This window comes from Scyliorhinus torazame, chromosome 10, assembly GCF_047496885.1.
Source record: "Scyliorhinus torazame isolate Kashiwa2021f chromosome 10, sScyTor2.1, whole genome shotgun sequence".
In the NCBI taxonomy this organism is placed as follows: Eukaryota; Metazoa; Chordata; class Chondrichthyes; order Carcharhiniformes; family Scyliorhinidae; genus Scyliorhinus; species Scyliorhinus torazame.
In genome coordinates this window covers 59,288,061-59,432,239 of record NC_092716.1, presented here as the reverse complement: position 1 = coordinate 59,432,239, position 144,179 = coordinate 59,288,061, and the positions used below count along the sequence as shown (strand labels likewise).

At 49.3% G+C, this 144,179-nt stretch overlaps 1 long non-coding RNA gene across 2 annotated transcripts; it reads right to left on the bottom strand.

Moving 5' to 3' along the window:
• Positions 1–24,101: 24,101 nt before the first annotated feature.
• On the bottom strand, positions 24,102–116,503 carry LOC140430588 (uncharacterized). 2 transcript variants are annotated; one of them, XR_011949463.1, is made up of 3 exons: positions 116,418–116,503; positions 79,233–79,283; positions 24,102–25,175 (listed from the first exon to the last, which is right to left on the bottom strand). It is a non-coding gene; the product is annotated as an uncharacterized lncRNA (long non-coding RNA). The 2 variants fall into 2 exon arrangements; XR_011949464.1 differs by lacking the exon at positions 24,102–25,175 and adding an exon at positions 57,404–58,585.
• Between the last annotated feature and the right edge of the window lie 27,676 nt (positions 116,504–144,179).

Genomic DNA, 144,179 nt, shown 5'->3' with positions numbered 1-144,179 from the left:
TTATTTAATTAGTTTAACAGTGCATGTGTTCAAGATGAATACTATCATATGAAAATTAGTCTAAGTATAAAGCATTCCTACATATAATCTTAATGGGCTTCCCATTGGGTCTGGGAAGATTCACAAACAGTTCTAATTACCTTCTTAAGACTACATCAATAACATTCCTCTTTGAAAGATGAGGCAAGGTTGACAGAGTCACAAATTCGATCAAACACAATAGAAAACAAATCGATATTCAACCAAACTCGGGCAAGACAAGGACAGCAACAAATTGAAGATGAGACAGTACTATTAACAGAATATATCTTGCCAGACACTTCTAAAGACAGTGAAATATAGCTAATAATTTATTGTTTCTTAATCTTAAGTTAGCCCGATTACATTCGAACGGCATTAGAGTCTGTCTCACTTGTGTCTATTTCTTTTTCCATTGTTAAGTGTTTCACATTTTCCTGGACCAAGCGGCTGATAGTTCTGCTGAAAAGTAATTTGTTAAATAATTGATTCACATGTGTGGACTGCTAAATAGTCAGTGATAAAGAGAACACAGATTATGTGTTTCATAATGAATATTGAAGTAGGAAAACTATATCAAAAACATCTCTGAGAACAATCCTATCCTGGTAAAAATTGATTCTGATCAATGCATGCTGCTGTGGCCAATCATAAACCAGGGGAGAGAATCTCGTGGAGGTGAATGAGATCTTGGCTGCCAGCTAGAGTGTCAGTGAAGCCCCCATATCGTCTCTTTTTCAAAAGGCCTGCCAGATCTTGTGCCACGTTGGAACTTTACTGGCCGCCCTGAGGAGGTTGTGCAGTTTCTTCCTGCCCTGGATGCCAGTCCGGACGACTTCGCAAACGACGCTGATCACGTCTGCCCCCTGCGCCCAGGCACGGCGAACGGCGGTACCTGACGACCGTCCTCCCGGGCCGGGGTACAGGGTCATCCGCCTCTCCTCCACGGCATCCAGAAGGGTGTCCAGCTCAGCATCCCAGAACCATGGCATTGTTCTCCTTCCAGCCAGCTTGTTGACTGGGACGGTGTGTGTGGAGGAATCAATCGTTTAAGTGCGGCTGCACCATACGAGTCTCATGAGCGGCAAACACGGACCTGGCGAATCCTGCACTGCTTAGGATCAAGACGGTAGCGTTTCACGTGGCGACAGTGCTAGCCCATTTAGAATTGCTGAATTGTTGCACCTGTTGTGCCGTTTTTGCCATTGTAAGAGTCCACAGTTTTCACGACGGTGTCAGCACGTAGCCTGAAAATCGGGGAATCCAGCCCCATGAGTCTTAAGTCATGTTGAAGTTTAGTTCGAGTTGGGAAACAGAAGAATGTTTGCAGAAATGCCCTTATTCAGACTGATAGATCCTTTTGATGACTCTGTGGAGGATTGGACACAATCCATTAAATGTTTGGGCAACTTTTTTCAGGCCAAAAAATTAGAGGAGTCGGGGAAGAGAAAGGCAATCCCTCTGACCACGTGTGTGACCCAGGCCTACAATTTAATACGCAGCCTCACATCCCCAACGCGCCTGACTCCAAGTCATTCACTGAGATACTTGAATTGCTGAAAACACAATACCACCTGAAATCAATAATATTGCAGCGATTTAAGTTTAACTAAACTGGGAGAGCACCTGAAGCTTTTACCAAATTAAGACAGATTGCAAAGCACTGTGACTTTGGAGCCACTCTCAACGATATGCTGTGGGACCGTTTATTCTGTGGAGTAAATAATGAGGTCATCCAAAGGGAGCTATTAACAGAGGCAGATATAAATTTTAAGAAGGCACTGGAGATGGTGTTGGCAATGGAGAATGCTGAGAAGGGTGCACAGGAGCTTCAGAGAGGTCAAAATTGCACAGTCCACCAGATAGGGCAGGATGCTGCAGTCAGCAATACCGTCAAAAATGAATATGTAATTTTAAAACGGGAAGTAAATGCAGCCAAGAATGGAGTGAGAAGATTTAAAAGAGCCAATCATTCATTCGTCTCGAATTGAAGTAGGGTGTTAATGATGCAAGGGTAATCATTTCCTTAAAGTCTGTCGGTTCACAGAGGCTGAATGTTTTTTTTTGCCAGAGAAAAGTTCACTTGAGGCGCCGATGCAAAAGTACATCAAGTCTACCCAGTAATAGGGTAGCACGTGGCACAGTGGTTAGCACTGGGACTACAGTGCTGAGAACCCGGGTTTGAATCCCGGTCCTAAGTCACTGTCTGTGTCGCGTTTGCACATTCTCCCCGTGTCTGCGTGGGTTTCACCCCCACAACCCAAAGATGTGCAGGTTAGGTGGATTGGCCACACTAAATTGCCCCTTAATTGGAAAAAAAATAATTGGGTACTCTAAATTTATTTATAAAAACATCCACCCAGTAATAGAGTTGGTAATACATTGCAAGTGTGTAATATGGAAGAGTCCAGAACTACAAATTTAAATGTTCATTCCGTGTTCTACATGAAAGCGGGCAAAGTAGCCCCCAGCATTGCGATGTTTTCGGTAAATGGTAGGCCCTTAAACATACAAGCTGACATGGGAGCTGCTGCTATGGGTGTAGGAGAACACATTTTGATATTTACAATGAGTCCACACATTCAGTTTGAGGGGCACTGCAGCAAAACTAACAGCTGACACAAGAGAAGCAATCAAGATAAAGGGAATTACCACAGTACCTGTAAACTATCAGCAGCAATCTGCTCAGCTCCCAATAATAATAGCGTTAGGCCAAGGGTAGTCTGTTGGGCCGTGATTGGCTCTAGGTGATCAAGTTAAACTGGATGGAGATCTTCCAAGTGCAGGAACAGGCACTGCCTGAGTTAATCAAGAAATATGAGAACGTGTTTTGTGACTGATGAGTAAAATAAAGGATCTCCAGCAGAAGATCTACCCAGATTCAGAGGCATCCCCTCATTATTTAGTACCATGCACCTTACGAGAAAGGTTGGACACGTAACTGAAGAGTTTGGAAGAGCTGGGTATTATGCAGCCAGTTCAATTCACGGAGTGGGCAACTCTCATAGTCCCCATGATAAAGCTTGACAAGACCGTTTGCACCTGTGGAGATTTCATATGAATACTATCATATGAAAATTAGTCTAAGTATAAAGCATTCCTACATATAATCTTAATGGGCTTCCCATTGGGTCTGGGAAGATTCACAAACAGTTCTAATTACCTTCTTAAGACTACATCAATAACATTCCTCTTTGAAAGATGAGGCAAGCTAACACTTCTTGACCATCCCTAATTGCCCTTGAGAACATTAAAAAATCCCATGGAAATATTTTGAAGAAGTGCAGGGGCGTTATCCCTGGTGATATGGCCAATATTTATCCTCAATCAATGTCGCAAAAACAGATTATCTGGTGGTACCACAATGCTGTGTGTGTGAGTTTGTTGTGGGCACCTTGGCTATCGCATTGGCTACATTACTACTTACTACTTACAAGTGACAACACTTCAAAGAAAAAGTACCTTATTGGCTGAAAAGCACTTTGGGACATCCGGCAGTCATGAAAATCACTAAACAAAATTGGTAGAATTTTCTTCTTTATTGACGGCCTCTGGAAAGTATCATTCGACCTTCAGTTTCTGCCTCACAAGAAGATTTCATTTTTGGTGTCCATAGGGTCAAATCCTTATCTTTGAATGCCCTTCTTACTGTATATATTGTTATGGGCCAAGGTTTAGAGAACCCCAAAGTGTATCACGGAGTTCACCTGAACCACAACTTTTAATAGATTGTGGTATGGGGAGCACACGGCCCACTCTACAGGTGTGGTACAGCAGAAATGGAAACATTTTTTTTCAAAGCAAAACAATGTTTATTCTATGAACTCAAGTTAACCTTTTGAAACATACAGTGAACATCTTAGCAACCATCAATTCAAATACAACCCCCAAAGACTAAAACACTAAGTAATCCTTTAAGCTTTCCTTTTAACATCCATACGACTTAAAAACAAAAGCTTTAACAGAAGCACATCAGGTTAAAGCCACTACTGAAAACATTTATATTTCTGAATTCACCAAATGATCAAGAGATAGTCTTTTGATGGCAGAGAGAACAACAGTACACCTGATTTGTCTGGCTTTAACTCCAACACTGAATACAAAACTAAAACACACCCTGCAGCAAACAGCCTAAAACGAAAGTAAAAAGCTGACAGACAGCCCAGCTCCACCCACACTCTGACATCACTGTAGTGACATGAGCATCCAAACATTTCTTAAATGGACATTCTCATGACACCTCCTGCCAAGAAAAAAAACCCCATCAACTTCAAGATGGTTTCATTTTTCACCTTTTCACTATCCCTTAAGAAATCCACACAGTAAATATACTTTTTCGTTTAAAAAAAACCAACACACGCAATCAGGTATAATAATATATTTTTGTTCTTCTTCCTCCAACTGAAATCCTTCACAATTGATAGTCACTTTGAACAAGAAGGTCTCTGCACGATCCATCCTTTTCTCTATGCCTCGGCATTTCTCTTTAAAGTCAGATACTTTAGTTCAATCTAATCACAGAATCCCTTGTAATTCTCCAACACAAGAGCATTGGTTATCACAGCTTTCAGGCAGTCAAATGCCTCTTGAAAGTTCACTGTCCACTGAAATTTTTGACGTTTCTTCAGCCAGTCCATCAGTGGAGTAACCACGCTACAAATATTTTACACAAATGTTCGATCTAATCCACTCATGCCAAGAAATCGCATTATTTCCCTTCGTCTTGAGGGTATCGGAAACTCCTCAATAACAGTTGTCTTCACACCCCGTGTAACCATTCGGCCCTGTTCATTTGTATGGCCAAGGAAAGTGACTTGGGCTTTTCCAAATTCACTTTTGGCTAGGTTTATCACCAAACCCGCCTCCTGAAGTCGATCAAATAACTCCATCAGATGTTTTAAATGTTCTTTCCATGTCTGGCTGAAAATTACAAGATCGTCGATGTATACTGCACAATTGGGTAATTCCGAAACAACTTTGGTAGTTAACCGTTGTAATGTGGCTGGGGTGTTTTTCATGCCAAATGGCATAACTTTGAATTGGTATGTACCATCTGGAGTCACAAAAGCTGAAATCTCCTTCGCCCTTTCGGATAAAGGTACCTGCCAGTAACCTTTAAGTAAATCCAATTTGGAAATAAAAGCAGACTGTCCCACTTTCTCAATGCAATCTTCCAAACGTGGGATAGGATAAGAGTCCGTTCTTGTAACTGCATTAACCTTTCTACAGTCCACACACAATCATTGGATACCGTCTGGTTTAGGCATCATCACTATGGGTAAGCTCTATTGGCTGCAACCCACTTCAATGATGCCATTTTTAGGCATGCTCTTTGTTAACCTGTGCCAATTTTAAAGGATTAAGTCTATATGGATGCTGTTTGATAGGAACAGCATTTCCCACATCTACATCATGTATAGCCATTTTAGTACTTCCCAACTTATATCCCCAAAGTTGCCCATGTGATATCAATAACTCTTTCAGGTCAGTTTGTTTTTCCTCTGGAAGGTAACTTAACAATTTATCCCAATTTTTAAGAACATCCTCATTTTCCAATTTAATTTGAGGTATGTCAAGTTCACAGTCATCTGGATTTGGTTCGTCACTTTGAGTTTGAATCTTTAAAACCACCTCCTTTTTCTTTCCTTCCCTTTCAAAGTACATTTTAAGCATATTCACATGACACACTCGGTGAGTTTTCCTTCTATCTAGCGTTCTTACCACATAATACACCTCACTTAATTTACTTTCAACCTGATAAGGTCCACAAAACCTAGCTTTTAAAGGTTCACCTACCACTAGTAACAACACTAAAACCTTATCTCCACTGGCAAAACTACGAACTTTGGATTTCTTGTCCGTAACTCGTTTCATCACATTTTGTGCAACTTTTAAATGTTGTCTCGTGAATTCACCTGCTCTATTTAATCATTCATAGAACATAGAACATAGAACATAGAACATAGAACAATACAGCGCAGTACAGGCCCTTCGGCCCACGATGTTGCACCGAAACAAAAGCCATCTAACCTACACTATGCCATTATCATCCATATGTTTATCCAATAAACTTTTAAATGCCCTCAATGTTGGCGAGTTCACTACTGTAGCAGGTAGGGCATTCCACGGCCTCACTACTCTTTGCGTAAAGAACCTACCTCTGACCTCTGTCCTATATCTATTACCCCTCAGTTTAAAGTTATGTCCCCTCGTGCCAGCCATATCCATCCGCGGGAGAAGGCTCTCACTGTCCACCCTATCCAACCCCCTGATCATTTTGTATGCCTCTATTAAGTCTCCTCTTAACCTTCTTCTCTCCAACGAAAACAACCTCAAGTCCGTCAGCCTTTCCTCATAAGATTTTCCCTCCATACCAGGCAACATCCTGGTAAATCTCCTCTGCACCCGCTCCAAAGCCTCCACGTCCTTCCTATAATGCGGTGACCAGAACTGTACGCAATACTCCAAATGCGGCCGGACCAGAGTTCTGTACAGCTGCAACATGACCTCCCGACTCCGGAACTCAATCCCTCTACCAATAAAGGCCAACACTCCATAGGCCTTCTTCACATTCCCTAAAATTTGACACGTAATCCAATAATGTAATTTCCAATTTCTCACTCACCAATTTTTCCTTAATCAATTTAAGTGGTCCTCTAACGTAATGACCAAAAATGAGTTCAAAAGGACTAAATTTGGTTGACTCATTAGGTGCATCCCTAATTGCAAACAGTACGAATGGAATTCCTTTATTCCAATCCTCTGGATAATCGTGGCAATAAGCCCTCAACATTGGAATGTCTGATGCCCACCTTTCTAACCCTCCCTGCGATTCTGGATGGTATGCAGTTGATTTAAATTATTTTATTCCTAAACTATCCATAACTTCTTTGAATAACCTTGAAGTAAAATTTGATCCTTGATCCGATTGTATTTCTGTGGGTAGTCCATATCAAGTAAAGAATTTAAGTAACTCCTCCACAATCTTTTTAGCTGTAATATTACGTACTGGAATATCCTCTGGAAACCTAGTAGACACATCCATGATAGTCAAAAGATATTGATTCCCACTTTTTGTTTTAGGAAGCGGTCCTACGCAATCAATTAGGACCCTTGTAAAAGGTTATTCAAATGTTGGAATGAGTATTAAGGGCACTGGTTTTATCACTGCTTGAGGTTTCCCTATCACTTGACATGTGTGACATGATTGACAAAATGTAACTACATCTTTATGTAGTCCAGGCCAATAAAAATGTTTCTGGATTTTAGCTTGAGTTTTCCTTACTCCCAAATGACCTCCCACTGGTACCTCATGTGCAACTCGCAACACCTCCTTTCTATACCCGACCGGCAATACTACTTGATGAACTTCTGCCCACTTTTCACCTGCCTGCATATGTAGAGGTCTCCATTTTCTCATCAAGAGATTACTTTTACGGTAATAACACTCTGGTATTCACTCAGATTCCTCTTCCATATATGCTTTGTGATACATCCGTTTTATTTCTACATCTTTCTGTTGGAACTCCACCAATTTTCTTGGACTAAAAATATCCGCATCATCCTCCACCTGTTCTTTTCCAACCGTCTGATCAAAAATCGTTTCTGATAATTTCACTTCACCTTTATCTTCACCCTCTGATTTCTCCTCTTGACTTAACCTGTGACTTTGCGACCTTGTTACCACACAATCCGGAAAAATCCCAGGATGTTCGTCCTTCAACACTTCAGTTGTCTGATTTTCCACTGGCTTATCAACCACAGTAGGTACCACTCCCACCTGCGATCCAGCTCTATCATTACCCAAGATAAACTGTATTCCTGGACAAGATAGTTTCTCTATTACTCCTACTACCACTTCACCACTCTTCACTGGATTTTCCAACCTTACCTTATATAATGGAACACTACTCCTCTCACCCTGAATTCCACATATTACCACCTTTTCTGGCAACATTCTTCCCAAACTACATAACTCCTCATTTCTTAGCATTAAGGATTGACTAGCTCCCGTGTCTCTTAAAATTGTGACTTCTTTACCTGCTCCTCCTGATACACAGGAGTAAACTTTACCCACACAATAAATTCTTTAAAGAGATCTGGCACTTTCTTATCAATCACCTCTTGATCAGGCTGTACAATGTTTTGCACCTCCTTCGCGTCACTTGGGCTTTTCTTTACCACTTTAACAAACCCCACTGTCTTATCCTGTTTTACCACATCAGCCTTCCCAGTGCTTTTCTTCTACCACCAACTCTGTTACTTTACATGGCCTAGTTTATTCCAGTGAAAATATTTGAAACTTTTCATGTCTCTGCCACCCTCCTGGATTTCTTTTTTAATCTGAGGTGCACTCTCTTTATTATCTCCCATCAGATCACCTCTGCCTTTACCACTTGAGTATTTCTCATGTCCCCAGTTTCTCTCCCTCACAGGCTGAAACTGATGTCGGAAACCAAGCTTTGATTTATGAACTAATTCATAATCATCTGCCATTTCTGCTGCTAATCTCGCAGTTTTAACCCTCTTCTCTTGCACATGACTTCTCACTACATCAGGAATTGAATTTATAAACTCCTCCAAAAGTATAATTTCTCTGAGAGCTTCATACGTTTCAAAGCCCTTATCCACCTATCAAAATTAATCTGTTTGAGCCTTTCAAACTCCATGTATGTTTGACCAAATTTTTTCCTTCAATTTCTAAACCTTTGTCTGTAGGCTTCAGGCACCAATCATATGCACCTAAGATGGATTTTGTCACCTCCTCATACGTCCCAGATACCTCCTCCGGTAGTGATGCAAACACTTCACTTGCTCTACCTATCAGCTTTGTTTGAATCAGTAATACTCACATGTCCTGTGGCCATTTTATTTGTTTAGCCACCTTCTCAAATGAACTGAAAAAGGCTTCCACCTCATTCTCGTCAAACCTTGGCAATGTTTGGACATATTTAAATAGATCCCCACCAAGCCTTTGACTTTGACGCTCTTTCTCACTATCCTCATCACTATCATCCAACTGTACGTTTCCCTTTACATCTGCCAATTTTAACTGACTGTCATGTTTCATGGCCATTTTCTGAAGTTCAAAATCTCTCTTTTTCTTTTTCCCTGATCTGTATCTCCCTATGTCTTTCATTTTGTTCTGCTAGGATTATTCTTTCTTTTCTCCTTTCTTCTCTCTCCTTTTCTTTTTTCTCTCTCTCACTTTCTTTTTTCGCTTTCCTCTCTTTCGTATTCAAGCTGCTTTAATTCTTTCTCATGTTCCATTTGTTTAATTCGTAACTGAATTTTTCCCTCATTTTTTCGCGTTTTGTCAGGTAATGTTTATTGCAATGTTTTTTGCCAAATCTAGCAGTCTGCTTTTAGCCTCTGTCCGTAAGGTACTGCGTGTGCCCGTCTCCAACCCCAAATACATCAGAGCCTCTGAAAGAGCCATTGTCCACAACACACACCCCACTTAAACTGAAATACCACACCTGAAAAGCAACCACAATATGCTCACCCCTCACTGTCTTGAAGTTCACTGAGCCAATCAAATAGATAGACTTTTATCCCCATCGAGCCCCCAATTTGTTATGGGCCAGGGTTTAGAGAACCCCAAAGTGTATCATGGAATTCACCTGCCCCATAACTTTTAATAGATTGTGGTATGGGGAGCACTCGGCCCACTCTACAGGTGTAGTACAGCAGAAATGGAAAAGTAAAACAATGTTTATTCTATGAACTCAAGTTAACCTTTTAAAACGTACAGTGAACATCTTAGCAACCATCAATTCAAATGCAACCCCCAAAGACTACAGCACTAAGTAATCCTTTAAGCATTCCTTTTAACATCCATACGACTTAAAAACAAAACCTTTAACAGAAACACATCAGGTTAAAATCACTACTGAAAACATTTATAATTCTGAATTCACCAAATGATCAAGAGATAGTCTTTTGATGGCAGAGAGAACAGCAGTACACCTGCTTGGTCTGGCTTCAGCTCCAACACTGAAAACGAAACTAAAACACACACTGCAGTAAACAGCCTAAAATGAAAGTAAAAAGTTGACAGACAGCCCAGCTCCACCCACTCTCTGACATCACTGCAGTAATATGAGCAGCCAAACATTTCTTAAAGCGACATTCTCATGACAATATGTTTATAAAATACTTTGGGGTCCAGATTAAGTTACTTGTTTATCCATTCTCATATGATTACGCTTACCCCCTTACTTCTTTTTCAGTCCTCATCTGTACTTTTTATATTCAGCTTTGTTCCCCACTGAATTGTGATCCTGATATTGACCATAAGCTTCCTTGCTTCAGTTTCATGTCAATCTCTCTGGCTTGGGGAGTGACAGATGAATGGCACAGTCTGTTCATCATGCTGACAGCTCCACAAAAACTTTTCACAGGCTTGGGGGCAGCAATTTTCAGTTCCCATGGATGGTTTCCAGCACGGCACACTCTGCAGGGGATCTGCAGCATGTGTGAGCTGAGCAAGCAATAGCATATCTCTTCAATCAGATTGTCAAATCCTCATTATGACATGCAGAGCTGAACCAGGACGTGTAACTGATTCGGTGTGAAATTCAGATTGGTATCGTCCACTCTTCGTGTGCCAGGTATGCTGTTTGGTGTCTAAAATCTCATCTGTGATGCATACCTATGGAACGAGATGCATTGGATGCCATATTGATGAGGCGTTCGTGTGGGCAAACTGCATACTACTAGAACTATGCAGGGCAGAAAGAGCGACTCTGATTTGATACGAGCGGCACCATTTTGGAGCTCAACAGTCTGTACAGAAGCAAAATATTGCAGATGCTGGAAATATGAAATTAAAAAGAAAACACTGTAAATACACAGCAAAGCTGCCACTCCCTGTAGAAAGACAAACAGTGCTAACGTTTCAACTCCATGACCTTTCATCGCTTCACCTCACCCTCACACACTGAGCATTTCTGCAAGCCTCACACCCACAGCCTGTGCTCATTTTCAGCATATGAACCATGACAGCCACATGACCAACAGACGGCACACACTCGCTGATACACTCCTCTGATCTTTCTGTTACAAGGTGCCACACAAAATGAGAGAGCTGATTGTAGGAGGACAGACCTGCCTGGATGTCCTGAAGCCATGGTGGTGCCCGACATTATTGGGACACCTCTTGCTAAAGCAATGGCCCGCAGGCGTGCTATAATCGCTGACGATAGATGTATTCTCATACTAAATCTTTCTCATCACATCCCATCTCACACACAATGTTCAAATCCAGTGATAATTTTATCATCGTTCGCAACCCAAATCTGGGCCAATATCTTTAGTCACCCGGGGAGCTTCAGCTGGGAAATCTCCCCCTTGTATGAATGTGTCTAATGCGGCCCAAATTATTTCCTTCAAGAATACCTCCATTTTCAAAACGTTTTACATTTGAACTGCTAAGTCTGTGAATTTCCCACAGCCTTCTTTCCATTGTGCTTGTTCTCCTATTCCTTCTTTTCCTTTTAAGAGGTGCTACATTTCCCATAATTTCCCATTTAAGTGTGGACCTGTCACTTTCTACCCATTCCTTTAATCCACGTTTGAATCATTTCATAGTCCATCTCATTGTTTGCCAAAATCATTACCTTTGTATTATCAGCAACATTTAATACCATGCCCCAGACTAAGTTCTCTCTATATACAGTGAACAAAAATAAACCCTTCTTTACATGAAATACAACCCTTCTCTAATCCTCAATCCAAATAATAGCCATTAATCCTGATTTTCTCCCTGTCTATCAACCAACTTTTTATTCAAACAAATTCACTTCTTCTTGTACCATCAGACTGAATGTTTGTCGAAATCCTTGTGTAAAACACCTCATTGAATGCCTTCAGAAAATCCATAGATTTGTTGTGAAATACTGTGTGTTGTTTGGTAGATCTCACAAAGAGCTTCTGAGTCTTGTATAGTTTAACACTAAGTTTAACTACTCATAACTCTGTACATATATGCAGTATTATCTCTAAACTAGGAGCTGTCTCCATGCTTGCCTCGACACACATTTCAGACCAGTACAGGACCCAGTATAGACTCAGGTCAGCTGTTCCTTTACATCACAATATGGGTGATACTGTACCCAGTCCTAAGTAAGCGGTCCTACGCAATCAATTAGGACACTTGTAAAAGGTTCTTCAAATATTGGGATGGGTATTAAGGGCGCTGGTTTTATCACCGCTTGAGGTTTCCCTATCACTTGACATGTGTGACATGATTGACAAAATTTAACTACATCTTTATGTAGTCCAGGCCAATAAAAATGTTTTTGGATTTTAGCTTGAGTTTTCCTTATTCCCAAATGATTTCCCACTGGTACCTCATGTGCAACTCGCAATGCCTCCTTTCTATACCCTACTGGCAATTATACTTGATGAACTTCTGCCCACTTTTCATCCGCCTGCATATGTAAAGGTCTCCATTTTCTCATCAAGACATCACTTTTACGGTAATAACACTCTGATATACACTCAGACTCCTCTTCCGTGTATGCTTTCTGATACATCCGTTTTATTTCTACATCTTTCTGTTGTAACTCCGCCAATTTTCCTGAACGAAAGACATCCGCCTCATCCTCCACCTGTGTTTTTCCAACCATCTAATCAAAACTCGTTTCTGATAATTGCACTTCACCTTTATCTTCACTCTCTGATTTCTCCTCTTGTCTTAACCTGTGACTTTGCGACTTTGTTACTACACAATCTGGAAAAATCCCAGGATATTCATCCTTCAACACTTCAGTTGTCTGATTTTCCACTGGTTTATCAACCACAGTAGGCATCACTCCCACCTGCGATCCAGCTATATCATTACCCAAGATAAACTGTATTCCTGGACAAGATAGTTTCTCTATTACTCCTACTACCACTTCACCACTCTTCACTGGACTTTCCAACCTCATCTTATATAATTGAACACTATTCCTCTAACCCTGAATTCCACATATTACCACCTTTTCTGGCAACATTCTTCCCAAACTACATAACTCCTCATCTCTTACCATTAAAGATTGACTAGCTCCCGTATCTCTTAAAATTGTGACTTCTCTACCTGCTCCTCCTGATACACATAAGTAAACTTTACCCACACAAGTAAATTCTTTAAAGAGATCTGGCACCTTCTTATCAATCACCTCTTGATCAGGCTGTACAATCTTTTGCACCTCCTTCGCTTCACTTGGGCTTTTCTTTACCACTTTAACAAACCCCATTGTCTTATCCTGTTTTACCACATCAGCCTTCCAAATGCATTTCTTCAACCACTGTGATGTTACATTGCCTAGTTTATTACAGTGAAAACATTTGAAACTTTTCATTTCTTTTCCACCTTCCTGGATTTGTTTTTTAATCTGAGGTACACTCTCCTTATTATCTCCCATCAGATCACCCTTGCCTCTACCACTTGAGTATTTCTCATGTCCCCAGTTTCTATCCTTCACAGGCTGAAACTGATGTCAGAAACCAAGCTTTGATTTATGAACTAATTCATAATCATCTGCCATATCTGCTGCAAATCTCACAGTTTTAATCCTCTGCTCTTCCACATGAGTTCTCACCACATCAGGAAATGAATTTTTAAACTCCTCCAAAAGTATAATTTCTCTGAGAGCTTCATACGTTTGGTCTATTTTCAAAGCCCTTATCCACCTATCAAAATTACTCCGTTTGAGCCTTTCAAACACCATGTATGTTTGACCAAATTCTTTCCTTAAATTTCTAAACCTTTGGCTGTAGGCTTCAGGCACCAGTTCATATGCACCTAAGATTTTTTTTTCACCTCCTAATATGTCCCAGGTACCTCCTCTGGTAGTGATGCAAACACTTCACTAGCCCTACCTCCCAGTTTTGTTTGAATCAGTAATATCCACATGTCCTGTGGCCATTTCATTTGTTTACCTACCTTCTCAAATGAAATGAAAAAGGCTTCTACCTCCTTCTCATCAAACCTTGGCAATGCTTGGACATATTTAAATAGATCCTCACCAAGCCTTTGACTAAGACGCTCTTTCTCACTATCCTCATCACTATCATCCAACTGTACATTTCCCTTTACGTCCACCAATTTGAACTGACTGCCATGTTTCATGGCCATTTTCTGAAGTTCAAACTCTCTCTCTTTATCTTTCTCCCCTGATCTGTATCCCCCTTTCTCTTTCTTTTTGTTCTGCTAGGGCTATTCTTTCTTTTCTTCTTTCTTCTCTCTCTCTTTCTTTTTCCTATCTCTTTCGTATTCAAGCTGCTTTAATTCTTTCTCATGTTCCATTTGTTTAAGTTGTACCTGAATTTTTGCCATTTCCAATGAGTCAAACTATATCTCAGGAAACTTTAAATGCTTAGCCATCGCCATAATTACCTCATCTATTCACATTTTGTCAGGTAATGTTAACTGCAATGTTTTTGCCAAATCTAACAGTGTGCTTTTAGTCTCTGTCCGTAAGGTACTGCGTGTGACCGGCTCCACCCCCAAAAACTTCAGAGCCCCTGAAAGAGCCATTGTCCACAACACACTCCCCACTTAAACTGAAATACCACACCTGAAAAGCAACCACAATATGCTCACCCCTCACTGTCTTTAAGTTCACTGAGCCTTTCCAATAGATAGATTTTTATCCCCCTCGAGTCCCCAGTTTGTTATGGGCCAGGGTTTAGAGAACCCCAAAGTATATCATGGAGTTCACCTGACCCACAACGTTTAATAGATTGTGGTGTGGGGAGCACACAGGCCACTCTATAGGTGTGGTGCAACAGAAAGGGAAAAGTATTTTTTAAAGCAAAACAATGTTTATTCTATGAACTCAAGTTAACCTTTTTAAAACATACAGTGAACATCTTAGCAACCATTAATTCAAATACAACCCCCAAAGAATACAACGCTAAGTAATCCTTAATAAATTCCCAAACAACATCCAGAAGACAAATGAAACACCTTTTAACAGAAGCACATCAGGTTTAAATTCACTACTGAGAACATTTGTAATTCTGAATTCACCAAATGATCAAGAGATAGTCTTTTCATGGCAGAGAGAACAACAGTACATCTTCTTTGGCTGGCCTCAGCTCCAACACTGAAACGAAACCAAAAAAATACAGACACACCCAAGCTTTTCTCAAAGTGAAACTAAAAAGCAGAGCCAAAGCTCAGCTCCACCTACACTCTGACATCACTGCAGTAACATGAGCAACCAAACATTTCTTAAAGTGAAATTCTCATGACACTTTACGATGGTGTGAAACGTGATTTGCAGATCCCGTGAGATTTTTCACTACTGTTGCTGATCCTGCGCAATGAAACTGAAACTCAGGTGGGATTGATTTGTGTTTACATTCCCGCTTTTTCCCAGTCCACTTGCGTTCGTTTTGGGACAAAAATTAATCATGGATATCAAAATCATCCCTTGAGGCTCTTCATTTCACAAAGCCTTATGAAAACTAGCTTCCCATTTGGCTTATAAGAAATGTGATACTTGTACGTTACTCACTCAAAACAGGAACAACAAAACCAGGGAAGCATAAAATTGCTTGCAATGGTGTCAGGGTAATAGTTGAAATCGTTGAAAATTGCAAGGTACTACCTTTTGTTTTGCTCAACGTTCATGAAAGCATTTAACAAGTTATTCTGTAATTGTTCATCGAAAAATAAGAACGATTATTTCAATTTAATGCTCTTAATATTCCTTAGGAAGTACTTTAATGCTATTATGGTTATGGATACACCCATTAGAAATATTAAAGAACTATTGTTGCTTTTTTAACACTTAATTTATGTTCTTTTCACAGAGCCAGAACATTTTACCTGTTAAACATAATTGAAAACCCTTGATTATGAATCCAGAAACCTTTTGAGGTGCCCACTGAAAAGGTGGAGACTGCAATCTCGGCATAACAGTTTATTAAAATACACACATTTTTTTATCAGTCACATTTCTTATTATAGAAATAGGAGATAAAACCCTCAAACCATTTGCTTACATATTAAAGATTAAATGATTGTAAAGAAATAAAAAATGCTCCAGTACAATAGAGGCTGTGATCTGGTTTTTCATTTTTTTACATTGCAATTGAAAACCAAATTAAAGAAGCATTGAATTAAGGTAAAATGTGACTTCTATTTGGTTTGAACACACTGCAAAAGGATCATTTAAATAGCAGTTATTTATTAAAAGTAAAAACCACAGTTTCTGGTTCACATAATTGTATTGCTGATGTAAACACAAAATGGATGCTGGAAAGGAATTCAGTGACATTAGATTTAATATAGATAAACACAAATTTAACTACTTACACAACTTATTTTAATAGACTTTTTAAAAATCGACTTTGCTTCCAATTATGACCACTCTCTTGCCTTTACATGGCCCATCTCTGATAATTCCCCTTACTGATTTCTCTGTCACAATTTTGGACAAAAGACTGTTTACTAATATCGATTATAAACCCACTGATTGGATTTTCATGTCAAAGGTGGGCAGAGGGAAGTGTGAACGTTCCTGGCTCAGAGCAGCTGCTTCAGGAAATAGTGCCTCTGAGGGGTATGATTTTGATTCCAGGAGGAGCGAGTGTAGTCAGCCCACCGATCCCAGAAACAGTTTAGAAGTCCACAAGAGCTTCCAATTGCCAAGCTTGCTGGTTTAAAGACCTTTGTTCTGTGGGACTTTGTCCCTGTTGATTTGTTCAATATCAGGCCCTCTAGCCCTCATCCCTCACTCCCCCTTTGTCTCCGCTCACTTCTCATGCCCCATTCCTGCCCCCCCCCCACCTTCTACTTTTATACTCTCCATGCCAACTTACTCAGTATCCACCATGGGCAGTCCATAGGAATTAGGCTGAGTTCAAATGAAATAAGATTCCAAGTGTCTATTGCAAACTTCACTATATAAAAGAACAGGGTTCAGTGTTGAGGCCACAGCTGTTCTCTTTATATATTAACGATCTAGCAGGGTTCAGTGTTGCAGGGTTCAGTGTTGGGGCCACAGCTGTTCTCTTTATATATTAACGATCTAGATGACGGGACTGGGGGCATTCTGGCTACGTTTGCCGATGAGACAAAGATAGGTGGAGGGGCAGGTAGTATGGAGGAGGTGGGGAGGCTGCCGAAAGATTTAGACAGTTTAGGAGAGTGGTCCAAGAAATGGCTGATGAAATTCAACGTGGGCAAGTACGAGGTCTTGCACTTTGGTAAAAAGAATAGAGGCATGGACTATTTTCTAAACGGTGACAAAATTCATAATGCTGAAGTGCAAAGGGACTTGGGAGTCCTAGTCCAGGATTCTCTAAAGGTAAACTTGCAGGTTGAGTCCGTAATTAAGAAAGCAAATGCAATGTTGTCATTCATCTCAAGAGGCTTGGAATATAAAAGCAGGGATGTACTTCTGAAGCTTTATAAAGCATTAGTTAGGCCCCATTTAGAATACTGTGAGCAATTTTGGGCCCCACACCTCAGGAAGGACATACTGGCACTGGAGCGGGTCCAGCGGAGATTCACACGGATGATCCCAGGAATGGTAGGCCTAACATACGATGAACGTCTGAGGATCCTGGGATTATATTCATTGGAGTTTAGGAGGTTGAGGGGAGATCTAATAGAAACTCACAAGATAATGAATGGCTTAGATAGGGTGGATGTAGGGAAGTTGTTTCCATTAGCAGGGGAGACTAGGACCCGGGGGCACAGCCTTAGAATAAAAGGGAGTCACTTTAGAACAGAGATGAGGAGAAATTTCTTCAGCCAGAGAGTGGTGGGTCTGTGGAATTCATTGCCACAGAGGGCGGTGGAGGCCGGGACGTTGAGTGTCTTTAAGACAGATAAATTCTTGATTTCTCGAGGAATTAAGGGCTATGGAGAGAGAGCGGGTAAATGGAGTTGAAATCAGCCATGATTGAATGGTGGAGTGGACTTGATGGGCCGAATGGCCTTACTTCCACTCCTATGTCTTATGATCTTATGATCTTATGAACACTTTCATTCATGAAAGCCCATTTAATACGTTTAATTTTAATCCCTTATAAAACAGAAACATTTGTATTCATAATAATAATAATCTTTATAGTGTCACAAGTAGGTTTACATTAACACTGCAATGAAGTTACTGCGAAAATCACAGCGCCAGGGTCCCAGGTTTGATTCCCGGCTTGGCTCGCTGTGTGTGCAGTCTGCACGTTCTCCCGTGTCTGCATGGGTTTCCTCCGGGTGCTTTCCTCCCACAAGTCCCGAGATTCACAGTAACTTAATTGCAGTGTTAATAGAAGCCTACTTGTGACAATAAATATTATTACTATAAATCTCCTCATCACCATGATCCGGCGCCTGTTCGGGTACACTGAGGGAGAATTCAGAATGTCCAACTCACCTAACAAGCACACATATCAAAGGCGGTTAATGCTTTAAGAACGTCTTGTAGTTCTCGATTAAAATGTGAAGTTGCAACTCTCCACTGTAATAATGGCAGTTTATGGAAGTAGTTAAGCAGTAATAATTCTATAAAGATAGCCTATGGGTGCGATTCAGCGTATAGAAGTTAAAGTCCTCTTTTGGCACGTTTGGCGGGGTATTTCTCGGTGGTCGTACTGCCAAGAATCACTTGATTGTGAGATCAGTTTGCCAGCAGGGACAGCTGCTCGCAGATCAAGGTGCCACTTTAATTGCCAGCTCCGATCTTTCCCGCCCTCTTTAGGGTCACACCCACTTTATTGACCCCCACCACCCCCTCATGCCATGAATCTTGTAGAGGCACCTAGAAATCCCCTCACCCACCTGCAATTGGCAAGCCCCCTCCTGGGCTTGACCCTTGGCAGTGCCAAAGTGCCCATGTGCCAAGGGGAGTGCCAGGCTATTACCCTTCCCTGTTCCCGACGACCCGGGTATCCCCAATCGCCTACGAGACCCCGAGGTGCCGTTATATCTGGTCCACGTTGTGTGGACCAATACTAAATGACGCTCTGGCAAGGTCTCTCAGGTGTGAGTATTGACTCCCAGCGAGAGCGGGATTGCGCTATGTGGAACAAGTCAGGTGACTCACCATCGGCCCAGTGCCCGACACGGAGCCCGATTTAGGCTCTCACGCAATTCACCAGTTGTGCCGGGATCCACACCAGGTGCAACGGGGTTGCTGAATCGCGCCCCATAAAGGTTATGTCAACAAACAACTATCAAACATCAGGGCAGCACGGTAGCATGGTGGTTAGCACAATTGCTTCACAGCTCCAGGGTCCCAGGTTCGATTCCCCGCTGGGTCACTGTCTGTGCGGAGTCTGCACGTTCTTCCCGTGTCTGCGTGGGTTTCCTCCGGGTGCTCCGGTTTCCTCCCACAGTCCAAAGATGTGCAGGTTAGGTGGATTGGCCAAGCTAAATTGCCCTTAGTGTCCAAAATTGCCCTTAGTGCTGGGTGGGGTTACTGGGTTATGGGGATAGGATGGAGGTGTGGACTTGGGTAGGATGCTCTTTCCAAGAGCCGGTGCAGACTCGATGGGCCAAATGGCCTCCTTCTGCACTGTAAATTCTATGTCTATGTAATAAAAACTGCAGGAACCAATTTTTCACTCAGAGATGCAGATAGTTTATTAAAAAAATTAAAGGGGAGGAGATTTGAATAATTTGACACCTTGACAGCTCTGCTTACCATATCTACTCTTCACGAGCTATAACGCCTCTAGCATGAAGTTGTGGAATACACACCGTGGGTTGAGTTGTTCCATCTGCATGTCATATGCGCTGAGTTTAAATTGCCTCGTTGAGTTTAGATTTTCCTCATGTGCACTCCGTGCACCATTCCTTTCCTTGCCCATGAAAATGGTGAGTCTCGTAAATGGGGGTAGGACACCTGGATCCCATCCGTTATTTTTAAATGTCCCTGGAGTAACCCCAACTTTGTGAAATTCCAGCTCCTTAATTCACACATCCCCTTAATTCTGTCATGTGCACAGTGCAGGGACCAGATTGTGCTTCCTACATCATGCCATTTACATACTGATCCATCCACATAACTGCATGCAGGTTGGAGGGGTCAGACCGAACATCCATTCACCTGATGCATTCCCACTCGAGTGGAGTGCAGTGGATCCACGCTGCTCACATGGTGATATCCAGTAAGACCATCAGGGCAGCACCAGTTCACATACCTGGGACATGTCAGAGGAAAATCGGTCTCCGACCACCCACTCAATGTGATTCTCTGCATGTCAGGCTGTGATGGTTATTGCTCAGTTGTGTTGAGAATTATTATTGAGAAATAAACAAATCGCTGCATTCAAGTTGAGATCTATAACTCTGCTTGCCTCATGGTAGCACAGTGGTTAGCACTGTTGCCTCACAGCGCCAGGGTCCCGGGTTCCATTCCCGCTTGGGTCACTGTCTGCGTGGGTTTCCTCCGGGTGCTCCGATTTCCTCCCAAAAAAAGTACCTTATTTGCAGTGTTAATATAAGCCTACTTGTGACAATAAAGATTATTATTATTATTTAGACTTCTTCACATGTGCTTCCTCTAAGTACACTATTCCATTCTCCCGCTCCTTTCTCTCTGTCACATCTGGTCCGACGGTGTCACCTTCCGTACCGTGTCATGTTTCCACTCAATTATGTATCACCTCCATACTTGAGAACTTGACCTGTTTTTAAACACCCTGGGCTGGATTCTCCAATTCGGAAATCGCGTTCGGCGAGGGGGCAGAGAATCCCCGAAGACGGCAAAATCCCCCTGAAAAGCAGTACGCCGTACGCTGTATTCACGGCCTCAGACCACTGCCTGAGGCCCGCCCTGCGATGCTCCATCCCCGACCCATCGTGAACTCAGTGTGGCGGCTGCGGACTCAGTCTAGCACCGCCACAGTCAAGGGGAGGGCTGATCCGCAGGCTTGGGGCACTGTCGAGGGGGTGGTCTGAGGCACACGAGCAGCCGAAGGGGCGACTACTTTTGCGGTCGGGTCCGCGGGCTGTGTCCGTCATGAAGCACGGCGTGGACACGGGCCCGGCAATGCTCCGGGCCGAATTGGCCACGCAGCCTTTCACCCACTGCAGAGCCTGGCTTTCGGACATCAACCTGTGATGCTGGCCGCCGTGGTGATGGCCGCAGCTCTGCAAGGTGCTTTGCAGCAGCGTGAGCAGAGGCCGTTCAGAGAGGAGGCGGAAGCTGCAGCAGAGAAGCAGGCTGCAAAGGGGCGGGTGACAGCCGCACAAGTCCAATAGGCCAAGAAGGAGAAGGAGCTGCCAAGGGGCACCGCATGAGGACCAGCGTGTGCCGCAACCGCATGTCATTCGAGGACCTGCAGGACTGGGCATGCAGACGGGGACTCCAGATGGGCAGAGGGACAGTGCGACACATATGCCAGATGATGGCACACCTAGCACTTCAGTGGTATGGGGGAGGACACCCGCTCCTGGTGACCGTAAAGCTGATGATCGTGATGAACTTCTATCCCACAGAGTTGTTCCAGTCACTGAGTGGGGGCCTGTCAGGGATTTTGCAGACATCGGTGCGCAGGTGCATCTGTGCCATCATGGATGTCCTATATGCCCAGGCAGCATCCAGTACCATGTGGACCATGCCCACCAGGATGCTCAGTCACGATGGACACTCCAGGGATCTCAGAGGCCATTGGAGCCTCCCTGTAGAGCCGTACCCTGGCATTCCCCTGGCACCTGGACAGCCTGGTACTGCTAGTGTCTAAGGGGAACTTCCCAGGTGCTTGGTTGGCACTGCCAATGGTGGTAAGAAGGAGCTTCATAAAGCTGAAGGGGGATCCTGAAAAGGGGAGGGGGTCCTGAAAGGGAGGTGGTGGGGCTGGAAAGGAGGAGCCCTCAGCGACCCCATAGAAGGGAGTGCTCACTTTGGGGTGTAATGCCCATAACTGCGGGGAGTGACATTGTCTGGTGATGGGGGGTGTGTGGGACCCACTAACTCACTTCGAGATCGAGGCACCCTTTCGAAATGGCAGCCTGAACTCTAAGGAGTGGGCCTCACCGGCGAGTTCACCTCTCCACTGCTGAAATGGACTAGACCGGGAAGAAATTCCCCAATACCACAAAAATGACCCAGTGTGGGTGAATCCAGGTCTGGATCTCACCCAAAACGCCGACAGGAAACAGCCTGCCATAGTCACCCAAAATGTCAGATCATTGATATGGACACACTGGGGGAGGCATCAAAGGTTTGACGGCTACAGAGGTAAGACATTTACCTTCATCAGGCATATCATTGAAATTGACATGTTAAAAGAGGGTTTCAAGGCTACAGAGGGAAGATTTGACACACGACCCCCGTCCTGAGAAGGACGCCTGACCTAAGCCCATCCAGCCCATCCCAAGACCCCTGACCTCCCACCTCCCCTGAAGGACCCTCCTCGGCCAACTCCAGGTAAGTGTAGAGAGAATAATCACACATTTGCTCGGTGTCCCTTTTGTCTGGTCGCCGCTTTTAGTGAATTGCGCCAGGGTGACTTCTCGCTGGAGAGCGGGTGAATACTGGGAGGACGCAGCATACAACTTTAATCTCACGAATGAGATTTAAATGAATGTGAATCAGTTCTGCTCAGGTTCCCACCCTTTCTGGGTGAGATCCTGATCATGCCAGCTGGAGCGGGATGGGAATATGGGAAACTGGGGCGTCATTCTCCGACCCCCCGCCGGGTCGGAGAATGGCCGTTGGCCGCCGTGAATCCCGCCCCCGCCCCCGCCGAAGTCTCCAGTACCGGAGGTTGGGCGGGGGCGGGAATCGGGCCGCGCCGGTTGGCGGGACCCCCCGCTCAATTCTCCGGCCCGGATGGGCCGAAGTCCCGCCCAGAAATTGCCTGTCCCGCCGGCGTAAATTAAACCTGGTATTTACTGGCGGGACAAGGCGGCGTGGGCGGGCTCCGGGGTCCTGGGGGGGGGGCGCGGGGCGATCTGACCCCGGGGGTGCCCCCACTGTGGCCTGGCCCGCGATCGGGGCCCACCGATCCGCGGGCGGGCCTGTGTCGTGGGGGCACTCTTTTCCTTCCGCCTCCGCCACGGCCTCCACCATGGCGGAGGCGGAAGAGACTCCCTCCACTGCACATGCGTGGGAAACTGTCAGCGGTCGCTGACGCTCCCGCGCATGTGCTGGGAAACTGTCAGCGGCCGCTGACGCTCCCGCGCATGCGCCGCATTTCTGCGCCAGCTGGCGGGGCAACAAACGCCATTTCCGCCAGCTGGCGGGGCGGAAATCCCTCTGGCGTCGGCCTAGCCCCTCAATGTTGGGGCTCGGCCCCCAAAGATGCGGAGCATTCCGTACCTTTGGGGCGGCGTGATGCCCGTCTGATTGGCGCCGATTTGGGCGCCAGTCGGCGGACATCGCGCCGTTGGGGGAGAATTTCGCCCCTGATTTCCACCCGAAGCAAATCCCATTTTGGGGCTTTCCCGCAATTCTCCCGCCATAGTGGGATTTGCGACGGGCGCAACATGGCTGGAGAATCACCCTCAATGTTTAATTTGACCTCCATTGTTAAAAGTCAACACTGCTGGATTTAGACCAATATAAACATTGCTTAAACTAATTAGTAAAATACACGGGGCCAGCATGGGAGTGTGGTGGGGGAGTTGGATTAGTCAATGTTTTTCATGATGGGCCTCAATTTGTGTACATTGCAGCTCAAACTACTGAACAATGGAGGTGATGAGACTCGCAGGGACTAATGGTAGCAATTGTATTTGATGTATTGTTCCATAGCAAAATTATGCAGTAGCAAAATACTCAAATCCTCTTAAAATAAACACCAGCATAGCGCTCCACTGATTGTACCTTGCTTTAATTCCTGCTGCTATCAGTCGTGGTACAACTGACCATTTAAATTAGAGCAAGAATATCATGCATTGTATTGCGGCTGAAGCCAACACTTTAGCAAATTCATTTCCAACCTACTGCTTTGAATAGATTTCCTTTCAAGATGTAAATCAATTGCAAAAACATGATCAAAAAGGTAGTAAACTCATGCAGAAAGTTGGGACACGAGGGATCTTGTATTGCAAGTGTTGCAGCACCATTCTTTAAAAAAAAACATAGAATTCCCATTTACAAGACAAAAAAAATAAAGAATTAGGGAGCTGTAATTCAAGGTCACTTTTAATAGCGGTTACAATGCATCATGCTTTCAATTTGCAAATATAGCGACAAACACAGTTTCCTCTTACCATTAGCGCTTTTCAGAAAAAGCTAAAATTTGATTGATGCTGGGATGAGTAGGTGCACAGAATATGGCGGTTGTAACCTTGTTGATTAATGCTCTTTAGGTAATTGGTTTAGAAAAATTACACTGTGAGCCTGTAGTGGTATTTATTGAACAACAATGTAATTTGGTATCACGTTGCCTCCTATTGATCGACATTGGTAACCTGCAGTTCGGAATGGTCAAACCAGGTTTAAACAGGTGTTTGACATGTTTAGAAAGATAGTACAAAAGTACTAGGAATTCCTTTCATTCGGGGCATTGCACTTCAAACTCAGTTCTCTTCCCTAGGAAATTATTGAGTTCACATTAAGCTGTGAGGTTAAGCTGGGATCTTGTGCTGCCAACGATTCCCACCTGAGATGATATTAAGGCACTGTATAAATGCAAACTTTTTCTGCGAGCAACACCCCGCTTAACGCACGCAAAGCTGGACATAGGCGGGGTTCTCCGGCCACATTCGTCCAGCGACTAGCGAATCCCGCCCGAGGTCAATGTAGTTCTCCATTGTACATGACTCGCCCCTGGCGTTCTTGCAGTGGTCGGGGCGGGAGAATCCAGCCCATAGATTTTCTTCCATTGAATCGCGCCCTCTTTCACAGCTCCACTTTGTAACCCTATTTTAAATTTTTACTAACTTGTATCTCTCTCATGCACAGGCACCTAATATTAGTCCAGTAAAGATTTTGTGCCTCCTTTGTTCAAATTTCCCAGATGAAGTGCAATTCATGGCATCACAGCACTGTGCAAAACTATCACTTTGGTGTAATTTCCTGGTGTTTTGTGGCAGTGGCAGGCATTGGCGCAGATGGATCGGAAAATGTGGAGAGCCATTGACGATTAACGGCTCTCGGAATTTTTGAGTCCCGCCCACAATACTCGCTGGTGTCAGGGTCAGAGAATCCCGCCCATTGCGTTGGTGATTGGGCTTAGGCATTTGAGTAAAGTGTGTGCTGAAATATAAAAAGAAACAATGACATTTTAAGTTATGTAATATGTGGAATTTTTGGACTATTTTGTTTTAATTTATTTTTTACTTTGGTCAATATACATTTCAGTTACAGGAAAAGCAATTGTGAGCGAATGAAAGTTTAGAAAGTATTTCAAGTATATTCTGAAAACTAAATAATCAAATGTCATAGGTATACACCATTATAAATGTGGGTAAATAAATCTACAATGGCAAATGTTGGCATGAGAAGTATAACAAAACCGCAACACAAAATCCAACTAGCAAAGGCACAAAATGCATGAAGATGTAAAACCTTTGATATATTGTGGGCAGACAGACAGGCAGGATCAAAGTATTCCTTCACATGAAACCAGGCTTAAATTTTTAGTTGGTGAAAGAAGGTTTAAATAAAAATGGGAAAATATCTTCCTTCGACGTGTTGAATGGGAGGGCTGGAAAATTCCAGCCTATGTTTGGATACCTGGAGATCCTGCTTTGATGGATGACATTTCTCCTTTCTCATCCTTCAAGAGTCAGCCTGGCTCACTCAGTAGCACATGTGTCAGAAAATGTCCATACTACCTAGAAGGACTGAGGAAATGCTGCTTAGTGGTGTTTCTTCTTGGACCATTGATGTCTCATCTGCTTAATTCCGTGATGTGGGTGTGAAAAACTGCATGGCAATATATGAAGAGAAGGAAGAAGTTCTGGCTGTGTCCTGATCCTCAGTAAATACCACCAAAAGCTGATTAGCCGCTCAATTATTTCACTTGCTATTTGTGGAATTAATGTATGCAAATTCACTGTTGCATTTGCAAACAAAAATCAGTGACCACACTTCAAAAGTAATTAACTGGTTGCAAAACACTTTGGATGTACTGAGACGATATTAAGGCACTCTATGAATGCAAACTTTTTCTTCTTTCTTTACTTTTCCAATGCTCGTAATATCCAAGTATGGTATGTGTAATATAATTTGTGTTTATTATTTCTTTGAGTGTGAAGTCAATTTATTATAAGAAGAGCCTGATCTTACTGGACTGTGAAATGATGTAGGTAATGTCTCCGGCATGGTTTTTCCCTGTGAAAATACTGGCCGATAATCAGAAAAGTGGATAGTGGGAACGCAGGTAACGCAGGTTTTACAAATGATTTTCAATTCCAGTGCAATCATTTTAATTGGCAATTTTGGATTATTTTAAAAATCGTTTTCACAGCTAGCAAAATAAGCACTCTTCTGTGACTAATCATCGAGCATCATTTCAACATTTTTTATCTAGTTATTGAATAGCAAACAAATACCGAGATGGGGGAAAATGTCTTTACCCAGGGGGTTGTGCATCTGTGGAATTCTCTGTGGAAGCTTAGCCACTGGCCTGGCTTCTCTGGCCATTTGCTGGTGGTGGGATCCTCTGTTCCCATCAGCTAGGCACCCCCACCCATGGGTTTCCTGGTGGTGTGGGGTGGCTTTAATGGGAAATCTCAATGACAATGGCGGGATCAGAGAATCCTGCTGTCGGCGAACTGCGTGCCACTTCCTGCCACCAAGAAATATGTGGCCAGCTTGGCAGTTAACTGTGAGTCACCATCAACTGGACCATTATCCATGGCAATACCTCTTCCAATCAAAGCCCACTTACCAATCTCTTTTCATACAGTAAAAAAATATGTTGGTCCCGCTGACATTAATATTTTTGTGCGAATTGTCCTAATGAATGCAGGATGAAAAGCTACAACAAAAATTCTCTTTATTCTTTTTTCAGCAATACTGAAGAAGGAAAGTCTTGAAATTCCGTTTATGAATATTTGCATACAAGTACATTTGGAACAGATCCTAAACAGACTTATGTTTTCATTAAAAAACATACATATAAATTCCTTACTAATGTGTTAACATTGGGACATAGTTTATTTTAAGATCCAAACCTTCAAAACTGAGGAACTCAATATCCATCAGAATCCTTTGACAAAAAAATAAAACGAGAGTCTGTGGAAGTGTTTTATTAGCACTTCACTCTATTCCAATGAATTGCTTTAAACTGAATTGGTGAAATATGGTTCCAGTGTTTAGTCCATAATACATTCTCGAATATAAACACCAAAAACCTTAATTTTGAAGAACTTTCATTCAATTATTCATATAACGCACAATTAATATGCTCCAAAATAGCTGTACCAAACTGCAAAAACCTTTCTCCTAGTTTTACAAAAGTTTTAAAAATCTAGCAATAATAATGCAGATTCAGATAATTTTGTGAATGAATATATTTCACCAGTGGTGTGCACACTGTCAGTTTAAACTTTTCTAAGTCTAACTGGAGGGAATACCTTAAGGGGGAAGAGACTTTTAGGATCCGATAAGGATTCAAAATTGTAACATTTTGAGGAGAGTTAGGTTGTGTTTTAGGCAAACGACTGGTCTTAAAACAACAGAGTGTTTTCTATTCAATTTACTTGGGCATTTAGGCATCATGTATGTACCTTAACTCAAAGCTCTATTCTATTATTGTTCTCCAGTGAATCTTACTGCAAGTAAAACTTTTATGTGCATAATACAACATATATTTTCACTGCTATCCAAAGTACCAAAATGAAATTGTTTCCAGTCTGCAGTGTCACTATATAAATGCGAAACCATATTTTTAAGCAAATTATTCATACTGATCAGGTGTTTAATCTCTGTATGATGCCTTCAGCAATAGTTGATAGCTGAATATTTCATTTCAGCTCTTAGCAAATTTTAGTCACATATTCACACAATATTAAATTTGAATTTTGTGGTATGATCAGAAAACATTAATCCTGAAGAAATGATCTGCCTCTCTTTTTCATCAACTCCCCTTGGTAAAATACAGCATCAAAATCTTTGTTGCAGATGCTATTGGCATCTTAATCATGAGAGCAGTAAATGATTCAGAGCTTCAATGGTTAAATCACACCTTAGATTTGTGGTGTTAGATTAACCTCCTGAAGCTTATTTATATTCATAAGATGAGCCATAACCAAATAAATTAATGTCATAGCTAACAGGCGGCAGAACAAACAGTAGTACTAATTTTACACATCTGCCTGGCTGCCTTGTGCGCTGCCCTCATTTAATTGATCCCACTGTGGGGGAGGGAAAGTGGAGAAAATGGGCTTCTTTGATTAAAACAAAATATATTCATGGGATGTGGGCACTGCTGGCTAGGCCACATGTAACGTCCATTCCTAATTGCTCTTGAGAAGGTGATGGTGAGCTGTCTTCTTGAACCTCTACAGCCCATGTGTTCTGGGAACATCCGCAGTGCTGTTTGGGGTATACGATTGTTGTTTCCTGTATTCATTCCTTTTTAGACTTCATGGGCGGCATTCTCCGACCCCCCGCCGGGTCGGAGAATGGCCGTTGGCCGCAGTGAATCCCGCCCCCGCCGAAGTCTCCGCTCCCGGAGATTGGGCGGGGGCGGGAATCCGGCCGCGCCAGTTGGCGGGACCCCCCGCTGGATTCTCCGGCCCGGATGGGCCGAAGTCCCGCACAGGAATTGCCTGTCCCGCCGACGTAAATCAAACCTGGTATTTACTGGCGGGACCAGGCGGCGTGGGCGGGCTCCGGGGTCCTGGGGGGGGCGCGGGGCGATCTGACCTCGGGGGGTGCCCCCACGGTGGCCTGGCCCGCGATCGGGGCCCACCGATCCGCGGGTGGGCCTGTGCCGTGGGGGCACTCTTTCCCTTCCGCCTCCGCTACGGCCTCCACCATGGCGGAGGCAGAAGAGACTCTCCCCACTGCGCATGCGCGGGAAACTGACAGCGGCCGCTGACGCTCCCGCGCATGCGCTGGGAAACTGACAGCGGCCGCTGATGCTCCCGCACATGCGCCGCATTTCCGCGCCAGCTGGCGGGGCAACAAACGCCATTTCCGCCAGCTGGCGGGGCGGAAATCCCTCCGGCGTCGGCCTAGCCCCTCAATGTTGGGGCTAGGCCGCCAAAGATGCGGAGACTTCCGCACCTTTTTGCCGGCGCGATGCCCGTCTGATTGGCGCCGGCTTTGGTGCCAGTCGGCGGGCATCCCGCCCATATTGGGTTTGATACAACTGAATAACTTTCCAGAGCTGTGGATCGGGAGTCACATGTAGGCCAGACCAGGTAAGGATGGTAGATTTCCTTCCCTAAGGAACAGTAGTGAACCAGATGTGTTTTCACAGCAATCAATATTTGTTTAGAGTCTCCTCTATATTTAGGAGACCGAACACAGTCTGGGAGACTGCTTTGCGGAGCACCTTCCCTCAGTCCACAAACATGACTCCAACCTCCCTGTCGCTTGCCATTTTAATTCACCAATTTGCTCTCATGCTCAAATTTCTGTCCTCTGCCTGTTACAATGTTCTAGTGGAGCCCAATGCAAGCTGGAGGATCAGCACCTCATCTTCTTCACAGATTTCTGGATTCAACATCAAATTCACCAACTTCGGACCACAAACTCTGCCAGAATTTTTCCAAAATGTTCTGTTTTTTTTCCCCGATTTCCAGCATCTGCAATATTTTGATATTATCCTTGGTTGCAACATGGCTCTTGTTTCACAAGTGCTGAACACATGTAGCGGAGAGGAGTTGTGAATCACACGTGGAATGGGTAGCTGTGTCATCAAGCAGCCACCCCCCCGGTTTGTCATGGTGGATTGAAGATGGCAGGTATACCTGACTGCTGCAGGAAAAAACATCATGGCTGCCGTCAGGACAGTGGGCATGATGATCTGCACTTGGTCGCACACCAACAGCATGTCCAGCGGGTGGAATCTTTTGTGGTTCCGGTACCTCTCTCCATTGGGATGCGGCGCAACAAGCCACATGTTTTACCATATCAATGAGAATCTCGCTAGCCTGGGAAAAAAAGTGTGCCCACTCCTCCTGCTTCTTTCTGATAAGAGAAGGAAATGAAGTCACTGCTATTGACATTTTGGGCCTCAATGGCCTACCAGATAGGGAGATGTCGGCAAGCTGAAAGAGATTGGTGATGTCACTGTCTCTAGCCTGAAAAATCCCACATTTAGAACTTCAGGGCCACAGTCACTTTGATGGGCGCTGGCAGCGCCAACCTCACCCAGCTCTGTGGCTGAGAATTTGGTTGGTGGAGGTGACACTGTTCAGTACCCACTTCCATACTGAAAAGTCCTGACTGTGGTGGCGATAGAAGTATTTTCTACAGACCCAGGTGGATAAGACCTTCCAATGAGTCCTCCTTATCCCTGTTGTCTGTGCTCCAACCCCCTGTGCTGCTGTGGCCTAAGAGGAACTGCCAGTATAGCCCCCATGGGTGAGAGGAAGCTTCCTCTGCAGAGGCCTTCAAACGCCTCTGGATACCTTGCAAAGTTCCAGCGCCACACTCTTCTGACTCATTTAACTTTGATCTTGCAACAACAGCGTACAGATCCCCTACTGGCACAGTAGTTAAAAAAAGAAAGTCATAGGCATCTTGCCTGAATGTCGCATTCTGGTGCTTTTAAATGGCACCAATGGATGGGATCGGGAGAGGAGAGTCCCTTGTATAGCTAAATACATATTTAGCTGTGCATATTTAAGCAAATTTGTTAATAGGACTAATAAGATCCAAAATGACAACTCTGCATGTTTTTGGCACATGCATGAAAAACATGCATTATCGCCTTCCTAACAGGGAGTTTGGTGCCTCTCCCATGATGTAACTGCCATAATTGGACCTTTTGCATTTTGTTCATTGCCAGGCTCCCATTGTATTACAAACAACAATGCAACAGAGCCATATTTTGCAGCCAGTTAGTTTTAGTATATAGATTCAGGGATAAATGTTGGCCAAGGCATTGAATGAATTTCCCTGCTCTTTTTCATAAAGTCCATGCCATCACCAAACACATCTTACCCTCACCTCCCCTGTCAGAATTCTGAAGGGATTGTTCCACTCCTCTATCACCTCCAACACCTCATCCCCTTTTCAAGACACCTTTCTATGCAATCGCAGGAGGTATTGAGGGCAGATGTATTGTATTGGAGATGTCAGCGATTCACCATATTACGTAATCATAGAATCCCTACAGTGAAGAAGGACGCCATTCGGCTCATCGAGGCTGCCCCAATCCTCTGAAAGAGCACCCTACCGAGGCCCACTCCCTGCCCTATCCCTGTAACCCAACTAACTTCGGACACGAAAGGACAATTTTCGCATGGCCGATCGTCCTAATATTCACATCTTTGGACTGAGAGGAAAACAGCGCACCTGGAGGAAACCTACGCAGACAGGGGGGGAATGTGCAAACTCCACAAAGTGTCACCCGAGGTCAGATTTGAACATAGGTCCCTGACGCTGTGAGGCAGCAGTGCTAACCACTGTGCCGCCAAGTAATGACTTGGATGAAGTAGAGAGTTGTATATCTAAGTTTTCCCACGATACAAAGTTAGGAGACATAATTGGATGTGTAGATGGGAGCAGGACGTTACAAAGGAACATTGAGTATGTGAGTGGGCAAAATGTAAGGAAAAATTTCTTAATGATGAGCTACAAAGAACTACGAAGGAACAAAAGGATTTAGGCATTCAGGTAAACAAATCATGAGAACTAGTGTACAGGTACAAAAAGTATTCAATAAAGCAAATGGAATGGCAGGCTTTATTTCAAGGAGATTGGAACACAGAAGTGAGAAAATGATGCTTCCGTTATACAGAGCCTTTGACGGACCTTATCTGGTGTGTACTGTGTTCTGTCTTGGATCCATATCTCAGCAAGGATACACTGGCCTTGGAGAGCATACAGTGTTGATTCACCAGAACTAGACCATGGTTAAAAGATTTTAATTTACAAGAGTGAGTTGTCCAAACTTGGAGTTGAGGAACAGATTATTCAACTTCCACTTGAACAGCACAGCAAGAGCAGAGAGAGGTGAATGGCCCACTCCTAATTCTAACTTGATATGTTCATCCTATGCTCCCAATGTTGCACTCAGCTGTCTTGAATTATGTTCGCGTAATATTTACCAAATCAAATAACATATACAGCAATTAATGTGTTGAAGGTTTCTGATGATGCTGCACCTTTAAATTCAGCAAATCTTAGGCTCTACTATGGTATACAAGTCGAGTATACTCTGTTCAAAACACGTGGAGCTGATTGCATTTTAGATTGCAGATCATTTTGGTTTGTGGTTACCACATATAAATTTACGTGAGAGTGCCCTAAGACCATAAGACATAGGAGCAGAATTAGGCCACTTGGCCCATCGAGTCTGCTCTGTCATTCAATCATGGCTGATAGGTTTCTCATCCTCCATTCTCCTGCCTTCTCCCCACAACCCCTGATCCCCTTATTAATCAAGAGAAAATTCAAATTTCACCATCTGCCATGGCGGTATTTGAACCCAGGTCCCGAGAGCATGACTCTGGGTCTTGCGATTACTAGTCCAGTAACAATACCAGGCTAGATGTGGGGGGAATGTTCTGACCCCTCCAGCTGATGAGGTTTTCCAATCCCGCCAAAGTCAATGGTCTCTTGAGCACCGCGTTGGGTGTGTAAAATTCCATTCATTGTCGAAAGTAAACAAAATGGCAAGGAAACTAAGATGTACCATTGAATAATAAATACAGGCAGAATGACGACGGGAAGGCTGATGGTGAACGTAATTTAGATTTATTTATAAGCATTTACAAGGGTCTGCATAATGCAGCGTCTCAGTCCAATCCCAGTTGGGAGGACTTATCTCACCAGGTCCTGATCTGGGCCTGTTTTTAACCTTTGCTCATAACGATCCCCAGGTGGTTGGCCTCCGTCCCCTACCTGGGGAGCTCGTACTCCACGAGTCCCAAGGGGAGATCAATGAAGCCTTCCCTGTGGTCCTCATGGGGGTCATGACAACAGGGTACCTGTAATAAGTGTTTTTTGGCATGTTCACCACAAAAGCTGCAAGGTAAACAATGCAAGCAAAACAGCTAGACTTCCTGTGCTAAAGGTCGATGAGGCTCAAACGAAGTACAGATTTTGGATGTGTTTGGTTTTTGGATTTACAGATGAAGAATACTAGACCTGTATATACTTTCAATTAACTGGAACTTTGTATCTCACTGACAATGGTTTACTGTTGGCATTCAAGTCATGTTGTCAAGGTCATTGTGTCTACATTCAGCCACAGAAAGAAAGAACTGAGAGTGATTGAATGCAGTATAACCTGCATGAAATTACATTATCAGCTTTCTTCACTGAAGGTTTTAGGTAATTAATTATTTTTCTTTAAATGTTCTTTAGCATTTCAAACTGTGAGGTTGCAATTTGTTGGCTCATTGAAGAGATTATTTAAATAAATAATCCATCTAGAAAGATTAGCAATGTTATCAGAAAATAAAACAGTTGGTTGTAATATGTAGATCCGTGTGAAATGTGCAGTTTGATTTAAGCAGAGCATTGTGTCCATTGCTGCTATTGATACTATGAACTACAAACGTGTAATTCTATCATTAAATGTTAATATTGCAACAGAGCTACTTGGGTAACCTTTATTGAAAGTAATCAACTGCTTTCTGTTTAATCTTAGAGCTACATTATGGCATGGAAATTAGTCTGTTTTAGGCTCAGGTTCAGCATGCGCGTTTAGTGCGCACTTGAAACAAGAGGCCTGAGGATTGATTGAAAGTGGCCCTCAAGGTCCATCAGCATATTTGATATGAGCTGCCAGCACCAATCAAACTGCCATAGGCTTCTTGCCTAAGCAAAGACATCAGTGATATGCTGCTGCTTTGCCAGCTGTGCCCCTCAAGTAAGCTCAAGGATATTGCAGTAAGTTATGGGTGGGGAGATGGGAGCGAAATTAACTCTTGGGGAGATGGAGGAGCACTCTTGCTAACTGAGCTCCCGAGGATAGGTTTTTCAAACATTTTTTAAACTTATCTGAAGTTGGCAACTGTGGGGATTGCTAACAAATCCAGATCCCTAAATAAAGGGCCCAGTGAATTTGGCAGCTGGGCTAATCCCTGTGTAGATTGGCTGCAGTGTCTCTGCTAAATTGGTATGTTTTGTGCCATTATGTACCTGAGAAAAAAGCACATTGCACACAAAATTCTACTTCTATGTTTAAATATCTACTTGGATGTATTTACTTTCAATCCTGTGCAGACAATTAAAGAAACATATCATGAATTTAGGCAGGAGGATTATATGTAACTATTTTTCTCTTTGTGGGCACTAGAAAAATGAATTTGGAGGTAAACCTGATGTTTGAGAAAAATGTTAATAATGTTTTCTCATCTACTTGCATAGTGTAGTGTTCTTCATGTACATTTGTACACAGCATCATTCTGCAGTTTAAACTTTGTGCATGCATTAATTAAAAGCTTTATCAGCCACTCCACCTGCATCCACTCCAATTTCATGGATGAATTGTGAAATTTAATAAGACCTGTTTGAACCAAGTCTTAAGTATTTGCTGTAACACTGATATGTGGAAGAATATTGAAAAACTAAGGCATGGACAGGAAATGGAGGAAAATGAGTTATCTTCAAGTATGGAAGCATCAGTCCAATACCTCCAGAAATAAAAGTTCTTCAAGCAAAGCCTTGGATGCTGTTTGTCGATTTGGAAAACAAGTTTTCTGCTGATCCAGAATCCGGTGACAGTAAAAAGATTGTTACTGTCTCCTATTCTTTTGCAATTTCTTCTATTAACTCTCATATCTCACAGCCAATTGTGGAATTAACACATCTCATTGTTTAAAGATGGGGTTTCATATCTGGAGACTGTCAGTTTCCAGACTGCCTGTCTCCATGTTTCATATTGGACAAAAGGATGGATTGAAGCTCAATGGCCACTATCAACTTCCCATTGTCTCATGATGGCCTCTCCCATCCAAACCAGACTGAGTGGCCTCATAAGTGTTAGACCAGCAGTCACATGATTAATTCTGGATTCAGTGGCTGCAGCTTATTACCCCAACACTCAGCAGACTCATTAGAACCGTCAGTCATCAGACAGTCTGCGAACCAGACCCTGAAACTTACTGCAATGCATCAAGTAGCCAAAGTACTTAATCTGCTCCAGTTTCAAAGTTTGCCTGATAACTAATCTCCTAGATATTTTACTACAGGAAATCTTGCAACCTCATGTGAGTCCTTTTCTTTAAAAGGCCATTGCTTAAAATTTAAATATCCAAACTTAATCAAAAGGTGTGGGCCTGCCATGTGCGAGAGCAGACATCGTAAATCAGAGACTGAATTAACTGTAATTGGTAAAAGTTCACTAAACCTAAGTTTCACCATGCCGATGTAATTGGTAAAAGTTCACTACCGTGGGCAGCATGGTAGCACAGTGGTTAGCACTGTGGCTTCACAGCGCCAGGGTCCCAGGTTCAATTCCCCGCTGGGTCGCTGTCTGTGCGGAGTCTGCACTCTCTCCCTGTGTCTGTGTGGGTTTCCTCCGGGTGCTCCAGTTTCCTCCCACAGTCCAAAGACGTGCAGGTTAGGTGGATTGGACATGCTAAGTTGCTCTTAGTGTCCAAAAAGGTTGGGAAGGGTTATTGGGTTACGGGGATAGGGTGAAAGTGAGGGCTTAAAGTGGATCGGTGCAGACTCGATGGGCTGAATGGGCACCTTCTGCACTGTATGTTCTCTGTCTGTATTCTGTGTGTATGTGTGTACTCGTGAAATCTTGCTGCTGAATTATTTAATTGGAATAAAAAGGAAAATACATTCTGTCCTTGACACTTATAATGGTTCATTGGTGTATAAATTAAGTTTCGGCTTGTTTGCTTTTGGTACCAGATCAGGGGTGTGATTCAAAGGGAAAAAAACAGAGACCCTTTTGGGCATGTATAGCAGGGTGTTTCTCCGCATCTGCAGCACCGAGAACGATTCCGCTATCAAACTGGACTGTTATTTTTGGCCTCAGCGAGGAACTCCCCACCGAAGCCACACTTACTTTGATTCCTGCACTGAAAAACTCAGTTCGTCAGTGCAGGAAGAGATCGGGATGCCATTTTTAAATGCCGTCCCAATCTCTGAACTGCCCACTGTGACCTCCGGACCCTCCCAACACCCACCTACCTGTCAGGGGTCCTCGAGCCCCCCTTGCCCCACCTCATAAGAGCAGGGCACCCCTGGGCCCGACCCCCAACACGGGCAACCTGGCATCTTGGCACTACCAGCCTCGCACCTTGGCAGTGCCCCTGACAGGGTGCCCAGATCGCAGTGCCAGGGTGCCAGAATCAAGGTGCCTGGGTGGCAGCAGGAGTGCCAGGGCACCACTGTGCCCAGAGCCCTACCACTCGAGGGCCTCCGATGACCTGCAAGCCCCCCCCCCCCCCAGGTGCTGTTACGCCTGGTCCACGTTTGTGTGGACCTGTGCCAAATGGTGCCATGGCGAGATCTCTCCAGCACGGGCACTCATTCCCAGACCTCGGGAGAATGCTGTGCCAACATATTCACATGAGCCTAACAGCTCGTGCAAATGTGTAAATCTGGATCACGCCCCGTGAGGGCGAGATCCAGACACAACATCTTGTGAGGTATCATTAAATTTCACGAGGCGTTCCAAGCATCACAAATCTCATGAGAGGCGTCGTACAAGATTTAACGACCTAGTTGCATCACCAATTCGGCCATGATGAGGTTATTCGATTGCCCTGTTATCTATTTTTCTAACAAGGAAACAAATGTTTCTGCCATAATTGGGGTTTCCAGTAATACTTGCAGTTTCCAAACAATTTCAAGGCTTAATTTGAAAATTAGATATCCCGTAAGTGTTAAAGGGATTACTGATGCAAGAAAACTGTTCGTGTTCTGGACTTTTACAAGCAAATATTTCCAAGGCTTAACTTGGAAATATTGGCTTGTAACTTCCTGCACCAGTCGCGACTAAAGCCCCTAGTGCGCTGCACATACGCGGCGTGATGACCCGGAAGTGTGGCCGTTCAGGGATGTGCGCTGGAAGCGCGCGGCGTTTAAAGTCCCGGCCATTTTTTTATGACTGCTTGAAGCCCTGAATGAATGAAAAATCCAGCCACAGTGCTAACTTGGGCCACTTACCTGGGTATTTGGTGAGTTTTTACACCTTTTTATTTGCACAGAGATTTTTCAGCCTAACACAGGCAGGAGACATTTTTTTGGTAGGTTAATGTTTTATGTTAATAGTGTTCAGCATTTATAAACATGTTTAAAATGCAAATAAAATGAAGATAGATATATTTTAAATTGTTTTAAACTTTGGTTTATCAGGAGGCTGTTCATTCTATTAAAAGGATACTTTACTGTATAAAGTGAGTTTGGAGTCTCAGAAAGTGAAAGAAAGATTTTTTTAAACTTTGGTTTGTCATGAGGATGTTAATTCCATTACAGGAACTATAATGGATAGAATGCGGTGATCACTCACTGACGGATATGATTGTCCACCGAAGATACTCCGTGTTACTGATAACAGGTTCTGTGGATCCTTGTGTGACTGATGAGCCCAATCCTAGAGCCACATCTTCAATCACTCACTTGGCAGGAGTTTCCAAAAGGTGGGATTGGTTCTTGGATGCTAAGTCACAGGTATTCCTTTTTCAGGCTTTTTTCTGGGCCTCCTCGTGCCTTCGAGTATTCGCGAAGAATTGTGACCCATCAATCAGAAGGTTCTTCCAAGTAGGTCTTTTCTGAGCAGAGGACTCCTAGGCACTGACGCCAATGTTCCATTTCTTGAGGTAAGCCTACAAGGTGTCTTTGAAGAGCTTCCTTTGTCCTCCTTTTGTTCGGGATCCTTCCTTGAGCTTGGTGAAGAAGATTTGCTTTGGCAGCTGGGACTCTGACATCCTAAACATGTGGGAGGCCCAGCAGAGTTGGTTTTGGATGATCATGGCCTCGATACTGGCACTATTGACTCTTTCAAGGACACTAATACTAGCATGCTTATCCCCCCAGCTGATTCAGAGCTAAAATACATTTGGATTTAACAAGGTATTTTAAGAGAGTTGTTTACCAGTCTCCCTGACATAATGTTCATCGTTAGAAGCCTCAGTGATTACTTCAAATGGTTTAACAAAGTTTAATGCCTTAGTTGATACATGCAAGCCTCCTGTAAGCTAATGTGAACTATCTCTCTGACAGGTGGTTTGCAGCGAATCAATCACCCACCCCTCAGAGTGTACTGCCAAAGGACATCCCAAAATGATGTCAGAGGAGATGTGTGCCAGGACACCGCTTCAGCAGCTGCTGCTGTTGGATGTTGAACTTGTCAATTAACAATGGTCAAAACCCTCCCCTTCCCCTCTTCCCTCCCTCCTTCTCCTCTTTCCTCCCCCCCCCTTCGCTCCCCCTAACCTCCCTCTCCTTTACAAATAGACGGAACTGTTGTGTTTAAGGAAGAAAATATATTTTATGGGAAGAAATTTGTAAAAGTTGAGGTAGTTTTGTGTCACTGTTCAGCTGATAAACTTAAACGTTAAGTTAATTGTTAACTGGTTTCAAAGCTTTGTATTTATAAAATCATTTTTGTGAATAAATGCTTCACCTTAAACTTTACAAGCTTCTGCAAATGTCTAGACCCTTGAAGGAGAAGAGGAGCTGTGTTTTCACCCTCACTCTACTGCTGGTTGCCTGCTGTCTCTGTGAATCTTACAAACTGAAGGAAAAGAAAGTATGAAGGCCTAACCTTGAGAAAGAGACTAACTGGAAGACATCCATCTGAATCAGAGATCCTTACCCGTTTATTTTATTGAAAATGCTTTCCCTCCCAACCACCCATTTTCCCTCTGTGTTGTTTATCTGTGTGCATGTGTGTATGCGTAGAAAGAGTTGGGCAGTTTGAAGAAATCAGGTTGGGAAATCAGGGGTGAAATTCTCCGTTATCGGCGGAAAGTCCGCCGATCGGCGCAAAAAACGGCGCAAATCCGACTTGCGTCACGTCGGAAAAATGGGTCGAAAGTCTCCGGCCCGAAATGGGCTAGCAGCGATGTAACGGGATCCGCGCTTGCGCAGTGGTTCACGCCGTGCAGCGTCATACGCGCCGCACGGCGTGACGGCTCATAAGGCCGCGCTGCTCCCCCCCACCCGACCGGAACACCCGACTGGATGGCTGGCCGCCGCTCAGCCCCGAGGTTCGAGTCACGGGATGTGGAGGCGCTCCTGGACGCGGTGGAGCAGAGGAGGGACGCCCTGTATCCCTGGAATGGCCGCAGAGTTGCCCCACGCCACAGCCGGCGTCTGTGGAGGGAAGTGGCAGTGGCCGTCACCGCTGCGGCCCTGACACCACGGACAGGCACCTAGTGCCACAAGAAGGTGAACGACCTCGTCAGAGCAGGCAGGGTGAGCCTCCCCATATCCCCCCTCCCCCATATCCCCCCTCCCCCATATCCCCCTTCCTCCATATCCCCCCTTACCCCATATCCCCCCGTCCCCCATATCCCTCCTCCCCCATATCCCCCCTCCCCCATATCCCCCCTTCCGCCATTACCCCCCTCCCCCATATCCCCCATATCGCCCCTCCCCATATCCCCCATATTCCCCCTCCCCATATCCCCCCTCCCCCATATCCCCCCTCCCCCATATCCCCCCTCCCCCATATCCCCCATCCCCATATCCCCCTTCCCCCATATCCCCCATATCCCCCCTCCCCAAATCCCCCATATCCCCTCTCCCCCATATCCGTCCCTCCCCCATATCCCCCTCCCCATATCCTCCACTCCCTCATATCCCCCTCCCCCATATCCCCCCTTCCCCCATATCCCCCCTCCACCATATACCACCTCCCCCATATCCCCCCTCCCCATAACCCCCTCCCCCATATCCCCCATCCCCATATCCCCCCTCCCCCATATCCCCCTTCCCCCATATCCCCCCTCCCCCATATCCCCACTTCCCCCATATCCCCCCTCCCCCTCCCCCATATCCCCCCTCCCCCATATCCCCCCCTCCCCCATATCCCCCCTCCCCCATATCCCCCCTCCCCATATCCCCCATTTCCCCAACTGAATCCAGCCCTAACCTTAACCTCTGCAATGCAAGCGCAACCGATGGCGTGCATTCATATACCTGCCTAACAGTGTTGCCTTTTACCCCTGCCACCCCCCCCCCCCCACAGGATAAGCGCGCACACAACAATAGGGAGCATGTGAGGACTGGAGGAGAACCCGCTGATGAGAGGCCACTGACCGAACACGAGGAAAGGGCCCTGGAACTGGCTGGCGGACCTGACGTCCGGGAGGTTGCTGATGCAGAGGTTGGGGGCGTACTAGCAAGTGAGCCACCGACAGCCCGTCCCCATATCCCCCCTCCCCTATATCCCCCTCCCCCATATCACCTGATCACTGCCTGATGTCTAACCATGCATGCTTCATTGTGTATCGCAGGACCAAACGTCCAGGCACCCATCCCCACAGATGCAGACCGCCCGCAGGATGCCCCTCGGAGACCACGGGAGACGGAGAGACACGGACCCTCCAGCATGCGACGCCCGCAGGATGCCCCTCGCACACCACGGGAGACGGAGAGACCCGGACCCTCCAGCATGCGACGCCCGCAGGATGCCCCTCGGAGGCCACGGGAGACGGAGAGACACGGACCCTCCAGCATGCGACGCCCGCAGGATGCCCCTCGCACACCACGGGAAACGGAGAGACCCGGACCCTCCAGCATGCGACGCCCGCAGGATGCCCCTCGGAGGCCACGGGAGACGGAGAGACCCGGACCCTCCAGCAAGCGACGCCCGCAGGATGCCCCTCGCACACCACGGGAGACAGAGAGACCTAGAGCAACAGGGAGACGACGCCCCCGTCACGTGCGGGAGCGACCACCTAGCGACGAGGGGGGCAGCCACAGGCCCCCGTCACATCCGAGCCAGGACACCACTACCCAGGACACCACTACCCAGGACACCACTACCCAGGACACCACTACCCGGGACAGCACAGCCCAGGACACCCCTACCCGGGACAGCACTACCCAGGAAGACGAAATACCGGACAGTGACTCAGAGTGGATGGGTGGAGACGAACCCCCACCCCAAAGTGCCATGGACTCAGAGTGGGACGAAGAGCACGACACAACACCACTGCTGTCACCAACACCCTCCACCATCGCAGAAACACTCACCTCGGTTGGGCACTTTAGTGATGAGGCGTCTGGTACACTCACTGGTGCGCACAACACAGCCGTCCCGGTACAGCAGGTGGAGGTAGGAGCAGCAGAGGGGCTGGGCGGTCAGAGGGCAGCCCAGCCCAAGCGAACATCTGCCGCCCAGATGGATCCCGGGTTCCTGGAGTTACCACACCCACACATAGATCCGATGCAACCACCGACCCGGAGACGAGCGAAGAGGGTGACGGGCGGCTTGCGGCGGCTGCAGTCGCAGGTGGAGGAGTCCACCCGCGTCCAGGAGCTGGGAGTGGTGCCAGTCATGCGTGCCACCCAGGCTGACACCGCACGGGTGGCGTCCGCGGTGGAGGCAATGGGTGCGACGGTGTCAGACATGGGGAACGGTTTGCGAGGCCTGGGGCTTTCCGTGCAGGCAGCGTCTGTTGCCCAGGACATGGCTGCCCTCTCACAGGAGGCCATGAGCCAGTGCCAGCGCCAGATGGCAGAGGCGCTCAACGCCATAGCCCAGTCTCTGCAGGCCATGGCCCAGTCTCAGCAGACCATGGCCCAGTCTCTGCAGGCCATCGCTGAGGGCATCGGCGTCAGTGGCCATGTGCGAGCCGGCGTCGCACTGTCACAGACAGGGTTTGCCAACCCCCTGGGCTCCATGGCTGCAAACCTGCAGACCCCTGTCGCTACCAGCACGGGCCTCCAGGACTGGCAGCGCCAGATGTTGGGGGCGCGTCGGATGGCCAGTCCGTTCGCATCCCCCACCCATGTAGAGGCCTGGGGGCCATCGGGCACCCCGAGGGAGGAGGAGGTGGTGTGGTCCGTCCCGGCCCCCTCTGTAGGGGAGGTCCCGGTACACCACGACACCTCGGACTCCCCCCCTTCCGTCCCAGGTGCATCGGGTGGGCAACGGGCAGGACAGGCTGGCAGCTCGCCATCCCAGTCGCCCGGGCCGCAGCCTGGCCCATCTAGGCCAGGACGCCCCAGGAAACGGCCGCCAAAGGGATCCAGTGTCAGAGGACAGGAATCACAGGAGTCCACCTCCAGTTCTGCTGTACCGTCTGGGGAACCACGTAGACGTAGTCAAAGGGCCCGTAAGGCCAAACAATTAGACACTGAGTAAGTTGGCACGGGTGCAGGGCACAGATGAGTTTTAGGGGCTAGGGCACGTGCATGAACTCCTTTGGTTATTAAAGTCAATGTTACACCTACAGAAGCTGCCTTTGTGCTCTGTCCAAAGCGTGCGGGGGTGTCATGTACGTTGAGCGCAAGTGTGTGTGTGAGGGGTGGTCTTACCTCAGCCCCAGGTGAGTCTGCCCCCTTCCCCCTGGGCCGCCATCAACATCCCCCGGGCAGAGGACGGGACCGTGCGCTGCAGTGTCACAGCCGCATGCAGGGATGGTCCGGGTGGATGGTGGTACTGTGGCCATGGGTCAGGCATAGTCCAACGATGTGGAGCCAGGAGCTCACCGCAGGGCGGGTTGTCATCATCCTCCATGGCCTGCAATAGACACGCGTCCACCCGCAACTGTGTGAGCCCGGCCCGTTGTGCCGCAGGTGGATCGGCAATGGGGGGGGTGGTGTGCATGCGGGTGGGGTGTGTGGGGTTGGGGAGGGGGGTGAGGGTGCTGGGTGGGTGGATGGGTGGGGGGTGTGGGTGGTCGGCTGTTGCCATGGTGTGCGGTCTGTGGCCATACTACCCGATTCCCACGCCCATCTAGTCAGTGAAGCGGGCGGCTATCGGTCTGTCCCGTGCCGTCTGGGCCAGCCGGTAACGGTGGACAGCCACCCGCCTGTGTCTACCCCGTCTGCCCTGACCATTACCCCCATACCCCTCATCTGGGGAGGACTGCGCCTCTTCCTGCTGCTCCTCCACTCCGCCCTCCTCTGCCTCCGGCACATCGCCCCTCTGCTGGGCTATGTTGTGCAGGACGCAGCACACCACAATGATGCAGCCGACCCTATCTGACCGATACTGGAGGGCGCCCCCAGAGAGGTCCAGGCACCTGAAACGCATCTTCAGCACGCCAAAGCACCTCTCTATCACTCCCCTTGTCGCTACATGGGCATCATTGTAGCGGTTCTCCGCCTCTTTGCGTGGCCTCCGTATAGGCGTCATCAGCCACGATTGCAATGGGTAGCCTCTGTCGCCCAGCAACCAGCTCCTTAGCCGGGGATGGCGTCCCTTGTACATGCCGGGGATGGATGACCGCGACAACACGTATGAGTGGTGTACACTGCCTGGGTAACGGGCGCAGACGTGCAGGATCATCATGCGGTGATCGCAGACCACCCGTATGTTCATCGAATAGGTCCCCTTCCTATTGGAGAACACAGCCCTGTTATCTGCAGGTGGCCGCACGGCGACGTGCATCCCATCGATCGCGCCCTGGACCATAGGGAACCCGGTCACGGCAGAGAAGCCCACGGCCCAGGCATTTTGGCTGGCCCGGTCCACGGGGAAGCGGATGTAGCGGTGCGCCATGGCATATAGGGCGTCTGTCACTGCCTGGATGCACCGATGCACCGATGTCTGCGATATGCCGGACAGGTCCCCACTCGGTGCCTGGAATGACCCCGTTGCATAAAAGTTCAGGGCCACCGTAACCTTGACGGACACGGGGAGAGGGTGTCCCCCGCCAGTGCCACGCGGTGACAGGTGTGCCAGCAGGTGGCAGATGTGTGCCATCGTTTCCCGCCTCATCCGGAGTCTCCTCCTGCATTCCCGGTCCGTGAGGTCCTGGTATGACTGCCGGGGCCGGTACACACGGGGCGCCCTCGGGTGCCTCCATTGCCGTGGGGCCGCGACGTCCTCCTCCCCCTCCTCGTCCTGTCGGTCAGGTGTCCCTCCAGCCTGGGCAGCTGCCGCCTGTCCCTCTGCGGCAGCCTGAGCCGCCTCTCTGGCACGCTCCTCCTCCTCCTCCTCCTCCTCATCCAGGGCAACATAGACATTAGCGGCTGCCGCCACGGCGGTCAACATCGCTGGATGGTCTGAAAACATGACGGCCTGATGGGGGGGGAGGGGAACGATGACATGTCATCATTGCCCATATCCCCTCCTCCCCCCAGCCAGGTGGCATGGACCGCATGGGTCCAACTGTTGGAGGCTGGCACCTGGCCAGGTGGACCAACTCACTTGCCCTCACATCCCCCTGCCCGGCACGGACCCCCCCCCCAACCTCCACCCCGGCACGGACCCCAACCTCCACCCCGGCATGGACCCCCATCCCCCACCCCGGCACGGACCCCCCCCCAACCTCCACCCTGGCACGGACCCCAACCTCCTCCCCGGAACGGACCCCCCATCCCCCTCCCCGGCACGGACCCCCCCCATCCCCCTCCCCGGCACGGACCCCCCCAACCTCCACCCCGGCACGGACCCCCCCCAACCTCCACCCCGTCACGGACCCCAACCTCCTCCCCGGAACAGACCCCCCATCCCCCTCCCCGGCACGGACCCACCCCATCCCCCTCCCCGGCACGGACCCCCCCCAACCTCCACCCCGGCACGGACCCCCCCCGCAACCTCCACCCCGGCACGGACCCCATCCCCCTCCCCGGCACGGACCCCCCCCATCCCCCTCCCCGGCACAGACCCCCCTCCCGGCACTCCCCCGGAGCCCAGCCCACTCTAACCACCCCCCCCCCCCGCCGCACACACACACACACAACCCGAGACACACCTCTCCTCACGCATTCAGACTGCGGCCACGCCATCGCCTGCCCAGAGCCAACCCCCCAGGCCATCACTCACCTCCACGCTGGTCGGCGTGAACCTGGAGCACAAGGTCACGCCGATGAAAAGGAGGTTTAATTTACGTCAACGTGATCGGTCATCACGTCGACGGGACTTCGGCCCATCCGGAAGGGAGAATATTGCCAGGCCGAAAATCGGCTGCCTTGCGCAGACCCGTGACATTCTCCGACGGCAGCGGCGACATTAACGCCCCGCCGACCTTTCTCCCTTCGAAGACTTCGGCAACCGGCGGGGGCGGGATTCACAGCGGCCAACGGCCATTCTCCGACCCGCTGGGGAGTTGGAGAATGACGCCCCAGGTGGTAGATAGTTTTTTTTTAACCTATTTAATTATTACTGTTAATAATAAAAGATTACTTGTGTTTAAATTTTACAAACCTGGTGACTGTGGTAAATTTAACTCAGCCAAAACCACAGGTAATAATATAAAATCTAATTTCATCTGTGTTGTGACTCCGGGTCAAGTGGGGATGGAATTGACTGTAAACTAGCCCAGGGTGTTGTGACATAATTTGGGGGCTCGGTTCTGTGATCTTTGAAAGGGGAGATAGACAGCGATGATTTGTGGTACATTATATATTAAATAAGTTTCAGGAGAGTAAGACAGCGGTAGTAAGTTTCAGGAGAGTAAGACAGCGGTAGTAAGTTTCAGGAGAGTAAGATAGCGGTAGTAAGTTTCAGGAGAGTAAGACAGCGGTAGTAAGTTTCAGGAGAGTAAGACAGCGGTAGTAAGTTTCAGGAGAGTAAGATAGCGGTAGTAAGTTTCAGGAGAGTAAGACAGCGGTAGTAAGTTTCAGGAGAGTAAGATAGCGGTAGTAAGTTTCAGGAGAGTAAGACAGCGGTAGTAAGTTTCAGGAGAGTAAGACAGCGGTAGTAAGTTTCAGGAGAGTAAGATAGCGGTAGCAAGTTTCAGGAGAGTAAGACAGCGGTAGTAAGTTTCAGGAGAGTAAGATAGCGGTAGTAAGTTTCAGGAGAGTAAGACAGCGGTAGTAAGTTTCAGGAGAGTATGACAGCGGTACTAAGTTTCAGGAGAGTAAGACAGCAGTAGTAAGTTTCAGGAGAGTAAGATAGCGGTAGTAAGTTTCAGGAGAGTAAGATGAGACTGAATGGCCGGAGTATTACAGGTAAAACAGATGAGTTAAGGGCGAGGGTTGACATATCGAATTAAGATATAGTAGCCATCATGGAGACGTACTTGATGGAGGGGCAGGTTTGGCAGCTTAACATCCCTGGATACAGAATGTTCAGGGGGGGCAGGGGAGGGGGCAAAAAGAGGGGGAGGCATTGCATGATTAGTTAAGGAGTCAATTACTGCAATAAGGAGAGATGGTATCTTGGGGTGGTGTTAAATGAAGCTTTGTTGGTAGAGCTTAGGAATAAAAAAGGGACAGCCACATTGCTAGGTGTTTATTATAGACCCACAGAGAGTCCGCGGGAAATTGAGGAGCAAACATGTGCGCAATTTGCAGAAGTGTGTAAAAATAATAATAAAGTAATTATAGTGGGTGATTTCAACTTTTATAACATTAACTGGATAGTCATTGTGTTCAGGGGTTAGATGGAGCAGAGTTCGTAAAATGTATACAAGAGAACCTTTTAGCTCAACATGTGGAGGGTCCAACAAGGGTCGGTGCACGTTGGACCTAATTCTGGGGAATGAAGCCAGACAGGTGGTTGATGTGATCGTGGGGAGCATGTTAGTGATAGCGACCACAACATGGTGCAATTTAAGTTTGTTATGGACAAAGAAATAGACAAACTGCAAAAAAGGTCTTTGATTCGAGGAGAGCATACTTTTGTAAAATAAGGCAGGATCTGACCAAGGTAGATTGGAACAAGTTACTGGTGGGGAGACCTACAGAAGAGCAGTGGGGGGTGTTCAAAGAGGAAATGGGGAGGTTACAGGTCCCACATGTTCCCGCTAGGGTAACAGGAAAGAATTTGATGACTATGGGGGTAGGATCAGTAAGTTTGCGGATGATACAAAGATAGTCCTGGTGGTTCACAGTGAGGCTGAGTGTCTTGGGTTGCAGGAAGATATGGAGAGGATGGTCAAATGGGCAGAACGGTGGCAGATGGAATTTAATCCTGATAAGTGTGAGTGTTAAACTTTGGAAGGAGCAATTTGACAAGGAAATATTCAATGAAGGGCACCACACTGTCCTGAGGAACAAGGCAACCTTGGCGTGTTTGTAAATTGGTCTCTGAAGGCAGAAGGGCAGGTTAATAGGGTGGTGAAAAAGGCATGTGGTGCACTTGCCTTTATTAATCGTGGCACAGATTACAAAAGCAAGGAAATCATGGGCGAAATTCTCCAACCCCCCCGCCGGGTCGGAGAATCGCCGGAGGCTGGCGTGAATCTCGCCCCCGCCGGTTGCCGAAGTCTCCGGCACCGGATATTCGGCGGGGGCGGGAATCGCGCCGCGCCGGTTGGCGGGCCCCCCCGCTCGATTCTCCGGCCCGAATGGGCCGAAGTCCCGCCGCTAAAATGCCTGTCCCGCCGGCGTAAATTAAATCACCTACCTTACCGGCAGGACAAGGCGGCGCGGGCGGGCTCCGGGATCCTGGGGGGGTCGCGGGGCGATCTGGCCCCGGGGGGTGCCCCCACGGTGGCCTGGCCCGCGATCGGGGCCCACCGATCCGCGAGCGGGCCTGTGCCGTGGGGGCACTCTTTCCCTTCCGCCTCTGCCAAGGTCTCCACCATGGCGGAGGCGGAAGAGACTCCCTCCACTGCGCATGCGCGGGAATGCTGCCAGCGGCTGCTGACGCTCCCGCGCATGCGCCGCCTGGAGATGTCATTTCCGCGCCAGCTGGCGGGGCACCAAAGGCCTTTTCCGCCAGCTGGCGGGGCGGAAATTCGTCCGGCGCCGGCCTGGCCCCTCAATGTTGGGGCTCGGCCCCCAAAGATGCGGAGCATTCCGCACCTTTGGGGCGGCGCAATGCCCGTCTGATTTGCGCCGTTTTGGGCGCCAGTCGGCGGACATCACACCGTTTCCGGAGAATTTCGCCCCATGTTGGAGTTATATTGAACATTGGTGAGGCCACAGCTGGAGTACTGTGTGTAGTTCTGGTCGCTACATTATAGGAAGGGTGTGATTGCACTGGAGCGGGTAGAGAGGCGTTTCACCAGGATGTTGCCTGGGATGGAACATTAGATTATGAATAGAGGTTGGATAGGCTTGGATTGTTTTCGCTGGACAGAGAAGACTGAGGGGCGATCTAGGTGTACGAGATTATGAGGGGTATGGACAGGGTGGATAGGGAACAGCTGTTCCCCTTAATTGAAGGGTCAGTTACAAGGGGGCACAAGTTCAAGGTGAGGGGCGGGAGGTTCAGGAGGGATTTGAGATGTCACAGGTGACGACGTTTTTACCCAGAGGGTAATGACGCTCTGGAATGCACTGCCTGGGAGGGTAGTAGAGGCGGGTTGCCTCACATCCTTTAAAGACTACCTGCATGTGCTTTTGGCACGTCTTAACATTCGAGGCAATGGGCCAAGTGCTGGCAAATGAGATTAGGATTGGCAGATCAGGTGCCTTTCATGCGGCGGTGCAGATTTGATGGGCCACAGGGCCTTTTCTGCCCTGCATTTTGCTGTGATTCTGTGATTCTGACCTCAACATTTGCGAATCCCCCCCGCTGGCACATTGATGGGCTGCAGGCAGAACAGGCTGACACGTCGTCACCTGTGACACCTGAAAGTCGGATGGGCCCATCTGTGTCCAGGCCCTCCAGAGGACGGCCATCAAGGGTATCACAGGTCAGAGGGCAAGACACACAACAGGCCACCTCCACCTCTGAAGTGCTGACTGGGGCAACATCTCGAAGGAGAGGTAGGCCACACAAGATAAGGAAGATAGATGACACTTACGTTGACATAGCGTAGTAGACAGATGAGTTAGGGCAAACCATTGTACATAGTCACCATTAAACACGTTTGCTCCACCAGTCCGACCTGCCTCTAACTGTCTGAAGGGTGTGAGGGATGGGCTGGGCCTGGGTGTAGAGCATCTTCCAGGTGGGGGGTGGAGGATAGGGCTGGGCAGGTCCCCCATGACACATGAATTTCCCACCTGGTGACACCCTCAGACAGAAGTGGCAGGGCATGGGGCTAGAAGTGTGAGCCTGCCTTACCACCCCCCCTCCTCCCCCCACCCAGGGTCACCTGGGCAAACAGTGAAATATTATTCAAAAGGCAGGAGTCAGACTGTGTCAAACAATAAGAAGCACCAGAGCTCATCTCACAGCGAGTTGTCATCACCCTCTGTCCCGTGGGTAGGACCCACTGATACCGCAAACCGAGGACCAACACCCTGTGGTGATGCTGGTAGGACCTTCGGAAGGGGCATGGGAGCGATGGTAGTGGGAATGAGTGGAAGGCGAGGGGGAAGGTGAAGCGAAGGACTGAGTGAGAGGGACGGTGGGGTGAAGGATTGAGTGAGAGGGAAGGAGTGAGAGGTTATGGGGAAGGGGATTCTGTTTGGGAGGGGGAATGAAGTTGTGGGGTGGAGAGGTGGGATAGGGAAAAGCGGATTCTGTTTGTTGGAGGAGGTAGTTAAGCAGAGGAGAATGGAGATGTGGGTCAGAGTGGCGGAGCTGCCGGTGGCCAGGCCTCCTTGTGTGTAAATCAAGAGGTTGTCTCCTGCGTTGGGCCCTAGATCACATGTTCGGTGACCTGCCATGGCACTGCTGGCCACACCAGGATCCTCCAGGACACCCTCCTAATCCTCTTCATCTGATGAGGCCTGCCGCTCTTCCTCCTCCTCCAGCATGTCGCCCCTTTGCTGTGTGATGTTGTGCAGGATACAATAGGCCCCCCAGGGGCTTTCCTGGAGCTATATTGGAGAGCCCCATAAGATCGATCCAAGCATCTGAAGCTCATCTTGAGGATGCTGATGCACCAGATGTTCAATGATGCTCCTGGTTGCTGAATGGGCGTCATTATGACAGGTCTCCACATCAGTCTGGGGCTTCTGCACAGGCATCATAGCCATGACCTCAGCAGGTAACCCTTGTTGCCCACCTGAGGGAGCACCACTTCGAAGATGCCGGGAAACTCAGAGTGCGCCAGGGAATATGCGTTGTGCATGCTGCCTGGGTATCGGGCATGGATAATGTGCAGCTGGTGGTCACACTCCAACTGCACCTTCATGGAGTGGAAGACCTTCCTAGATTACCTTCCTATTGATGAACGGCACCCCTGTTGAACCAGTGCTCGTAGGCGACATGTGTGCCATCTATCAGCCCCTGGACCTGGGGCATGCCAGCAATGGCAGCGAGCACTGCTGCCTCAGCATCTTGTTGGTCCTGGTCCAGGTTGAAAGTGATATAATCCGATGCCCAGGCGCATAGGGCATCTGTCACAGCATGGACCCACCTGTGTGTGAACGTTTGCGTGATCCCACACATGTACCTGCTCGAGCCCTGGAATGAACAGAAACATAAAAGTTCACGGCAATTGTCACCCTGACAGTCATCGTGAGCAGGTGTCCTCCTCCATACCCCTCCGGTGCCAGGTGGGCGACTATCTGGCACAGGTGGTGCATGGTCTCCCTGATGAGCCAGAGTTGGCGTTGACACATGCGGTTCGGCAGCTCCTCGAAGGGCAAGCATCGATGGTATACATGTGCCTTGATGCAGCGCCTCCTTCACACCTCCAGCAGGGGGCGCAAACCTCACTGTCACCCCCAGCAGGGGACCAGAGCATCCCGTCAGAATCGGCACTGGGCACAAATTCCGATTTTTGCTCCACCCAATATTCTCCGCCCGATTAAATTTCCACACCTGGCGTCAGGCAATGGAGATTCCAACCTCTTATCTACACCCACACTGGTGAGACCTGGAAGAATTTTGTAAATTTCAATAAAGTCACCCCTCATTTTTTGAAACTCTAGGGAAGACAGACCCAGTCTCCTCAATATCCCCTCATAAAACAATTCCCCCATCCCAGGTATTAATATAGTTAACCTCCATTGCACTCCCTCTATGGCAAGTATATCCTCCTTAGACAGGGACCACAATTGGACCAAAAATACTCCAGGTGAGGTCTTACCAAGGCTTTGTACATTTGCAGCAAGATATCTTTACTCCTGTACTCACACCCACTTACGATGGAGGCTATCATACCAATAGCCTTCCTAATTACTTGCTACACTGCATGCCTTTAGTAACCTCATGAACAAGGACACACAGATCCCTTTGGACACCCATACTTCCCAACCTATCTCCACCGAAGAAATATTGTTTTTTCTACCAAAGTGAACAGCTTCTTGCTTATTCACATTATATTTCATTTGCATACTCCAGTGAATTCACTTAGCCTGTTCAAGTCCCCTTGAAGCCTCCATGCATCCTCCTCACAGTGTATGTTCCCACCCAGTTTTGTGTCATCAGCAAATTTGGAAGTATTACAATTGGTTCACACATCCATATGATTTATTTTGGCGAAGATGGAGCGTCAGATCAACCCCAAGATGAGGTACAATGCCTTTTCATGCCAGCTTGGATCTTGGAGCTGTCTCTTTTGTGGAGATTGGATTCAATTTGAATTTGATTTGATTCTTGGAGCAATCAATGAGATGGATAAGGGCTTGCCCTGTCCACTCTAAGCATTGTAACTTTAAGAATGGAGTAAAAAATGTTTTTCATTAAATAGGTTGCGGACAGCTGTGGACCTAGCACTGATCCTTGCCGTGCCCCACTAGTAACAGCCTGCTATCCTGAGAATGATGAGTTTATTCCTACTCTTTGCTTTCTGTCTGGGGTGGCGTAGTGGTATTGTCACTGGACTAGTAAACCAGAGATCCCGAGTAATGCTCTCGGGGTCCAGGTTCAAATCCTGCCACTGCAGATGGTGAAATTTGAATTCAATTTTAAAAATCTGCAATTAAAGTCTCACGATGACCATGAAACCATTGTCGATTGTCGTAAAAACCCATCTGGTTCACTGATGTCCTTTCGGGAAGGAAATCTGTCATCCTTACCTGGTCTGGCCTACATGTGATCCAGACCCACAGCAATGTGGTTGACTCTTAACTGACCCCTCAAGGGCAATTAGGGATGGGAAATAAATGCTGGTTCAGCCAGCGACCCCCACGTCCCATGAACAAATAAGAAGAAACAATTCTCACTCTATACCAGTATATTCCCACAATCCCACGCACTCTAATTTCAATTACTAACCCCCGGTGGGGGACCGTAACAAAAATCCAATACACCGCATCCACTGGTTTTCTCTTATCAATGCTCCAAGTAATATCCTCCAATAAAATCCAACAAGTTTGTTAAACATGATTTCCCTTTCAGAAATCCATGTTTACTGTGCCCAATTTTACCATTATTTTCTAAATGTTCAGTTCTCACATCCTTTATAGTAGATTTTAACATTTTTGCAATTACCAATGTAAAATTAAGAGGCCTGTGGTACTCTGTGCACTCTCTCCCTCCCTTCTTAAATAATGGGGTTACATTTGCTACTTCCCAGTCTGCAAGAACCTCTCCCAAATCTAAAGAATGTTGAAAGATAACCACCAATGCATCCATCATCTTTTTAGCCCCACCTCTTTCAACATTCTGGGGTGAAACTCGTATGGTCCAGGAGATTTACGAACCTTCAATCTAGTTACTTTTCAAGTATTATCTCTTTGCTAATACCAATTTCTTTGAATTCCTCAGTTTCAAAAGTGCCTTGGTTGCATGGTATTTCTGGGAGATTTTCTGTATCTTCTTCCATGAACACAAAGTAACTTTGGTTTGTTCACTATTTCCCTGTTACCCACTATAAATTCTCTTGACCACACTGTAATAGACCCACATTTGTCCGAGTTTATTCTCTTCTTTTTGATATACCTAAAAAAGCTTTTAGTCTATTTTTTGTTCCTTGCTAGTTTGTATTCCTATTCTCCTCCTTTCTTTAAATCACTTTCTTGGTCCTCCTTTTCTGGGTTCTAAATTGCTCCCAGTGCTCTGGCTTTATATTTTTTCTGACATCCTTTTAAGGCACTTCTAACCCAGTCTTTAACTTCTTTCATTAAGCATGGTTGATTTACCTTTCCTTTTGGGTATGTGTGCCTTAAAGTAATGTATATCTGTTGTCGTCCGTTGTAGTATTCCTTAAATACTAACCATTGCCTGTCTACCATCACATCATTTTGTGCATTTCCAAATCCATTGTAGCTAACTTGGTCCTCATACTTTCATAATTTCCTTTCTTCAGATTTAAGATCCTCGTTTCAGAGTGAACTATATCGCATTCAAACATAATGCAAAATTCGACATTTTATGGTCACTATTTCCCAAAGACTCCTTTACAGCAAGATATTAATTAGACCTTTCTCATTAAGCAGCACTAAATCCAAACGAGCCCAATCCCTGACTGGCTCCTCAATGTACTGCTCCAGAAACCCATCTCGTATACACACCAAGAATTCCTCCTTCAGAGAATTAGTTCTGATTTGGTTGACCCAGTCTCCATGTAAATTAAAGTCGCCCATTATTATCCACATTAAATGCATCTCAAAGTTCATGTGTTATACCATGCCCAACATTAGTACTACTCTTTGCTAGCCTATAAACAACTCCCAACAGTGTTTGCTGTCCCTTGCTGTTTCTTAGCTCTTCCCAAACTGATTCTACATCTTGATCCTTCCATCTAAGATCCTCTTTTATTAATATAACAATCTTGTCCCTTATTAAGAGTGCTACCCCACCTCCTTTTCATTTTTTCCTACCCCTCCTAAATGTAAAATATCCTTGCCTATTCAGTTCTTGGTCATCCTTTAGCCATGTTTCCAACATTTTTACTTCAACCTTTGCATTCAAATCATCAAACCTTCTGCGACTGCTACGAGCATTCAGATCGAGTGCCTTTAATTCTGCTTTTTAAAATATTATTTTTAATATTATTCTCTATTCTGAGCCTATTTGGTACTTGCCTAAATGCCCGAGTTTTGCTTCCCTTGAATCGGAACTCCCGGTCAGGTTCGCATTCCTCTGCCAATCTACTTTAAACCCTCTGCAACAGACTACATGAAATGGGTCACTAAGTAATGAAAGGGGCACTGATGTGGTTTATATAAGATGAAAGATAATAATTTAGCTAAATGTCAAGTATTCAGTCGTATTCCTGGGGATTTCAGTTTTCTTCATAGTGACTGGAGTGACGATGCGACAGTCCCTTGAGTGGGAATTTATTGAAAAATGTGAAGGACTCATTACTAAAACATTAAGGAAAACACAAAATGTAATGCATTTTGATTTTGGTTCCAATGAATTGGAACCATAAGCAAAATAGAAGTAAAGAAACATTTGGGATCAAGTGATGATAATGTCCTGAAATTTGGTTGTGAAAGGCATTAGGGAGGGAAAGAAAGCATAAAACAATCTCAAATGTTTAGGAAAAGGAAAGGTTAGTGAGATCTCTAAAGATAGGCCAGGCAATGCCAAAATACTGATAATAGCTGCCATGGGAGATCAGCAGGGAAACGTAGTTGGAAGAAAAATTCTTCCAGTCTGTCAGGAGTAAACAGAAGATGCAAAGACAATGAAAATGGTGGCATGACATTAGGGGAAATGGAGTCTGAAGACAGATGAATTGCTTAACTTTCAATGCTGAATGTTAACTGAAAAAAAGTAAATCACAAGAGAGGACATGTTTGGGGAGGCTTTTGAAGGTTAAGGTACATCCTTCTTAGGCAGTCGCTCAGGATTGAAGACACCTTGCTTCCACTTGGTTCGATGGGTTTTGAGGAGGCTGATAAGATGTATGTGTGATACATAGACTATGTCACATGCGGGTCAGGGGGCGTTTGGTGGAGGGTGGAGTAGAAAGCTCTCTCTCTGATGCCTTGACTTTGTATGTTCCTGACTGATGTGTTCTGTAGCTTCCCGAATCAAATGTCTCCATTTTGTTTGGTAATTGGTCAGGGATTCCAATGAATCACTGGGAATGTTTGACCTCTTCTGGGATGCCTTGAGGATATTTCTGAAGTGTCTCCGCTGTCCTCTTGGGAATCTGCTGCCGTGACTGAGTTCCGTGTAGGGCAGTTACTTTGGGAGTTTGGTGTCAGGTACGTATCCTACCCAGTGCAACTGTCTGGGAATAATTAGTGCCTTGAACCTGGGCATGTTGGCTTGTATTAGTATGCTGCTGTTCAATAGCCCTTCTTGCCATCAGATTTGGAAGATCTTACAAAGGTACTGCTGATAGTACATCATCAGTGCTTTTACTGCTTGCTGTAGGCTGTCCAAGTATCTGAAGCATAGAGGTGTGCAGCGTCAATATTCCTGGTAAACCGTGTCTTGGATTTCAGATCCTGGCCCTCAAATAATTCTCAGTTGGCAAAAGGCTGAGCAGCCGCACTGATAAACTTTGCATCAGTTTGCCTTTGTCGAGAGCTGGCGCCTAAGATGTGAGAAGTGGTCCACATTTTTCAAGATCTCGTCACTGATCGTAATCAGTGGGAAGTGTGCTGTGTGAGATGGTTGGAAAAGGACCTTAGTTTTACGAATGTTTAGTAAAAGGCCAATTTGCTCATATGCTTTGGGGAAGGAGTTGACAATGACTCAGCACTCAGTTTCTGAGTCAGTGCACGCACAAGTGTTACCTGCATACTTGAGTCGAATGACTGAAATTGGAGTGATATGGATTTTGGACCGACAATGGCATAGGTTGAACAGTTTCCTATTGGTTCTGTAAATTATCTCCATGGCTGTGGGTAGCTTGTTGAAGTTGAGATGTAGTATTGTAGTGAGAACAAGGGAGGTTTTGTGGAATGACACAACCTTGTTTGATTCCCAGACTTCACTAGAGATTGTGACTGCACTGACAAGGTTCCTGCCTCGGCCAATTTTCTATTCAGGTTTATGAAAGAATTGGCCGCAGCAATTTCAAGTCCTCTTGTGGGTATTTACAAGGACAAGGGGTAAACCATCAAATTAGAAAGCTATATAAGCTTTATTGCCACCTTTGAGAAAGTAGTTGTAATTATGAGATTTGGGTGTGATTCTTCCCCTGCATTGTGCCCGCTGCACCTCCTGTTATTCCTGGAGAATAGCGGGCGATCCCCTAAACGGGATTGTGCCGGGCACCAAATGGAGCGCGATGCTCCAAGCCCGGGACACCTGACACAATCTCGTACACGCCCTCACTGGGCGTCAACCAGAAGAACATATGTAAATGAGCATTTCAGCAAATTGAGCACCAAAAACCTACTCCATGGAGCCGGGATCATCGCCCACAACATCATTTACAATGGCAGGCAGCATATTGATGCCGATAGCACTGCACAGGTATAGGCCCGCTTGACACCAAAACCGCTGCTGCAACTGGGCCTCAATCACCTCAAACAAATGAGGATTTCTTTGACTTATTTCAGCTCCTCATCATCAAAATCCAGCCAGGATCTTCCAGGGACATCGTGCAAGTAATTATGGGATGTGCATCAGGGTAAAAGAAGGATTAAAAGACAAGTACAGCCAGAGTTTGTGAAAACGCAGCCACTCCTGCATTCACATAATGTGACCGGCATGTCAGCAGTTTTAAGTGGGGGAATTTTGTATATTCTTTCGTAAAGAATAATGGTAATTTTTCTATTTTGTTCAGCTGGTGCTCTTAGTCTTCGCAAAATTCAGCCTTTCCCTATTTGTACAAAATATGACACCCATTTGACCTCCGATTAAGTGGACTGGTGGATTAGCAAAACATGCATCCAGGGCTTTGACAAAGGGTCATCTGGACTCGAAACGTTAGCTCCTTTCTCTCCCTACAGACGCTGCCAGACCTGCTGAGATTTTCCAGCATTTTCTCTTTGGTTTCAGATTCCAGCATCTGCAGTAATTTGCTTTTATCCTTTAATGCAACCAGAAGGCTTGGCATGCCCATTTTTGAGAACGTTTGAGCTTCTAAGTTCTATCTCTGTACCTCAATAGTGGGCTGGTTCACCCCTGATATTATACTTTGGGGTTCATTTCCATGATTCTGGCATGCTGCAGATGAAATGCCTTTGAAGACCAGCCAAAGTTGGCTTTGCAGAGGCCATGGCATAAATGAGGCTGGAAAAAGTGATAGACTCTCAGGCCAGAGACAGGGAGTATCTTGTTAACGGCGAGCAGTCGCCGGATAGAAGGGATTCGTAGTCAGGAATGGGGTCAGTAGCCCACATTTATTTTATATCGGAATGGGGAGGGTTTGCGGGAATTCTTGGACAACCTAGCTTCACATTCAGCTAAACATGCCACTTAGCACGGTGCCAGATGATGACTTCAGCAATTTAGGTCCCATGCTCTGGAATCCACTCCCCAAACTACACTGCGGCTCACGCCGATTATCCTCTTGCTAAAAATCCACCTCTTTGAGAGTTAGCACCTCCTAATCTCTCCTTCAATGTTCCATTTTCCAAAATGAAATAGATTGTTTACTCTGTTGGATGTGCAATACGGATGAATGTTTTTATTGATATGATACAAGTTGTTCCATGAATTCCAGGTGCTAAGTATCTTTAAACACAGATTATTGAAATTACATTAACCACATCCATTGATTTATTTATTCATTCTGTGCTCTAAGACTAAATGAAAAATTGCACTGAGCAATGATAAACCAAGTTTACAAATTGCCAGTAAAGATAAATACATTCACGAATCACCATTTCATTTTGGACCTCATAGAAAAGATTACTGATTTGTAGCTCAGTCTTTATGGGTCAATGTGCATTTACAGCATCCTTCCCTCTGCTTAGAATTCCAAACTGCTAAGTAACTTGCATCATTTTGTGCAAAGCAATTAGGGCATTTCCACAGTTATCATCATTTATACTGGAGTACCAAGTTTTTAAAATTTGTTTCCGGGGTGTGGGCTTCGCTGGCTAGACCAGCATTCATTTCCCATCCCTAGTTGCCCTTCAGAAGGTGGTGGTGAGCTGTCTCCTTTAATAATTGCAATTCCTGAGATGTAGGTACACCCCACAGTGCTGTCAGATAGGGAATTCTAGGATTTTGACACAATGGCAGTGAATGAACAATGATATATTTCCAAGTCAGAGTGGCGAGTGACGTGAAGGCAACATCCAGGTTGTGGTGTTCCCAGGTCTCTGCCATTTTTGTCCTACTAGATGCCAAAGGAACCTTGGTGAGTTCCTATAGTGCATCTTGTAGATGGTTTAAACTGCTACCACTGTTCGTCGGTGGTGGAGGCATTGAATGTTTGTGGAAGAGGGAGCAATCATTTTCCTGGATGGTGTTAAGCTTCTTGAGTGTTGTTGGAGCTGCATTCAATCCAGGCAAGTGGAGTGTATTCCATTACAATCCTAACTTTTGCCTTGCAGAAGGTAGACAGGCTTTGGGGCGTCTGGAGGTGAGTTACTCGCTGTAGGATTCCGAGTCTTTGACCTGCCCTGGTAGCCACAGTATTAATGTGGCTAGTCCAGTTTAGTATCTGATCAATGGTAACTTCCAGGATGTTGAGTGTGGGGGATCCAGTGATGGTAATGCCATTGAATGTCAAAGGGAGGTGGTTCGATCCTCTCTTGTAGGAGATGGTCATTGCCTGGCACATGTTTGGGGCGAATGTTACATGTCACTTGTTAGCCCAAGCTCTGATATTGTCCAGGTCTTGCTGCTGTATAGGAAGGATGAGTCTTCATGAATACATTCATAAAATTGATGCATTTTTATCATGTTTAACGGTACGCCTTTAAACAAAAGGACAAGCAATGATTACTCTCGCCCCACATAAAAACAATTATTCAATTCTAGTTATCGTCCTCATTTCAGTGTCCATCCACCATTAGTAGAACATTTTATGACCCTTCCCTGTTCAAGTTCACTCTTTGAACACAGAAGGTCAAGAAGCGACCTGAGTACTGCCCATGTATAGTTGGAAAAATAATTTACAGCAGCATATTTTCCACAAGGTAGTTATAATTATTAAATGCTGCCTTTCAACATTGATGTTACAAGGTTACCATGACATTGGTACACACACACAGACACAATCAGGAAATCTGTTCTCCTTTACAGCACTAAACTATACTATTAAAGAATCAGTATAAATATTTCATGCATTTAAAGATGAAGCTATGTTCTCAAGTGTTTGTAGATATGGAAATAAATGCTAACTTCCATCCAGTTGTAAAGTAAGTGTCAAACTGGCTAGTTTTTAAATTCAACTGGAGAGAAATATAATTGCATTCTGCTGCCTCTGTCTTCAACCACACCTCCCACTGTGTTATATGGTTATCAGAGCCATTGATCTGCCACCATACATCCATCCAACCATGTTTGCGCCTTTCTAATTTCACATTTTGTGAGTGCTCTCATGGACCTTTCACTTGACATTATTCCATCCTCAAACCCAGATTTCATTCTCTCGAGTCAGTTGAGAACATCAAGGGAAGTCCACATGTTATTTCAACAAATATAAATCCTGTGCGGAATTCTCCCCCCCAACGCCGTCCCGACACCTGCACGCGATTCTCCCACCACCCCCCCCACAAACCGGCACAGCGCGAATCACGGCTGGCTGCAGGGAGAATCGCCGCTTGCCGTTGGTAATGGGCGAGCGGCGATTCTCCGGCCCGGATGGGCCGAGCGGCCTGCCCAACATGACAGGTTCCCGCCGGCGGCATCCACACCTGGTCGCTGCCGACGGGAACAGCGTGGGAACACTGGGGGGGGCGGCCTGTGGAGTGGCGAGGGGGGTTCCTGCACCGGGGGGGGGTGGGTCAAAAGGGGTCTGACCCCGATCGGTGCCCACCGATTAGCGGGCGGGCCTCTCTGAAGGAGGACCTCCTTTCCTCTGATCCGCCATCTTCTTGAGGGGCGGCCGCGGGGAGGCCGCATGCGCGGGTGACGTCCTTTACGCAACGCCGGTCGCGTCATTTACGCGGCACCGCCTTTACACAGCGCCTAGGCCCAGCGCGTGTAAATGACGCGGCGCCGCTCCTAGCCCCCCAGGGGCAGGAGAATAGGGGGCTGGGAACGGCCTCTGACGCCGGAGTGAAACACTCCGGTTTTCACTCCGGTGTCGGGACTTAGTCTCCCGATGGGAGAATTGCACCCACTGCTTCCTCCTCGCTGTGTTTTCCTCATCTCATATTAAAATTTACATGTTAAAAAGTAGAAGATACAGCTGGACCACACAGTTAAATAATATTAAATTAAGTTGACAAAACATCTTGAAGGATGATAATTGGGACCATACTGTGTTGCTGTTCTGCTTCAATTAATGCAATATAAGTGTCATTCACCAGCAAAGCATGTCCTTGCTGACTTTATACTCTATTCATAGCAATTTCATTTGACCACAATCTGCATATATTTGGAACTCCTTTTTAAAAAATGGTTTTTTAAGTGCAGAGTGCTCGTAATTCATTTCTGTTCTGTGATTCACTGATACGATGTGCCCTTCACTGATTTTATGATATTGAGATGCGATTTATTTTTGTACAATGGTAAATGTTTCTCTAATAATTTATTCCTGAACATTTATTTTCTATTTGCTGAGCAGTTCTTCAGGGGGATAAAGAATACTTACTGCGTTATTCTGGTTTGCTGGCTTAGGAGCGTGAGCAGCATGGACTGCACTTCCCAGGAGAACCGATGGAAATAATTTATCGTGTTTTGTGGTTGTCTAGTCAACAATAGTGACAGTACAACTAAAATAAATTATTTTCTAAAACTGCTATCACATGCAACTTCCAGTTGTTCAAGTTTCTCAGTGTTTGTGGGACTCTTTGCTCTTGCGAGCTTTTATTTTACACGTCCTGGGCGCGATTCTCCGCTCCCGCCGGAGAATCGCCCGAGACACCCAAAATGGCAATTCTCCGCTATCCCCGATATTCTCCGGCCCGGATGGGCCGAAGTCCCGACGGCGTGACCCCAGTTCACGCCATCGCCGTTCACACCTGGTAAATAAAGTCGTCAGCCAGTCGTGCTGGCTGACGCTGAGCACTGAGGAGGTGAGCGGACTGTTCCGGAGCTCCTGCAGACCGGGTCGGCTTCCCCGAGAATGCTGCGGCCAACGGGGGGGGCGTGGGAGGGGAGGGTGAGGGAGAATGTGGAGGTGGGGGGGGAGGGAGGGAGGGTGTGGAGGTGGGAGAGGGGAGGGGGGGGCAGTGGGAGAGGAGGAGGGAGGGAGTGGAGGTGGGAGGGGGGTGAGGGAGGGAGTGGAGGTGGGAGGGGGGTGAGGGAGGGAGTGGAGTTGGGAGGGGGTGAGGGATGGAGTGGAGGTGGGAGGGGGGTGAGTGATGGAGTGGAGGTGGGAGGGGGGTGAGGGAGGGAGTGGAGGTGGGAGGGGTGAGGGAGGGAGTGGAGGTGGGAGGGGGGTGAGGGAGGGAGTGGAGGTGGGAGGGGGGTGAGGGAGGGAGTGAGGGATGGAGTGGAGGTGGAAGGGGGGTGAGGGATGGAGTGGAGGTGGGAGGGGGGTGAGGGAGGGAGTGGAGGTGGGAGGGGTGAGGGAGAGAGTGGAGCACAGCAGGAAGCAAGGGCACGTGGATTCGCCAAGGTGGCCGGGATACCGATGGTCCAGGGTGTCATCGATGGTGTGCACGTCCCCATGCGCCCAGCTGCAGACAACAGGGAAGTGTTCATGAACAGGAAGGGCGCATACTCCATGAACATTCAGGTGGTGTGCGACCCCCACATGAAGATCATGCACGTGTGCGCAAGGTACCCCGGGGTGTGCATGGCGCCTACATTCTGGCACAGTCATTCATCCCCGCAATGTTCGATGGATGCCCCCCAACCAGCCCCCCCCTCCCCGGCTGAGGGGCTGGTTGCTGGGCGACAGGGGCTATCCGTTGAGGCCATGGCTGATGACGCCAATACGGAGGCCTCAGACAAACGCGGAGAGCCTATACAATGAGGCCCATGCAGCAACCAGGGGGTGGTGAGCGGTTCTTCGGCCTGCTGAAGATGCGATTCAGATGCCTGGACCGCTCCGGAGGGGCCCTGCAGTACCGGCCCGACAGGGTCGGTCGCATTGTTGTGGTCTGCTGTGCGCTGCACAACATTGCCATGCAGAGGGGAGATGCCCTGGTGGAGGAGTCGGAGGGAGGACCTGATGACACCGGAGCCAACGCAAACGAAGGGGAGGAGGAGGAGGAGGATGCGGAGGAGGAGGATGGCGTGCATCAGGGTGGGGGGAGGGGCGCAGGACACAGACACGGCCCGATTGCTGGTTACGTCCAGGAGGCTGCACGACGGCACCGTCAAGGACAGCGGGCACGGGACGCGTTGGTGGCCGCACGGTTCATGCACCGTGGGGGAGGGATTCGCTGAACACTGCCACTTGCACAGCCAGTCCTGCACACGGGCACCACACACCACCCACAACCCCCCCCCCACCCCCGCACCGCGTACACGGCACCAATTCCATATCACCTTACCACTGCGGCACTACGGGATTGCACAATATTGATGATTGTGTAAGCGGGTGTGAACAGTGCCATGTTGAATGATGACAGCCCACTTTGCGATGAGCTGTGTGCTCAGATTCGCCAGCCAAGGTCTGACTCATGGCTATAGCTGAACCATGCACTCCGGTGGTCACAGCCTTCGTAACGGACATTTCATCACGTGCCCGTGTGGGGTAGCTGGCGTCGGAGTGCCGAGGACTACGGTGTCTGATTTTGGGAGGCGGGGGAAAGGGACAGCACATCTGGCACCGACGTTGACCCGCTCATTAACCCCAGCGCCACTCGGTCACCCTCACGAGCTCCCTGGCACCGAACATAGCACAGAGTCTTACAAGTTAAGTGCAATAGTGAGTTTATTTGTGACATTCAAATACAGATGCCCTACCCCCTACAACTAAACTGTGCCCTGCATCCATGCCAACTTATTATGTGCCTAACTTCTTTGCCTTACGGGCCCTACCACTACGTCTAGGTGTCTCCCCAGATGGTACAGCAGGAGTGGAGGCGGACTGCTGAGAATCACGCCCTTCGACACGGCTCCACGTCGGCACGCGTTTCCTGTGGCGGCCTGGCTTCACTGGGCCAGGCTGCTCGGCGGGCATGCTGGATGGCGTGGTGCCACCCTGTCCTGCCCACTGCCCACCAGATGCGCCAGGGACGGAACGGGGGGAGTCCGAGTGTACCGGGACGTCCCTTGCTGGAGCTACCGGGACGGGCCCCAGAACCACCTTCTCCCTCGGGGAGCCCGGTGGCCCCGGGACTCACTGTGGGACGGAGGTGCAATCGGAAAGTCCTGGAGGCCTGCAGCGGTAACAACCATGGTCCGAATGTTCGCAGAGACGGAGCCCAGGGAGTGTGACATTCCTGCCAGGGACTGTGCTACCTCAACCTGTGAGTGCGCTACTCCATCCATCACGTGCGCCAGGTGGTCTATGCTCTCCGCGACTGACTGCTGGGACTGTGCCATCGCCTGCTGGGTCCAGGCCATGGCATGGTGAGACTCGGCCAGGGCCCGGAGAGCGGCAGCAATGTCGTGTTGGCTCTGGCGCATGGCTACCTGTGAGAGGGCAGCCCGCTCCTGGGCCATGAATGACGCATGCACGTGAAGCCCAACACCTTGCAGAACCTGACCAATGGCCGAAACCGTTTCACCCATTGCCTCCACCGTGGACGCCACCTGTGCGGTGTCTGCCTGGGAGGCTGCGATGAGCGGCACCACTCCCTGCTCCTGGACGCGGATAGACTCCTCCAGCTGCGTGTGCAGGTCCTGGAAGATGGCCCTCATCCCGTTATTCAGTCCCTGGGAGTCCACATTCATCGGTTGTCCGGGTGGGTCAAGTACATCCAGGAACCCGGGAGCCGTCTGGGCGGCAGCTGTTTGCTGGGCCTGGGCTGCCCTCCGACCGTCCAGCCCCTCGGCTGCTCCAAACTCCACCTGCTGTACCGGCTCAGCTGTGTGGTGCGCAACAGACCGTGACCCGGGAGCCTCATCACTTAACTGCCCCACCGAGGTGAGTGTCTCTGCGATGGTGGATGATGTGGGAGACAGCAGTGCCGCTAGCTCGAGGTCATCATCCGTTAGGAAGTCTGGTGTGTACTGGTCACCCTCATGGCCCGGCGCTAGGTGCATGCGGCCCATGTCGTGTTGCCCTCCAGGCGAATCCATGGACTGTGTGGCCGTTCTCTGTGCGTCATCGTCACTGTCCATCCTGTGCCCCCGTCCAGCGTCCCAGACTGAGAGGATGGCTCTCCTGTCCGACCGGCTGCCCCCCTCTGGCGTGCGTCCCTGGGTGCGGTTGAGGTTGCAGATGGTCGGCTGTCTCTTGGCCGAGACGACCCTGGACGTTCGGCGGCTGGCCCTGGGGAACACAACGATACGGGGTTCATTAGACACGCTGGGCCGGGTATATGGTGGTGGTGAGGGCAGTGTGTGAGGGGGAGAGGGGATCGGGGGTGCAGTGGCCATAGTGTGAGGGGGGAGGGGATCGAGGGTGCAGTGGCCAGAGTGTGAGGGGGGAGGGGATCGAGGGTCAATGGTCAGAGTGTGAGGGGGAGGGGATCGAGGGTGCAGTGGCCAGAGTGTGAGGGGGAGGGATTCGAGGGTGCAGTGGCCAGAGGGGGAGGGGGAGGGGATCAAGGATGCAGTGGCCAGAGTGTGAGGGGGGGAGTGATTCGAGGGTGCAGTGGCCAGAGGGGGAGGGAGAGGGGATCAAGGATGCAGTGGCCAGAGTGTGAGGGGGGAGGGGATCGAGGGTGCAGTGGCCAGAGTGTGAGGGGGGCGATGACGGGCTGAGGGGGCGGGGGGGGGGGTACGGGGACATGCAGGGTTGTCTCACTTGCTTCTGCGTCTCCGACCTGGCATGTCGCGACCTCCCGGGTGGCGGATCCCCCAGCGAGGTCCAGGGCCCTCTGTGCGTGAACGCCGACAGTGTCCGTGCTGATTTCATCTGTGGGAAGTGCACCCATCCCCAGCTCCTCAGAAACCGTGTTAGGGAACTGGAGCTGGAGCTGGATGAACTTCGGATCATTCGGGAGGCAGGAGGTGGTCATAGATAGAAGCTTCATGGATGTAATTACTCCGAAAAATCAAGATAGATGGGTGACGGTGAGAGGGGCTGGGAGGAAGCAGTCAGTACAGGGATCCCCTGTGGTCGTTCCCCTTAGTAACAAGTATACCGCTTTGGATACTGTTTGGGGGGGGACTTACCAGGGGTAAGCCATAGGGTGCAGTTCTCTGGCACAGAGTCTGTTCCTGTTGCTCAGAAGGGAAGGGGGGGAGAGGAGTAGAGCATTAGTCATTGGAGACTCCATAGTTAAGGGGATAGATAGGAGATTCTGTGAGAACGAGAGAGACTCGCGGTTGGTGTGTTGCCTCACAGGTGCCAGGGTGCGTGATGTCTCGGATCGTGTTTTCGGGATCCTTAAGGGGGAGGGGGAGCAGCCCCAAATCGTGGTCCACATAGGTACCAACGACATAGGTAGGAAAAGGGATAGGGATGTAAGGCAGGAATTCAGGGAGCTAGGGTGGAAACTTAGATCTAGGACAAACAGAGTTATTGGGCGTCATTCTCCGACCCCCCGGCGGGTCGGAGAATGGCTGTTGGCCGCCGTGAATCCCGCCCCCGCCGGTTGCCGAAGTCTCCGGTACCGGATATTCAGCGGGGGCGGGAATCGGGCCGCGCCGGTTGGCGGGCCCCCCCGCTGGATTCTCCAGCCCGGATGGGCTGAAGTCCCGCCGACAAATTGCCTATCCCGCCGGCGTAAATTAGAGTACCTATTTACCGGCGGGACAAGGCGGCATGGGCGGGCTCCGGGGTCCTGGGGGGGGCGTTCTGACCCCGGGGGTGCCCCCACGGTGGCCTGGCCCACGATCGGGGCCCACCGATCCGCGGGCGGGCCTGTGCCATGGGGGCACTCTTTCCCTTCCGCCTCCGCAACGGTCTCCACCATGGCGGAGGCGGAAGAGACTCTCCCCACTGCGCATGCGTGGGAAACTATCAGCGGCCGCTGATGCTCCCGCGCATGCGCCGCCCCGACATGTCATTTCCGCGCCAGCTGGCGGGGCAACAAAGGCCGTTTCCGCCAGCTGGCGGGGCGGAAATTCCTCCGGCGTCGGCCTAGCCCCTCAATGTTGGGGCTCGGCCCCCAAAGATGCGGAGCATTCCGCACTTTTGGGGCGGCGCGATGCCCGTGTGATTGGCGCCGTTTTGGGCGCCAGTCGGCGGACATCACGCCGTTTGGGGAGAATTTCGCCCATTATCTCTGGGTTGTTACCCGTGCCACGTGATAGCGAGACGCGAAATAGGGAAAGAGAGGAGTTGAACACATTGGCTACAGGGATGGTGCAGGAGGGAGGGTTTAAGATTTCGGGATAATTGGGGCTCATTCTGGGGTCAGTGGGACCTCTACAAACGGGATGGTCTACATCTGGACCAGAGGGGTACCAATATCCTGGGGTGGAAATTTGCTAATGCTCTTCGGGAGCGTTTAAACTAGTTCAGCATGGGCTTGGGAACCTGAATTGTAGCTCCAGTATACAGGAGGTTGAGAGTAGTGAGGTCATGAGTAAGGTTTCAAAGTTGCAGGAGTGTACCGGCAGGCAGGCAAGTGGTTTAAAGTGTGTCTTCTTCAATACCAGGAGCATCCGGAATAAGGTGGATGAACTTGCGGCATGGGTTGGCACCTGGGATTCGATGTTGTGGCCATTTCGGAGACATGGATAGAGCAGGGACAGGAATGGTTGTTGCAGGTGCTGAGGTTAGAACCAGGAAAGGAGAGGTCACCCTGTTAGGGGTTTTCTATAGGCCTCCGAAAAGTTCCAGAGATGTAGAGGAAAGGATTGCAAAGATGATTCTGGATAGGAGCGAAAGCAACAGGGTAGTTGTTATGGGGGACTTTAACTTTCCAAATATTGACTGGAAACGCTATAGTTTGAGTCCTTTAGATGGGTCCGTTTTTGTCCAATGTGTGCAGGAGGGTTTCCTGACACAGTATGTAGATAAGCCAACGAGAGGCAAGGCCGTATTGGATTTGGTACTGGCTAATGAACCAGGACCGGTGTTAGATTTGGAGGTAGGTGAACACTTTGGTGATAGTGACCACAATTCGATTACATTTACTTTAGTGATGGAAAGGGATAGGTATATACCACAGGGCAAGAGTTATATCTGGGGGAAAGGCAATTATGATGCGATGAGGCAAGACTTAGGATGCATCGGATGGAGAGGAAAACTGCAGGGGATGGGCACAATGGAAATGTGGAGCTTGTTCAAGGAACAGCTACTGCGTGTCCTTGATAAGTATGTACCTGTCAGGCAGGAAGGAAGTGGTCGAGCAAGGGAACCGTGGTTTACTAAGGCAGTCAAAACACTTGTCAAAAGGAAGAAAGAGGCTTATGTAAAGATGAGACATGAAGGTTCAGTTAGGGCGCTCGAGAGTTACAAGTTAGCTAGGAAGGACCTAAAGAGAGAGCTAAGAAGGGCCAGGAGGGGACATGAGAAGTCTTTGGCAGGTAGGATCAAGGATAACCCTAAAGCTTTCTACAGATATGTCAGGGATAAAAGAATGACTAGGTTAAGAGTAGGGCCAGTCAAGGACAGTAGTGGAAAGTTGTGCTTGGAGTCCGAGGAGATAGGCGAGGTGCTAAATGAATATTTTTCGCCAATATTCACACAGGAAAAAGACAATGTTGTCGAGGCGAATACTAAGATTCAGGCTACTAGACTAGAAGGGCTTGAGGTTCATAAGGAGGAGGTGGTAACAATTCTGGAAAGTGTGAAAATTGATGGGATTTATCCTTGGATTCTCTGGGAAGCTAGGGAGGAGATTGCTGAGCCTTTGGCTTTGATCTTTAAGTCATCTTTGTCTACAGGAATAGTGCTAGAAGACTGGAGGATAGCAAATGTTGTCCCCTTGTTCAAGAAGGGGAGTAGAGACAACCCCGGTAACTATAGACCAGTGAGCCTTACTTCTGTTGTGGGCAAAATCTTGGAAAGGTTTATAAGAGATAGGGTGTATAATCATCTGGAAAGGAATAATTTGATCAGACATAGTCAACATGGTTTTGTGAAGGTTAGGTTGTGCCTCACAAACCTTATTGAGTTCTTTGAGAAGGTGACCAGATAGGTGGATGAGGGTAAAGCAGTTGATGTGGTGTATATGGATTTCAGTAAAGCGTTTGATAAGGTTCCCTACGGTAGGCTACTGCAGAAAACACGGAAGCATGGGATTCAAGGTGATTTAGCAGTTTGGATCAGAAATTGGCTAGCTTGAAGAAGACAAAGGATGGTGGTTGATGGGAAGTATTCAGACTGGAGTCCAGTTACTAGTGGTGTATCACAAGGATCTGTTTTGGGGCCACTGCTGTTTGTCATTTTTATAAATGACCTGGAGGAGGGCGTAGAAGGATGGATGAGTAAATTTGCAGATGACGCTAAAGTTGGTGGAGTTGTGGACAGTGCGGAAGGATGTTACAAGTTACAGAGAGACATAGATAAGCTGCAGCACTGGGCTGAGAGGTGGCAAATGGAGTTTAATACAGAAAAGTGTGAGGTGATTCGTTTTGGAAGGAATAACAGGAAGACAGAGTACTGGGCTAATGGTAAGATTCTTGGCAGTGTGGATGAGCAGAGAGATCTCGGTGTCCAAGTACATAGATCTCTGAAAGTTGCCACTCAGGTTGAGAGGGTTGTTAAGAAGGCGTACGGTGTGTTAGCTTTTATTGGTAGAGGGATTGAGTTTCGGAGCCATGAGGTCATGTTGCAGCTGTACAAAACTCTGGTGCGGCCGCATTTGGAGTATTGCGTGCAATTCTGGTCGCCGCATTATAGGAAGGATGTGGAAGCATTGAAAAGGGTGCAGAAGAGATTTACCAGAATGTTGCCTGGTATGGAGGGAAGATCTTATGAGGAAAGGCTGAGGGACCTGAGGCTGTTTTCGTTCGAGAGAGGAAGGTTAAGAGGTGACTTAATTGAGGCATACAAGATGATCAGAGGATTGGATAGGGTGGACAGTGAGAGCCTTTTTCCTCGGATGGTGATGTCTAGCACGAGGGGACATAGCTTTAAATTGAGGGGAGATAGATATAGGACAGATGTCAGAGGTAGTTTCTTTACTCAGAGAGTAGTAAGGGCGTGGAATGCCCTGCCTGCAACAGTAGTGGACTCGCCAACACTAAGGGCATTCAAATGGTCATTGGATAGACATATGGACAATAAGGGAATAGTGTAGATGGGCTTTAGAGTGGTTTCACAGGTCGGCGCAACATCGAGGGCCGAAGGGCTGTAATGTTCTATGTTCTATGTTCTATGTTTAGGGGGTGCAGCACAGGAGAACCTCCTCCGGTTGTCATAAGCTCACGATGGTTGTGCGCTGTCTTGTCCTGGGGGGAGGGGTTGGATAAAGCATCACAATTAGGCGGGTATTAAGCTCTGCAATCTGCTGCCGGCACTTTGCGTGAACTAGCGTGCTTTGTCTTTGTTCTGTGGTGGCAACATGGAGTGCTCTTAACACTGCCTTTAGGTCGCTGCACTGTCTCTGCAATGCTTCTACCTGCTTTTCGGTTTCTTCACGTACCAGGACTGCACGTTGCATGTCCTGATAGGCCTTTTCATATTGAGACTGGAAGCTGCTTAAGTGCACCAGACAACGCTGGTGTGCCCTTTTGGCATCCTCCACCTCTCCATCTTTTGCTGCCAATTTCCTCCTCAATTCTAAGTTCTCTTTTTCCACCTCGCTTACATCGACCTTACTCATTCGATGTATGCCCTCTACTTCTTTCCGGAGCGTCCTAATGACCTCCTGTGTGCCTTGCAATTGTGCCAAGTAGGACACGATTGCCATCGGCTTGCGAGCTGTCCCGAAGCTCTTTTTGTGGATCTCGCTCAGGTTCGCCCACCAAGTATGTCCTCTACTCCCGGGGCCTGATTCCGCGTTGTCACAGAAGTCATTCCAAAGGGGCCATCCATTCCCTTTGAGATATTTCCTGATCTCTTCCTCCCAAATGGGACATTGTCCCACTCTACTGCTGCTGGTCGCTGCGACCGCAAATTCCTCGGGGTTCATGAGGGGTTGCATTGCCTGCTTTGCCATCTTTCCTATCCGAATGCTGCTCTTCAAATTTGGGACAGGGGTATTAAGGCGGTGCTGTAAATACGGGTATGGCTTTCGCTACTTTCCGATATACAAACTTCCGATAGTTTTGTCGCAACAAAAAATCTATCAGTTTTACTTTATCGCCCTGTTAGTTTCGCATGCATACACACACTTCCGAATTATGAGTATTGATCAGAACTGCTTGAACACTTGTGGTTTTCTGTTTCCAATTGGACTCTAATTCAAATTCTGGATTCTCCCGGAGTGGTTTTCCACTTCTAGATCGGGTCCCGGCGGAGTCGCCAAATAATGTTGCTGATTTTCTCCTTGGTTCAATTGCTCTGTTTTATTACTTTTGCTCTCGAGTCGCCAGGTATCTTTATGATACCGCCACGAGGTTCAAGTCCGAGTAATGATCAATAACCCAATACACTGATTAGTAAGATTCAAATCAAAGCACATTTATTATACACAGTAATCGCTACTCATGCACAAATTCTACGCCTAAGCTACTTCTACAACTAACAGGCTTATAATTAACTTCGGACTGACCCACCAGGTCAGGGGAACAAATGGCCTTTTGTTCAGGTTCTGAGTCTGCGAGATTCGAAGTTGGTACGGATTGGTAGCTAGGAGCACCTATCTCGTAGCGAGCATTGAATTAAGACTTACTTCTGTCGGGAGTCACTGCACCGGTCATGGTCAATGTTGGTTCGTGTTGCTGGGTGACCCGGGCAGGACGCAGAGGTGAAGAGAGCGATTTGAACTTGGGGCTCAACTCTTATAGTCCCCAGGGGCTTCCCGCCTTTCGGTCCCAAGTGATTGGACTTTGTCCCAATCGCTTGGTTCAATTTACTCCAATACTGGAGCGGTTCCCTGATCGATGGGTGGTCTTGAGGTACTCGTTCAACTCCTTTGTGTTTGCTCCTGCTGGCGTCGAGGAGTCTGGCTTTGCTTGGTGTCCAAAATGTTACTTATTGTTCCCAGGGATTGCTCATCAGTATGCAGATGGCTGCTACTTTGTTATGCTGATGGTCGCTGGTATCGATGTTGTCTGGCCTTTGCAGAGGTAAATACACAGCAAACCTGCAGCTGCTGATTTCTGTCTATGTTGGCTGACTTTCCCATCAGCCTTTGCCGTTCGCCATTTTAAATCGGGAGCTGCCAATTTAGGTGGCGACACACCCTCCTTGTGATCCTAACGCGAAGCGTGAAGGATCACATAACTACGTTGCTTTCCATTCCCTGACCTGGGGAGCACTTCTTTCATGGCCTCTACACAGACCATAGCATGCAAAAATATTTTAACTGACAATTCTATGGGGCGCTATGTCAAACAGGGACATGCATTACAAACAAAAAACATGGGAACCTCTAACTATTCTTAATACACTACACTCACTTAAACATTTCATCACTCTAACTTCCTCAACCATCCAACAAGATCACAGCAGTTTATACACATTTTTCCTGGCTTGGCAGTCAAGCTCAGGATCGTACAATTGCTCATGAACATTTCTTTCTTTATTTACAATAAAATCGCAAGTGAATGCTCTTTATTATAGATCGCTGGGGTCAGGGGTCTGGTCGTATCCGAAAATAGGGGATCTGATCCTATATACCGGGGTTCGAGCGCGGTAGGTTCTCCTCCATTTTCTGAGTCGCATAGTCTGCACGATGCAGCAGAGTATCGCCAATACCAATAAAGTTTCTATTACGTAGGACAGGACGTACCAGGTTATAAACCTGGCACACCAAGATGGTGTGGTGTCGCTGGTGACTGGGCTCTGGGTACTGTGGGGAAGTGAGACATTAACGGCTGGGGGGCTTGAGGTCATGAGGTTCGCGTTCACGCGCAACCAAATGTCCATTATTACGATGATACGAGGATTTTGACATTTTCAGTCGAGCTAACCTTAACAATTTCTGGGGATAGAGTTCCAAATTTCTTCTATCCGTTGTGTATAGCAGTGTTTCTTACCATCACTTCTGAATAGACTTTCTATAATTTTACTCTTATGTCCCCTTGCTCTGGACTCCACAACCAGGAGTAATGGTTTCTCTCTATCTAGTTTTTCAACTTTCTAATTCACCTTAAACAATTCAATGGGGCCATTCACTAATCTTCTATATCTGTGGAATTCAAGTTTGTTTATTCATCCTTTACACCTCCTTCTGTGGCATAATCCCTGAGAGAAACCAGCTTCTACCGTGCCATTATCCTGCTCTCCAGCTATGAATAGACAAATTTACATTGAAAAATACTGTCCTCAATGTACATCCGTATTTTATATACAGCTGAATGAAATCACCAGGGATAGTCCTGACTGAACCTTCAAACCAGGAAACAGATTGTGATGGAGGATAATTAATAACAACCTTGAGTAGCAGCAAACAAAAACAGTCTCCTCAACGTATTATCTCCACAGAATACTTTCCAACAGCTTATTTTGCTATTTGTATAATTAATGATAATTATTCTGGACAGAAGTTGTGTCGCAGATTAGCCTCATACACCTCTCACCTCTCACCCAATTTATAAGTGGTGCCCACACTCACTGTAAGACTTACAAGTGTGCTTTATTGGAGGATAAAATAAGTGCAAGGATTGAGGCAACTGCAAAAAACCCATTTTACTATGTTTACTACCCCAATTCCACCCCAAAATGAACAGCAATTCAGAGCAAAATCCAACCCAAATCTTCACATGTGATGGCAAATCTTTCATTAAAGTCCTGGATATCACATGTGCTTGGATGCGAATTAATGATCATATTCCATGAACAAAATGTAACCTAAACATTCAACATTTTCTGCAAAGCATTAGTTCATTCTATTGTTCTATTGTTCTTTAATTGTATTAATTTGGATTCTGTAATTGTAGATCAATGCTTGCTATTTCATTTAGCTAATTATGGTAATTATTTCAATAAATCTTGGACTTCTTCACTTGAATAATAGCAGTTCAAAGTACTTTTCTTTCACTTAATTTTGTAAGTTTACTTTCTTCCGATAGCTAATACAGAACTGTATCAACTGTGCACTTAAATTGAATGCCAAGATTATTACATATTGGTTCACCTAACTTTACTGTTGGGCTGTCTGTGTCATTTTAGGGAACCTTTGTCAGGGTGCTGGTGCACTAGCATGCTGAGTTTGTCCAGATTTTATAAAATTTATTATTAAATTAAATAAATGAAAGGTTAAAATAACGCAGCCACTGATAATGTCACATATCCTGTTCCTCAGCGTAGCCAGTTTACTATAAGCAATTCACCTTAAGGGTTATGTAACAACTTCACCAAGGCCAGTCTTCCAACATCAAATCCTTTTATTGAAGCAATGGAAAGGGCCGCTGCCATGGTTTACATTACACATGTCCAAGCTTGGAGACCGATGGTTATGCCAGACTGGGTTGGAGCAGCAGGTTTTAAGCTTCCGCCATACATATCCTATTGGGTGAGTTATCGTCCGCTTAATAGGGGAATACATATACCATGAAGTCCACGGGGAGATCTATTGACGATCCCACCTGTGTCCTAGCTGGTCACCACAACATCCCTCACCCCTCAAGTATGTTCCTCCCTTCAGTACTCCAGTGGCGAGGAGGGCACTTCCACCTCTTTGTGATCGGTCTGAGGTCTGTTGCGGGTAGAACTGGATCTGGAGGTGTGACCCGAACTGTAGACCCTAGCTTCCGGTAGAGCATTGAAGATGTACTGATACGAGTTCCTCCTCAGCGCCTGTTACAGTCAGAACGCCAGCTTCTTCTGTTTCCTTATCGGAATCTGAGTCCTCGGCTGTGGCCAGTAGTGAGGTTTGTAGACAGACTCCCTACGTCTGAGGTGGTCCGGGTGTTGCCTTAAGACGTCATCCTGGACTTTCACTTTGTAGGACACTAGTCCTGTTTTCTCTACAATGCCTCCAGGGACACAGTTGAAGCTATCTCTGCAGTTTCTTACATAACCCAGGTCCATCAGACCATAAGACATTGGAGCAGAATTAGCCCACTCGGCTCATCGAGTCTGCTCCACCATTCAACCATGGCTGATATCTTCTCATCCCCATTCTCCTACCTTCTCCCCATAACCTCTGACCCCGTTATTAATCAAGAACCTAGCTATCTCTGCCTTAAAGACACTCAGTGATTTGGCCTCAACAGCCTTCTGCAGCAAAGAGTTCCACAGATTCACAACCCTCTGGCTGAAGAAATTCCTCCTCATCTCTGTTTTAAAGGATCGTCCCTTTAGTCTGAGATGGTGTCCTCTGATTCTAGTTTTTCCTACAAGTGGAAACATCCTCTCCACATCCACTCTATCTAGGCCTCGCAGTATCCTGTAAGTTTCAATAAGATCCCCCCTCATCCTTCTAAACTCCAAATAGTACAGACCCAGAGTCCTCAACCGTTCCTCGTACGACAAGTTCTTCATTCTTCACCTGTCTTGAATATTCTTTCGGGTCTCGCTGAATCATAATTTTATTTCTGGTTCTCTTGTTGGGACACCACCCTCCCCGCCAGGTTTGGGAATTAGTCTCGTATGAAGGCCCCATCCCATTTACAGGTCCACTGGGGCGATATATGGTTGGTCCTATAATCAAACGAAAACCATGCCAGTTTGATGTCTATGGATGCCCCCGGTTGCAATTTCATGCCGATTATAAAGGTCAGCACGGAACATTCTGCCAGCCCATTTGGTGATGGGCGATAAGGTACTGTTCTAATGTATCTGATGCCATTGGATTGCATGAAGCTTTGGAACGCGCCACTGTTGAAGGCAGTGCCATTGTTCCAGTATGCCATGTGTGCAAAATCTCTATCATTAAGGTGGCACGGTGGTGTCGTGGTTAGCACTGCTGCTCACAGCACCAAGTACCCAGGTTGGATTCCGTCCTTGGGTCACTGTCCGTGCGGAGTTTGCACATTCTCCCTGTGTCTGTGTGGGTCTCATCCGCAAAACCCAAAGATGTGCAGGGTAGTTGGATTGGCCAGGCTAAATTGAAAACATTTTTTTTTACAACTTTGTCATAGTTTCTCAATCGTAGCATGGAAGGACGTGGAGCCCATGCAGTGTATCTCCAACCATTTGGAGTATGCATCAACCAGGATCAAAAACATAGAACCAATAAAAGGTCCAAAAAGGTCCATGTGCAGTCGCATCCATGGCTTGTCTGGTCATTCCCGTGGATGTAGGGAGGCTGAAGGGGAGAGTTTGTGGTTCTCCTGGCATGTATCGCCCGATTTCATCAAGTCTGTGAGGTCTAACATACTCACGGGAAGGCTCGTCTAATTCGAGTTGAAAGCAGGCGTGGCTCATATCTAACTTTGGGAATGTCTGGCCACCTGCGAGCTTCGATTCACAACATCGGGTACCAGTCCACCTTGGAAACTCAATTGACTGTAAACTTATAATGACCACAGGAGTGGACCGCTTTGTCTGCTTTGTCCTAGATTATTATACCTAGATTTTCCAGACGCCCAAGCTTGCTCTCTACCTTCTCCAACAGCAAATATGGAACCGGCCTTGCTCTAAAATAGTTAGGCGTAGCATCGGGGCCGACATAAATTTTGGCCCCGGCTCCTTTTATTTTTCCAAGACCCTCCTGGAAAACTTCACGTTATGTGCTGCTGCCTTTATACAGTCCTCCCACGTCCAGCCTGAAAATCTCGCATCAGTTCAGCCTGATCCGCTGGAGTCAATTTCCCTCCATAAGGCTTGGTCCCTGTCCCTGTACAACAATGACTGGAGGTAATTTCTGTCTGTAGGCCACTGTGGTCATTGTACTGCCCTTAATCTGCAAGTGTTCCCTCGTGTAGGTGGCTAGTCTGGCCCATGTGTCTAAAATTCAAGGGTTGAATACCAGTTTGGAGGCGATCAAATATATGCTCTCCGATGACAGACCACAGCTCCCGTGTCCACCTCCATTTTCAATGCATGACCATTTTCCAACAGTTCCACTATTATTGGAGTGAACTTGGTTATGATGTCAGTTGCATTGTCTCTGCTTCTGAGAGTAGACATACCTGCACGATATGAGCCTGTGCTGCTTCTTCCCTGAGTAGCACATGTATTGCCTATTCCTATAACTTTGCCTTGGCTGTGCCTTGTGGTGGCGCTTACAATAATCCCTCATCTGACATCTGCAACCTTCCACAGCAGGTTCTCCAGCATCCTTAGGACTGTGATAATATTTCCTTGACTGTCAGAGGACACAAGCTGAGCTCCGATTTATTGAGGGACTATTTACACATGCGCCTTCAGTTGAGAAATTGTCACTTTTATATGAGGCCCCTCCTCTTAACTGGAGGACATTGCTCCTTGCAGCTCCTGAGCCCCTTTTTCTGCATTTTCCAGAGGTAGAACTTCAATGGTTTCAATGGTTTTTTAAAAATTCAGATTGAGTTCTGCCAATAACTTGCTCTACTAGCTCATCAAAAGGTTTTCAAATCAGGGTCATCTGGGTAGGTTAGGCTTTTTACCATGCTGAATGTCAGGACCCCGCATGCTGTTAGCAGGGTCACCTTCTGATTTCATCTCCCACAATGTTTTTAGCCCAGAAGAATTAATGCATGCACTCCATGTATTGGGCCCAATGTTCTCCGCTAACGTCATAGGGTTTGAGTTTACCAAAGCGATGCACTTTTTTCTCTTACCATAGATGCTGCTCATTTATGACTTTGAAGGATGACTGGAAATATTAGTTTTTACTCCCTGTCGCCATGGCCAGTCTTCCAATGCCAAAACCCTGTATTGAAGCATGGGATGCCAAGGTTTACATTACACATGTCCAAGCTCGGGGACCTATGGTGATGCTAGTCTGAGTTGGAGAGGCAGGCTTTAAGCTCTCATCACATTTTCTATTGGGCGAGCTACTGCCTGCTTAATAGGGGAATATATATACTAATAATCTTTATTATTGTCACAAGTAGGCTTACATTAACACTGCAATGAAGTTACTGTGAAAAGCCCCACATCACCACACTTCGGTGCCTGTTCGGGAATACAGAGGGAGAATTCAGGATGTCCAATTCACCTAACAAAGCATGTTTTTTTGCGAATTGCGGGAGGAAAGCGGAGCACCCGGGGGAAACTCACGCAGGCACGGGAAAATGTGCAGACTCCGCACAGACAGTGACCCAAGTGGGAATCGAACCGGGACCCTGGCGCTGTGAAGCAACAGTGCTAATCACTGTGCTCTCCATGAAGCCCATGAGGAGATCTGTCAATGATTTCCCCATGTCCTTCGTGGTCATCATAACAGGTTCCTTTAATGTGATATTTGAAATAGAAGCATTTCTGCCCATGTACCTAACCATCATCAATTCATTTAGAATAAGCAAAAGAAGAGATCAGAGTGTGGAAAAAGGGAAACCAAAATGTTTGCACAGATTTTGTACTAAAATGTTTCCTGACATCCATTTAAAAGAATGAATTGGCCTGCTACTGCATATGTATATGTGTCAAAATCATTACATGCTGCACAGCAATAGCTGATGGTATTTGACACTGCTTTTAACATTGGTCACCAGTATTAAGTATGTGCCAATGCATTTAGGCAGCTAAAGGGAAATAAAAACAGGAGACAGTCATTGAAGCGCAAGGCACCAGATGGGACACGAGCTGCCAGTTAGGGAGACTGTGCAACATGGGAATGAGCCAGCAGTTAATCAAAAATTAAGATATTCAATGAATGATATCAGTCTTATCCCGAGGATACAGCTGTTCTTTCCTAAAGGATTTTATTACTTTATGTATCACACAAAGGTTACTGTATGATTATCTGTTGGTCCTTTAAATGTTTATTCTATTATCAAGAAAACAACAGCAAGATTTGGAACAATATGCTGCATTTTGTGGTCAGGGTGAAGCTTACGGGGGCTGACCAATTTAATAATGCAAGGTGCAGGAGCTGTATAATCGGTGTTCTGAGGCAGGAAGTCAGGCAGTGGGGTGCAGGAGCTGTATAATCGGTGTTCTGAGGCAGGAAGTCAGGCAGTGGGGTTGACGTCGGAGGGGATGTTGGTGCCAATTTAAAGGGCTGCCAGCCTTGTATTCACTGCAAAGGAATTCTTCCCTAATCTATCGCTGCTCCGTTACTACTACCATCAGCCAATCAAGGAGCCTTAGGCCTGGCCCAGCTCCGACGTCCTTCCACTCCTTTCAGCATTCTTACAGCTGTCCGACCTCCTTTCATTCTCCCCCTGAATCACAATTTGGCTCAGCATCCGCCAAACCTCCACCCCAGCCATTGGCGTGGGACCTATGTCCAGCCGTGATTCATACTGGCCGGTCCGTAACTGTCCAGCCCGTGTGAAATCGGGGTCGGACTCGTGTTCGCGGGCAGGAGCTGATATCACATCCGTCTCTGGGTCCGCCAATCATGCATGTACAAGATGTGCAAAATGCAGCCCCATAGGTCTCATTTCATCCTGCAACCCAATGCAGAAATCAGTGACAGGTTCTCTGGAGAGCCTCTGTCTTCGCTGATACTGCCACTTGGGCATTTGGAGAAAGTTAAGTCTAGGCTGGAGACAGATTCTTCTGCGAGTTGGTGGCCGTTGGTGTGCCCCTCTGCACCCTCCTGTGCCATCTCCACCCTCAGGTTTGTCCTCTTGCTGGTCCTGAGGTTACTGAGTGCCTGAACCCACCTCTCTTGGAGCTACCCCTTTTCCTCAATGGTGGCCTCAGAGAGCTGGATGGATAAAATCCCGAGCAGATGACTTCTACCCTTATCCTGTGCCGTCTCTCCAGATAGACGCCCAACCCCCAAACTTGCTCGTGAAATTTTTTCTTGGAGCATGCGTCACTGCGACTCACAGTCCCGACACCTTCTCCCTCGTTCTGCCGAAACCACCCTTCCTGTCACTGCACGTTGGCTTTCCTGGTGACCTCTGGAATGTGCCACTACTTATATCCTCTTCTTTGCTGCTTCATTTCACCAAAGGCCCATTGTTCCTTTGTGTCATTGGCAAAATGAAAAATGTGCTGAAAATTCTCAGTTCATTGGCTTTCTTTTTTAAAGTAAATTTAGGGTACCCAATTCATTTTTTCCAATTAAGGGGCCAATTTAGTGTGGCCAATCCATCTACCCTGCACATCTTTGGGGCGAAACCCAAACAAATACGGGGAGAATGTGCAAACTCCACATGGACAGCGACCCGGAGCCGGGATAGGACCCGGGACCTCGGCACCATGAAGATACAGTGCTAACCACTGCGCCATCATACTGCCCCCAGTTAATTGGCTTTCTAAATACCTTAATTTGTGTCCAGCCACTTCAATGTTCAAAGTCCATCCTCCATGGTACCTATCGGTGAAATTCAGAAGAGACACCAAGACATTAGACTTCCAGCCAAACATGGTCTGCTCCCGTATTCTGCGTAGAAACCGGTTTGAATAGACACTGAAAAATGGCTACATTCTTTCATAGGATTTTCACAGCATCCTTGGAATATTATTCCTTAAAAAAAAATCAAGGCAGCACCTTCACCTTCTGAATCCATACTTAGGACTGCAATACCGTTATTTAGATGAAAAGTACTCCTTAAGTTTATTCCTGGCAATCAATTCCCAATGCTGTTATGCATTATATTGAAGTCCTATAATTGTCAGCGTATCTGTTGTCAACTTGTTAAAAATGGGTCCCAAGTTCACTTCTTTCTAATCGTCTTCATGGTCTCAATTATTCCTCTCCGATAAATACCATCAACTCTCCTAATTCATTTATTTTGCATCATTTAAGCCTGTACGCGATTGCAACAATTTGGGACTCAACATTTCCTTAATGTATCTTAAAATTAAGCTATTGTCCTACTGCACAGACTATCACTGTGTGAATTGATGCAATGATCAGTAAATGATTGCTTCCTTCAAGTATTCATCGCTTGATAGGTTGCTGGACAGATAATTGCATACGTCTCTGTGCGAGCCAGGAGGAAGCCAGAGGCATAGACGGTGAGCACTGTGGGGGGGGGGCACCATGACTATCCATAGGTCATCTCTTTGCTGGACTTTGTCTGCATCAAAGAAGGTGGTACCTCTTCGCTGAACAAGGTAGGTGTGACCAGTACACCTCTGGCAACATCTGATATACATGTGCACAGTTGTCCCTGTTAGGAGGAGAAAATGGAGAAATATGGGGCGGAATTCTCCATTTCAGAGACTAAGTGCTGATGCTGGGACAGGACTTCAACAACAGCAAAATTAGTGTTGGCCCCGGAACAATTTATCAACTGTTAGTAGGCTATGATTTGGAGATGCCGGGTTGGACTGGGGTGGGCACAGTAAGAAGTCTTGCAACACCGGGTTACAGTACAACAGATTTGTTTCGAATCAATAGCTTTCGGAGCGCTGCTCCTTCATCACTCACCTGAGGAAGGAGCTGCGCTTCGAAAGTTTGTGATTCGAAAAACAAACCTTTTGGACTTTAATCTGTTGTTCATAGGCTAGCACAGGTGCCACGTGAAACACGGGCAATTCTCATGAAAATTGGGTGTATCATCTGCAAGATTCACTGCAGTAACTCACCAAGGTTCCTGAGACAGAACATACTAAACTCACGACCACTACCATCGCGAAGGACAAGAGCAGCAGGTACCTGGAAACCCCACCACCTGGAGGTTCCCTCCAAGTCACGCACCACCCTGACTTGGAAATACATCACCACTCCTTCACTGTCGCTGGGGAAACATCCTGAAACTCCCTCCCTAACAGCACAGTGGGTGTACCTACACCTCAGGGGCTGCAGCGGTTCAAGAGGGTAACTCGCCACCACCTTCGGAAGGGCAACTAGGGATGGCCAATAAATGCTGGCCTAACCAGCGATGTCCACATCCCCTAAATTAATTTTTAAAAAACAGCCACCTTACACCGGGCCAGGACGCAGGTGGAAGACACTGTGAGCCTCACCGCCAGGACTAGACAGCAGTGCAGGAAGAAGCTGCTCAAACTCCTCAGGGCAGTCAGGCTAAGTAGGCAGCACTGTGCCCGTGGTACCAACCCCCGAACCACACACACACGTAACCCCCCACCCACCCTGCCTGGAATGCGACCGAACACCACCCGCCCGCCGGCAGTGTGCGCGCTTCTCATCCTACACCACATGCCAGCACCCATACTGGCTGCCATGGCTGGGTGCCCTGGCCACGAAGGCCACCAGCTACCCATGCATCCAACTGCCCCGCCCCCAGGAAAAGGTGGCATATAACCACCAGGAGAAAGAACAGACCGGAGGGGGACTGCCGGATCTGCGGAGCATTGGACCTGGTTGGTGGGCCCGGAGCAAGGGCAGTTGCTGAGGAAGAGGTTGGCATCGGGCGAACAAATGAGATCCCACTGAGTTGCAGTTCCCCATGGCATGTGTGGCACGACCCCCTCACCACGCCCACCACCCCCAAACCACCACCCACAACCCCCACACCTCCCCACCATCCCCTCACCACCAAACACCATCCCTCCACACCCACACATTCACACATCCCCGCCCACCATGCCCACACCACCACCCTCACACAACCACCCACCACTCCCATGTAGTGATACCATGATTGGGTTGTAATTCATCGACTGACCACTAGGAGTCTCAATAGTATATAAGTGAATGTTAGAGTCAGGTGACCTCAGACTGACGAGGGAGCTGAGCGAGAGATAGTGGTTTGTGCATGTTCATACTGTTATTTATCTGTTGTTTTGTATATGGTTGACCCACAGTTAATGTTAATAAATGATTTATAGCTTTAGCTACAAGTGTTCTTGTATCATAAATCAGGCCATCTGACAAGAACATTACACCCCACACCCCCCACCAACACCCCCACCACCCATCCCAACCCACCCCCTCCCCCCACCCCCCCACATCACCACCCACACTCCCACACTCCCACCCACCACCCACCACCCCAATGCGTGATCCAATCATGCTTCATAGGAACACCTGCCGATGAGGCGGGCCCTTCTGGTGTCCCCCAACCCCAAGCGGATAACAGCGAGGAAGAGGCAACAGACAGTGCCGCGAGGCCTCGAACTGCAGCCTGAGACACCCTGGAGCACAGTCCGGGGATGACACTGACATCCCATCACAGCTGTCTCCAACACCCTCCACCATCCCCGTGACACTCACCTCGGTTGGGCACTTTAGTGAAGAGGCTCCTGGGGCACTATTTAGTGCGCACCACACATGTATCGTAGAATCAGAGAATCTACAATGCAGAAGGAGGCCATTTGGCGCATCGAGTCCCTTGGAAAGGGCATCCCAATTAAGCCCACACCTCCAACCTATCCCCATAACCCAGTAACCCCACCTAACCTTTTTTTGGATACTCAGGGCAATTTATCATGGCCAATCCACCTAACCTGCACATCTTTGAACAGTGGGAGGAAATCGGAGCACCCGGAGGAAACCCACGAAGAGAACGTGCAGACTCCGCACAGAGTGACTCAAGCCGGGAATCGAATCTGGGACCCTGGAGCTGAGAAGCAACTGTGCTAACCACTGTGCTACTGTGCTGCACATAGAGGGAGGAATCCCGAAGGGGCGGGTGGTTGGAGGGCGACCGGACCACAGGGCCTAGTTGCCATCTGGACGGGTTTCTGGCTTCTGGAAAGGGCGGTCCCATCTATAGTGCAGGTGCAGGCACAGAACCAGGGACTACATGAGGGGGTGACAGCAACCATCCAGCACCTGCAGGTGCAGTTGGAGGAGCCTGCAAGGGCAGGAGGTGCTGACCATGTGTGCCACCCAGGCCAATACCGCACAGGTGGCATCTGTGTTGGGTGCCTTGGGGGCAAAGGTTTCGGCCATGGGTCAGGATGCCCAAAGCCTGGGCATTCTGTGCAGGCTTTGGCCGAGGCACAGGACAAAGAACAAAGAACAAAGAACAAAGAAATGTACAGCACAGGAACAGGCCCTTCGGCCCTCCAAGCCCGTGCCGACCATACTGCCCGACTAAACTACAATCTTCTACACTTCCTGGGTCCGTATCCTTCTATTCCCATCCTATTCATATATTTGTCAAGATGCCCCTTAAATGTCCCTATCGTCCCTGCCTCCACTACCTCCTCCGGTAGTGAGTTCCAGGCACCCACTACCCTCTGCGTAAAAAACTTGCCTCGTACATCTACTCTAAACTTTGCCCCTCTCACCTTAAACCTATGCCCCCTAGTAATTGACCCCTCTACCCTGGGGAAAAGCCTCTGACTATCCACTCTGTCTATGCCCCTCATAATTTTGTATACCTCTATCAGGTCGCCCCTCAACCTCCTTCGTTCCAGTGAGAACAAACCGAGTTTATTCAATCGCTCCTCATAGCTTATGCCCTCCATACCAGGCAACATTCTGGTAAATCTCTTCTGCACCCTCTCTAAAGCCTCCACATCCTTCTGGTAGTGTGGCGACCAGAATTGAACACTATACTCCAAGTGTGGCCTAACTAAGGTTCTATACAGCTGCAACATGACTTGCCAATTCTTATACTCAATGCCCCGGCCAATGAAGGCAAGCATGCCGTATGCCTTCTTGACTACCTTCTCCACCTGTGTAGCCCCTTTCAGTGATCTGTGGACCTGTACTCCTAGATCTCTTTGACTTTCAATACTCTTGAAGGTTCTACCATTCACTGTATATTCCCTACCTGCATTAGCCCTTCCAAAATGCATTACCTCACATTTGTCCAGGTTAAACTCCATCTGCCATCTCTCCGCCCAAGTCTCCAGACAATCTAAATCCTGCTGTATCCTCAGACAGTCCTCATCGCTATCCGCAATTCCACCAACCTTTGTGTCGTCTGCAAACTTACTAATCAATAAGTTGTCTCCAACACCCTCCACCATCCCCGTGACACTCACCTCGGTTGGGCACTTTAGTGAAGAGGCTCCTGGGGCACTATTTACAGGGCTGCCCTCTCACAGGCAGCTGTGTACCAGGGCCACCTGGACATTACAGTGGCACTCCAGAGTTTGGCCAGTCACAGTGGGTCATGGCTGAGGGCGTTGGTGGCATTTTCCGGCCGCTGGCTTAACTGGGCCAGTCACAGAGGGTGGTGGCACGGCCACTGGCTGGTGTGGCACAGTCGAATCGAACCTGGGACCCTGGTGCTGTGAAGCCGTAGTGTTAACCACTATGCTACCGTGCTGCCCTGCAACCTACGTTGACCCGATGGCACACATATGCCAAAGGCTAAGTGTTCCTCTTGGCTGTTCTCCCTTTTATGCACCCATCCAATTTCCGGGTTGCCCGAAACAGGCGACTGACTCCATGCTGTGTCTTCATGTATCTGGTACGGCCTTGACCCAGCAAGCAGCCTGTATGCCTCCATCAAAATCTCAAAATGTTCCTCGACAAGATCCCCATGAGCTCTTTAACAAACATTGGCATTCTTTAGTGGATCAGGTGGGTTCTCAGGGCTGCTGGTAAAAACAGCAATGGGAAACCAGTACGCCAGTACTTTCGCCACCCACACACCTCTGTCCCCACTCTGCTGTGACTAATAATTCAGCCCTGGTTTCCTTTCATCCCCAACAATTAGCAGATAGAAAGCATAATCTGATTCAAAGGTGTCAAACAATTTCAAATCGCACTGCTCCATGAACAAAGGTCATTCTTCCACAAAGGGTTTAATTCTGTACCTGAATGTTATCTATTTATTAAATCATTTAATTCTGAAAACTAAAATTGCAAAAGGAACACATTTAAAATACATCATTCGATGTTAAAGTAACAAGACTGCCTTGAAAAGATAGGCATGAAAACAATAATCTTTAGAATTCATAATTAAATTACAATATTAAACACCGATCAACAGCCTTCAGGTACAATTTTAAAAAGTTTTTGTGACGCCTGGGCCCCTTTTAAGGTGCAATTGGCTGATAGGGTTACATGACGACCCAGAAAACCCATCACATGACCCAGAAAAAGCCCATTGGGACCAGGATGTGGGTTAGAAGGACGCACAGAAGCTTCAAAGCATGCAAAATGGTGGGGCGGCTCATCAGTTAGGGCAGGAAGCTGCAGTCAGTAGTGGTGCCAAAAGTGAAGATGCTACTTTTAAACAGGAAGCAAATGTAGCAGCAAGCAGCAGTCAGAAGATTTAGGAGAGTGAATGCAACACCAAGGATTGAAGCAGAGTGTTACCGATGGGGGGAGAGGGGTAATGACTCCCCAGAAGATTGCAGATGTAAGGAATCAGAATGCTATTCATTCCACAGTAAGGGCACTTGAGGCACTGGTGTAACTGCAAGCCAAGCTTGCTCAGTGCTAAAGACAGTAGCACATCGCAAGTACACAGTTTATAGGATTTCTCTACACATTATTTGAGTGTTCATTCACTGAACTATGTGAAAGCGGGCAAGGTAGCTTCTTTCACAGTGTTTTTGGTTAATGGTAAACCTACTGTAGTAAGCCACTGTTGCACCTAAATTAGGTGATATTTGGTAGGACCTGTACTACAGGTATGACGGTAGTCCTTGCCTGCTGGCTCCGCCCAGTAGGCGGAGTATAAATATGTGTGTCCTCCGTGCAGCAGCCATTTCACCAGCTGCTGTGGGAGGCCACACATCTGAGAGCAATAAAGCCTCAGTTGTATTCAACTCTCGTCTTTGTGCAATTGATCGTGCATCAATTTATTGTTCTAAGATTTTCAGAAGATGGACCTCCGTATCAAGCCAAATCGCTTGGGTCCGCAATCAAGCGACGCCAAAAAGGACTTTCAGCACTGACTAGCTTGTTTCGAGGCGTACATCAACTCGGCGCCAAGCCCTGTTCCGGAGGCTCAGAAAATACAGATACTGTACTCGAGGTTGAGCTCCAACGTCTTTCCGCTGATCCAGGACGCGCCAAACTACCCCGAAGCCATGACGCTACTCAAAGTAAATTACGCCCAGAAGACGAACACGGTCTTCGCCAGGCAAGTACTCGCCACTCGTTCTCAACTCCCTGGTGAGTCCATAGAAGACTTCTGGTGGGTCCTAATCCCACTTGTCCGGGACTGTGACTGTCAGGCCGTTACGGCCACGGAACATTCAAACCTCCTTATGCGGGACGCTTTTTTCCCGGGGATTGGGTCGGACCTCATTCTAGAGGGGGCCACGCTCGATCTCACAGAGACAAAGAAGCTAGCACTCTCTATGATGGTCGCCTCGTGCAATATCCAGGCCTACACCCCCAGCCGCACGGCCCATCTCTCCTATGCATCGTGGACCCCACAGACGGCTGCCCCAGTGAGGGCCTTACCCAGCCAATATGCCTGCGCCACAAGCCAGCCAGCGAACCTCGGGGGTCCCCAATGTTACTTTTGCGGCCAGCAGAAACACCCCCACCAATGCTGCCCAGCCCGCGCTGCCCTTTGTAAGGCTTGCGGTAAGAAGGGGCACTTCGCCACGGTGTGCCAAGCCCGCACAGTCGCCGCTATCGCCCCCACCCCCTCGTTTACGGACAATGGGCGCCACCATCTTCACCTCCCCGGATCACGTGCGGCCAGTGGGTGCCACCATCTTCTCCCCCTCAGACCAAACGTGGCCAGTGGGCGCCGGCATCTTCCCCTCCGCGTAATACGTATGGCCCATGAGCGCCGCCATCTTTTTCAACCCCCGCCACGTGCAGCCCATGGGCGCCGCCATTTTGTCCTCACCGAGATCTTCAGGCGCTGCCATCTTGTCTCCCCAACAGCACATGTGCACCACCAGCGTTCCAGAACCCGTGCCCCCCCGGGCACCCCATCATCCGACACCAGCGACGACCAACCACGACTCGCCTCAGTGACCATCGACCAGTCTCGTCCGGCGTTAAAATCGATGGAGACGTGATCTCTTGCCTGCTGGACTCCGGGAGCACCGAAAGCTTCATCCACCCGGATACGGTAAGGCGCTGCTCCCTCACGGTACACCCCGCCAATCAAAGAATCGCCCTGGCCTCCGGATCCCATTCCGTGGCGATCCGGGGGTACTGGACGGTCACACTCACGGTCCAGGGCATAGAATTCACCGGCTTCCGCCTCTATGTCCTCCCTAATCTCTGTGCTGCCCTACTGCTCGGCCTGGACTTCCAGAGTAACCTAGAGAGCCTAACCCTGAAATTCGGCGGGCCCCTACCACCCCTTACTATGTGCAGCCTCGCGACCCTAAAGGTCGATCCACCTTCCCTCTTTGCAAATCTAACCCCAGATTGCAAACCCGTCGCCACCCAGAGCAGACGGTACAGCACCCGGGACAGAACCTTCACCAGGTCCGAGGTCCAGCGGCTGCTTCAGGAAGGCATCATCGAGGCCAGCAACAGCCCCTGGAGAGCCCAAGTGGTAGTAGTTAAAACTGAGGAGAAACACCAAATGGTCGTGGACTACAGCCATACCATCAATCGGTACATGCAGCTGAACGCGTACCCTCTCCCACGCATATCTGATATGGTCAATCAGATTGCACAGTACCGGGTCTTCTCAACGGTAGACCTCAAATCTGCCTACCACTAGCTCCCATCTGTAAAGCGGACCGACCATACACTGCCTTCGAGGCAGACGGTCGCCTCTATCACTTCCTCAGGGTTCCTTTCGGCATCACCAATGGGGTCTCGGTCTTCCAAAGAGAGATGGACCGAATGGTCGACCGGTACGGTTTGCGGGCCACCTTTCCGTACCTAGACAATGTCACCATCTGCGGCCATGATCAGCAGGACCACGATGCCAACCTTGCCAAATTTCTCCACACTGCCACTCTCCTAAACCTCACCTACAACAAGAAGTGCACCAACCACTTAGCCATCCTCGGCTATGTGGTCTAGAACGGAGTTCTGGGGCCCGATCCCGACCGCATGTGCCCCCTCATGGAGCTCCCCCTCCCCCACTGCCCCAAGGCCCTCAAACACTGCCTGGGGTTCTTTTCATACTACGCCCAGTGGGTCCCAATCTATGCGGACAAGGCCCGCCCACTCATACAGTCCACCCATTTTCCCCTGATGCCGAGGCTCAACAGGCCTTCGCCCGTATCAGAGCCGATATCGCCAATGCCGGGATGCACGCAGTAGACGAGACGCTGCCCTTTCAAGTGTAGAGCTCTCCATCTACAATTACGAGATTTTGTATCGCCCCGGCAAGCTCAAGGAGGTACATGTGCCAGCGCACAAGTAGACCGACACCGGGCCCTGCACAACAGCCTTTGTCACCCGGGAGTCACACGGTTGTACCATTTTCTAAAGGCCCGCAATCTGCCCTACTCCGTCGAGGAAGTACGGACAATCACCAGGGACTGCCAGGTCTGTGCGGAGTGCAAGCCACACTTCTACCAGCCGGACCATGTGCGCCTGGTGAAGGCCTCCCGCCCCTTTGAGTGCCTCAGCGTGGATTTCAAAGAGCCCCTCCCCTCCACCGACCGTAACACGTATTTTCTCAGTGTGGTCGATGAGTACTCCAGATTCCCCTTCGCCATCCCATGCCCCGACATGATGTCTGCCACCGTCATCAAAGCCTTCAACACAATCTTCGCTCTGTTCGGTTTCCCCGCCTACATCCACAGTGACAGGGGATCCTCATTCATGAGTGATGAGCTGCGTCAGTTCCTGCTCAGCAGGGGTATCTCCTCCAGCAGGACGACAAGCTATAACCCCCAGGGAAACGGGCAGGGAGAGAGGGAGAACGGGACGGTATGGAGGGCCGTCCAACTGGCCCTACGGCCCAGGAACCTCCCGGCCTCCCGCTGGCAGGAGGTCCTCCCTGATGCACTACACTCCATTCGGTCACTACTGTGCACCGCCATTAACAACACACCCCATGAACGTCTCTTTGCCTTCCCCAGGAAATCCACATCCGGGGTGTTGCTCCCGACTTGGCTCGCAGCTCCAGGACCCGTACTCCTCCGTAAGCACGTCCATATCCACAAGGCGAACCCGTTGGTTGACAGGGTGCAGTTGCTCCATGCGAACCCAGTATGCCTACATGGCGCACCCCGATGGCCGCCAGGATACTGTCTCCCTCAGGGACCTGGCACCAGCAGCACACCCCTCCGGCCCGGCGCCACTCTCCCCCTCCCCCGACGCTCCCAGCAGCAACCCACCCCAGGACCATCCGTCCTCCCTCGGCCCACGCCCAAGGATGAAGAGGATTTCGGCACGCTACCGGAGTCACCGAAGACCAGACCAGCATCGGCATCACCGCCACCACCACTGCGTCGCTCCCAGCGGCACATCAAGGCCCCGGACCTGTTGAATCTCTAACTGATCCACTGGACTTGAAAAGACATTTTTTTTCTCACAAAAATTGTACATGTAAAATTCAGTTGTATGTAATTCTCCACCACCCCCGCCGGACTCAATTTTAACAGGGGGTGAATGTGGTAAACCACTGTTGCACCTATATTATGTGATGTATGGTAGGACCTGTACTACAGGTACGATGGTAGTCCCTGCCTGCTGGCTCCGCCCAGTAGGTGGAGCATAAATATGTGTGTCCTCCGTCCTCTGTTCTGTGGGAGGCCACACATCTTAGAGCAATAAAGCCTCAGTTGTATTCAACTCTCGTCTTTGTGCAATTGATTGTGCATCACCTACAGAGATGGAAGTAGACATGGGAGAATCCACTACTGCAATAGGGGAACACAGATGCGGGTACTTGAGAGAAAAGTGGTTCAGCCTTTGGGTTGAAGAAATAAATTGGCAAAGTGGCAACCTATACAGGAGAAGCCATTAAGATCATGGGTACTGCCACCATACCAGTGAGCTATCAGCAGCATTCTGCCCAACTCCCACTATCTGGCTGAGGACCAAGTCTGCTGGGCCGTGACAGGCTGAAAGAAATTCAATTAAATTGGACAGAAAGTTTTCAAATAAAAGAAGGAGGCCTACTAGAATTAAAAAAGAAGCATGATGTGTATTTTGCGATGAGCTAGGGAAAATTAAAGGCCTACAAGTGAAGCTCCAGGTTGACCCAGAGGCAACCCAGGGCTTTTCAGAACCAGACCCATGCCCTGTGCTTTGTTAGAAAACTTGGAGGCAGACTTGAAAAAGTTAGAAGACCGGGAATCAACCAGCCAGTCCAATTTGCAGAAAGGCTAGCTCCTGTAGACCCTGTGATAAAACCAGACAAGTCCGTCAGTTGACAGTGAAGGAGGCTGTCTAGCTAGAAAAGCACCTCATTGCAGAGATAGAAGATTTGTATGCAAAGCTGGCCAGTTTATACGAAGTTAGACAGGAGCCATGCTTCTCAGTCGCTTGAGCTGGATGATGCTCCCCGAAATTATGTTACAAATAACACACACAAGGGTTTGTTTCGGGACACGTGTCTGCCTTTTGGCTTGTGCCATATTTCACAGAACGATGGAAAGTTTGTTGCAAAGATTGCCATTGCCATAGCATACCTGGATGATATATTGGGAATGGGATTGATGGAAGCCGAGCCCCTAGCTAACTTGAAGATTTCAGGAGACTGGAGCTTGCCTCAAGAAGGAGAATGAAGTGACTTACCTGGGTTACCAGGTAGATGCCCCGGTCCCCAAAAACACATCTGAGCTTAAGTTCTTCTGAGGAATGGTGAATTATTATGGCTGTTTTCTGCCACGTTTGTCAACATTGTTGGCCCCATATGCTAAACACGAACCAGCTTTGGTTCTGGAGGACGCCTCAGAGAGGGGATTTAATAAGGTAAAGTTTTTATCTTATTTATTGGTGAACTTCAAACCGTCTAGAAAATTGGTGTTAACTTATGACCCCTTTCCTTATGGCATTGGTCAGTTTTGTCTCATACAATGGATAGTAGGAAATGTCTCCCGAACCCTCTTAGAGCCCGTAAATGCTATTCTCTGACAGAAAAAGAAGGATTGGCTGTCGTGTTTAGAGTAAAGATGTTCTACCAGTATGTGTACGGAAGAAATATTATCATTGTAATGGACCACAAACCACTTTTGGGTCTTTTTAAGGAAGACAGGGCTATTCCATCAATCGCATCAGCAAGGATTTATTGTTGGACATTAATCTTATCAGCATACGAGTATATATTCCAACACCAGCCTGCATAACAGAGAGGACATGCAATTGCACTGAGCCGCCTACCATTGCTTGAGAAGGTAGCCCCCCCTCCCCCCCAGTACCTCAGGAAATTGTGATGATGCAAAACTTCTCGGCTACATTGCCAGTTTCTGCGCAGCAAATCAAATATTTGACCAGCAGAGAACCGCTATTGTCCAAAGTGAGGCATGGAATATTAACAGGAGAGACCAATCAACCAGTATCTGAAGAGATGAAGCTATATTGTATTAGGAAAGATGAATTAATTTGTGATGATAGCATTGTGGAGCAAGAGGAGTTGTCACTATACCAGGAAGGGAGTTGCTCTTGGCTGAATTACACGGTGCCCAACCGGATGTGTCAAAACTGAAGATGCATACCCGGAGTTATGTTTTGTGGCCTGGCACAGATGTCGACATTGAGAGGCTACTGAAGGCCTGTGACAGTCCGTTTGCACTCTTGGAAATGGCCTGGGCAGCCATGTCCATATTGATGATGTGGCCCCATTTTTGGGCAGGATGTTTTTGCTCCTGACAGATTCCCATTCGAAGAGGATGGAAGTGTTTGAAATGAAGTGTACGACGTTGCTTGCCACAGTTGACAAATCGCATCAGTGTTTTACATCCCATTGGTAATCATGTTGGATAATGGCACGGCCTTCGCGAGAGCTGAATTTCACCTCCATGAATGGTAGTAGGCAATCTGCACTGCGCCATCCCCCCAACATCCCAATGGACTGACTGAACAAGAAGTCCAAACCTTCAAATTGTAGCCAAGACCCTGACTGGCAGCCACGAAGCTAAAGACTGTAAGATCATGGGCATGATTGTTTCAGCCCAGGCCGGGCCAAAGAATCACCGGGACGGGCGCGAATCACGCAACGATGCCCCAATGCCGGTCCACTGATGCTGTCCCGCCGGCGCCGTCCACTTGTGCTGTTACCCGGCGGGACCACGGCATGCATGCATCCGGGGGCGGTCTGGTTGGGGAAGGGGGGGGGGGGGGTCCGACCCCAGGGGGGGGGCCTCCTCTGTCGCCTGGCCCGATCGGCGCGCCCCTCGGGCTGGTGGCCTCTTTTGTTCCATGCCGGCCCCTGTAGCCCTCCGCCATGTTGTGTTGGGGCCGGTGGGGAGAACGGCGCCACTGCGCATGGGCGCATTGATGCCGGTCCCACTGCGCATGCGCAGACTCGCGGCACCCATCTGACGCCCGGATCGGCAGCTGGTGCGGCGTGGGTCGCTCCAGTGCCGTGCTGGCCCCCTGTAGAGGTCAGAATCACTACTCCTCAGGGCATGTTGACGCCGCCGCCGTTTACAACGGCGTCAACACTTAGCCTCAGGATCAGAGAATCTCGCCCCATGTGTTGTAAATAAAAGTTAGTTGTTTCGTGCCTAGCTGGTGAACCAAGGTTATGACAGCTTTTTTTGAAAAGATGTGTTGATTAATGCTCCATGTGTACCGTAGAGCTTTCCTCTCCGAATGATGATGGAATCGTCCTGTTTCACACACATGGTATTGTTTTTACACTTGCTCTGACAACCATCACAACTTTAGAAAACACAGCTGTCATTCGGTTTTAAAAAGGTACATCCTGTTATAATTAAAACACTGAAACAGTGAGCATGCCAAAAAATATAGATGAATGAAAAACACAGCCTGAGATTTGCAGGCACTATTAAGAATCACTTGCTCTTCAGTTTCTTGCACTGTTTCCACAGTGCAATGTTCTGCTAGAACAAACAAAGAACAAAGAAATGTACAGCACAGGAACAGGCCCTTCGGCCCTCCAAGCCCGTGCCGACCATGCTGCCCGACTAAACTACAATCTTCTACACTTCCTGGGTCCGTATCCTTCTATTCCCATCCTATTCATGTATTTGTCAAGATGCCCCTTAAATGTCCCTATCGTCCCTGCTTCCACCACCTCCTCCGGTAGCAAGTTCCAGGCACCCACTACCCTCTGCGTAAAAAACTTTCCTCGTACATCTACTCTAAACCTTGCCCCTCTCACCTTAAACCTATGCCCCTAGTAATTGACCCCTCTACCCTGGGGAAAAGCCTCTGACTATCCACTCTGTCTATGCCCCTCATAATTTTGTATACCTCTATCAGGTCTCCCCTCAACCTCCTTCGTTCCAGTGAGAACAAACCGAGTTTATTCAACCGCTCCTCATAGTTAATGCCCTCCATACCAGGCAACATTCTGGTAAATCTCTTCTGCACCCTCTCTAAAGCCTCCACATCCTTCTGGTAGTGTGGCGACCAGAATTGAACACTATACTCCAAGTGTGGCCTAACTAAGGTTCTATACAGCTGCAACATGACTTGCCAATTCTTATACTCAATGCCCCGGCCAATGAAGGCAAGCATGCCGTATGCCTTCTTGACTACCTTCTCCACCTGTGTTGCCCCTTTCAATGACCTGTGGACCTGTACTCCTAGATCTCTTTGACTTTCAATACTCTTGAGGGTTCTACCATTCACTGTATATTCCCTACCTGCATTAGACCTTCCAAAATGCATTACCTCACATTTGTCCGGATTAAACTCCATCTGCCATCTCTCCGCCCAAGTCTCCAGGCAATCTAAATCCTGCTGTATCCTCCGACAGTCCTCATCGCTATCCGCAATTCCACCAACCTTTGTGTCGTCTGCAAACTTACTAATCAGACCAGTTACATTTTCCTCCAAATCATTTATATATACTACAAAGAGCAAAGGTCCCAGCACTGATCCCTGTGGAACACCACTGGTCACAGCCCTCCAATGAGAATAGCATCCCTCCATTGCTACTCTCTGCCTTCTATGGCCTAGCCAGTTCTGTATCCACCTTGCCAGCTCACCCCTGATCCCGTGTGACTTCAGCTTTTGTACTAGTCTACCATGAGGGACCTTGTCAAAGGCCTTACTGAAGTCCATATAGACAACATCCACTGCCCCACCTTCATCAATCATCTTAGTGACCTCCTCGAAAAACTCTATCAAGTTAGTGAGACACGACCTCCCCTTCACAAAACCATGCTGCCTCTCACTAATACGTCCATTTGCTTCCAAATGGGAGTAGATCCTGTCTCGAAGAATTCTCTCCAGTAATTTCCCTACCACTGAAGTAAGGCTCACCGGCCTGTAGTTCCCGAGATTATCCTTTCTACCCTTCTTAAACAGAGTAACAACTTTGGCTATTCTCCAGTCATCCGGGTCATCCCCTGAAGACAGCGAGGATCCAAAGATTTCTGTCAAGGCCTTAGCAATTTCCTCTCCAGCCTCCTTCAGTATTCTGGGGTAGATCCCATCAGGCCCTGGGGACTTATCTACCTTAATATTTTTTAAGACACCCAACACCTCGTCTTTTTGGATCACAATGTGACCCAGGCTATCTACACCCCCTTCTCCAGACTCAACATCTACCAATTCCTTCTCTTTGGTGAATACTGATGCAAAGTATTCATTTAGTACCTTGCCCATTTCCTCTGGCTCCACACATAGATTCCCTTGCCTATCCTTCAGTGGGCCAACCGTTTCCCTGGCTACCCTCTTGCTTTTTATGTACGTGTAAAAAGCCTTGGGATTTTCCTTAACCCTATTTGCCAATGACTTTTCGTGACCCCTTCTAGCCCTCCTGACTCCTTGTTTAAGTTCCTTCCTACTTTCCTTATATTCCACGCAGGCTTCGTCTGTTCCCAGCCTTTTAGCCCTGACAAATGCCTCCTTTTTCTTTTTGACGAGGCCTACAATATCACTCGTCATCCAAGGTTCCCGAAAATTGCCGTATTTATCCTTCTTCCTCACAGGAACATGCCGGTCCTGTATTCCTTTCAACTGCCACTTGAAAGCCTCCCACATGTCAGATGTTGATTTGCCCTCAAACATCCGCCCCCAATCTATGTTCTTCAGTTCCCGCCTAATATTGTTATAATTAGCCTTCCCCCAATTTAGTACATTCATCCTCGGACCACTCTTATCCTTGTCCACCAGTACTTTAAAACTTACTGAATTGTGGTCACTGTTACCAAAATGCCCCCCTACTGAAACATCTACCACCTGGCCGGGCTCATTCCCCAATACCAGGTCCAGTACCGCCCCTTCCCTAGTTGGACTGTCTACATATTGTTTTAAGAAGCCCTCCTGGATGTTTCTTACAAACTCCGCCCCGTCTAAGCCCCTGGCACTAAGTGAGTCCCAGTCAATATTGGGGAAGTTGAAGTCTCCCATCACCACAACCCTGTTGTTTTTACTCTTTTCCAAAATCTGTCTACCTATCTGCTCCTCTATCTCCCGCTGGCTGTTGGGAGGCCTGTAGTATACCCCCAACATTGTGACTGCACCCTTCTTATTCCTGATCTCTACCCATATAGCCTCACTGCCGTCTGAGGTGTCCTCTCGCAGTACAGCTGTGATATTCTCCCGAACAAGTAGCGCAACTCCGCCTCCCCTTTTACATCCCCCTCTATCCCACCTGAAACATCTAAATCCTGGAACGTTTAGCTGCCAATCCTGCCCTTCCCTCAACCAGGTCTCTGTAATGGCAACAACATCATAGTTCCAAGTACTAATCCAAGCTCTAAGTTCATCTGCCTTACCCGTAATACTCCTTGCATTAAAACATATGCACTTCAGGCCACCAGACCCGCTGTGTTCAGCAACTTCTCCCTGTCTGCTCTGCCTCAGAGCCACACTGTCCCTATTCCCTAGTTCTCCCTCAATGCTCTCACCATCTGACCTATTGCTCCCGTGCCCACCCCCCTGCCATACTAGTTTAAGCCCTCCCGTGTGACACTAGCAAACCTCGCGGCCAGGATATTTATGCCTCTCCGGTTTAGATGCAACCCGTCCTTCTTATACAGGTCACACCTGCCCCGGAAGAGCTCCCAGTGGTCCAGATAATGGAAACCCTCCCTCCTACACCAGCTGTTTAGCCACATGTTTAGCTGCTCTATCTTCCTATTTCTAGCCTCACTGGCACGTGGCACAGGGAGTAATCCCGAGATTACAACCCTCGAGGTCCTGTCTTATAACTTTCTGCCTAGCTCCCTGAACTCCTGCTGCAGGACCTCATGCCCCTTCCTGCCTATGTCATTAGTACCAATATGTACAACGACCTCTGCCTGTTTGCCCTCCCCCTTCAGGATGCCCTCTACCCGTTCGGAGACATCCTGGACCCTGGCACCAGGGAGGCAACATACCATCCTGGAGTCTCTTTCACGTCCACAGAAGCGCCTATCTGTGCCCCTGACTATAGAGTCCCCTATTACTATTACTCTTCTGCGCTTTGACCCTCCCTTCTGAACATCAGAGCCAGCCGTGGTGCCACTGCTCTGGCTGCTGCTGTTTTCCCCTGATAGGCTATCCCCCCTGACAGTATCCAAAGGGGTATATCTGTTCGAGAGGGGGACAACCACAGGGGATTCCTGCACTGACTGCCTGCCCTTTCTGGTGGTCACCCATTTCTCTGCCTGCACCTTGGGTGTGACCACATTTACATAACTGCGATCTATGACGCTTTCCGCCACCTGCATGCTCCTAAGTGCATCCAATTGCTGCTCCAACCGAACCATGCGGTCTGTGAGGAGCTCCAGTTGGGTGCACTTTCTGCAGATGAAGCCATCCGGGATGCTGGAAGCCTCCCGGACCTGCCACATCTCACAGTCAGAGCACAGCACCCCTCTAACTGACGTTGCGTCAATTAATTAAAATTAAAACTAAAAATTTTTTTTTTTGAATATTTTTTTTTTAAATTTCAAAGTTACTGTTAACTATCTGTTTCCTAGCACTAGATTTCTAATAGAAATGCGAAAGCTAAATATAGTACTCTCCGATCTCTGGCTTAGATATCCCTCTAAATTATAATTAAGTTATTATGTTTAATTAGTTACCAATGCTCACATTTTTTTTAATTTAGTGTAGAATCCCAACCAGCCACTCAGGCCACAGCTTTTCTGTGATGTCACTTCAGTTTCCCCCCGACACACACAATTTGAAAAAGGTATAAAAGTAAAAATGAGTAAAAATCACTTACTTACCTTCTGAGTGTCTTAGATGTTCTCAGGTTCTCTCGCTGACAGAGACTGCTCCTCCACCTCCGAACCTTGACCTGCACAATGCTAATAATATAATAATATGGCACTTACCTCACACCAATGGGTTTTATTATTAGGTTAGAGGAGGAGGGCGGGTGGGAGACACTACACATGTAGTGTCTCGGGTTTCCTCTCCACCAGAATTTATTGGTTGGGGGGGGGGGGGGGGGCCCTTCCCAGAAGTCCGCGGGTCGAACTTCCGGTTCCCGCCTTATATAAAAAAAAATAAAACAGAAAAGAAGAACAGACACGGGACCAGGTAAGGGTTTTTAAATTCACTACTCACCTCCCAGAAGGCCCCTGCGCACCGCTGCCGCCGAAATCCAAAGGGCTGCTCCTGCAAAGGTAAGGGTTTTTAAATTCACTACTCACCTCCCAGAAGGCCCCTGCGCACCGCTGCCGCCGAAATCCAAAGGGCTGCTCCTGCAAAGGTAAGGGTTTTTAAATTCACTACTCACCTCCCAGAAGAGGTTACTGGCTACAATGAGCAATATTCGCTCTCTTTAAGTTTGGATATTGAATCAAGTTAAAAATATGTTTTATATTTTAAGTAAATGAACATTCAGAATAGGTCACCAAATCCATCAATGCTCACCAAATATTTTAGACAACGTAATGGCTACCAGGGAAGGACGATCTTGCTATGGAGGGAGTGCAGCAATGATTTACCAGGCTGATTCCTGGGAGGGTGGGACTGTCATATAAGGAGATACTAAGTCGGTTAAGATTATATTCATTGGCATAAGGACGAGTGAGAAGAGATCTCATAGAAACTTATAAAATTCTGACAGTTCTCAATTATTTCCAATTTTGGGACAATTTAACCTGACCAATCCACCTAAACTGCACATCTTTGGGTTGTGGGGGTGAGACCCACGCAGACACGGGGAGGATGTGGAAACTCCACGCGAACATTGGCCCAGGGCTGGGATCGAACCCAGGTCCTCAGTGGCGCAGGCAACAGTGCTAACCAATGCGCCACCGTTCTGCCCAGGCTAAACCTTTTAGGACGGAGGTGAGAAATTTCTTTACCCAGAGAGAGTAGTGAATCTGTGGAATTCGCTACCACAGAAAGCAGTTGAGGCCAAAACATTGTGTGATTTCAAGAAAGAATTAGATAGCTTGGAGCTAAAGTGATCAAGGGACATGAAGGGAAGACGGAATCGGGGTGTTGAATTTGATGATCAGCCATGATCACAATGAATGGCAAAGCAGGAATGAAGGGCCGAATTGCCTCCCCTGCTTCTATTTTCTATGTAGATCTCTACACATTGCCTTGGGCAGGCTGCTGGCACTGACCAGTGCTGCACCATCTCCCAGGTGGAATTCGTGATCTTGCGGGAGGGTCTCCTGCCAGTCTGTGGGTAGAGAGTTGCCCTCTCCTCCACGGCAACAACATTCTTGTGAGAGCCCTCTTGGTGAATCGTGGAGCTGACATCCTGGCTGTCGTCCTCCTGGCTTGACAGTGAGCAACTGCTGTAGAGCCGGTTAAATGTAGCACTCCCTTGATTGAACAGCTCAGATTGCTCGCGGGACGGGCGAATCAGGCGCTTTGTGCTTCAGGCGCAGCGTTTTTCACGTGGGGACAAAAAAGTCAAAGTGCGTAAAGATTGCGATTCGGATCGTGGCACCAGGGTTGCGGGAATCGTACTAATTTTCTCACGGAAAATTACACTTTGCCATTTTTTGGAAACATTCCGCCCATAAACCTTTACGCATTTGTACCCATGTCCTAATTATTCACTTTTTTGTTTACATCTTTATCTACCTATAAGTGCACCTTCAAGATATTTTGCATTTCTGCCGTAGACTCCTCCACAGCCCTCAAGTATTTTACATTATTGTAGAATGCCATTTTTTTCTTTCTTATCTCCTAACATTAATGACTTTCCGACTTCCTGCGTGTGCAGAGGTGCCAGGCGTTGATCCATTCTGGTAAACTAACCCAACTGTCAACCCGCTTTCTTCACAGTTTTCATCTACCATCAAACAATCACATTTCTATCCATGCTGTCAGTTTTCTACCTATGTTACATTCTTGAATTTCAGTGACAAGCAACTGTGAGGGACTTTAACAAATGTCTTTTGAAAATCTATACATCGATTAGAACAATTTATTCTCTTTATGTACACAGTCACTTCTTCAATGAACTTAAATTTATTTTACACATGGTTACACATGAGGCATTACAAGATGCATATAACTAACCTGCCCCCTAGCTCATTACCATGATCCAGAAATTCTAATGTCTTTCGGAATGTTTAGCTGTACTGAATTTAAAAAGACCATTAATATTCCAAAAATCCAGATTCCCGCTGCATTTTATCTTTCATGCTATTCGATAACTTTGTCTGTTAAAAATTTACCCATCACCTCCTTGGAATTAGCACCATCCACTTGGAGTACCTTGCTGAGTGGGCTTGTTAATCCTTTGTGCGAAAAGGTTCCCTATTTCTCTTTGCTCACCTTTGGGTTTGAATCCCCATATCCCCATTTTTCTTCGAGGGCTTTTACCAATGGTGAACATTTCCCTTGAACCAAATTTATTGGCACGTTGGCACAGTGGTTAGCACTGTTGCTTCACAACTCCAGGGTCCCAGTTTGATTCCCAGCCTGGGTCACTATCTGTGCGGAGTCTGCACCTTCTCCCTGCGTCTGCGTGGGTTTCCTCTGGGTGCTCCGGTTTCCTCCCACAACCCAAAGGTGTGCAGGTTAGGTGGATTGGCCATGCTAAATTGCCTTTAAGTGTCCAAAAAAAGGTTAGGTGGGGTTACTGGGTTACAGGGATCGGGTGGAGATGTGGGCTTAAATAGGGTGCTCGTTCCCAGGGCTTGTGCAGACTCGATGGGCTGAATGGATTCTTTCTGCACCGTAAATTCTATGATTCTATTCATTCGTAAGTACCTCCGCTGGATCACTATGTAGCAACCGTTTGTCTGACATGAATATCTTTAGTATCATTGGGCAAACATCCCTCAAGCCCCTGCTGATGGGTTCCATGGCAGGATATGGCGGGAGACCCAGAAATCGGTTTCATGCTGGCATGAATATAAAGCGGGATTTTCCACTGGTGCCCACCATGGCAGGTTGGAAAGTCTGCCACAGGCTAGCATGAAACTCATTTGCACCCCCTTAATGAGATGAAGGCATGGCCCCTGCCCCCCGATACTTTGCAATGCTAGCGGGAAAACACGTTTGGAACAATGTGGGGTGAGAATGTTTGGACTCACCTGACCAATGCATGGGGCTTTGGAGGGTTCAGGATGCTATCAACCCTGGACCCCGGAACACCACAGCAGTGTGTGTGTGTGGGGGGGAGGGGAGGGGGGGGGACCATCTGCAGATGAACTGTCGAGATTAGGGGTCTTGGAGGTGGTCCACCTTCCAGACTCAGAATGTTCCAAGAGATCCATCATTGTTCTCAGGTGGTCTATTCTCCGGTCTCAGACTGCCCCCAGAGATCCATCTTCAATTTCAGGAGGTCCACCTTCTTTCTTCAATTCAGTAATGTTATGAACCTTTTCAGTATGGCATCTGGGCACAACAGTTGATTGTGTGCCATCCAGGCCTGCCCCATCACTGAATATGGCGTAAAACACCTGGCTGCGTAATTAATGAGGTTGGGGCCGGACGATTTGTCGTATTTTTCCGCCAACCTCTGTAGCGGGAAACACTCCATATCCCCCCCCCCGCAACCCCCCCCCCCGCAACCCCCCCCCCCCCCCCCCCCCCGCCACTACACCGAGGGGAGGACTTTCCGGCAGGTTCGCTGCAGGCGCAAATCTCATTATGCCCATCAATTCTCACAAGAGGGCCTTAAAGATAGTTGCGCCAAGATGATCTCAGATTGAGACTTTCCCCTTCGCCTCACCAGCGATATAATCAGGTTCATGCTCAGTGAGGGTGTGAATCTGGTTACCATCTATTTGCAAGAATTCAAATATGCCTAAATGGCCTAACATTGTATCTTCCACGGGACCCAGCAGTAAAGAAGACCACGCCAGGGGCGCAGAGAACAGTGTAGCCCCATGGTGGTCAGGGACAAGGCAGGGCAGTGCTCTGGATCTTCCCCCTGGCAATGCCAGCTGGCAGGGCCAGAAGCAGGACCAGGGGCAGGGCCTCCAGGGATCCCAATTGGGGGGGGGGGAGGTTCCCACTGTGTGGGGAATGCCAGCGATGGTGGTGGGAGTGGGCCTTTAGTTTCACTTTGAGATTGGGGTGCCCTTCGGCTTGCCAGCTCTGAGTGGCCCGCCCCGCCAGAGTAACAGCACAAACTATGACTGTCTGCTTTTTCCTGAAAGTTTCAGAAGATCTGAAAACCTGGCGATCCAATAGCTACCCTATGCTGGAAAGGCAGCTCGCTGGGGTGCAGCATGGCTGTTGAAAGCCGGGAGACTCCACTCCCGAGGTCTACGCAGCACGCCATGCCTCGTGAGATCCACATCAATTTTGCGAGATGTTGCAATGTAAATCCTGTTTGCCAAATCTGCATATTAGAGCGAGGCAGTAAGGCTCACTCTATAATGTGCAGATTTCCAGGGTACCTGAGGCTTCAGGATTCAATCTCTTCGCCTCAGAGACCTCGGGTGAGCGCCGTTTAGCACCCGTGCCCACAAACGGGGACCAGATGGAATGGAACTCAGGGGGGTCTTCCAGGGGATTGGAGGCCCTTTATGCAGGGTGGTGCCTTGGCATTGCTAGTGTCACCTGGGCACCTGGGCAGTGCCAGTCTGTCACCGTAGCAGTGCCACACCTGGCACTGCCATCTGGCATGGGTGGGGCCAGGTGGGCACTTCCAAGCTGGCATTTTTTGCTCAGGTGCGATTGGGCCTGCAGTGCCCGGTGTGGATGTTGGGGTGGGGGGGCACCCTCACATAGTGCGTTCATGTTCAGGCTTGGGAGAGGGGTTCGGGGTTCTTTAGAGGGCCTCGGAGATCGGGGTGCCATTTTTGGTAGTTGCACATCAGCTGGACATTGAGGGAGTGGAACCCCCTCTGGGTGATAAAGGGAACTCCCTGGTGCCATGGGTGTGGAGAGGGACATAGGTGCAGTCTAACGCTCCTTGCACCTGTGGCAGACCAGCTGTGTGCCCCTAACACTTTTAACATGTCGGGTCTGGTCCAGGTCAAAGTGGATATAGTTCAGAACCCGGACATACAATGCATCTGTGAGGTCACGGATACACTAATGGGTGGATGCCTGTGAAATACCACAGTGGTCCCCTGTAGAACCCTGGAAGGACCCCAGGCATAGGGGATCAGGGCTGCCATGACCTTGATGGCCACAGGGAGCGTGTGCCCTCCGCCGCCACATGGCGCCAAGTCCGCAGGGACATGGCACAGGAGCCGCACAGTCTGCTTCATAAGGTGGAATCTACGACGAGAGATGTTGTTTGACAGCTCCATGAAGGACACACCAATCCAGAAGACTCCTGGTCTCCTTTGGCACCTTTGTTCCTCCTACACAGCTTGTGCAGCCTCCTGTCCCTGATCGTGCCCCATGGCCCCCTGGTCTTGGACTCCCCTCGGACTCCCTGGTGCTCAGTGGAGACAGTGGTGTTCACCTCCCTCTTCCCTCTCAGCGGTCATGGCGCCAAGTTCCTGTTTTTAAAAAGCAAAAGCAATCCATACTGGTTTGATATCACGCCTAGTGGATACAAAGATTCGATGAGGGCTGGAGATGCGATATTAACCCTACTAATGGATTCCGATTCATGTTAATCAGGCCCCTTTCCTGGGCATGAACCTGATTGCATCATCAAGGAATGCCCTGGAAGATTGTGTTCCAAAATCTTGCCTGCGCAAATCTCATTTGTGGTCTCGCGATATTTAGCAGCCATGATGGGATTTGCGCTTGTGGCTTATTGCGCACTTTGCTTTAAGAAAGATAAAAAATGTTTCATTTTCATTTAAATTTTGTTTATGCACCTTTGTGCCTGGGGGTTTGGATAGACTTTTGACAAAACTGTGTTAAAGATTTTGGGTTTGTTTGTATAAAGACTATTTTACTGAGGTCTTTCACCCGCTACAGTTGAAGAGATGGTTTAAAAGGGGTTGAAAGAGTCAGAAAAAGCAGTGATACAGACCCAGGAAAGGCAGGAGTTGAAAGAGGGGATGTTCAGTGTATGTAAGAGGGAGAAGTGAGGAATTTTAGGCTCTCTGAGGAGAAAACTACCGTTTCATTCTTGAATCTGTAGTAACCAGTAGTAACAGCAACTAGGATCATAACACCATCTGGTCACAAATCAGGGCTGGGTTATAAAACTATTTTGATGTCTTCTTACCTCCTGACCCCTCACTGTCTTCTTTTTCAAGACTATTTCTGTCGATTTATCCATCATTGACACAAAGTTCAGAGATTTTCCAGATCATTCTTCTTCTCCCATTCTACACATTTGCCTCTTTTCCGTCCCTTGCATAAGCATATTCAGTTATTCCTTTAAAATATTGGTCGGGCTAAATCGCTGGCTTTGAAAGCAGACCAGGCCAGCAGCACGGTTCAATTCCCGTACCAGCCTCCCCGAACAGGCGCCGGAATGTGGCGACTAGGGGCTTTTCACAGTAACTTCATTTGAAGCCTACTTGTGACAATAAGCGATTTTCATTTCATTTCATTTCTTTAATAGTCTTTTGGCAGGCTCTCCTCAGAGCCAAATGCCTCTTCATTTTCTTTGGCAATTGTTTGGTTTTTAGTTTCCCTCCCCCTGGCTGTCAAAGGTCACAGAGTGCATGGGAAAGACAAACTTTGCAAATACTGACACAAGAGGTGTAATTTAATCCTCGTGGTGGTAGGCCTATTCACTGATTGGACAGCTGGTGATAACACCACTGTGATCATTCCAAGAGAAGAGCCTTAATGTCTTTGAGAACCTTTTGTCTTCAATCAAAGTGTCCCTCCTCGTTAAAAGGTGTTTAAGTGCCATCACAACAAGCTCAATGTTCTGGACCTCTAAATTGGGCAGTCAATTAGATCGCATAGGTGTGCTGGCTCCACTCCTGACTCACGAGAATGCGCTGACAGCACTAATTTCAAGTGGTCCTGTTTTCAGGTGCATTCGATTTTCTCAGTTATAGTACTCATTGGGAGAGTGCATTGTTGCAAGGTTTGTTCACTGAACTGCCACAACTGATAGAAGTTGTCGGAGGATGAGAGAACTAAATTGCAAGATTTTGAAAGATAAACAAATATGAAAATTAGGACGATCCCACTGCTTTTACAAGATTGATACTCTCTTAAAAACGTAGAGTGAAGTTCCAAATGCTTATCACTATCCTCTGAATTTGAAAATGATGTTACAGTTTTGACATTATTACCGTGAAGTGTCAGTTTACAGCATGTCCTTACAATGTGAAATCTTCGCACTAAAAGGAGAACATACTGAATAAATAATCTACTTAATCTTCCACTGGCTTATTCGTGAATAGCATTGCCCGATAGCCCAGTAAGGCTTTTGACAAGGTCTCACATGGGAGACTGACCATGAAGGTAAGTGCCCATGGGATCAATGAGAGCAATTTGGCAAATTGGATCTAAAGTTGGCTTAGTGGCAGGTGGGAGAGGGTGTTGGTCGAAAGTTGTTTTTGTGACTGGAAGCCTGTGTGCAGTGGTGTTCGCAGGAATTGGTGCTGGGTCCGTTGCTGTTTGTAGTGTACATTAATGATCTAGATGGGAATGTGGGGGGTATGATCAGTAAGTTCGTAGATGACACAGAAATTGGTGGGGTGGTAAATAGTGAGGAGGAAAGCCTTAGATTACATGGTGATACAGATGGGCTGGCCTGATGGGCAGAACAGTGCGAATGGAATTTAACCCTGAAAAGTGTGTATTAATGCATTTTTGGAGGACTAACAAGGCAAGGGAGTACACAATGAATGGTAGGACATTAGGAAATACAGAGGGCCCTTGATGTACTGTCCATAGATCCCTGAAGACAGCAGGATAGGTAGATGGTAGTTAAGGCATATAGGGTGTTACTTGCCTTTATTAGCTGAGGCATAGAATATAAGATCAGGGAGGTTATGATGGAGCTGTATAAAACGCTGGTTAGGCCACAGCTGGAGTACTATGTGAGCTTCTGCCCATTACACTATAGGAAGGATGTGATTGTGTGAGAGAGTGTGCAGAGGAGATTCACCAGGATGTCACCTGGACTGGAGCATTTCAACTATGAAGAAAGGCTGATTAGGCTGGGGTTGGCCTCCTTATAGCAGAGAAGGCTGAGAGGTGACCTCATTGAGGCATACAAAATTATGAAGGACAGGAAGAAACATTCCTTCTTAGTTGAGGGGTCAATAACCAGGGCATATAGATTCAAGGTAATGGGCAGGAAATTTAGAGGGTAATGAGCAAAAGCTTTTTCACATAGAGAGTGGTGGGAATATGGAACTCACGGCCTGAAAGGGGGTAGAGGTGGGAACCTTCACAACATTTAAGAAACATTTAGTTGAATACTTGACATGCCATAACATACAAGGCTACGGACTAAGTGCTGGAAAAAGGGATTAGAATAGATTGTGTGTTTGATGGCTGGCATGTGAGGCTGATCAAGAAGGTAAGAGTCCATGGGATCCAAGGCAATGTGGCAAATTGGATCCAAAATTGGCTTTGGCAGGAGGAAAAAGGTGTTAGTGGAAGGTTGTTTTTCTGACTGGAAGCCTGTGCCAGTGGTGTTCTGCAGGAATTGGGTCCTTGGTCCCTTGCTGTTTGTAGTGCACATTAATGATTTAGATGGGAACGTGGGTGTTATGATCAGTGCGTTAGCCTAAGGACCTCTTTCTGTGCTGGGAAACTCTATTACTCTCTGAATATGATTCAATGGGACTAAGGGGGAAACACTCCACTGGTTGGAACGATTCACAGCAGAAAGAAAGATGCTTGTGGTTGTTCAACGTCAATCATCTCAATCCCAGGACACTGCAAGAGCTCCTCGAGATAGTGTCCTAGGCGCAACCATCTTCAGCTGCTTCATAGAATTTGTACAATTTACAGTGCAGAAGGAGAACATTCGGCCCATCGGGCCTGCACCGGCCCTTGGAAAGAGCACACTACTTAAGCCCACACCCCACCCTATCCCCGTAACACAGTAACCCCACCTAACCTTTTGGACACTAAGGGGCAATTTATCAAGGCCAAACCACCTAACCTGCACACCTTTGGACTGTGGGAGGAAACTGGGGCACCCGGAGGAAACCCACGCAGACACGGAGAGAAAGTGCAAAAAGTTGCCAAATTGCTCTGGATCCCATGGGTTCTTACTGTTAAGGAATGGGGTAAGAGACATTCCAATTAGATGTCTCATTGATGTTAAGTATCCAATAATTGACACTGATATGTAAAGAGGTCATAGATGGCTCTTGTGGCATGTAATGTGGTGATAGAGTTTTGTATAGAGTGTGTTCAAGGTAAAGTTAAGATGTTTGTGAAAAGGAGCAAACCTCTTGATTCTGTACTCAACAGCAGGCAGAAGCTAACACATACCTCCTTGGTCAGACTCCCATGTGAGACTTTGTCAAAAGCCTTACTGAAGTCCATGTAGATTACATCAACTGCACTGCCCTCATCTACACACCTAGTCACCCCCTCGAAAAATGTTATCCAATTTTTTAGACATGATATCCCCTTGGCAAAGACATGTTGACTATCCTTGATTCATCTTTGCCTCTCCAAATGAAGATTAATTCTGTCCCTCAGAATTGTTTCCAATAATTTCTCCACCACTGATGTTAGATTCACTGGCCTTTAATTACCTGATTCTTCCCTACTTCCCTTCCTGAATAATGGTATTTCCAATACTCTGGCATCTCACCTGTAGGCAGAGATGATTAGCAAATGCATATCAGAGCCCCTGCAATCTCCTCTCCTCACCAGCAGCCTAGGATACATTTTGTCTGTGCCTTGGGATTTATCCACTTTTAAGCCCGATAAAATCACTAACCCCCCCATCCCTCTCAATGCTAATCTAATCAATTGTAGCATAGTCCTCCTCCCTGCTTCCTATACTTACATCATCCTTCTGCATAGTGAACACAGATGCAAAATATTCATTTAATACCTCACCTATCTTTCTTGGCATCACACACAGGTGCCACTTTTGTGCCTAATAGGCCCTACTTTTTCCCTGTTTACCCTCTTTCCTTAATATCCTCATAAAACCTCTTGGGGCTTTTGTTTATTTTGCCAGCCAGTGTTTTTTCACCCCCCCCCTTTTCACTCTCCTGATTTATTTTTTAAGTACCCCCCTTGCCACCCCCCGCACTTTCTTTCCTCCCCTAGGGTATCCACTATTTTCAGACCCCTGTATCTGCCATAAGCCTCCCTTGTTTCCTGGTCCAATCTTGTATTTCCTTTGACATCCAGTGTTCTCTGGACTTTTTGGTCCCACCCTTAACCTTTGCAGGAACATGTTGGCTTTGTACTCTCTCTAGTTCATTTCTTTTTGAATCCAGTTTTGCAAGGGCTCCTTGATGTCACACTCATTCAAATGCTGCCTTGATGTGAAGGGCAATCACCCTCCCCTCACCTCTTGTGTTCAGCTCTTTTGTCCAAGTTGGGACCAATGAGGCCAGGATCCAGTGCCCTTGCAGAATCCAGTGCTTTTAGATGTTTTCTGATATCACATGGAGTGAATTGAAATGGCTGAAGACGGGCATCTGTGATGCTGGGACCTCCAGAGAAGGCTGAGCTGGACGATCCATTTGGCACTTCTGCTTGAAGATGGTGGCAAATGCTTCAGCCTTGCCTTTTGTATATAACTCTGTTATACCTTCAGCAAGTTAGCACCTCATTTTTAGGTATGTTTGATTCAGTTCTTGGCATGCTCTACTGCACTTCCCATTGAACCACGGTGACATAGTGGTTAGCACTGCTGAGTCACAGCGCCGGTGACCTGGGTTCGATTCCGGCTTTGGGTGGCTGTCTGTGTGGAGTTTTCAGGTTCTCCACATGTCTGCATGGGTTTCCTCCAAGTGCTCCGGTTTCCTCTCACCGTCCAAAGATTTGGAGGTTAAGTGAATTGGCCATGATCAATGCGCAGGGGAAATGGAGCCTAGGTAGAGTGCTTGTTTGGAGGGTCGGAGCAGAACCAATAGGCCAAATGGAATCCTTCTGCACTGTAATGAGTCAATGGATTCTATGAACCAGGATTTGTCCCTGGATTGATGGTAGAGTGGGGAATATGCAGGGCTATGGAGTTACAGATTGTGTTTGGAAACAGTTCTGTTGCTGCTGATGGCCACCACATATGGATGTCCAGTTTTGAGCTTCGATACCTGTTCTGAATCTAGCGCAGTGGTAGTGTCACACAGTTCAATGGAGTGCATCTTCAGTTTAAAAACGGACTTTGTTTCTGTCAGGCCACTTTTACAATACTGTAGGGAACAGGTAGATTGGCGAGAGGAAGATCAAGTAGTTTTTTCCCTCTTGTTGGTTCTGTTATCACATGCTGCTGGCTTCGTCTGGCAGAGTTGGCTTTTAGTACTTGACTGGTTTGGTCAGTAATGGTGCTACCTAGACATTTTTGGTGATGGGCATTGCGGTTCTCCAACCAGAGTGCATTTTACCTTGCCACCCTCAGTGTTTCTGCTATGTGGTATTCAACATGGAGGACTACTGATTCAAGTAGCTAAGGGGGCAGTATTTGGCAGCTGGATGTTTCCTGGCCCATGTTTGACCTGATGTCATGAGATTTTATAAGTTCAGGAGTCAATGTTAAGGACTATTAGAGCCCCTCCCTGCTGACTATATCACAGAATCATAGAATTTACAGTGCAGAAGGAGGCCATTCGGCCCATCGATTCTGCACTGGCTCTTGGAAAGAGCATCCCACTTAAGCCGACAGCTCCAACCTATCGCCGTAAACCAGTAACCCCACCTAACCTAAGGACAATTTAGCATGGCCAATCCACCTCACTTGCACATTTTTGGACTGTGGGAGGAAACCGGAGCACCCGGAGGAAACCCACACAGACATGGGGAGAACGTGCAGACTCCGCAAAGACAATGACCCAGCAGGGAATCGAATCTGGGACCCTGGAGCTGTGAAGCAACTGTGCTACCGTGTTATATGACTATGCTGCCATCTCTGGTGGATCTGTGTTGAGATAGCTCTCCAACGTTTGGCACAAATCTCCAGATTTTTGTGAGGGGTACTTCGTAGGGTTGCCTTTGCCATTTCTGGTATCTAAGTCAATTAGGTCAATCCAGTTCAATTTTTCAAATTGTCCATGCAGTTTGATACAGCTGAGTGTTGCTCGATCCTTTTAGAGGGCAATGTCCACCACATTGTACCATATGTAGGCCAGACCAGGTAAGGATGACAGATTTTCTTCCTTGAATGGCATCACTGATTTTTACAGCAATCCTATAACTTTATGGTTACCATTAATGAGACTAAATTTTTATTTCATATTTATCAATTGCATTTATATTCCACCAGCTGCCGTGGGTGGACTCCTATGTCCAGAGCATGAATCCAGTCCTCTAGATGACTAGTGCAGTGACGCTCCCATTATACAACCACGGATTGTTTGGGGGAGGCAGCCTGCCATTCACTGGCGGGGGGATCTTCCAGTCGCGCTGCTGTCAGCGGGGTTTCCCATTGTTCGCACCCTCTGCCGCTGAGGAACTGGCGGTGGGGGTGGGGGGGGCGTCGCCATCAGCGGGGTCCGAAGATCCCGCCGACGGGAACGGCCAGAAAACCCCACCCTTCATTTGAATTTTGAGTTTAAATACAGAGAAACAAAATTGTCGGAAAGAATTTTGTGTTTCATTTAATTTTAGAAAGGAGCAGAACTGGCACACCTGTCACAGCTGCCTTGAATATTTAATATGTGAGAGAATAAAATCTATAAGGGCTTCAGATGCCCGGACCAAATGTGGAAAAATAAAGGCTTCTCTTCTGAATATCAGTAGAATAAAGTTGGGCTAAGTATGCTCGTATTCAACCAGATTATTAATGCACCATCACACACGTGTAGAGTAAATGCGTGATACTCATGGACATTGTATTCCTCTCAGCACACAACTGCTAAGTAATTAATTCCAAAATATTGACATCCCATTAGAGAGCAGAGTGAACAATTGTTGGACTGCTGCCTGACCACATGTACTAACATTATTCAATATGAAGTGACTGCCGTCTCACAGGAGAGTTTGTGGATCCAGGTTTTAACAATGCTTCGTGTACACTGCTTTGCCATTATTGTCTTTCCTTCAGGATCTTATCTCAAGTTGCAGTAATTCATTTTTTTACCTTCTCTTGCACTACTGTTCAATCAACCTACCTATCCTGCTCCAAATTCCCCGACCAGGCTAAGGAAACATTTTGCAGCTAAAACTGTTTTTAAATGAATGAGTTATTATTAACAGCAGGTGTGGGAGAATGGCTCCGATAGGTGAAAAGAAAGGAACCATTGTTAATTTTAATCCCTATTTACATCATCAATATTGCAATAGAAACGTTTATGGCATTTTAACACAAATGTTATTTTTTTTGATGAGGTTTCTAATTGATTTTGCAGTGGCCTGATACATACAGCTATATTTCAATTGTAGCCCAATCGTGGGTGTTGAAAATTATTTCTCATTCAGGACGACATGACAATCATTAATCAGGGGCGGGATTCTTCGGAAACCGGCGGGCGGGCAACTCTGGCGTGAAAGAACCACTCCGGCGTCGGGCCGCCCCAAAGGTGAGGAATCCTCCGCACCTTCAGGGGGTAGGCCAGCGCCGGAGTGGTTTGTGCCACGCTGGCCTGCGCGGAAGGGGCTCAGCGCCACGTGAACTGGCGCCGAAGGGCCTCCGCCGGCCGTGCGAGTTGGCGCATGCGCGGGTACGCCAGCGTGTGCTGGCGTCATCCCAGCGCATGCGCAGGCAGGGTTCATCTCCGCGGCGGCCATCGCGGACTGTTTCACCAGCCGGCGTGGAGGAATAGAGTGCCCCCACGGCATAGGCCCACCCACGCATTGGTGGGTTCAGATCGTGGGACTGGCCAACATGGGGGCACCGCCTGGAGCTAGATCCCCCCGCGCACTCCCGAGGACCCCGGAAGCTGCCTGCGGAGCCAGTTCCCGCCGGTAAATACCTGTTGTAATTTACGCCGGCGGGACCAGCCGAAAATGGGCGGCCATTCGGCCTATCGCGGGCCGGAGAATCGCCGGGGTGGCCGCTGCCAATGGCCCCCGACCGGCGCGGCGCGATTCCCGCCCCAGCCAAACCCCCGGCACCGGAGAATTCGGCAACCAGCGCGGGCGGGATTCACGCCGCCCCCCGGCGATTCTCCGACCCAGCGGGGGGTCGGAAAATCCTGCCCCAGATCTTTTGTTCGTGGGCCTCAGTTTGGTGTCATATACAAAGTGGTTTAGTAAAGCAGAAAGCGAAGTGAAAGACTCAGAATACGTTATATCTGCTTATATTTAATTTGAATCAGAGGATAGAATTTCACCCTTGACGTGTGTGCTTGGCAGGCGGATCTGGAAGTGGCCATGAATCCCAATCCTGCCCATATCCAATGAAAACTCATTAAAGTGGCAGCCAGAGCGAATCGTGTCCAATTTGGTTGATGCCCGCCATGCCCAATGGCAGCCCACCATGAAGCGGCCTCCACAGGCCGCAGAAGAATCCCTGTCAGAGCAATGGCAACAGCAGGAGGTCACAGCAAACAGGAGCGGAGTTTGGGTGTGCAGCAAGCACCCAGTGTCCCAGATGGTTGCCTCCGAGTCCTTGTTGAGGCAGTCAGAGCCAGGAGGAGAGGGCTGGGGCCAAGGGATGGGAGGAGAGGCCACCCCACTTTACCAAGGAGGCATGGACTGAGGTGGCAGCAGAGGTCAGTGGCCATGAACTTTTCTGGATAATCTGAACCCAGTGCCTGAAAAGAGTCAAATACTTTATGCGCTCGGCACAGGCAAGTACTGAGTGGGCATTTGTCCTGAATGGGGCTCTGAGGAGGATGGCCACCATGGTTACGATCAAGTGTGCAGGTCTCATGTGGTCTCGAATCACATATATCCCTGTGCATCTTGCGCCTGGAAAGGTAAATCAGCAACCTCTGGTCCATCAAAGGTTCAGGTCTCCTCGGCAGTTAGTAACATTCTGAAACCACTGCAGGGGGGGGGGGGGGGGAGAGGGGGGAGGGGGGGTGCGGGGGGGGGGGGGGGGGGGGAGAGGGGGGGGGGGGAGAGGGGGGGGTGCAGCATGGTATAGCATGTGGGGTGAAGGTTTCAACACTCATTGGACTGCACTGACTTGCAGGAGAAACAATTGGGAGCAATCTGCCACTGGTGGGGGGGGGGAGTCACGAGCTGTGAGCCCTGGAGCCTGTGGGCAGGTGTGGAGGAAGGTTGTCAGGCCATAGAGAGGCTGGCATCTCTGGGGACGGGTAAGAGCCCGTTAGATAAGCATGAGACATTCAGCATGAAGTGGTGACAGAGAGTCTGCTCCATCTGAACAACCTCATTTTTATTTTTTATTTTAGAAAAATAAATTTAGTGTACCCAATTCATTTTTTCCAATTCAGGGGCAATTTAGAGTGGCCAATCCACCTACCCTGCACATCTTTGGGTTGTGGGGACGAAACCCACGCAAACACAGGGAGAATGTGCAAACTCCACGCGGACAGTGACCCAGAGCCAGGATTGAATCTGGGACCTTGGCGGCTTGAGGCAGCAGTGCTAACCACAGTGCCACTGTGCTGCCCTTGAACAACCTCATTTATGAGCTGGGCACTAAAAAGAACCCTCAATTCAGCTAATGCCCATGGTGACGGCCAACATGTACTGAGATGTCAATCTGTGTGACATGACTGAGGAATCTTACTCTTTGTTTCCATCCATCAGATGATCCGTCCGTCAGAGCAGACATTACTCCCCCACCGACACCCGAGACATCGATGGATGTATGTGAGGCACACCATTTCTCAACACCCAGCACCAGCGCAGACAGGTGCATGCCGGTGGCCATGACCATGTTGGGAGAGTTAGGGTGCAGCAGTGAGGGCACTTCATGCTCACATGGGCAGATGGTGGATGTATGGAGGGTTCCAGCGTCCATTGGGCTGGATGTCCAGTGGGATGGACAGGAGACCTGGCGGAGATCCCGGAACATCTGTGCGCCATAGTCTCTGTCATGGAGGAATTCTTGTGGAGCATGGAGCACACAACCTCATCCATTGAGAGATTGGACACTCTCATGGAGAGGCAGCTCCAGGAGCGCAGTGCCGCAATACTGGGGTTGCACTCAGATCTGCAAGCCCTCACATAGGCACTGGTCTGAGGAGGTCAAAGCCTACGTGGGACAAGGAGGTGCCAACCAGTGCCAGCCATGGTTGCCCACCCTTCATTGCTGAGCAGGGAAGTAAGGATTCACCTCAGAATGGCAGACAAGGTCGCTGCCGTCTTTGTGGACGCCTCTCACAGATCCCCAGGCAAGGGCACCATCTCCTTCATCTCTCTGCCAGCCGCCTCTCCATCACAGGATCCTCAACGTCTGAGGGTTGCCCGACAATGTTGTTGAGTGCACCTTCTCGGGCAATGCCCCACTGACCAGAGGACAACTGGCAATGTAATCTGTCCCAACCTGGCTACAAGATTATCAACCTGCCTTCAATGCACTGATACGAGGGATGGGAGGGACCTCGACGAGTACCTGCTAATGTAAGCTGAAAACGCAATAGTCACAAGCCGGGGTCCACAGTGTGTGCTGTTGCTTTATTTGAATTCAAATAGCTATGTTAATGATCTGGATGGATTTTTGTTTTCTATCATCCAAAATTTGTCCTTGGCATCATTAGGTAACCCTTGTCAACAATCAACAACCCATCTAGGTGAGCTGGAGCAACAATGGACCTGGCACCTCCAAGTGATGAAGAATGCATGAATCATGCTAGATGCCCGGATACCTTGTCTACACCTGCAGAACCTGTGCCTGTGGTCACCCACAATCTGAGCATTCATTGGGTGAAATCCCTTCTTGAACACCAAGGCTCCCGACTGGCCAACTGGCATTTTGTACAATCAATGGCACCCTGGATGCGGGGGAACCCTGCAATGGTGGCAAATCCTTTGCCCAGTCAGCCTGGCTGGTTGTGGTCCAGCCCCGTCTGCCCATGTTTCCCATGTAAAGAGCTTAAAATCGCACTGGCAACATGAAATTCGGGTCAATTGGTGTTTAATCCCTTTAGTTATGTTTCTAATTGTCAGCGAGCACTTGCCCGTTTGCATCTGCGTCCACTGAGTAAAATATTGCCCACGTGCACAACAATACCAGGATGCATGCCCAACTTCCTGAAATTAATGAATCTGTTCACACCAGGGTGGCGCAGTGGTTAGCATTACTTCCTCACGGCGTCGAGGGCCTGGGTTCAATCCCGGCCCCGGGTCACTGTCTATGTAGAATTTGCACATTCTCCCTGTGACAGCGTGGGTCTCACCCCCACAACCCAAAGATGTTCAGGATAGGTGGATTGGCCATGCTAAAATTGTCCCCAGGGTGGAAAGTTTGAATCTATGGGGAGATGGGCTGATGCGAGCGTGCAGATTTGGAAAATAATTTGGGAAACACTGGTGTTGAGGTAAGCACATGGTGCAATAACTGCAACTGTCTTCAAATGTATACTTTGCATTGGAACTTACAAACCTTAAAGAACATTTATAAAGGAGAGTATTGCTTAACTGTTGACAAAGCTCGATTTTATTCTGGACGCATATGCATTAGTGCATCTGCCCATATTTTCAAACAAGTTTGAGACACGCACCTTCATGTCTAAAAACTAGTTTTAACATATTTTATGTCATGTGTACATGTTTATATCTCATTCACACACTTGTGGCTGGGCATTCTAGCATTGTTCTAGAATCCAGTAAATTCCAAAATCCAGAAATGCCTTAGTCCGAAGCATTCCAGACTGGAGAGGTTACAGTCTACAACCGATAGACTTCCTTTAATGGCTTTGTTAGCAGAGATAGAGTTGAGATTTATGGTGATTAACCCTTTTAAGGGTAAAACAGCAGAGTAAGAGTCACATGGCTTGGGTGACCAATTGGGACTCAAAATGGGTAATTACCACAGGAGGTGGAGTCCTTTCTTAGGCAGGAGACATGTTGGGACCAGGTGCAGCCGTTCTGGCTGCTGTATGGCTGTACAGTTTTTCTTATTAAAATATATCTTTGTGGTTCGAATGATTGAATGAAATGAAGTGAAAATGAAATGAAAATCGCTTATTGTCACAAGTAGGCTTCAAATGAAGTTACGGTGAAAAGCTCCTAGTCGCCACATTCTGGCGCCTGTTCGGGGAGGCTGGTATGGGAATAGAACCCATGCTGCTGGCCTGCGTTGGTCTGCTTTAAAAGCCAGCTATATAGCCCTGTGCTAAACCATCCCATAAAGTCTATGTACTTGCATTATTACATCTGGCGATGAGGATAAAATTATCAAGGTATTGCCTCTACTCTGACACATGTGAGTATCTTGGAGGAACAGATTGTTTGTAAACATATGGGTCACTTGAGTAGAGTGACGCTCCAGCAGTCAGTGTTGCCATCAAGAAATGTTTTTGAACGCATAAGCATCGATGTACCAGATTGACCTGTTTTGACATAACTGATGTCTCCTTGGAAACAAGTATGAATAAACTGCCTGTGCCAGAAGAGGTACCCATTATTGCAATTCCTGTTAATGTCGATCCTGTGGAAGTATCTCAGTCTGCAGAATTACCTGCTCTACAAGAAACAGAAAAACCCCTCAGTCTCGATTTATAATTGTCCAACTCATGTATAATGTTTATTTAGAATTTAGGACTGAGTCACTTTGCTATTGAATATTATATAATGGAGTTAAAGGGGGAGGGATGTAGTGATTTTTGCTGAGTGTTCCTTTAAGGGTGACACAAGTCACATGTCATGGTTGGCCAATTGGGACTCGAGTGGATAATCACAACAGAGGGTGGAGTCCTCTCTTGGGCAGGAGACACATAGGGAACTAAGTGCAGCCGTGCTGGCTGCTACAATGTTTTTTTATTATTAATACGTATCTTCTGTGTTTCTAATGAAGTCTGTGAAGGTGCATCATTACAGGTAGTCTGTACAGTTAGTACATTACAGGTAGTCTGTGATTAAGTACTGCAGATAGGAAAGTGCCAGGGCAGCAATGCATCAATCGATGCCCGAGGTGACAGTTCGACATTACAATTTGTCTTACTGACCCCAGCTTAGAGGAGGAAATGAGTTAACAAATCTATTAAAACAGTGGGAAAAGGGAAGTCATACTTAGTGAAAGTAATGCTTACCTTTGTGATGAATGTGGGAAATGTTTGTGTATAATGGCCCATAACGTATAATGGCTAGCAGCGGGAAGCCTTGGGCCGCCAAATTTGAAAGCAAAATGTATGCACTTACCTGCACTCCGAAGTTGCGAGGAACCTTCTTTAACTTCGGCAGCCTGGGGCCTCCAGCACCCTGGTCTTCACAGGCTCCAGTGCAACCCCGCCCCCTTTATGATGCGGGCAGCTTGGGAACGCCGATTGAGGGCTGGCAGTTAAACAGATAGAAATCAACAGGCAACGATTTTAACCCGTGTTTTAAAGATACGTAGATGTTATTTCAACAGTTTTTTTGCTCTTTTTTTTAATCAGGCATTGTTGATTCTTTTAAGGTAATTTTCAATTTTATTTCTTTACAATTAAAGGTGATTATTTATAAGTGAACATAGGTTTGGTTATTTGTTTAAATCTGTGAAACTATTTAAATCTGCACCATCTAATATTATCTAACTTTACATGTGGCATGCTTAAAAATGTTTGTATAATTTAGATTATGGACATAAGATTTTAAAAGCCCCCCAGGGATTTTTGCTGTCACTGTCCTAATATCTGATTTCTTTTGATTAGTGTTTATAGGATCACTGCAGTGCAGAAGAAAGCCATTCGGCCCATCAACTCTACACTAACTCTCTAAAAGGGCACCCAACCTAGCTCCCCTTCCACCCCGCCCTGTCCCTATAACTTCACCTAACCTTTGGGCACTTAAGGACAATTTAACAAGGCTAATCCACCTAACATGCACATGTTTGTTCTGTTAGAGGAAACCAAAACACTCGGAGGAAATGGCAGTGGCACAGTGGTTAGCACTGCTGTTTCACAGCACCAGGGACCTGGGTTAAATTCCTGCCTGGGTGACAGCCTGTGTTGGCTTTGCACGTTCTCCCCATAACTGCATGGGTTTCTTCTGGGAGCTCTTGTTTCCTCCCACGGTCCAAAGATGTGGAGGTTAGGTGAATTTGTTACGCTAAATTGTCACTGGATGGGATTAGGGGATAGGGTTGGAGATTGGGCCTAGGTAAGACCATCTTGGGTCGGTGAACTCAATGGGATGAATGGCCTCCTTTTGCACTGAAGAAATTCTATGGTTCTATTCCATGGTTCTAGCAAACCCATGCAGACACGGGGATAATGTACAAATACCACACAGTGACTCAAGGTCCGAATTGAACATGGATCCCTGGAGGCAGCAATACTAACTAGTGTGCCACCGTGTTACCTGTGTTAAATATGTTTCTGCCTTGTTTACTTCAATTATCTTAATCATTTATAATTACCTCAATTAAATGTTTGTGTTCTGATGTTTCAGTAAGACATTTGTAAAAGTTTGTAAAGTTTAAGAGAAACATTTATTGACAACAATAATTTTATAAATTCAAAACTTTGAAACTAGTCAACATTTAACTTAACGTTTAATTTTATCAGCTGAACAATGACATAAAACTACCTCAACATTTACAAATTTTTTGCAACAAAATATATTTTCTCACTTAAACACAATGGTTCCGTCTATTTGTAAAGGAGAGAGAAGGAAGATGGCGACGGAAGGGAGTGAAGAGGGGAGGGAGGGAAGAAGAGAAGGAGGGAGGAAAGAGTGGGAAGGGGAGAGTTTTGACAATTGTTAATTGACAAGTTCAACATCCGAAAGCAGCAGCTGCTGAAGCGCAGTATCCTGGCACACATCTGCTCTGAAATCATTTCGGGATGTCCTTTGGTAATATATTCCGAGTGGTGGATGATTGATTCGCTGCAATGACTGTCAGACAGATAGTTCACATTAGCATCATCTTAGGATCAGAGGTAGCAAAATTAAAATGGAATTGAGGAGAAACTATTTTTCCCAAAGGGTTGTGAATCTGTGGAATTTGCTACCGCAGAGTGCGGTGGATGCTGGGACAGGAGTAAATTTAAGGAGGAGTTAGACAGATTTTTAATTGGTAATGAGTTGAAGGGTTATGGAGGGTTAAGGGCAGGACAGTGGAGTTAAGGCCAGGATGAGATCAGCCATGATCAAATGGCGGAGCAAACTCGATGGGCCAATGAACTAATTCTGCTCCTTTTATTTAATGAAACTATGAACTTACAGGAGGCTTGCATGTATCAACTAGGGCATTAAACTTTGTCAAACTATTTGAAGTAATCACTGAGGCTTCTAACGATGAACAATACATCAGGGAAACTCGTAAACAACTGAGCTTAAAATAAATTGCAAAATCCAAATGTACTTTAGCTGTGAATCAGCTGGCAGGACAGGCGTGCTTACGTTAGTGTCCGTGAAGGAGTCAATGGCACCGGGATGGAGGCCATGATCATCCAAAATCAACTCACTGGGCTGACCAGATGTTTAGGATGTCAGAGTCCCGGCTGCCAAAGCAAATCTTCTTCACCCAGCTCAAGGAAGGATCCCGAACAAGAATTAATTAATAATCTTTGTTGTCACAAGTAGGCTTACATTAACATTGCACGGAAGTTACTGTGAAAAGCCCTAGTCGCCATATTCTGGTACCTGTTCGGGCACACAGACGGAGAATTCAGAATGTCCGAATTACTTAATAGCACGTCTTTCGGGGCTTGTGGGAGGAAACAGGAACTCCCGGAGAAAATCCTCGCAGACACGGGGAGATCGTGCAGCTCTGCACAGACAGTGACCCAAGCCGGGAATCGAACCTGGGACCCTGGTGCTGTGAAGCTACAGTGCTAACCACTGTGCTACCATGCTGCCCATGAGGAGGAAAAATACAGCTTATCGGCTTACCTCAAGAAATGGAACATAGATGTCAATGCCTGGGAGATTTTGCTCAGACGAAACCTACTTGGAGGAACCTCCTGATTGATGGGTCATCATTCTTCGAGAACACCCGACGGCAAGAGGAGGCCCGGAAAAGTAACCTGAGATTGGAATGCCCGTGATTTAGCAACCAAGGACCGATCCCACCTTTTGGAAATTCCTGCCAAGTGAGTGATTGAAGATGTGGCTCTAGGATCAGGCTCATCAGCCACGCAAGGACCCACAGAATCCGCGATCAGTAACACTCGGTGCCTGAGGTGGACAATCATACTCTTCAGTGAGTGATCACCGCATTCCATCCATTATTGTTCCTTTAATGGAATAACATCCTCATGACAAACCAAAGTTTGAAAATAATAATTCTTTCACCTTCTGTGACTTCAAACTAGCTTATACAGTAGAGTAAAAGCAAATTACTGCGGATGCTGGAATATAAAACAAAAAGAGAAAATGCTGGAAAATCTCAGCCAGGCCTGCTAAAATTTTCCAGCATTTTCTCTTTTGGTTTTACAGTAGAGTACCCTTTTAATGGAATTAACAGCCTCATGATTAGATTGGATTTGTTTATTGTCACGTGTACCGAGGTACAGTGAAAAGTATTTTTCTGCGAGCAGCTCCACAGATCATTAAGTACATGAGAAGAAAAGGGAATAAAAGAAAATACATAATAGGGCAACACAAGGTGTGCAATGTAACTACATAAGCACTGGCATCGGATGAAGCATACAGGGTGTAGTGTTAATGAGGTCAGTCCATAAGAGGGCCATTTAGGAGTCTGGTGACAGTGGGGATGAAGCTGTTTTTGAGTCAGTTCGTGCGTGTTCTCAGACTTCTGTATCTCCTGCCCGATGGAAGAAGTTGGAAGAGTGAGTAAGCTGGGTGGGAGGGATCTTTGATTATGCTGCCCGCTTTCCCCAGGCAGCGGGAGGTGTAGATGGAGTCAATGGATGGGAGGCAGGTTCGTGTGATGGACTGGGCGGTGTTCACGACTCTCTGAAGTTTCTTGCAGACCTGGGCCGAGCAGTTGCCATACCAGACTGTGATGCAGCCCGATAGGATGCTTTCCATGGTGCATCTGTAAAAGTAGGTAAGGGTTAATGCGGACATGCCAAATTTCCTTAGTTTCCTGAGGAAGTATAGGCGCTGTTGTGCTTTCTTGATGGTAGCGTCGACGTGGGTGGACCAGGACAGAGTTTTGGAGATGTGCACCCCTAGGAATTTGAAACTGCTAACCATCTCCACCTCGGCCCCGTTGATGCTGACAGGGGTGTGTACAGTACTTTGCTTCCTGAAGTCAATTACCAGCTCTAGTTTTGCTGGCATTGAGGGAGAGATTGTTGTCGCTACACCACTCCACTAGATTCTCTATCTCCCTCCTGTATTCGGACTCGTCGTTATTCGAGATCTGGCCCACTATGGTCGTATCGTCAGCAAACTTGTAGATGGAGTTGGAACCAGGTTTTGCCATGCAGTCGTGTGTGTACAGGGAGTAGAGTAGGGGGCTAAGTACGCAGCCTTGCGGGGCGCCGGTGTTGAGGACTATTGTGGAGGAGGTGTTGTTGTTCATTCTTCCTGATTGTGGTCTGTTGGTTAGAAAATCGAGAATCCAGTTGCAGAGTGGGGAGCCAAGTCCTAGGTTTTGGAGCTTTGCTATGAGCTTGGCTGGGATTATGATGTTGAAGGCGGAGCTGTAGTCAATAAATAGGAGTCTGATGTAGGAGTCCTTGATTTCGAGATGCTCTAGGGATGAGTGTAGGGCCAGGGAAATGGTATCTGATGTGGATCGGTTGCAGCGGTATGCGAATTGCAGTGGATCAAGGTGTTCTGGGAGTATGGAGGTGATGCGCTTCATGATCAACCTCTCGAAGCACTTCATTACGACTGGAGTCAGGGCCACTGGTCGGTAGTCATTGAGGCACGTTGCCTGGTTCTTCTTTGGTACCGGTATGATGGTGGTCTTCTTGAAGCAGGTGGGGACCTCGGAGTGGAGTGACAAACCAAAGTTTACAAAAATATCTTCCATTCAATTTATTTGCATTTTACATGTCTTTATAAATGCTAAACACTAAATATAAAACCTACCAAAAAACATCTCTCGGTGTCTCCTGCCTCTACTAGACTGAAAAATGTCCATGTAAATGAAAAGGGGTAAAACCTCACCAAAGATCCACGTAATGGCCCAAATTAGCGCTGGAGCTGGATTTTTCATTCAGCAGCACAGGGCTTCAAGCAGAGAAAATAAAATGGCTGGTTGTTCAAACACCGTTCACTTCCAGCATGCTTACCTGAACGCCCACATGTCTGGGTCATCACGCCACTTATGTGCGGCATACTAACAACTTAAGTCGTGAATGATGCAGGGAGTTATAGGCCATTGTATTTTATATCTGTTGCAATTATATTTTAAAAATCTGAGTTCAGGTATATATATATTTGTTGCAGTGATATTATCGAAGAATCTAGGTTAAGGTATCTAGATTCTGTGGCTAAAAATTTTGCAATTAATATGTTTGAAAAGTGAGATCATCATTATTTCTGTCTCCAACCGCTCGAGGTCTCCAATGACCTGCGAGACCCGCGAGGTGCCCTTACATCTGGTCTACGTTTGTGAAGGCCAGTATTAAATGGTGCTCTGCTGAGGTCTATCAGGTGTGGCCTTGGAGCCCATACAGCTCTTTAAATATTCAGATCTGTATCCCGTTGTGGAGCCCAATTTTGGGCTTGCATGTGATTCACCCATTGCACCTGGATTCGCGTTGAGCGCAGCAGCGCCTCTGACTCAAGCCGTATGTGTGTCTTTACAAAGAGAGGCCTAATGGAATTTTGTTATGATTGCTGAGGATTCCCTGGAGTTTATATAATTGAGAGATTGTGTTAGTCTAAGTAAGATGCTCATGAGCCAGTTAGTGGGAAAAAGATGATGTAAGTAATGGGAGGAGCCAGGTCCATAGCAGACAGTTTAACTTTTAGTCTGCTAAAAGCTTTAAGCAGAGCAAGAGCTTTTGCCAAATGTTGTCAAGTTAAGCAGCAGTCTGATACAGACAGAAAGATGTACATACAGGCTGTTTCATGAAAGGGATTTTCTCTCTCTTCAAGCAGTATTTCCAGGAGACCTCTATCCTGAGGAGAGCTCGTATACCTGTGTTTTTAAACTTTATTTATAAGTGGCTTATGACATGTAATGAGTTTTGCTTAATTAGAGATAGAGAAGGTATCAGTTAGAAGTTAAATTGTTTCATTTCATTGTTAAGAATTGTTTAACTGTTAATTATAAGCTATTTTATGTGAAGTTAATGTGTTTAATCCTGTGTTAAGAATAACGTTTGTTTTAATACAAAAGACACCAATTGGTCAGTGGAATCACTCCTGGAGCGAAGTATTCTTTTTTTTTTACAGTATTACAAATTTTTAAAAAATGTTTGTGGTACTGTCTGGTACCCTCACAAATGTTCGTGCCTGGTCCAGGACCTTAGCACCTTTGGTATCCAAACCCATATATGAATGCAACCATGTACCAGAAAATGACTTGCACTCAGGGAACTGGGTGCCTTTCGAAATCACCATTTTAAACAGAGGAGCAAAAATAGGGAAGAAACAATGAAATCTATTTTGTTGTCAGTCATGCTTTAAAATTCGTTAATTTACTTCTATTTAAATCGTTTTGATATCTGTCATGCTTTCCTTAATCATAAATCTCACTCCCTGCATCTCCTTGATGTTCTGGCCAGTTAGATGTTGAGTAATCCATTTGTGAAAAATGCTGACGTGATATTTTTAGGAATGGGAAATCAACTAATTCTCCTTGCTGGGAAAATTGCCTTTATCACCATTCACTGGTCTCTTTTTAAGCATGGAGTTTTGTGAAATACTCATGGGCTATTTCACATATATCTTGATTAAAAATGATTAGAATTGTACTGCGTGACACATCTGCCCATGTTATTTACTGATGTATAACAAATTACTCAGTGGCATTGAAAAGATGTTTTTGAATAGACTATGTGGAACATTTTTCCAAGTTTGCAATTATTTGATTAAGTATATTGAACAGATAATAAACATTTTTCTCATCCTGTTTTGCAGTCTGGTCGAACAAGAGTAAAAAAAGTGCACTTGTCCAAATCAAGGAAAAATTGCACAACCTGAAATCTTTGGCCAGAGTTTTACAGGATATTTTTGAGCATGCAACTGACCTGGAAGAACTTGAAATTGGTTGGGCTCAAGTCCTGACATCATTGCACATTCGATATTTTGATTGGTGGGAGCTCACGGCGTCCACCGACAATTATTCAGCTAGTTAAGGCAATGTGAAAGGCAATCAACTGGAATTTTATGTTACCCTTGTAATTTTTAGGTGGGGAAATGGGCAACATTTTCAGGCTTTTTCTCTTCGAAGGGCGGACTAAAAGTGGGCTGGAACACTATGTGGGCTGTGTAAGTTGTTGCGAGTTCAGTTGAGAATTTAGTCTTGAGGTTTCAGACCATTTCCTCTGCTCCTGAAGTATTTGCTTTGTCAGCCATGTTCTGAGGACTCATTTATTTTGTCAATTCTGTGCATTTATGCCTATTGCAGCCTTCCATGCCTGAGGCAGTGCCATCTACATTTCCACAGATGAGGATTGTGCACTCCACTGGGTGCACTTCCTCTGAGAAGGAAGCGAGGAGCTGAAGGCAGAGGACTCCGGATGCCAACTGTGTGGGAGAGCCCCCAATGTTCTGAAGGTCATTGTAGCCATCACTTTCCATGCATCCTGATCTTTCCAGGTGTCTGTGGGGGATCTGTGTGGAGTGTCACAATAAGGTGTCCATGGCTGTGTCAAGCTCGCAACTGATGCTCTGTATAGATGGGTTTTGTGGCAACTTCAAACCACAAAGTAGGAAGCCGAAAACATTGTTTAAAAGAAGAAGCTATTTCACTTAAATAAATAATGAAGTTTAACAATAATGGTAATAACTATGGAAACAAGAGTTTGAGTAAAACAGGCCGTGCTTGCAGAACATTCTCTGCCAGGTTGCCTTGTTAGTAAGAAATTAAATTAAATTGACAGCAAGAAGCAACACAGGATTGGAAGGTGTAGAATCTGTGTGGTAGAATTGAGGTATCACAAAGGAAAAAAGACCTTGTTGGCCGTCCGTACAGACCCCCTAGCAGTAGTCAGAACGTATGGCAGAAAAGAAATCAGGAAATAGAAAAGAAAAGACATGTAAAAAAGGTAATATTACAATAATCATGGGGGACTTCAATATGCAGGTGGACTGGGAAAATCAGGCTAGTAGCAGATCCCAAGAAAAGGAATTTGTGGAATATCTACGAAATGGTTTTTTGGAGCAGCTTGTGGTAGAGCCCACTAGGGAACAGGCAATTCTGGATTTGGTGATGTGCAAACAGGCAGACTGATTAGGGAACTTAAGGTGAAGGATCCCTTAGGGGGCAATGACACAATATGATAAAATTTACCCTGCAGATTAAGAGGGAGAAGCTGGAATCAGATGCAACAATCTGATTACAATTGAATAAAGGTAACTACAAAGGCTGAGGGAGGAGCTGGCCAGAGTTGATTGGAAGGGGAGCCTAGCAGGGAAGATGGTGGAACAGCAATGGCAGGGGTTTTGGGGGGTTAGTCAGGAGGTAAAACCAAAATTAATCCCAAGGAGGAGGAAACATGCTAAGGGGAGGACAAGGCAACCATGGCTGACAAGTGAAGTCAGGGACAGCATAAAAGAAAATCATGCAATGTGGCGAGGATTAGTGGGCGCCAGAGGATTGGGAAGGCTGCAAACGCAGGCAGAGGGCAACTAAAAAAGCAATAGGGAGGGAGAAGATGAAATATAAGTGTAAGCTAGCTAGTAATATAAAAGAAGATTGCACAAGGTTTTTTTCAATATATAAAAAAGGCAAGAATGGACACTGGACCACTAGAAATGAGGCTAGAAAAGTAGTAATGGAAAACAAAGAAATGGCAGAGGAACTGAATAGTTACTTTGCATCAGTCTTCACGGTGGAAGACACCAGTGGGATACCAGAACCTCAAGAGAATTGGGGGGCAGAGGTGAATGTAATAGCCATCAGTAATGAGAAGATGCTGGGGAAGCTGAAAGTTCTGAAGGTGGATAAATCACTCGGATGGACTACATCCTAGGTTTCTGGGGGAGATAGCTGAGGAGGATGTGGAGGCATTGGCGGTGATTTTTCATGAACCACTGGAGTCAGGGAGGGCCCAGAGGACTAGGAAAATTGCTGATGTAACGCCCCTGTTTAAGAAGGGAGAGAGGAAGAAGACAGGAAATTATAGGCTGGTTAGCCTGACTTCAGCTGTGGGTACGATATTAGTGTTTATTATTCAGGATGAGATTGCGAAGTACTTGAAAGTGCATGATAAAATAGGACTGAGTCAGCACGGCTTCGTCAAGGGGAGGTTATGCCTAACACATCTGTTAGAATTATTTGAGGTGGTAACAAGGAAGTTAGATAATGGAGAGTCAGTGGACATGATCCATTTGGATTTCCAGATGGTCTTTGACAAGGTGCCGCACAGAAGGCTGCAAAATAAGATAAAAGCCCATGGTGTTAGGGACAAGGTACTGGCATGGATAGAAGATTGGCTGACTGGCAGAAGGCAGAAAGTGGGGTTAAAGGGGTCTTTTTCAGGATGGCAGCCGGTGACTAGTGGTGTTCCGGCGGGGTTAGTGTTGGGACCACAACTATTTGTGATATACATATAGAATCTGGAAGAGGGAATTAGGAGCACTGTTGCTAAGATTGCAGATGATACAAAGAAATGTAGAGGAATAGGTAGCGTTGAGGAAGTGGGGAGGCTGCAGAAGGACTTGGACAGGCTCTGAGAGTGCGCAAAGAAGTGGCAGATGGAATACAATGTGGAAAAGTGTGAGGTTACACGCTTTGGTTGGAAGAGTAGAGGTATGGACTATTTTCTGAATGGGGAAAGGCTTCGGAAATCAGAAGCACAAATTTGGAGTCCTAGTTTAGGTTTCTCTTATGGTTAACATGCGGGTGCAATTGGCAGTTAGCAAGGCAAATGCAATGTTAGCATTCACGTCGAGAGGGCTAGAATACAAGAGCAGGTATGTACTTCTGAGGCTGTATAAGGCTCTGGTCAGACCTTATTTGGAATATTGTGAGCAGTGAGCCCTGTATCTAAGGAAGGATGTCTGGTCTTGGAGAGGGTCCAGAGGAGGTTCACAAGAACGATCCTGAGAATGAAGGGATTGTCATCTCCGGAGCAGTTGAATACTCTAATCTGTATTAGATGAAATTTAGAAGGATGAAGGGGGATCTAATTGAAGATTACAGAATACTGAGAAGCCTAGATCTGGTTGACGTGGGGAAGATGTTTCCACTGGTAAGAGAGACTAGAACCGTGGTCATGGTTTCAGACTGAAGGAACAGTTCTTTAAGACTGAGTAGAAATTTCTTCAACCAGAGGGTGAAACTGTGGAACTCATTGCCGCAGAAGGCTGTGGAGGCCGGGTGACTGAGTGTCTTTAAGACAGAGGTAGATAGGTCCTTGATTAATAACCTACAATAGATTAATAAGGGGATCGGGGTTCGGTGCGAAGGCAGGAGAATGGGGATGAGAAACATATCAGACATGATTGAATGGAGAAGCAGACACAATGGACCAAATGACCTAAGTCTGCATGGGCAAGATGGACCTCCGTCTGTGTTGGAACTTTTCTTTGTTTCTATTCATTCATTACTGGACAGATCAAACCAGCCAGGCAGAGCAATCCAGAGACTTCACAGCTATTATTGGGTTTCCCCACACTCGGGGTGCAATAGACTGCACTCATGTGGCCATCAAAGATCCAGTGGATCAGTTGGTAGCCTTTGTGAATACGAAGGGTAACCGCTCCATGAACATGCAGATAGTATGTGACCATATGACTCAGATTCTTCAAAACTGTGCAAGGCACCATGGTAGCTCTCATGATGCATACATGAAATGAAAATGAAATGAAAATCGCTTATTGTCACAAGTCGGCTTCAAATTAAGTTACTGTGAACAGCCCCTAGTCGCCACATTCCGGCGCCTGTTCGGGGAGGCTGTTACGGGAATTGAACTGTGCTGCTGGCCTGCCTTGGTCTGCTTTCAAAGTCAGCCATTTAGCCCTGTGCTAAACAGCCCCTCTCTGAAGCACTCTCACATGCCACAGTAGTTCATACCTCCAGTTAAGCTGGATGGTTGGTTGCTGGGAGACAAAGAGTATCTATTGAAAAGGTGGCTCATGATATCACTCCAGCACCAGATGGAAGAGAGATACACTCGGTGTCATGCCGCTATAAGGGCAGTGGTTGCGAGGACAATAGGGAGACTGAAGATGAGGTTTTGCTGCCTGGACCGTTCCATAGGAGCCCTGCAATACCCTCCAGAATAAATGTTTCTTTTGTCATGGTCTGTTGTGCTCTGCATAACCTGGCACTGGCATAGGGGGACCCAGTCGAGAATGAGGAGACCAAGGCAGCTCCACATGCCTCCGAGGAAGACTCTGCTGATGGATCTGATAAGCACAGGGTGAGGACGAGGAGCCAGAAGTGAGGCCAGGGAGGCCTCGTTTCAATGCCTACAGCTAGGGTGACAGGCCTCGCCTTCCATCTCATTGCAAGGGTGCCACCTCCTTCGTACATATTTATGACGATACAATGCTATAACCCCAATGGCGCCTCAACCTCTGTCATAAAGTTTACTGCCCCTGCAGGTGTAATGATTATGTAACATCATTTTAGCAGTGCAATGTATTCTTGTTGTGTAACTGTAACAAGTATTTTATGTGTGTTGCTTGCTTGCATCTCTTATAAATGTAAATCAAGATTTTCTTTCAATGTTCTGAGTGTTTTTTATGTTTTCCAGAGCTGGAGGCCTCATCAGTGCCTTGAGCCGAATGCTGGAGTGGGCACCACAGTGTGCCAGGCTGCCGTGCCAAGGTAACAAACTGGCATTATAGTGCAACGGTGATCGGGCCTGGGGTGCACAGCCCAAAATGGGGGTTAGGTGGATTGGCTATGCCAAATTGTCCTTAGTGTCCAAAGAGATTAGCTGGGGTTACGGGGATAGGGTGCAGGTGTGGGGATAGGGTAGAGGTATGGGCTTAGGTAGGGTGCTCTTTCCAAGGGCTGGTACAGACTTGATGGGCTGAATGGCCTCCTTCTGCGCTGTAAATTCTATGGTTCGATGTGTCTAAATGCGCTCGATACGGATCATAGTTCCCCCTTGGTTTGAGTGCTCCCCATATCACTTAAAGTAATGGATAGAATCTAATAGAGCTTGATATATAGATAAAATATGACCAATCAAGAAGTAATTCATTTTTGGTGAAGATCCAGATGCTGATCTTAAATTCTTCTGAAGGACCTGTTAACATTTGAGGATAGGGCAGATTAATTTCTTCAGTAATCAGTTTTTTAAAAGAATATTTCAGAATGTTATATCATAGAATTTAGAGTGCAGAAGGAGGCCATTCAGTGAGGAGTAGCTGTCAGTGGGTAGCTGTCAGTGGGGTGCAGCTGTCAGTGGGGTGCAGCTGTCAGTGGGGAGTAGCTGTCAGTGGGGAGTAGTTGTCAGTGGGTATCTCAGTGGGGAGTAGCTGTCAGTGGGGAATAGCTGTCAGAGGGGTGTAGCTGTGAGAGGGGTGTAGCTGTCAGTGGGGAATAGCTATCAATGGGGAATAGCTGTCAGTGGGGTGTAGCTGTCAGTGGGGAGTAGTTGCCAGTGGGTAGCTGTCAGTGGGCAGTAGCTGTCAGTGGGGAGTAGCTTTCAGTGTAAAGTAGCTGTCAGTGGGGAGTAGCTGTCAGTGGGGTGTAGCTGTCAGTGGGCTGTAGCTGTCAGTGGGCTGTAGCTGTCAGTGGGCTGTAGCTATCAGTGGGCTGTAGCTGTCAGTGGGCTGTAGCTGTCAGTGGGCTGTAGCTGTCAGTGGGGTGTAGCTGTCAGTGGGGTGTAGCTGTCAGTGGAGAGCAGCTGTCAGTGGGGAGTAGCTGTCAGTGAGATGAAGCTGTTAGTGAGGGTAGCTTCCAGTGGAGATTAGCTGTCAGTGGGTAGCTGTCAGTGGGGAGTATCTGTCAGTGGGGAGTATCTGTCAGTGGGGAGTATCTGTCAGTGGGGAGTATCTGTCAGTGGGGAGTATCTGTCAGTGGGGAGTAGCTGTCAGTGGGGAGTAGCTGTCAGTGGGGAGTAGCTGTCAGTGGGAAGCAGTTGTCAGTGGGGAGTAGTTGTCAGTGGGTATCTCAGTGGGGAGTAGCTGTCAGTGGGGATTGCTGTCAGTGGGCGTAGCTGTCAGTGGGGAGTAGCTGTCAGTGGGAAGTAGCTGTCAGTGGGGCGTAGCTGTCAGTGGGTATCTCAGTGGGGGGTGGGTGTCAGTGGGGAGTGGCTGTCAGTGGGTAGTAGCTGTCAGTGGGGTGTAGCTGTCAGTGAGGATTAGCTGTCAGTGGGTAGCTGTCAGTGGGGATTGCTGTCAGTGGGCGTAGCTGTCAGTGGGGAGTAGCTGTCAGTGGGGAGTAGCTGTCAGTGGGGAGTAGCTGTCAGTGGGGAGTAGCTGTCAGTGGGGAGTAGCTGTCAGTGAGGAGTAGCTGTCAGTGGGGAGTAGCTGTCAGTGGGGAGTAGCTGTCAGTGGGGAGCAGCTGTCAGTGGGGAAATGCTGTCAGTGGGTCGCTGTCAGTGGGGGTACCTGTCTGTGGGGATTAGCTGTCACTGGGGAGTAGCTGTAAGTGGGGAGCTGGTGTCAGTGGAGAGTAGTTTTCTGTGGGGATTAGCTGTCAGTTGAGAGTAGCTGTCAGTGGGGGGTGGGTGTCAGTGGGGAGTGGCTGTCAGTGGGGAGTGGCTGTCAGTGGGTAGTAGCTGTCAGTGGGGTGTAGCTGTCAGTGAGGATTAGCTGTCAGTGGGTAGCTGTCAGTGGAGAGAAGATTTCAGGAGGGAGTAGCTGTCAGTGGAGAGTAGCTGTCAGTGGGGAGTAGCTGTCAGTGGGGGGTCGCTGTCAGTGTTTAGTAGCTGTCAGTGGGGAGTAGCTGTCAGTGGGGAGTAGCTGTCAGTGGGGAGTAGCTGTCAGTGGGGAGTAGCTGTCAGTGGGGAGTAGCTGTCAGTGGGGAGTAGCTGTCAGTGGGGAGTAGCTGTCAGTGTTTAGTAGCTGTCAGTGTTTAGTAGCTGTCAGTGTTTAGTAGCTGTCAGTGGGGAGTAGCTGTCAGTGGGGAGTAGCTGTCAGTGGGGAGTAGCTGTCAGTGAGGAGTAGCTGTCAGTTAGGAGTAGCTGTCAGTTAGGAGTAGCTGTCAGTGAGGAGTAGCTGTCAGTTAGGAGTAGCTGTCAGTTAGGAGTAGCTGTCAGTGAGGAGTAGCTGTCAGTGGACAGTAGCTGTCAGTCGGGTGTAGCTGTCAGTGGGGTGTAGCAGTCAGTGGAGAGCAGCTGTCAGTGGGGAGCAGCTGTCAGTGGAGGGTAGCTGTCAGTGGGGAGTAGCTGTCAGTGGGCAGTAGCTGTCAGTGAGGAGTAGCAGTCAGTGAGGAGTAGCAGTCAGTGGGGAGTAGCTGTCAGTGGAGAGTAGCTGTCAGTGGGGTGTAGCTGTCAGTGGGGAGTAGCTGTCAGTGGGGGTACCTGTCTGTGGGGATTAGCTGTCACTGGGGAGAAGCTGTAAGTGGGGAGCTGGTGTCAGTGGAGAGTAGCTTTCTGTGGGGATTAGCTGTCAGTTGAGAGTAGCTGTCAGTGGGGGGGTGGCTGTCAGTGGGTAGTGGCTGTGAGTGGGTAGTAGCTGTCAGTGGGGTGTAGCTGTCAGTGAGGATTAGCTGTCAGTGGGTAGCTGTCAGTGGAGAGAAGATTTCAGGAGGGAGTAGCTGTCAGTAGAGAGTAGCTGTCAGTGGGGGGTCGCTGTCAGTGTTTAGTAGCTGTCAGTGGGGAGTAGCTGTCATTGGGGAGTACCTGTCATTGGGGAGTAGCTGACAGTGGGGAGTAGCTGACAGTGGGGATTAGCTGACAGTGGGGAGTAGCTGTCAGTGGGGAGTAGCTGTCAGTGAGGAGTACTGTCAGTGGGGAGTAGCTGTCAGTGGACAGTAGCTGTCAGTCGGGTGTAGCTGTCAGTGGGGTGTAGCAGTCAGTGGAGAGCAGCTGTCAGTGGGGAGTAGCTGTCAGTGGGGATTGCTGTCAGTGGGCGTAGCTGTCAGTGGGCGTAGCTGTCAGTGGGGAGTAGCAGTCAGTGGGGAGTAGCAGTCAGTGGGGAGTAGCAGTCAGTGGGGAGTAGCAGTCAGTGGGGAGTAGCAGTCAGTGGGGAGTAGCAGTCAGTGGGGAGTAGCAGTCAGTGGGGAGTAGCAGTCAGTGGGGAGTAGCAGTCAGTGGGGAGTAGCTGTCAGTGGAGAGTAGCTGACAGTGGGGTGTAGCTGTCAGTGGGGTGTAGCTGTCAGTGGGGTGTAGCTGTCAGTGAGGAGTAGCAGTCAGTGAGGAGTAGCAGTCAGTGGGGAGTAGCTGTCAGTGGAGAGTAGCTGTCAGTGGAGAGCAGCTGTCAGTAGAGAGTAGCTGTCAGTGGGGGTACCTGTCTGTGGGGATTAGCTGTCACTGGGGAGAAGCTGTAAGTGGGGAGCTGGTGTCAGTGGAGAGTAGCTTTCTGTGGGGATTAGCTGTCAGTTGAGAGTAGCTGTCAGTGGGGGGTGGCTGTCAGTGCGGAGTGGCTGTCAGTGGGTAGTAGCAGTCAGTGGGGTGTAGCTGTCAGTGAGGATTAGCTGTCAGTGGGTAGCTGTCAGTGGAGAGAAGATTTCAGGAGGGAGTAGCTGTCAGTAGAGAGTAGCTGTCAGTGGGGGGTCGCTGTCAGTGTTTAGTAGCTGTCAGTGGGGAGTAGCTGTCAATGGGGAGTAGCTGTCAGTGGAGAGTAGCTGTCAGTGGGGAGTAGCTGTCAGTGGGGAGTAGCTGTCAGTGGGGAGTAGCTGTCAGTGGGGAGTAGCTGTCAGTGGGGAGTAGCTGTCAGTGGGGAGTAGCTGTCAGTGGGGAGTAGCTGTCAGTGGGGAGTAGCTGTCAGTGGGGAGTAGCTGTCAGTGGGGAGTAACTGTCAGTGAGGAGTACTGTCAGTGGGGAGTAGCTGTCAGTGGGGAGTAGCTGTCAGTGGACAGTAGCTGTCAGTCGGGTGTAGCTGTCAGTGGGGTGTAGCAGTCAGTGGGGACTAGCTGTCAGTGGGGAGTATCTGTCAGTGGGGAGTATCTGTCAGTGGGGAGTATCTGTCAGTGGGGAGTATCTGTCAGTGGGGAGTAGCTGTCAGTGGGAAGTAGCTGTCAGTGGGGAGTAGTTGTCAGTGGGTATCTCAGTGGGGAGTAGCTGTCAGTGGGGATTGCTGTCAGTGGGCGTAGCTGTCAGTGGGGAGTAGCTGTCAGTGGGAAGAAGCTGTCAGTGGGGCGTAGCTGTCAGTGGGGAGTAGCTTTCAGTGGGGAGTAGCTGTCAGTGGGGAGTAGCTGTCAGTGGACAGTAGCTGTCAGTCGGGTGTAGCTGTCAGTGGGGTGTAGCAGTCAGTGGGGACTAGCTGTCAGTGGAGGGTAGCTGTCAGTGGGGAGTATCTGTCAGTGGGGAGTATCTGTCAGTGGGGAGTATCTGTCAGTGGGGAGTATCTGTCAGTGGGGAGTAGCTGTCAGTGGGAAGTAGCTGTCAGTGGGGAGTAGTTGTCAGTGGGTATCTCAGTGGGGAGTAGCTGTCAGTGGGGATTGCTGTCAGTGGGCGTAGCTGTCAGTGGGGAGTAGCTGTCAGTGGGGAGTAGCTGTCAGTGGGGAGTAGCTGTCAGTGGGGAGTAGCTGTCAGTGGGGAGTAGCTGTCAGTGGGGAGTAGCTGTCAGTGGGGAGTAGCTGTCAGTGGGGAGTAGCTGTCAGTGGGGAGTAGCTGTCAGTGGGGAGTAGCTGTCAGTGGGGAGTAGCTGTCAGTGGGGAGTAGCTGTCAGTGGAGAGTAGCTGTCAGTGGAGAGTAGCTGTCAGTGGGGCGTAGCAGTCAGTGGGGTGTAGCTGTCAGTGGGGAGTAGCTGTCAGTCGGTAGCTGTCAGTGGAGAGGAGCTGAGAGTGAGGAGCAGCTGTCAGTGGGGAAATGCTGTCAGTGGGTCGCTGTCAGTGGGGGTACCTGTCTGTGGGGATTAGCTGTCACTGGGGAGTAGCTGTAAGTGGGGAGCTGGTGTCAGTGGAGAGTAGCTTTCTGTGGGGATTAGCTGTCAGTTGAGAGTAGCTGTCAGTGGGGGGTGGGTGTCAGTGGGGAGTGGCTGTCAGTGGGTAGTAGCTGTCAGTGGGGTGTAGCTGTCAGTGAGGATTAGCTGTCAGTGGGTAGCTGTCAGTGGAGAGAAGATTTCAGGAGGGAGTAGCTGTCATTGGAGAGTAGCTGTCAGTGGGGAGTAGCTGTCAGAGGGGGGTCGCTGTCAGTGTTTAGTAGCTGTCAGTGGGGAGTAGCTGTCAGTGGGGAGTAGCTGTCAGTGTTTAGTAGCTGTCAGTGGGGAGTAGCTGTCAGTGTTTAGTAGCTGTCAGTGGGGAGTAGCTGTCAGTGGGGAGTAGCTGTCAGTGGGGAGTAGCTGTCAGTGGGGAGTAGCTGTCAGTGGGGAGTAGCTGTCAGTGGGGAGTAGCTGTCAGTGGGGAGTAGCTGTCAGTGGGGAGTAGCTGTCAGTGGGGAGTAGCTGTCAGTGGGGAGTAGCTGTCAGTGGGGAGTAGCTGTCAGTGGGGAGTAGCTGTCAGTGGGGAGTAGCTGTCAGTGGGGAGTAGCTGTCAGTGGGGAGTAGCTGTCAGTGGGGAGTAGCTGTCAGTGGGGAGTAGCTGTCAGTGAGGAGTAGCTGTCAGTGAGGAGTAGCTGTCAGTGAGGAGTAGCTGTCAGTTAGGAGTAGCTGTCAGTTAGGAGTAGCTGTCAGTTAGGAGTAGCTGTCAGTTAGGAGTAGCTGTCAGTGAGGAGTAGCTGTCAGTGAGGAGTAGCTGTCAGTGGACAGTAGCTGTTAGTGGGGTGTAGCTGTCAGTGGGGTGTAGCAGTCAGTGGAGAGCAGCTGTCAGTGGGGAGCAGCTGTCAGTGGAGGGTAGCTGTCAGTGGGGAGTAGCTGTCAGTGGGGGGTAGCTGTCAGTGGGGAGTAGCAGTCAGTGAGGAGTAGCAGTCAGTGAGGAGTAGCAGTCAGTGGGGAGTAGCTGTCAGTGAGGAGTACTGTCAGTGGAGAGCAGCTGTCAGTAGAGAGTAGCTGTCAGTGGGGGTACCTGTCTGTGGGGATTAGCTGTCACTGGGGAGAAGCTGTAAGTGGGGAGCTGGTGTCAGTGGAGAGTAGCTTTCTGTGGGGATTAGCTGTCAGTTGAGAGTAGCTGTCAGTGGGGGGTGGCTGTCAGTGCGGAGTGGCTGTCAGTGGGTAGTAGCTGTCAGTGGGGTGTAGCTGTCAGTGAGGATTAGCTGTCAGTGGGTAGCTGTCAGTGGAGAGAAGATTTCAGGAGGGAGTAGCTGTCAGTAGAGAGTAGCTGTCAGTGGGGGGTCGCTGTCAGTGTTTAGTAGCTGTCAGTGGGGAGTAGCTGTCAATGGGGAGTAGCTGTCAGTGGAGAGTAGCTGTCAGTGGGGAGTAGCTGTCAGTGGGGAGTAGCTGTCAGTGGGGAGTAGCTGTCAGTGGGGAGTAGCTGTCAGTGGGGAGTAGCTGTCAGTGGGGAGTAGCTGTCAGTGGGGAGTAGCTGTCAGTGGGGAGTAGCTGTCAGTGGGGAGTAGCTGTCAGTGGGGAGTAGCTGTCAGTGGGGAGTAGCTGTCAGTGGGGAGTAGCTGTCAGTGGGGAGTAGCTGTCAGTGGGGAGTAGCTGTCAGTGGGGAGTAGCTGTCAGTGGGGAGTAGCTGTCAGTGGGGAGTAGCTGTCAGTGGGGAGTAGCTGTCAGTGGGGAGTAGCTGTCAGTGGGGAGTAGCTGTCAGTGGGGAGTAGCTGTCAGTGGGGAGTAGCTGTCAGTTGGGAGTAGCTGTCAGTGAGGAGTACTGTCAGTGGGGAGTAGCTGTCAGTGGACAGTAGCTGTCAGTCGGGTGTAGCTGTCAGTGGGGTGTAGCAGTCAGTGGGGACTAGCTGTCAGTGGAGGGTAGCTGTCAGTGGGGAGTAGCTGTCAGTGGAGAGAAGCTGTCAGTGGGGAGTAGCTGTCAGTGGGGAGTAGTTGTCAGTGGGGAGTACTGTCAGTGGAGAGTAGCTGTAAGTGGGTAGCTGTCAGTGGGGAGTAGCTGTAAGTGGGGAGTAGCTATCAGTGGGGAGTAGCTATCAGTGGGGAGTAGCTATCAGTGGGGAGCAGCTGTCAGTGGGGAGTAGCTGTCAGTGTAGAGTAGCTGTCAGTGTAGAGTAGCTGTCAGTGTGGAGTAGCTGTCAGTGTGGAGTAGCTGTCAGTGTGGAGTAGCTGTCAGTGTGGAGTAGCTGTCAGTGTGGAGTAGCTGTCAGTGTGGAGTAGCTGTCAGTGTGGAGTAGCTGTCAGTGTGGAGTAGCTGTCAGTGTGGAGTAGCTGTCAGTGTGGAGTAGCTGTCAGTGTGGAGTAGCTGTCAGTGTGGAGTAGCTGTCAGTGTGGAGTAGCTGTCAGTGTGGAGTAGCTGTCAGTGTGGAGTAGCTGTCAGTGTGGAGTAGCTGTCAGTGTGGAGTAGCTGTCAGTGTGGAGTAGCTGTCAGTGTGGTGTAGCTGTCAGTGTGGAGTAGCTGTCAGTGGGGATTAGCTGTCAGTGGAGAGTAGCTGTCAGTGGGGAGTAGCTGTCAGTGGGGAGTAGCTGTCAGTGGGGAGTAGCTGTCAGTGGGGAGTAGCTGTCAGTGGGGAGTAGCTGTCAGTTGGGAGTAGCTGTCAGTGGGGAGTAGCTGTCAGTGGACAGTAGCTGTCAGTCGGGTGTAGCTGTCAGTGGGGTGTAGCAGTCAGTGGGGAGTAGCTGTCAGTGGTGGGTAGCTGTCAGTGGGGAGTAGCTGTCAGTGGAGAGAAGCTGTCAGTGGGAAGTGGCTTTCAGTGGGGAGTAGCTGTCAGTGGGGAGTAGCTGTCAGTGGGGAGTAGTTGTCAGTGGGGAGTACTGTCAGTGGAGAGTAGCTGTAAGTGGGTAGCTGTCAGTGGGGAGTAGCTGTCAGTGGGGAGTAGCTGTAAATGGGGAGTAGCTATCAGTGGGGAGTAGCTATCAGTGGGGAGTAGCTATCAGTGGGGAGTAGCTATCAGTGGGGAGTAGCTATCAGTGGGGAGTAGCTATCAGTGGGGAGTAGCTGTCAGTGCAGACTAGCTGTCAGTGCGGAGTAGCTGTCAGTGCGGAGTAGCTGTCAGTGCGGAGTAGCTGTCAGTGCGGAGTAGCTGTCAGTGCGGAGTAGCTGTCAGTGCGGAGTAGCTGTCAGTGCGGAGTAGCTGTCAGTGCGGAGTAGCTGTCAGTGCGGAGTAGCTGTCAGTGCGGTGTAGCTGTCAGTGCGGTGTAGCTGTCAGTGCGGTGTAGCTGTCAGTGCGGTGTAGCTGTCAGTGTGGAGAAGCTGTCAGTGGGGATTAGCTGTCAGTGGGGATTAGCTGTCAGTGGGGATTAGCTGTCAGTGGGGATTAGCTGTCAGTGGGGATTATCTGTCAGTGGGGCATAGCTGTCAGTGGGTAGCAGCTGTCAGTGGGTAGCTGTCAGTGGGGAGTAGCTGTCAGTGGGGAGTAGCTGTCAGTGGAGATTCACTGTCAGTGGGTAGCTGTCAGTGGGCAGCTGTCAGTGGGTAGCTGTCAGTGGGGAGTAGGTGTCAGCGAGTAGCTGTCGGTGGAGAGTAGCTTTCAATGGGGTGTAGCTGTCAGTGGGGAGTTGCTCTCATTGGGGAGTAGCGGTCAGTGGAGAGTAGCGGTCAGTGGGGAGTAGCTATCAGTGGGGAGTTGCTCTCAGTGGAGAGTAGCTGTCAGTGGGGAGTAGCTGTCGGTGGAGAGTAGCTGTCGGTGGGGAGTATCTGTCGGTGGGGAGTATCTGTCGGTGGGGAGTATCTGTCGGTGGGGAGTATCTTGTCGGTGGGGAGTATCTGTCGGTGGGGAGTATCTGTCGGTGGGGAGTATCTGTCGGTGGGGAGTATCTGTCGGTGGGGAGTATCTGTCGGTGGGGAGTGGCTGTCGGTGGGGAGTGGCTGTCGGTGGGGAGTGGCTGTCGGTGGGGAGTGGCTGTCGGTGGGGAGTGGCTGTCGGTGGGGAGTGGCTGTCGGTGGGGAGTGGCTGTCGGTGGGGAGTGGCTGTCGGTGGGGAGTGGCTGTCGGTGGGGAGTGGCTGTCGGTGGGGAGTGGCTGTCGGTGGGGAGTGGCTGTCGGTGGGGAGTGGCTGTCGGTGGGGAGTGGCTGTCGGTGGGGAGTGGCTGTCGGTGGGGAGTGGCTGTCGGTGGGGAGTGGCTGTCGGTGGGGAGTGGCTGTCGGTGGGGAGTGGCTGTCGGTGGGGAGTGGCTGTCGGTGGGGAGTGGCTGTCGGTGGGGAGTGGCTGTCGGTGGGGAGTGGCTGCCGGTGGGGAGTGGCTGCCGGTGGGGAGTGGCTGCCGGTGGGGAGTGGCTGCCGGTGGGGAGTGGCTGCCGGTGGGGAGTGGCTGCCGGTGGGGAGTGGCTGCCGGTGGGGAGTGGCTGCCGGTGGGGAGTGGCTGCCGGTGGGGAGTGGCTGCCGGTGGGGAGTGGCTGCCGGTGGGGAGTGGCTGCCGGTGGGGAGTGGCTGCCGGTGGGGAGTGGCTGCCGGTGGGGAGTGGCTGCCGGTGGGGAGTGGCTGCCGGTGGGGAGTGGCTGCCGGTGGGGAGTGGCTGCCGGTGGGGAGTGGCTGCCGGTGGGGAGTGGCTGCCGGTGGGGAGTGGCTGCCGGTGGGGAGTGGCTGCCGGTGGGGAGTGGCTGCCGGTGGGGAGTGGCTGCCGGTGGGGAGTGGCTGCCGGTGGGGAGTGGCTGCCGGTGGGGAGTGGCTGCCGGTGGGGAGTGGCTGCCGGTGGGGAGTGGCTGCCGGTGGGGAGTGGCTGCCGGTGGGGAGTGGCTGCCGGTGGGGAGTGGCTGCCGGTGGGGAGTGGCTGCCGGTGGGGAGTGGCTGCCGGTGGGGAGTGGCTGCCGGTGGGGAGTGGCTGCCGGTGGGGAGTGGCTGCCGGTGGGGAGTGGCTGCCGGTGGGGAGTGGCTGCCGGTGGGGAGTGGCTGCCGGTGGGGAGTGGCTGCCGGTGGGGAGTGGCTGCCGGTGGGGAGTGGCTGCCGGTGGGGAGTGGCTGCCGGTGGGGAGTGGCTGCCGGTGGGGAGTGGCTGCCGGTGGGGAGTGGCTGCCGGTGGGGAGTGGCTGCCGGTGGGGAGTGGCTGCCGGTGGGGAGTGGCTGCCGGTGGGGAGTGGCTGCCGGTGGGGAGTGGCTGCCGGTGGGGAGTGGCTGCCGGTGGGGAGTGGCTGCCGGTGGGGAGTGGCTGCCGGTGGGGAGTGGCTGCCGGTGGGGAGTGGCTGCCGGTGGGGAGTGGCTGCCGGTGGGGAGTGGCTGCCGGTGGGGAGTGGCTGCCGGTGGGGAGTGGCTGCCGGTGGGGAGTGGCTGCCGGTGGGGAGTGGCTGCCGGTGGGGAGTGGCTGCCGGTGGGGAGTGGCTGCCGGTGGGGAGTGGCTGCCGGTGGGGAGTGGCTGCCGGTGGGGAGTGGCTGCCGGTGGGGAGTGGCTGCCGGTGGGGAGTGGCTGCCGGTGGGGAGTGGCTGCCGGTGGGGAGTGGCTGCCGGTGGGGAGTGGCTGCCGGTGGGGAGTGGCTGCCGGTGGGGAGTGGCTGCCGGTGGGGAGTGGCTGCCGGTGGGGAGTGGCTGCCGGTGGGGAGTGGCTGCCGGTGGGGAGTGGCTGCCGGTGGGGAGTGGCTGCCGGTGGGGAGTGGCTGCCGGTGGGGAGTGGCTGCCGGTGGGGAGTGGCTGCCGGTGGGGAGTGGCTGCCGGTGGGGAGTGGCTGCCGGTGGGGAGTGGCTGCCGGTGGGGAGTGGCTGCCGGTGGGGAGTGGCTGCCGGTGGGGAGTGGCTGCCGGTGGGGAGTGGCTGCCGGTGGGGAGTGGCTGCCGGTGGGGAGTGGCTGCCGGTGGGGAGTGGCTGCCGGTGGGGAGTGGCTGCCGGTGGGGAGTGGCTGCCGGTGGGGAGTGGCTGCCGGTGGGGAGTGGCTGCCGGTGGGGAGTGGCTGCCGGTGGGGAGTGGCTGCCGGTGGGGAGTGGCTGCCGGTGGGGAGTGGCTGCCGGTGGGGAGTGGCTGCCGGTGGGGAGTGGCTGCCGGTGGGGAGTGGCTGCCGGTGGGGAGTGGCTGCCGGTGGGGAGTGGCTGCCGGTGGGGAGTGGCTGCCGGTGGGGAGTGGCTGCCGGTGGGGAGTGGCTGCCGGTGGGGAGTGGCTGCCGGTGGGGAGTGGCTGCCGGTGGGGAGTGGCTGCCGGTGGGGAGTGGCTGCCGGTGGGGAGTGGCTGCCGGTGGGGAGTGGCTGCCGGTGGGGAGTGGCTGCCGGTGGGGAGTGGCTGCCGGTGGGGAGTGGCTGCCGGTGGGGAGTGGCTGCCGGTGGGGAGTGGCTGCCGGTGGGGAGTGGCTGCCGGTGGGGAGTGGCTGCCGGTGGGGAGTGGCTGCCGGTGGGGAGTGGCTGCCGGTGGGGAGTGGCTGCCGGTGGGGAGTGGCTGCCGGTGGGGAGTGGCTGCCGGTGGGGAGTGGCTGCCGGTGGGGAGTGGCTGCCGGTGGGGAGTGGCTGCCGGTGGGGAGTGGCTGCCGGTGGGGAGTGGCTGCCGGTGGGGAGTGGCTGCCGGTGGGGAGTGGCTGCCGGTGGGGAGTGGCTGCCGGTGGGGAGTGGCTGCCGGTGGGGAGTGGCTGCCGGTGGGGAGTGGCTGCCGGTGGGGAGTGGCTGCCGGTGGGGAGTGGCTGCCGGTGGGGAGTGGCTGCCGGTGGGGAGTGGCTGCCGGTGGGGAGTGGCTGCCGGTGGGGAGTGGCTGCCGGTGGGGAGTGGCTGCCGGTGGGGAGTGGCTGCCGGTGGGGAGTGGCTGCCGGTGGGGAGTGGCTGCCGGTGGGGAGTGGCTGCCGGTGGGGAGTGGCTGCCGGTGGGGAGTGGCTGCCGGTGGGGAGTGGCTGCCGGTGGGGAGTGGCTGCCGGTGGGGAGTGGCTGCCGGTGGGGAGTGGCTGCCGGTGGGGAGTGGCTGCCGGTGGGGAGTGGCTGCCGGTGGGGAGTGGCTGCCGGTGGGGAGTGGCTGCCGGTGGGGAGTGGCTGCCGGTGGGGAGTGGCTGCCGGTGGGGAGTGGCTGCCGGTGGGGAGTGGCTGCCGGTGGGGAGTGGCTGCCGGTGGGGAGTGGCTGCCGGTGGGGAGTGGCTGCCGGTGGGGAGTGGCTGCCGGTGGGGAGTGGCTGCCGGTGGGGAGTGGCTGCCGGTGGGGAGTGGCTGCCGGTGGGGAGTGGCTGCCGGTGGGGAGTGGCTGCCGGTGGGGAGTGGCTGCCGGTGGGGAGTGGCTGCCGGTGGGGAGTGGCTGCCGGTGGGGAGTGGCTGCCGGTGGGGAGTGGCTGCCGGTGGGGAGTGGCTGCCGGTGGGGAGTGGCTGCCGGTGGGGAGTGGCTGCCGGTGGGGAGTGGCTGCCGGTGGGGAGTGGCTGCCGGTGGGGAGTGGCTGCCGGTGGGGAGTGGCTGCCGGTGGGGAGTGGCTGCCGGTGGGGAGTGGCTGCCGGTGGGGAGTGGCTGCCGGTGGGGAGTGGCTGCCGGTGGGGAGTGGCTGCCGGTGGGGAGTGGCTGCCGGTGGGGAGTGGCTGCCGGTGGGGAGTGGCTGCCGGTGGGGAGTGGCTGCCGGTGGGGAGTGGCTGCCGGTGGGGAGTGGCTGCCGGTGGGGAGTGGCTGCCGGTGGGGAGTGGCTGCCGGTGGGGAGTGGCTGCCGGTGGGGAGTGGCTGCCGGTGGGGAGTGGCTGCCGGTGGGGAGTGGCTGCCGGTGGGGAGTGGCTGCCGGTGGGGAGTGGCTGCCGGTGGGGAGTGGCTGCCGGTGGGGAGTGGCTGCCGGTGGGGAGTGGCTGCCGGTGGGGAGTGGCTGCCGGTGGGGAGTGGCTGCCGGTGGGGAGTGGCTGCCGGTGGGGAGTGGCTGCCGGTGGGGAGTGGCTGCCGGTGGGGAGTGGCTGCCGGTGGGGAGTGGCTGCCGGTGGGGAGTGGCTGCCGGTGGGGAGTGGCTGCCGGTGGGGAGTGGCTGCCGGTGGGGAGTGGCTGCCGGTGGGGAGTGGCTGCCGGTGGGGAGTGGCTGCCGGTGGGGAGTGGCTGCCGGTGGGGAGTGGCTGCCGGTGGGGAGTGGCTGCCGGTGGGGAGTGGCTGCCGGTGGGGAGTGGCTGCCGGTGGGGAGTGGCTGCCGGTGGGGAGTGGCTGCCGGTGGGGAGTGGCTGCCGGTGGGGAGTGGCTGCCGGTGGGGAGTGGCTGCCGGTGGGGAGTGGCTGCCGGTGGGGAGTGGCTGCCGGTGGGGAGTGGCTGCCGGTGGGGAGTGGCTGCCGGTGGGGAGTGGCTGCCGGTGGGGAGTGGCTGCCGGTGGGGAGTGGCTGCCGGTGGGGAGTGGCTGCCGGTGGGGAGTGGCTGCCGGTGGGGAGTGGCTGCCGGTGGGGAGTGGCTGCCGGTGGGGAGTGGCTGCCGGTGGGGAGTGGCTGCCGGTGGGGAGTGGCTGCCGGTGGGGAGTGGCTGCCGGTGGGGAGTGGCTGCCGGTGGGGAGTGGCTGCCGGTGGGGAGTGGCTGCCGGTGGGGAGTGGCTGCCGGTGGGGAGTGGCTGCCGGTGGGGAGTGGCTGCCGGTGGGGAGTGGCTGCCGGTGGGGAGTGGCTGCCGGTGGGGAGTGGCTGCCGGTGGGGAGTGGCTGCCGGTGGGGAGTGGCTGCCGGTGGGGAGTGGCTGCCGGTGGGGAGTGGCTGCCGGTGGGGAGTGGCTGCCGGTGGGGAGTGGCTGCCGGTGGGGAGTGGCTGCCGGTGGGGAGTGGCTGCCGGTGGGGAGTGGCTGCCGGTGGGGAGTGGCTGCCGGTGGGGAGTGGCTGCCGGTGGGGAGTGGCTGCCGGTGGGGAGTGGCTGCCGGTGGGGAGTGGCTGCCGGTGGGGAGTGGCTGCCGGTGGGGAGTGGCTGCCGGTGGGGAGTGGCTGCCGGTGGGGAGTGGCTGCCGGTGGGGAGTGGCTGCCGGTGGGGAGTGGCTGCCGGTGGGGAGTGGCTGCCGGTGGGGAGTGGCTGCCGGTGGGGAGTGGCTGCCGGTGGGGAGTGGCTGCCGGTGGGGAGTGGCTGCCGGTGGGGAGTGGCTGCCGGTGGGGAGTGGCTGCCGGTGGGGAGTGGCTGCCGGTGGGGAGTGGCTGCCGGTGGGGAGTGGCTGCCGGTGGGGAGTGGCTGCCGGTGGGGAGTGGCTGCCGGTGGGGAGTGGCTGCCGGTGGGGAGTGGCTGCCGGTGGGGAGTGGCTGCCGGTGGGGAGTGGCTGCCGGTGGGGAGTGGCTGCCGGTGGGGAGTGGCTGCCGGTGGGGAGTGGCTGCCGGTGGGGAGTGGCTGCCGGTGGGGAGTGGCTGCCGGTGGGGAGTGGCTGCCGGTGGGGAGTGGCTGCCGGTGGGGAGTGGCTGCCGGTGGGGAGTGGCTGCCGGTGGGGAGTGGCTGCCGGTGGGGAGTGGCTGCCGGTGGGGAGTGGCTGCCGGTGGGGAGTGGCTGCCGGTGGGGAGTGGCTGCCGGTGGGGAGTGGCTGCCGGTGGGGAGTGGCTGCCGGTGGGGAGTGGCTGCCGGTGGGGAGTGGCTGCCGGTGGGGAGTGGCTGCCGGTGGGGAGTGGCTGCCGGTGGGGAGTGGCTGCCGGTGGGGAGTGGCTGCCGGTGGGGAGTGGCTGCCGGTGGGGAGTGGCTGCCGGTGGGGAGTGGCTGCCGGTGGGGAGTGGCTGCCGGTGGGGAGTGGCTGCCGGTGGGGAGTGGCTGCCGGTGGGGAGTGGCTGCCGGTGGGGAGTGGCTGCCGGTGGGGAGTGGCTGCCGGTGGGGAGTGGCTGCCGGTGGGGAGTGGCTGCCGGTGGGGAGTGGCTGCCGGTGGGGAGTGGCTGCCGGTGGGGAGTGGCTGCCGGTGGGGAGTGGCTGCCGGTGGGGAGTGGCTGCCGGTGGGGAGTGGCTGCCGGTGGGGAGTGGCTGCCGGTGGGGAGTGGCTGCCGGTGGGGAGTGGCTGCCGGTGGGGAGTGGCTGCCGGTGGGGAGTGGCTGCCGGTGGGGAGTGGCTGCCGGTGGGGAGTGGCTGCCGGTGGGGAGTGGCTGCCGGTGGGGAGTGGCTGCCGGTGGGGAGTGGCTGCCGGTGGGGAGTGGCTGCCGGTGGGGAGTGGCTGCCGGTGGGGAGTGGCTGCCGGTGGGGAGTGGCTGCCGGTGGGGAGTGGCTGCCGGTGGGGAGTGGCTGCCGGTGGGGAGTGGCTGCCGGTGGGGAGGGGCTGCCGGTGGGGAGGGGCTGCCGGTGGGGAGGGGCTGCCGGTGGGGAGGGGCTGCCGGTGGGGAGGGGCTGCCGGTGGGGAGGGGCTGCCGGTGGGGAGGGGCTGCCGGTGGGGAGGGGCTGCCGGTGGGGAGGGGCTGCCGGTGGGGAGGGGCTGCCGGCGGGGAGGGGCTGCCGGCGGGGAGGGGCTGCCGGCGGGGAGGGGCTGCCGGCGGGGAGGGGCTGCCGGCGGGGAGGGGCTGCCGGCGGGGAGGGGCTGCCGGCGGGGAGGGGCTGCCGGCGGGGAGCGGCGGCCGGCGGGGAGCGGCGGCCGGCGGGGAGCGGCGGCCGGCGGGGAGCGGCGGCCGGCGGGGAGCGGCGGCCGGCGGGGAGCGGCTGGCGGCGGGGAGCGGCTGGCGGCGGGGAGCGGCTGGCGGCGGGGAGCGGCTGGCGGCGGGGATCGGCTGGCGGCGGGGATTCACTGTCAGTGGGTAGCTGTCAGTGGGGAGTAGCTATCAGTGGGGAATAGCTGTCAGTGGGGGGAGTATCTGTCAGTACGGTGTAGCTGTCAGTGGGGAATGGCTGTCAGTGGGTAGCTGTAAGTGGGGACTAGCTATCAGTGGGGTGTAGCTATCAGTGGTGTGTAGCTGTCAGTGGGGAGTTAGGCAAGTGTAGAGTTAGGGCACCACAGTAGCATTGTGGAAAGCACAATTGCTTCACTGCTCCAGGGTCCCAGGTTTGATTCCGTCATGGGTCACTCTCTGTGTGGTGTCTGCACATCCTCCCCGAGTGTGCGTCAGCTTCCTTCCGGTGCTCCGGTTTCCTCCC